This window comes from Cryptomeria japonica, chromosome 2 (genome assembly GCF_030272615.1).
Source record: "Cryptomeria japonica chromosome 2, Sugi_1.0, whole genome shotgun sequence".
NCBI lineage: Eukaryota > Viridiplantae > Streptophyta > Pinopsida > Cupressales > Cupressaceae > Cryptomeria > Cryptomeria japonica.
In genome coordinates, this window is record NC_081406.1 from 628,752,972 (window position 1) to 628,897,150 (window position 144,179).

The 144,179-nt window shown below is 37.4% G+C and overlaps 1 long non-coding RNA gene across 2 annotated transcripts; it reads right to left on the minus strand.

Moving 5' to 3' along the window:
- Positions 1 to 10,114: 10,114 nt before the first annotated feature.
- On the minus strand, positions 10,115 to 101,445 carry LOC131873669 (uncharacterized). 2 transcript variants are annotated; one of them, XR_009371601.1, is made up of 3 exons: positions 101,169 to 101,419; positions 17,981 to 18,335; positions 10,115 to 10,834 (listed from the first exon to the last, which is right to left on the minus strand). It is a non-coding gene; the product is annotated as an uncharacterized LOC131873669 (long non-coding RNA). The 2 variants fall into 2 exon arrangements; XR_009371600.1 differs by lacking the exon at positions 10,115 to 10,834 and having other exon boundaries at positions 17,824 to 18,335; positions 101,169 to 101,445.
- Positions 101,446 to 144,179: the final 42,734 nt, after the last annotated feature.

Genomic DNA, 144,179 nt, shown 5'->3' on the forward strand with positions numbered 1-144,179 from the left:
TGGTTTTACAAGGTTCCTAGGGGTGCTAAGAAGTCACCAATCAAATCCTACATAGTATTAGAACCTTTTTTGATACAAATTTTTTCCTTGATTTGAGGGTTGTCACATGACTTGAAGAAATTTTTGGGTGCACATTAGGGTTTCATTAACTTCGTGATTGAATCTAGGGCGTCAAAGAATGTTATGTTTTCCATGTTTCATCAAATTTTATTATATTTTGTTTAATCGATAAGTGTTTGAAGTTGTCTACTACTAAAGGTAGTTGTTTTTTCAAAGCAATTTGGGACAATTTTGACCCTACTGTTACAATGGTAATTGCTTAATCTTATTCAAAGAACGAAATGTACATATAGGCAATTACAAAGCATTGTTTCTAAAAGAAACAAGCAAAACTAAAAGCAAATTTAGAAACATTCTAAACTAACTAATAATACGTAATTAACCATTAGCTAAAAAGATATGCAAATATTAATCTAATACCCTCCCTTAATGGTCAATTTGTTAACTACACCAAGTTGCAACCTAAATTTTACAAACTTGTTTGGGCTCAAAGATTTGGCGAGGATTTTTGCAGTCTTATCCTCAGTTGGAACATACTTCAACTGAATTGATTTGTCTTTGACAAGTTGTCGAATGATATGACAATGAAGCTCAACATGCTTGGTTCATTCATGGATGATTGGATTTTTGGCAAGTTTGAGCCCCTCTTGATTGTCACAAAAGAGGGGTGAAGGACTGCACATGTTCCCAAACTGAAGACATAACTAGATATAGACTTCCTGTCATCAACAGAACCTACCCAATCTGAGTCTGTGAAACCAATGAGTCTAGGATATTTGCTTCTGCCATACAGAATGCCAAAGTCAGAAGTGCTCTTCACATATCTCAGCACATGCTTTGTTGCAATCCAATATTCAACTTTAGGAGTTGTTATGAAGTGGCAAATGTAGCTCACAACATAACTGAGGTCGGATCTAGTGGCAGTGAGGTAGATGAGACTGTCCACTTGTTGCCTGAACGTTGATTCATCCACCACGGGTGAATCTGATTTGGCTGAAAACTTCAACCCTTTCTCCATAGGTGTAGATGCAGGTTTGCAATCGTGCATCCGAAACTTATCTAGTAGAATTCGAGCATACTTCGACTAAGAGAAAGATACTGCCATCTGTCTGTCAAACCTCAACACCTAAGAAGTGATGCAAAAGTCCCATGTCTTTCATGTCAAAGGACTGGCACAAACTCTGTTCGATCTGGTCGATCAAATGTGTCAAACTACTAGTAATAATCGAATCATCAATATAGATGACAAGTAGATAAATATCACCACCAATAGTTTTGACATACGGATTGGAATTAGAAGGACTCCTCTAAAAGCCTTGATCATCGAGGTACTTATCAATCTTTATGTACCAAGGCCAAGGAGTTTGTTTCAGGCCATAAAGTTCTTTCACCAGTCTACATACCTAGTGTTCTTTATCGGCAACCTTAAAACCAAGAGGTTGCGTCATATAAACTTCTTCTTGCAACTCACCATTGAGGAATGCACTCTTGACGTCCATTTGATGGATTGTCCAACCAAACTGGAGTAACATGGCAAAGACGAGCCGAATTTTACTCATTTTGGTTGTAGTAGCAAAAGTCTCCTCATAGTCAACGCCCTCTTTTTGTGAGACCCCTTAGCAACTAGTCGAGCCTTGTACTTATCAAGGGTTCCATCAAGCTTATACTTAACCTTATACACCCATTTGTAGCCAATGGGATTTTTCCCTGGTGGAAGATCGGACAGGACCCAAGTGTTGTTCTTCAGAGGATTATGGTGTTCAGCTTCCATAGCCTATTCCCACTCAGGTATACCTTTACCCTCTGCATATGTTTGAGGCTCATAAACACTGTGGATGTTGGTCATAAGAGAAAACTTTATTGTATTCTGCTACTTTCTCTTGTTTCTAGACGATCTACCCTCAATGAGCTCATCATCGTGAAGATCACCTATGGTCTTGGCCCACCATTTAGGCCGAAGAGAAGTACCAACATATGATTTAGGAGGAGCAATTGGACTTTGGACGGCTGGAACAAGTTCATCAAGATGTAGATCAACATTTTCCTGAGGAAAGTCAAGTGGTGTAATAACATGCCTGGGAGACTCCACAACTACAGAGTCAGAGTCAGAGATTGCAGCCGAAAGAAATTTTGGCTGCCATGGCAGGCTCCTGAGAATCACCAGTGTCAACAAGTCTATAAAGACCATGATCCTCAATACCCACAACAACTGTAGTGTAAGTCTCCCGATCAACAATACTACATTTGTGCGAACTGAATACAACATCCAATCGAGGAGAGTGTCTCATAGTTAGACTGATAGATAGAAGGTTGAGTTCCATTCTTGGAACATAGTATACATTGAGGAAAATTAAATTCCTCCCACCAGATTGAATATGCATGTTGCCCTTGTTGACAACAATATACTCTTCCCCTCCTCCAAAGATCATTGAATCAGTGAAAGGCATGTATTTTGTGAACCGATCCCTCTGATGAGTGAAGTGTCAAGAAGCACCCGAATCAATGTACCAGGCAAAGGACTTAACATGATTTGTAGGTCTTTTAGCCATAAAGGCGTAAAACGCATATTCCTTCTGCTCGGTGTGTTCTACAACATTAGCCTTCCGCTAGGACCCTCCTTACTTCTTATGTTCAAAAGCCAAGGGTTGCGACAATATTTCTTCATGTGACCATACTTGTGGCAACATTGGATGTTTTTTTTCTTGGAGCTATCTTGGGATTGACCTGGGCCTTTCTGTTGAGAGGACTGACTTTTCCCTTTGTCCTTAGCAAAGGATTTAGCTGAGAAGACTTATTTTGTGGAGGACAAACTAGCACCGCTACCGAACTGTTTTCTCCAACGATCCTACTACAAAAGTTTGTTGCAAAGATTTGGAAACTTCGAGTCAACATTAGTCAAGGTAATGTTGAATGTCTTATTAAAGTGCTCATAAGACTTTGGTAGACTTTTCAGAATGATGATTACCATATCTTCTTCCTCCATCTTCTGACCAATCGCTTCTAACTAATCACAGATGTCCTTGATTTTTGTGAGATGCTCCTGCAGAGACATCTTTTCATCCATCATGATCGAGAAAAGCATGTTTTTTGAGAAATAACGTGTGGCTCTTGTCGGATGTTTCATGTAGGTCCTTCAAATGATCCCAGATTGCGGCAATTGTCTTGCCTGAGGGTACTTGAGCAGTTGAACGTCGATGACCAACAATTTAATGAGCATCACAACTTCACGATTGTGCTCATCATATTTGTCCTAATCTTGACTTGTTGTTGTAGGACGAATAGACTTACCCAGAACAATTTGGTCAAGGCATCGATACTCAAAAATCATCATCATTCATTGCTTCCAGGTGTTGTAGTTGCATCCATTGAATTTTTTATTGTGTTCCAACACAATGTTGGTCAAAGATGCCATCTTTCATGCTTTCCAAGGCATGAAAATCAAGAAAAACAAAAGAGACGAGAGAACTAATGAAAAAACAATCAATAACATATTGCACGAAACTTGAGGCACATATCCCAATGCACAAAACATGGCAATTTTGAAGCACGAATTGCACAGCAAAATATTTAATGACAAAAAAAAAATGGTAGAAAAGCAGGTCGCTCCCATAAACTTTAACCATGATAAAAAACCCTAGCCGGGGAAAAAGAAATAAGATCACGGGGAAAACAAAAACATTGGTAAATAAATCTGATGGGTCACAATTTGCAGGCGGGTCATAGTGCAGAGCGTGAAGAAAATAGCAACTAGGATGTGTGGGAAGAATTTTGTCACGACCAGAAGCTGAGGTCATGCAGAAAAGAGAGAAGACATCCGTGATTTTAATCTGCAAGCACCAGAAGAAGAAGAAAAAACATGAATAGAACACCCTTATCAACAAAGTTAAGATCACAAATAGATGCGTTGAAAAACGTCACGATGTTTGATGAAAATTGTGACTTCAAAGGTACAAAATTGCATGCTGTAGGTAAGAAAACCCTAGCACACACAACAAACGTGAGTTGGAAGCACTATAACGGCACATAGAAGAGTCACAAGCCATAGAAAAGCTCGTTCACGGGTGCTAAAACCCTTCTCGCAAACAAAAACTGCATGTGGGCACTAAAACACACATAAAAACACAGACGTGAGCCCCTCCCATGATTTGTAGAAATGAACCATAAGCCACACAATTTAGAACCACAAACTGCAGACTGTTTTGAAAAAAAACCAAAGCACGACTTAAGAAAAAAATCACTAAAAAAAAATTCCTGTGAGAATTTTTTTTGAAATTTTTTTTTACTCTTGCTCTGATACCATGTTACAATAGTAATTGCTTAATCTTATTCAATTAATGAAATGTACATACAGGCAATTACAGAGCATTGTTTATGAAGGAAACGAGTGAAAACTGAAAGCAAATTTAAAAACATTCTAAACTAACTATTAATACATAATTGACCATCAACTAAAAAGACATGCAAATATTAACCTAATACCTACCCTTATGTTTAGAAGACCTTAAACCTAAGGATTGATTGTAAAATATTTGAAATTTGACACTTTTGTTTAGGGGGCACAAAGGTTTTTACATTTATTCATGACATTTGTATTGACGTATGGATATGTACATGGTCATACCGTACAATCGAGAGGTGATGACAAGAAAAATGACCCCCATTGCAATGAATATTCTTTGCATTTCAGCACATTCCATGCCAATGTGTATTGCTAGCGTAATCGGTCATTTTTTTGCAATATTTCTTACTTCATTGCATCATATTTGTACCTGTGATTGGTCAATTAACCATATTGAACCTTGGTCAACCAATATAAAGTTTTGAATTCATAGTTTTTTTATTAAAAATATCGTTTGACTTTTTCGTTTGGTTTTCAATGGTTTCACCAAATGTCTGCATAATTTGTAGCGGTTCTATGGGTTAGTGGGGGCTTCACACCTTGGATAGTGTGACCTTTAACCCACTACCCTAGTGTTTCTTTGCCCCATTGGCACTGTTGCTACTAGTGGTAGGGTTTTTTTTTGCCCCTAACAAAGCCTCGTCACATGGGTACATAGGGGCTATCTCCCTAAGGCCTGATTTTTTTCTACCTTTTTTTTAATTTTTACTAAGATTGGGAAAATTGCTACAGCTTTCACATATGGAGTAGATTTTTTAAAAAAGAGATTTTGTTGGAAAGCTTCTTCAATGTATTTTCCATTGGAGTAGGTATTTTTCGTAGGTTTTACTTTTTGATGCCATTATTTTCTATCAAAGTTGGATTTTCATTATTGGCCTTTGAGCTCATAACTTTTTGCCAAAAACTTTGATTTTCATGATCCTTGTAGCATTGAAAATGTATTGAGAAGCTCTATCTATCTATCCATGCACCTTTTCTAGTTTTAGCCCAATGCACATTTTATTTCAGTTGTTTCTTGATGGGTACCTTGAAGGGTTACTTGGACATATTAATTATAAACAACACCAACTTACTTAGCAACAACACATTAATCATCAATACATGAGCATCAATCATCAAACCCATGAACACCAAATTTATGTGGAAAACCCAAACAGAGAAAAACCATAGTGAAAATCTAACTCACAATATGAATAAGAATGATTATAGAGTTTTAGGCTCACTACCAAGGAGCAACAACACCTAAAAAGACTCACAAGGCTAAGACACATTGCCTTAGGGAAAGATACAAGGACTTGCACAACCGAGGCTCACTGCTTTTGGGCAAGATACAAACTGTTGCTGAAGGACTCACTGTCAATCAGCAATGAAGGAAATAGCTAAATTCAAACTGAGAAGGACTCTCCTGAACATGAGATTGTCCTTGAACAACAGGATCAAGCGACCAACATCATGGAAAACATCTTTGATAATCTCCACTATCACAACACACTTTCTTACTAAATATATCACCTTCAAAGCTCTTCTCAATTTGACTTTCGCACATTCACAAACTCAAATTTGCTTGCATATCATTCGCATACATTTCTCATCAATTCACACACAATCCACAACTCAAGTCATCCATCTGCACTTCTTAAATATGAGATGAATCATTGAAAACCTAATTGAGGGTCGGCCAAAATAGAATAAGCAATATTACACAAAATAAGCCACTTGGACCAATAATACTCAAAGTAGTCCACTCCAAGAGAAAGAGGGAACCAAAACATATTACAATACATCCTTCCAAGATTAATCCAACGATCCACATACGCTAATACATTCTCCAAAGATACCAAACGTAACGTGTAGATATAGGGATGAGCCGGTCACATAACATCTTCTCATGCAAAATACTTCATGCAGATCTCCACACGCCATGATGAGACCCATAATAGCATCTTAATACAACTTCCAACTCATATCAGAACCAAAAGAATATGATCCAATTAAGATAACTTAATCAGACATACTAAGTCATAACATAATTGAATATCTCGAACATAAATCAACAAATCTCTCTTACGAAACAAAAAAAAAAACATTTGAGAAACATATTGAGAATACTAAACATGCAATGAAACCACGTCCACTAAACCGCAACACAATCTGCAACATATCCGGAGGGCATTGAAGGCTTCTCGGACACACTTCTTGCTAGAGAACAAAGATAACTATTCAAAACAAAATGCCACAACCAACACCAAAAGTACTAAACACAATCTGCGACACAAAACACAACTACAACAACCAAGAGCATATCTGGACCAACACCCATCCGAATAACCAATTTTGACACCAATTACAACCATATAAGCTCATGCTTCCAAATATACTATCACTTGGGAAGGTTTCATTTTGATCTATGCACTTTATTTTAGTTCTATATCATTTGTCAATCAACTATTGCTTCACCAAATTCTAGTGTCATGCTAATTGAGAGTTTTATAATTGTTCCTTCATAGTAGGAATTTTTTATTTTCTTATATGATTCCAAAAATACTGAATTATTGAGAGTTTCCAGTGTTTCTAGCATCAGATGTATCTTGTCCTTTGTTGCTTAGTGTAGCGTCATAAATTGTCACCGGTACAATTTACACCTCATGTTTGTGCTTCCACTTTAGCATGATCTATCCCCATCCCCTCTCTAAGTCCAATTTGTGCTAATTACTCAACTTTGATGTCATGTACAACCTGTTGTGGGTCCCACAGAGTGTTACCCATCTCTTTGGCACCTTATTTTGGTCCCCTTTGCAGTGGGACCAGAGCGTAGTACGTCTTGGTCTAGACCATAGCATCCTAAAATGTCATGGTCCCCCTCAAAGGGGCCCAAATTTGAAATAGGGTAGGTGTTGTACTTCCCCGACGGGAATTCATCCCCGTGGCCATACATGACCGTTGGAGGTCAGCCTAATCGGTAATTTACCTAGAAACCCCTATATAAAGACATTTTATCAACCTATTTTCATCTAACCTAAGCAATCTAAGTCTCCATTCCTAACATTTGTGCATCTGTGAAGCATTCATTAAGCATTTTTAAAGGTCTTCAAGGCTACATATTCATCATTCAACTATTGTGCGGCAAAATAACATCAATTTTGTGCAAGCATGTGTGTGTGATTAGGGTTTTGTGTTTGTCATGCCATTTCATACAACATTTGTGATTTCATTCAAAAAGCAAAGCATCATCATCAACAATTGCATATCTAAGGTATATCTATTCAATATTTGCATCATTTCATTCAAGGTTAGTTCCTAAATTGAGGTTTGACTTAGCAAAAACCCATATTCCCAACAATTTCCCCTTTCTTTTTGTGTGCAAGAAATTGGTACAAAGTTGCGTTCAGGAGGATTGATAGAATTCATAGAGACAAACAAGTTCAACTTTCGATAGCGAGAAATTCAGAGGACCGTGGTGAATTGATACTACCAGGTCCCGAAAAATCAAGCCAAACTTCTAGGAACATATCCAAGACATTCTTTTGCCCAGATCTTGGTCGCTGGCTCCCTACGACATCTGTAGCTCACTATTTCTACCAAATCACTTCAATAATTACCTATTTTTCCCTAATCTTTAACAATCCAGTTCAATTCAATTTAGGGACGAGAAAGCCCTATCAAAAGGAACCAAGAATTTGATCAGAATCTCAATCTTTCAAGGCTAGATCTATTAGATTCCTCTCCTCTCTAATGTAATGGTTAATTTGGTACTTGAGTGGTTTTATCATCTTAATTTAACCCTAACCCTAATTTTCCACCATTACACTTAGATTGAGGATTCCAAAGTTTACTCCACATAATACTTCTAGTGCTTCTTTGTAGCATTTTATCGAGATTATGGGGGGGTTATATGGTCTTTCTTGTGTCTTAAAATTGTATGGAGGAAGATTGATTGGATTTGTGATGGATCTATTCATGATGGATGTAGTCCTTGGGTGGTATCATTAACTCGATGCATCATCCTTGATTTTATCTTTTATCTCTTTTGGACAAGAATTTTGTCCCAATGGTTTTTTTTCCTTTCTTTGTTTTTGAGAAACTTCCATTGTACATGGGTACCAAAAATAGCCTTGTCATTGGAACCTATATTACATCTTGCATTATTTGCATAATAATCTTCTCCCTAAGTTGCACTTAAGAGGGGTGTCGGTGCAAATAAGGTTTCATACCTAGCTAGTTCTTAGTAGGGGACTTGTTTGCATGAATTAAGTTTACTTAGGCCCTAGGTGTCATTCTAGAAGTCTTAGTTGTCTAGATAAAATCTTATCATATTTCATCATTATGACCTTTATTTACTTTTAGTTACCTAGGCATTTAATGTTTGCCATGTTCGTTAATCGCACTACATCACACATTGCCTTTATAAGCAAGGCACCTCATGTATAGCCTTAAACCTTGAGCAATAAAATCCTCTAAAATTTCAAGTTCCAAGCCTCTAACTATCACCTTCATGAAGTTCCAACCTTTGGTGAATTCAACCAAAAGAATAAGGTCGTGACCCTTTATTCCCTGTATGAAATTAGTTAAACTACCTCTTCTAAGAATATGCCACAATATGTGATTCCTCTTGACATCCTCATAGGTCACATGTTTGGTTTTTATCATTTCCCCTCCAATAAATGAAATTCTAAGCACCTTGTTCTTTGTCAAGACCCCAGACCTATCAAAAATAACCGTCTTTAGAGAAGCCAAGAAATTGGGAAGACAAAGTGAAAAGCTAGATTTTATTGAAATGTCCCCTTCCTAACCAATTTAGTATGGTGGATCGTTAGCCTATTCAACACGTTCCCATAGTTTAATGAATTAGGGTTAGGGAACTTCGGTGACAGTTTATCCAACAAGTTGACAATAACAAATGTTTATTTGAGCTTTGGTAGTGTTGACGTGTATTTTGTACACTATCAAACACAGAATAAAATACCCAAGGGTACCTTATCCTCTCTTGAGTAAAGTCTCTGAATGCTAAAGATATCGCGAAAAGGATCAATCGGGATGACTTCAAGGTTCTTGTATGTAGGATCTCTACGTGTGGATAAGCTCTCTGTGGTATGATGTGATGTGTTGGAATCACAAGGGGACTTACACTTGATGACTAAACTTCTGATTTGCTTTGAATATTGCTGGAACACGGGATTTCACCTCCTTAGATTTGAAAAAAAGGGAAAAAGACGAGGGCGATGAAAGGATCTAATCCTAACACTAAGAATGTAAGAGCAATGAATGATCTTTGATGAAATTCTAACTAAGTCTTGTTTTGACATCACAGGACCATCTCCACAAGGTTAGTGCGATCTTCGAAGGAAAGCTTTATGATGTTCAAATCATCACTACAAACATAGACACTATCAGGCTGATGCATATCAATGAAGAAGCGACAATTGAAGTTAAGCTTAAGCTGAATGATTCCAGTTGACTACACAAGGCAAGTCTGCAATCAACAAATTGCTAGTAGTATGGATATACGAATTTCACCATCAATCAAACACATTTCTTCCACTCATCTAATAACATGAAATCAAATATGAGAAGTATAGAGACCATGCAAATTGTCGAATCGACCCATAAATTTCACCATTTCTTCAATGAAGTTTTATAAGTCTATTACAACAACATCTTGGCAACAATCTTTGCCTTCTCTCTCTACTCTACTCTAATTGATATTCTATCAACTGACTAATCACCTTCTAACTACTGTCTAATTGCTAACTTCTTTCTAATTGCTTTCTAACTGCCTTTACAAATGAAGAGTCGGGGCTTATATAGTGCCCATAATACAATTCGATGGCTCAGATCCATTTGAGATCAATGGCCAAGATTCAATAATGAAAACCCTAATTAGGGTTTGTTACAACCATTACATAACATTTAATGTTTGACCAATGATAAAATTACATTTTAAGGACACATGTCTTCTCTGGAAAATTCGACCAATGGATAGCTGGGGTAGGTGCATCGAAGTTTGTGCCACCTCCCATGAGTTAGATACATTGAATCTGGACACGCTGAGGTGGACCAATCCGACTGGTGAAGTGAGGAGTGATGACTAGGATGCCACCTCGTCTGACACTTGGTTGATATCCAATTCGATGATGTTGAGAAGCTAGCTTTAATTAACTCTTCTGAAACTATCTGCTTCTTCAACGAACACTTTGCTCTGACTTCTTGTGTCCTTGATGTGCAAGATGATGATGTACCTCGCCTTGGAATGCTGGATTGGAAGAAGTTATTCCTGATGATGCTTGACCAAAGAAGGTCGTCCTTGTCGATGCTTGACTGGAGGAGGTCGCCCTTATCCTTGCTTGATCTTCCAACTCCGGGATCTCCATTTGATGCCTACACAAAATATTAAAGTTAGTCTTTTGAGCATCAAACCTCAAAGCATGAAATTTAAGACCTTTCAAAGGTAAAACTTAAGATATTAATTTGAAAAAAGTCATGATAAATCAAGAACTATACATTTTCAAATTAATCATGAATGGAAATTGGATTTTCAAGACTTAGATTTTACAAAATTGGGATCACAATAAGTCTTGAATGAGATCTTCAAAAAAGTAATTCTTCATACCTTCCCTTGAGTACTTAAGTACAAAACCTTGAAAAATGAAGGAAGAAGACCGGATTTTGTTGGGCAAGATTTATAGTCCTCCCTTGGATGAAGTACGCCTCCTTTAGCCTTCAAAAGAGCTTCACCTTCCACTAGCTTCTCCAAAATCTGGAAATTCACCTTCAAACTTGCTTAATTTCACCTTCAATCTTTTGGATTTCGCTCCTCAAAATATGCTCTTCAAGTTCGCATGAGAGATAATGCAAGAATGATTTGAATTTGCTAAAGAACCTCTCCCATTATATAGAGCACTTACCTTGATTCTTGTTGAGGCCGACCTAGCAATTAAGCCTTAAAATAAAATTAAAAAACCACCAAGAAGAAGGCCGACTTGATAAATAAAGACAAAATAATGCCTTGTGCGCTCAACCTTTAATCTTTTAATTATTTAAATTAATTTTAATACCTCTAAGATGTTTACTTTGATTATTTCAAGGTACAAAATTAATTTATTAAATTGAAATGCCTTTAATTTAATGTGAATTTGATGTAATCTTCCAAAGGCTTCGAAGTGAGCAAATTTGGTGAATTTTAAGAATATCAACACTCAAACAATGTAAAAATGAAGGATATCACCAATTTCGCCCTGGACCCTTGGTGAAGGTTAGGAGCGATTTTTCAATCTAGACCTTGCATACCTCCCTTTTTTCGCCCAAAACTTCATCTAGACATTTAAATGGCATTTTTAACTGAAGTTTTGAATTTGATTTCATTTGATCACTAGGAGGAAAGTGGTATTAGGACTTTTTTCGCCCTGGAGCGATTTTTCAATTTTGCTCTTAATCCTTCATCTTTTAATTGTCAATTCTCCTTGTGGGGTAAGCAATGATCTCCTTTACTCGTTCCATGCATGCTTGATTTGCTTTTGCAATGCAAAATAGGGGCTTCAAAGATTTTTGCTCTGGGCCTCCAATGAGGGTCAGGAGCGACTTTTGCAAATTAGGCTAAGATCATCAAGTTTTGGAGGTAAATCCTTGTTCATCACGTTTTGGAGGACCCCTCCACCTTAGCACAACCTTGCCTTAGCGCAATCTTGAAGAGAAGTTGTTGGTTTTGCAAATTTCGCCCTGGGCCTTCAGTGAGGGTCAGGAGCGATTTTGAGTCTTTTTGCACAAATTCTTGATCACTTCAACTTCAAATTACCTTCAAGGCGTAGAATATCATTCTTCACTCCCTTTTGAGTCTTGGAAACAAAAATACCATCTCGAAATACAAGGGAAGTGAGAACTCTTGGAAATTTCGCCCTGGACCCTTGGAGGGTCAGGAGCGATTTTCCCTATTGTCATCAAAATTTGCACTCTCAGCATCTCAATTCCACTTCAAGGCATTTCAAACACCGTTTCTAACTTGTGCCTAGGCTTAGCTTTGCTCAATTTTGGAGAAAAAGGTTGGATATTAGGTTTTTCGCCCTGGGCCCTCAATAAGGGTCAGGAGCGATTTTGCAAATTCAAGCTTATCCATCTTTTGATAGCCCTCCAAATTATCTTCAACGGACAAAACACACCTTCCTCATTCATTTCAATCATAAAATCGCTTTGTCCTTGCAAGAAAATTGTGCCTTTGAAATTTTCACTCTGGGCCTTCAGTGAAGGCCAGGAGCGATTTTAGCCATTAGATCAAAATGCTTCACCCTTTTCTTTGAAACTTCTTTGCTAGGGAAGACTTCACCTTGTTTTGTGTTATGAATAGGTTTTCATGTCCAACAAAGGATAAAAGAGTGTGTCCACAAGAAATTCGCCCTGGGCCCTCAAAGAGGGTCAGGAGCGATTTTGATTTGTTGCCCAAAATTCATCAGCTTTAATGCTTTCCAACCTTCAATTTGCATCAAGTGATGTCTAATCTTCTCTCCGGGAGACCCTGCACAAAACAAGTTAGCCAAAATTAGTGCTAAAATAAACTTAAATAAGATTTTCGCCCTGGACCCTCAGCAAGGGTCAGGAGCGAAATTCCTAATCTTGGCCAAAATTCATCATTTTCTTCAAAGTTTCCAATCAATCTCAAAGTCCAAACAAAATGCTTTGCAAATCAAAATTTGGTCAAATAAGGCAAGGAATGAGTCCTAGATTGATTTTCGCCCTGGACCCTCAGGAAGGGTCAGGAGCGAGATTTGCTTTGGACCTCCTGAGAGGTCAGGAGCGAAATTCGCTCTGGATCCTCAGCAAGGGTCAGGAGCGAAATTTGACTTTTTTGAACTCTCCGATAGGATAATTTTATGGAATATAACATTTAAGTATAAGTGTCTATCTTTCTTTCTTATACTTTAAGTTATATTCCATATATACTTTCAGGATGTTTGAGAGTGGTTTCAGACCTCCAGGAGTTATATTGCAAAATCTAGTTTTTGGAGGTTTTTCGGTTTCCAGACTTAGTCAAATTCCAGGATCGGGACATTCCAGACTTAGCCAAACTTCAGGATCAGGACTTCATCACTCACCAACCTGACCTAAGTCAAGCAGAACCTGCTATCCAGGTGACCCCTTGGCGACACTCGAAAGCTAAAGGCTAACAGACAAAACCCTAAAAGACCTAGAAAACAAACCCTAAAAAGCAAAAAGCAGGGGTCCCCATTTGCAATGGGGCGATGTGTGAAAACGTCACAACAGGTAGTTATGTGCATAATGCCCTTTTTTGGAGTAGATTTGGTTGAGTTATCCAATACACTATTTTTAGTAAGTCAGCTTTGGGCATCAATTGAGCCAATTGTCAATGTTATTCTTTTTAGATGTTTCGATGAAAGCAATTGATATAAAGTCATAGTTTATTAAATTACGGACTATATAGTGCCCAAATTATAAAGTATAAATATTTAATGAAAGGAGCCATCTAGAAGTGGGCACCACTTTATGAGGGAGACATAAGGTTTTAAAATAAATTACTATTACGCCCCTTATCTAGCAATGGGAATTGGAGAGCACATTGAAATGGGTTTTGGAGCTCATTTTGCTTATGCTTGAGTTGATATTTTGGTATTGGTTTGTAAGGACGAGAGCCCTTACAGGTAACATCTTTGACGTTAGTGAGAGACCCAATCTGGAGAATTTCTTGGTGGTTTCATATAGAAATCAGAGATTGAGCTTATTGCTGAGACTAATACTCCAAAATTCTTGGAATTCATTGCATATCAGATTGAAGAAGATTGATTGAATGAGGTTTTATGAGATTGTTTGTTGATATTGCTGACTGTACATTCCCATAGGCTGGTTGTACACCTGCAGCAGTAGCATGAGGGTTTCTAGACGAGACTGATTGGGTTTTTGGAGGTGTTTGCTGTTGCTAGGGGGCACACTTGGATCTGCAACTTCAGTTTGTTCATTTCATAGCCTTGGGAGGTGACATTTGAAGTGTGGCATCCAATTTGCATCACCAGTTTGCAGCTACTAATATCAAATCAGAATTCTTGATTGCTGCATTTTATGGGTATGCTTAAAAATACATTTGTAATGCCATTTAATGAACTGGATTGTTCATATTTTTGAAATATATTGTAACTACAGTTTTGAAATTTAATTTGAGTTATTTCAACCTTGTGGATTTCCTAAATATTGTAAATTTCTGAGTTATTTAATTGTTGGAAGTGTTTCTATTATCAAGAGAATATTCCGCACTCTTCTTTCTTCTGTAAACAATTGTAAGTCAGAAAACAAAACACACAAAAAAAAGGCTAAACAGAGCTGCATAAGGTACTTACAAATATAGCTCCCCGAACACTTTTTTGAATAGACTTCTTCCGCTCACTGCGTTTTAACTGTTGCAGACTCCTCACCTACAGCTGTGCCTGTGCCTGGCTTCGTGGGTGTTTTGCATTATGGGAGTGATGCGCATGCTGTGGGTTGGGCGGCTGCTGCCGCTCCCCATACTATGGAAGGTTCCCCCTCCTCCATTGAAACCCTTCTGGTAGGAGCTGCAGCTACTTCAGCTCCTCATACTGCGGCTCCTGTTGGTAATGTTGATGGTCTGGGGGATCATCCTTATGTTGCTATTACTTGCGAAGCTCCTTCCTCTGTTGTTGTTGTGGGTGTTGAGGTCGAGGTTGGTGTTGTTGGTGCCAAGATTCCTGTTGTTGTTGCTCATGGGCGTAGCTTTGCCCGCATGGCCAGAGCTGCAGCTCATCTCCACAAGGGTATCCGTCCTCTTCCTTGTGCCAAGACTTCCCCTGTTGTGATCTGTGAATAGGAGGTTGTGGAAAATGTTGAGTTTTACCAACGTTGCACTTTGGTTTGTAGATTTACTGGGTTCTAGCCTTCTCTTTCGGACCTTCATCGTTGGGTGAGTGATTCTTGGAAACCTTTAGTTACTCATGGCATTGAGCTTTTTCCTCGTGCTAAAGGCTTTTTCATTGCTTCCTCTACTTCTACTCTTGATCGCAATTTGGTTTTGGGTAAATTGTGGGCTTGGGGAGATCACTCTTTCTCTATTAAGCCTTGGATAACTTCCTTCAACCCCCTTAGTGAACCTCTTATTGTTCGTCTGGTTTGGGTCTGCCTTCCTAATCTTCCCCTCCATTTCTGGGACCCTTCTTGCTTCGAGGCGATCGGTAACTCCATTGGCAGCTTCTTGAAGGTTGATGATGCCACGACTTCCATGGGTCATTCAACCTTTGCCTGTCTGTTAATTGACATTGACATATCTCTACCCCTCCCTAAGGATGTGGTTCTGATGGTTGGGGATAGGCCATGGACTCAATCGTTGGATTATGAGGACCTCCCCTTTCGCTGTCGAAGATGCTTCTCAACGGGTCACTTAGCTTCAGACTGTTCTCTCTCCTGCTGCAGAGGTGCTGCTACTTGGTGGAAGGATGCTACTGAAGATCACTTGACGATTAATGCTTTTGAGTCTTCTTTTGTCAACTCCTCTCTGGAGGATGATGTCTCCTCCCAAAATGAGGTGCCCCTTACTGTTGATGAAGCCTTTGTTGATGCTACTGTTGTCATGGACTCTTCCGCCCCTTTGGCTCCTACATCTGTTGCTCTTGCTCTACAACTTCACTCCTCCTGGTGATTTTGCTCTTGTTGCTATTCTACAACAACAGTCTGTTGTTCTGCAACAGTAGTCTGGCAATAACTCTGCGGGGTCCTCCCCGCCTGATTTTTCTTTGAATGTTCCTAGTGACAGTGTTGCCTGGACGATTGTTTGTCGCAGGCGGAAGGGAAAATATGCCCCCCTTTCCCAGCCCCTCCCCTTCATCAAGTTTTGGGTGTTTTTCCCCACTCTTGAGATGGGTTGGGTTGTTGCAGGTTTGACAGGTTTGTTTGACCTGTCTGGCTTTGTATGTTTGGGGTTTGTACCCCTGCTTGATCTGTTTGCCGCCTTTAGGCTAATGTTTAATTTTTGATAACCTTTTGGCTATGTTAAGGGTCAAGACCCTAGTTAACGTTGTTTTTTTAATCAAAAACAAATATAGCTCCCTACGCACTACATGTAAGCACCAACTCTTGACTCAACTTCATTTGTTACCCCACACAAGTAAAGGTAATGATAAAGGAAAAAAATGAAATTGTGGAATTAGAATATCATCATTAATTAATTTGAGTGCTCTTTGAGGAAAATGGTTCATCTCCAACCATTTAGCATGTCAAATTATAGAAACCCCTCATTAGCAAAGAAATCTACATTTTTCTCTTCTCCGTAGATGTATCAAATTTTAACATGAAGGTTTTGATCGAACTTAGAGCATCCATGATAATAATCCTATTCATACAACATAAAAAGAACTCTTTGAAAAGGCACTTAATGATGTTAAGGTAGGTCTCCCTCAGTAACCAACTTAGCAATCTCCAACTCTTTGGCTAAGAGGATCCCCCAATAAGTAATTGACACATTGGAGGAATGATTCAATGGGTAGCCAAAGCTTGATAGAGAAAGCTCCAACGGGGAGGCCTTTGTGGGATTGCATGTTTTAAAGTTCCATTCTATAGCATGTTATTTCTGTCATCACTTCTAGTGATTGTTTGATACATTTGCTCAGCTTCTACAACTTTTCCTTTGCTACAAATGTTAAAAGTAAGTGGAAGAAAACTTTGTATGTTCACACAAATCATTGAATGATCTTACCACAGGTTAGATGTATATTCCAACTCTTGGAACCCTAGTTTCACCACTGCAACCAAGATTTCAGAATTAAAATGCCTCCACCTCTTTAGAGTTAAAAACTAGACTTGGTCTCCAGAAAAATCAACCACAATCAAACCTTGCCCCTCCATGATTGTTTGTTAGAGTTTTAGCCAGCATGGCAGCCAATGGGTCTTAATAAGGTTGGTGCAGAAATTCAGTTGAGAGCAGAGTTTCTACAGGGAACTAACACCCTATTGTTAGTGGAATTTAAACCAAAAGTTGTGCCCAAATAAAGTGGAATCATACTACCACCCCTGCACCCCACCCCCACACACAAGAAAGGAAAAAATGACTTCAATTTCTCTGTACTATCTTCATTTGTCACACTAATAAGGTCAATGGTCATGGTAGTCCTTTAATTCAACCAGTGTCTATATTTAGTATATTATGCTACATCCCTGCATTCATGATTTTTCTTCTACTATATGTTAAGTATATTATTTTCTTGTCATTTCTTAAATTAAACAACTATTGAAGCCCTCTTTTATAATGTTGAGTGACAACTTCCAATAATCAGGTAGAAGAACATTGTTTTCACCAAAAAAATATTCTGTACCTAGTTTCTCCAGTTAAAAGACACTTGCCAATTTGAAAAAACACTAGTAAGTTATCGAATGGTGGCATTTAAATTAGTGAATCTTTGCCTTTGAAAAATATCGTTTTCTTGAGAAACCACATTTCAGGATTAAACTAATTAAAAAGAAAAAATGCTCTCTAAAATGTGGCAAACGTCTGCTGGAATTTTTCACAAGTCACAGCATTACCAGCATGGTATCGTTTACTGCATATGCAGTGATTAGAATTTTGTTCTGCTCAATATCCCCAGTTATCATTTTTAATTTCTTTGTCAAACTGTGCCTTGAGCTTCGGGTACTTGGCGAAGTACTTGTCAGCAGTCATGGTCATAATTTTTTTCTGTAGACACAGATTGGGTTGCCAAAATTATAATAATATTCACTTAGAAGAGAAAAGAATCCAAACAAAGAGAAGACCAATATTCAAAGCTCAGAGCCAATGAGAGAACAAACTGTCCTTCAGTTCCCGAATCTTGGCAATTTCTTTGTCCAGCCTTTCTGACTCTTGCAATGATTTTTGTTCTCCCTCTTTAGCTTCCTTAAGCTACACAAAAGAAAGAAAAATTTAGCAAACTGAATTGTATGAGAGATTACTTTTAATTCTCATCCTTTAGAACATATCTTTTTTAGAGGATCTATCAAAGTGTGTTAACATATTTCAAAGATTAGTTGCACGACTGTCCAGTTCTAAAATAAATTCTCTAAGCTTTGTTTTGTTATCTTGTTCTACAATTTCATGTGCTAAACTGTGATATAAGCAAGTGCAAAAGGAATCAGAGTCATTATTTTCTTATCGCATAATGAATTACAGCACAAGGACATGGCATCTGATTAAATAGGCATGGACCTTACTCACTTGGCCATGTATTACAGAAAACTTCATAATATGGGGATAGTATTCATTCATATAGGTGGAATTTACTTCTAAGAAGATAAATTGAATGAAGAATAGCACAACAATCATCAATACGCTGCCCAAGAAAATCACGCCAAAATGATAATCAAGCAATCATGATAAGAAATATCTACCAGTTAAATGGATTGAAGAAAGAATTGCCCATACAACAAACCATTTTGATTTGGACACAGACTCTGGTAAAGATTGACTGTATCCAAAATGATGCAATGTTTATTAGCCTTAATTAAGTGGCAGAAAATTTGTAAGTTACCAAAATCTTCAGGGAACCATTAATGAAGAATATCATCATTATGAGGAATTTCATACCCCAACCGCTTGATAATTGGTCCTGTAACTGAGACATTTCCCCTCTCACAGACACATATGGGGGTATCCTTACATGCTAGGAAACTTCATAGAACATTTCTATACATCTCCACGTACCATCCATAGGAAATTCTTATTGGAGTTACTTAAATTTCCTATAAATTATTATTTTGTTTTCTTCAAGTGCAAATAACTGGTTGAAGAGAGTTCAAACAACTAAAGAAAAACACTAATTGGCATGTACTTCAAAAAAAATGCAGTAAAAAGTAGAGTTTGTAATGTCCCTTTTCCTGAACTGAATTGAAGTGGAGAACCCAAAGCCTATCCCTAGTCCCTATAGGATTAAGGTGCCATCTACCTTGTAAAGGCTATGACATGGTTCCAACATCCTTGGAAAGTGTCTTAATGCTTAAGGCACTTAGGGTGAATTGGGAAAATTTATCACTATTGTTTGTAATACATTCACAAGGGGTGATGGGTTCCATTAGCAACAATAAAGGTGGGTTGTGAGTACAATTATTTAATATTGTTCTTCTCACTTGTGGACGACTAAAATAGGATAGTTAATGACTTGGGAAGTGGACAAATGAATTACCTTTGGGCTTCTCCAAGTGGGAGCTTGGAAGAGGCAACGCGTGTCTCTTGGTATTCTGTCATTTATTACTATTAATGTAATGTTTATCTTGCAAGATTGGGTGCCCAAGTTGAGGGGAAAGAGAGCCAAAACCAGTGTCCTTTCAACTTCCAGGGAGGCAATCCAAGGGTTGTGGTTGTTTGGAATGAAGAGTCTTCTTTGGACACCCTTGTTTGGTGGTTTTGGAGCTCTTTCCATTCAATAAATTCAGCTCTTTAGATGTAGATAATATGAAGAATTGTTGAATGTAGAATTGTTGAATAGAATTATTTTGCAGAAATAAGGACAGGTGGGAGGCATAAAGAGGTTGTTCACAAGTACACAGGTGCTGCTATGTTGGAGGGAAAGAGGAGAATGAAAGTAAATGTATTATCACATTTATTGTCAATAATAAATACTTGACCTCTCTTCCTAGTGGAGTTTTTTTCCCTCAAGAGTTTCTCCACATAAATTCTGTGTTATGTGATGCTTTTATGTTGCTGATTTATGCCTCATTGCTGCTACCTTATGGTGATGATATTCTTTATTTATTGCTGGTATAATTTCACATAAGATAGAGTTATTAAGCATGATATGTAGGCTGCTTTTTTACATCATTAAGAAAAAGGATCTAAGCATGGTTTTCTACATTAAGACAACTTAATTTTCAGATTTGCATATAAGTTTCAGATTTTCATGTTGTAGCTGTCCAAGCCTTGTATCTCATCCTTTGATTGATTTATCAAATAGAGATTGATCTTCACAATCTTTGGTATTGAACTTGTTTATTTTTCAATACTCCCCAAGGGAAGATTTGTAGAAGAATAATCTAATAATAATTTATTAACTATCCAAAAGCACTTAAGTTATAACATTGGGAAATAACACTTAATTTATTATTATTAAGTTGGGCCAAAAAGCAAATAAAAATCATAAAGTGTAAAAAGATGAATATTTTTAGTAAACACAAAGTAATTAAAGGTTGGTTAGGAAAAAAACATTAAAAAAATTGGGAAAAGCAATTCATTCTATCATTGCCAATTTTCGATACCTTTTTATAGAGCTCAAGTTCAACATTATCTTCCATCAGGATGAGAACCCTCTCGGATCATCCAGGATTTGGAAGACAAAAACCTTCCAATCCTCCTTGTTGACTTCACTTGAGCTCAATTTCAGCATTATCTTCCATCAAGATGAAAACCCTCTCGGATCATCCAGGATTTGGAAGACAGAAACCTTCCAATCCTCCTTGTTGACTTCACTTAGAAATCAAAATTCGGGCTTACAATGAAATTTTTGGTTATTGCAGGTCTTACGAGATTCAACAGAAGAGAAAAGAAACAAATATAATAAATTGATCTATTTTTTGCAGTTGTTGCCTTTTCAAAAGGGATCAGGAAACTACTATTTTTATTTGTGGCTGGTACCTAGTGCTATGCAAGTGGGTCGTACAATTGTAATAGCAGGGATTATTTGGTAGATCTGATAACAATTTAGAGGGTGTGGAAGTGCTAAAAAGGGAAATCAACTCTTGCGTAGAAGTCAAAATCCACATCATAGGTTGTGTTTGAGTTTGGGGGGATCTTAATCTTCATTGGTTGTTTTGCCGGGGGCCGCAGGAGAAGTGGTTTCATCATTTTTATTCAATGTTACCCAGAAACGCGTTTCCGGCTTCAAGGCACCCATTTCGGAAATGGAAACGGTTTCGGGGACTTGGGGACAACCGGAAACGTTTCCAAGTCGTCCCCGATCCTTGGAAATTTTCAAAAACCGTCCCAAAAACTCGAGGACGGTCAACTTTTTTCCCGAGGACTGTTGACCATCCCTAGGACGACAGGGGACACTCAAGCCGTCCCCTAGCTGTCCTGGGGACGCTTAGCCGTTTCTCGCTATAAGGCAATTAAAAAAAAAATTATAAAAATTCAAAAAAATATTATTATTCAGTTTTGAGAGCAATTAATTTTTTATTTTATTTTAAAAGATATTATATATGTGTGTGTGTGTGTGTATATATATATATATACATATAAAAATTGCTTGTAATATTTTTTAAAATTATTATAATATTTATTATTTATTAATAATTGAGGGGGCGAGGGTGGAGGACAGGACCTACCTTCTTGATCCCTTACCTCTGTAGTCGAACAATCCAACCGGGATAATATTTATTATTTACAAATTACAAACCATAAATTTAATATTATCGATATAGTCTGATTTCCGCCTCCTGCCAATTATAGTTACTTTATGATATTGATATATATTATATCGATATCATAATTGATCATTTTCATTTTGTGCTCCCAATTTTTAATGCATAAGGCAACAAAAAACTTTAAAACATCAAACAGAAAAATAAAGAGTGTTGGGCGTGCAACGACAAGCAAGGAGGAGTTGCCGGCAGCAAAAGGAATTCATGCAGGCAGGCTAGTGTTTGAATTTTTCAAGAGAAAGAAAGAAATTTAAGAAGCAACCAAGGGAAAGTGGAATTGGAAATTGATACCTAGGATTTAAAGTTTTTGAACTTTTAAAGAGAAGAAAAAAAATTAAGAAGCAACAGCAAGATTATTTGGATTTGTCATTGACTCATTTGGAGGGTTTGAATTTCAGATTTGGAGCCTTGAAGGTAAGTCCATGCTTCCATTTTTTAATTTTTTTATTTCTTTTTCATAGTTTGAAAGAAAAAAATCTGATTTCATTTTTTTTCTTTATATTTCAGAATTTTGAGCTTGCATTATATATATTATCAGTAGACTCACTCATTAAACATGAGTGACAGCAATAGGAGTGATGGTAGTGATGAAGAATGGGAAGGGGAAGAAGTTGCAGTTGTAGGTGGAAGTGGAGGTGTTGGGGGTGAATCAACACATGAACCTAACAAATTTGAAATCCCTTCAATTACCTTAAAACCGTTTGCACAAGACCCTTTTAACCCTAAAAAACCTCTACTTTGCCTTGCTCATCCCACAGATGCCAAAAGAAAAAATTCAGGTGGAAGTAGGGTGTATAAGTGCCATGTATGCGAAGGTGAAATTAGAGGGAGCTAAACAAGGGTGTGGTCTCATTTCTTGGGTGTTACGAGCAAAGGAGTTAAATATTGTAAAAAATTCAAGGAGGATGCTGGAGGCTGAATGGAAGTCTAAAGGTCTGCCCTTCGTAATGCCTCAATGCTCACAGCCATCTACTAATTCTCTTAGTGTTCATCCTATGTCATCTAGTGGCAGTGCCACTCATAGTGTGGGAGCCAAAAAAAATAAAATGAAAAAGGAAAGAGGAAGGCTAGTGATAGTGAGCAGCCAATGTCAATAACAAATTTGTTCAATATGCAAGAACGGGAATTAGTTGAGGATTCCGTTGCTGATTTCTTTTATGCCCATGCCATCCCATTTCATGTGGCCCGATCTCCTTACTCCAAGACAATGATGAAAGATGCTGGTAATGTTGGTCCCTCTTTTGTACCCCCTGGAGATCTTAAACTACGTACTACCCTCCTTGACAAAGCATATTCAAAGGTGAGTTTGGTTATGGAAGATATGAGACGTACTTGGATGAAGAGTGGTCGTTCCATTGTGATGGATGGGTTGACCAATATTAGTCATCGGCCACTCATCAACATCATGGTTACATGCACAGCTGGCTCTTATTTTCTTAGAGCCATTGATTGTTCAGGGAAACACAAGGATGCAGATTTTCAGTTTAGCATTCTGAGAGAGGCCATAGAGGAGGTTGAACCCTCAAATGTTGTTCAAGTGATCACTGATTCAGCACATGTGTGCAAATTGGTTAGTTTGATGGTGGAGGGTGTTTACAGACACATCTTTTGGACTCCATGTTGTGTATGGGGAAATTGGATTGGGTAAAGGAAGTGGTGACACAAGGTAGAGATGTTCAAATGTTCATTTGCAACCACCATACCTCACTTGCTCTCTTCAGGAAATTTTCAAGGAAGAAATTTCTCCAGCCTATAGAAACAAGATATGCCAGTTACTACATTTTGTTAGAGAGGATGGTTGAAGTGCATGATGTTCTACAGATGATGGTAGTGCATTCAGAGTGGAATAGTACCATTCAGAGTGGAATAGATGGCCTACTCCAAACACTACTGAAGGAAAAGCCATAAAACAATGGATCCTTGATGACAATTGGTGGACCACTATGAGGTAAAACATGTTGATTGTCATATTTAATTAAGAATCAGAAATTTCATTCAATTTTCAAATTTTAAAATTTCTGATTTTAATTAAAAAATCCTAATTTTCAGTCATTTAATTAAAACAAATCTGATTTTACATTAAAAATTCTGATTTTTAACATTTTGTTCTTATTCTTATTGCAGATATGTTTGCTCCATCATCTCTCCTGTTGTAGATGTGATTAGATATGCTGATACAGACTCTCCTAGCCTTGGAGAGATATATGAGACTATGGACAGCATGATTCAGAAGATGAAGGAGATAATTTTGGCTCACAATAAGTTGTTGGACTTATATGAGGAGTACATTCACCCAATTTTCATGCGTAGGTGGAATGCTATGAACACTCCACTTCATATGGCAGCTTATGCACTAAACCCAAAATGGTCTGAGCCTAGTCCTGGAAGGTGTGCTCCTAGTGAGGATGCCAAGGTGAGACGTGGGATTATAAAGGCCCTTCAAAAGATGTATTCAACTGAGGAATTTGGTAGACTTCGTTAGCAATGGATTGCCTTCACAAACCTTGATGGTCCAAACTTTAGCACACCAAAGGCCAAGATAGATAGAGCAATAATGGCACAGAAAAGCCCCATTGGATGGTGGCAATGGCATGGGTCAGATGCACCAAAGTTGAGGTCACTTGCCATTCATCTCCTCTCATAGGTTGCTAGTTCCTCTGCTGTACAGAGGAATTGGTCTACATACAGCTTTGTCCACTCCATGAAGAGGAATAGGCTTACCTCTAAACGGGCAGAGAAGTTAGTGGTTGTGCATAGTGCTCTACGACTTGTAGATCGTAAGACTCCAGAGTATTGAAAGACTCCAGCTTTACAGTGTGATATTAATCCCGAAGACACCACCCAGGTTGATCAGGATGACACACCACAGGGATTGCTTGGTGTTCCATTGGATGATGGAACCTTTGAGGTTCAGGCTGACAGTGACAGTGACATTGACTTAGATCAAGATTAGGTGCAGCAACATACTATTTTTGTTTTCATTTTGACTTTGAAGTTTGAGACTTTCGGACTTTGTCACTTTGAGTCTTCTCACTTCTGACATTATATGATACATTGATACATGATAGTTCATATATGATATGATACTTATAGCTCTTTATCTATTACTTTAACTTTTCAATGTTTCATTTTGTTGAAAGTCGAAACTTGCTGCCTTTACTTATTTAAATATTTTGATATATGAATCTATGATATGCCACTTGATAGTATAACTTCTCATTTTTTCAATGAATTATATCTATGAATGTATGAAATTGAAATTTGAACCCATGATGCTATCCTATGTTCTTAATCTTATTCTATGATGATTCGATTTTATAATTTATCCGTTTGATGCTATGTTCTTAGTTCTATGATGATTCGATGAATGATGAATGATATTAGTATATTACATAATTAGAATTAGAATCAAGACTCTAATTTATAAATGTTAGTGTATATAGCCGTCCCTTGTTCCGGGTAAAAAAAACGTCCCAGAAACTTGGGGTAACATAGTTTTTATTGGTGTTTTTTTAACAGCACACTACCTTAAAATCTACCACACCTTTAACATTGACTCCACAAAATATTTTGCCTGGTTGGAACCCATCACACCTCATTCATATTTGAGAAATTTCTTTGATGTGTTTTTTTGGACCTCCCACCATCTCCAGCCACCCAGCTTATAAGGAAATAGAAGTCAAAGAAAAATCATATGTCAGGGGGCACTTGTAATATTGTTTGCTGCTGACAAAAAGGAAGATGTTGGGGCCTACGAGGACTTGGACGCTGCCTTCAATAAATCTTCAATAAAAAAACAAGTTCATCCTTAAAATCTGAATTATTGAAGGTTGTCAAATATTCTATTGTGATTAAAAATATTAATATTTGTCCCAAATCAAATAAATTGTTGTGCCTACAAATATCATTTGGACTTCTGAAATTATTTAAATAAGTTATATATATATGCAAATTGCAGAAATTCAAAAACAAATTTTTGTTGGGAAATTGTAGGAAAAAAAAGGAAAGGAAATATTTCAGAGTTACAAACAATTTTTCTTATCAAAGTTTAAAGTAGTAAGGACAAAAACAAATATGACAATTTAAGATATCTATGGGGGCATAACCTTAATGAATGGATTTAAATGGCACATTATATGGTGTGCAATGTCCCCACTTTTAGGTCCTCTTGTAGAGTGGCTGGTGCTGTCTTTCAGGGTTTGTGTCAGCCAGTTCAGAGGGGGTTTTTGATGTCGCCAATGAGCTCAGAGGATGTATTAGAGTTGAACGAAACTTTCTGGAATGATTTTGGACAACTCGTCCAAGACTTACTATTTTTGTAAGTGTCAATTTCGACACTGTTTGCTCATTTGGGAGTTTGGGCAGGATTACTATTTTTAGCAATTACTATTTATAGTAATTGCTATTTCTGGTAGTTGGTTATAGTTCAGTCTCCCCTCAGCTTCAGCATGTAGTATTTGCAATTTCAGGATTTGTATAGCCAGTGATTGTTTAAATTGAAGATATATTGGTGACTAATGATGTTTAGAGTTATTATTCTAAATAAAGTTAAATTAAATATTTAACTAACATTATTTAATATGATATAAAGTTTTAATATTGGCGACATGGGAGTTATAAGGTTTTGATTTAAAATATTAATGAGGTGATTATCTTTTGGGCACCAAGGGAGTCATAAGGTGAATTTATTAATAATTTTAAATGTGAAAACATTAATCAGGGCATTGGGATGAAAGCATTATAAAAAGGCACTTGGGAGCTCATTTGACATATACTTGGCTTATTTATTTTCTCTCTAGGAAGCTTGAGAGCTTTGGCTTTCATTTATAGAAAATCTAAGGATGGAAACCCAAATCCATCTCTGGTGTGGATTCATCCAAGATTCACCATTGTGCTTCACTATCAGATTGTTGAAGGTTTCAATTGGAAATCTCTTTGGAGGATTTGACAGGAAAGTTCTTTTGAAATTTATGAAGTTTTGAAGATTTCCTCAATGTTGAAGGCTTGCTCCAGTGATGTGAATAGTGACACTACAATGACGTGGGTTTCATTCCTTATCATGTGGATTTCCTAGATTTCTTTCAAACAGGATTGCTAGAGAGTTTTGGTGTGATTTTTGGTTTTCCTGAGTGCTATTCAAATTTCATCAATTTTGAGATTTGCAATGCTATTTTCAGTTTTCATGCACAAAAGGAAAGCTGTTGCTCAAAGGATTCTCAGTCATTCGGGGTGGGATACTACGGAATATAACAGCATCTTTTATTGCAATTGTCTATTCCCATTGTTATGATATTAGTGTTGGCAAGGGTTGTAAAATAAAATAGGAAAAATAAAACAAATTGTCTGATAAAGGAATTGGTTGCAATTTGGGGTGGATACTTCAGTGGTATCAGAGATTAAGAACCTGCCATCTTGTGGAGTTTAGTGAGTGGCATAACAGACATTGGAAAGATGAATACTTTGGTAAGGCAATTTTTGAGCTAATAGGACTCCAAACTTTTGAAGGACCCAAACATCGAGGGGTATTGTAAGACAGTGATAAAATCCAAACATGAGGGAGAGACTGAAAATAAAATATTAGAACCAAAGACAAATAAAAAAGGGACTTTCAGAGAAAAAATTCAAAAAGGTGGCAAGAATGAGTTAAGGAAACAAAAGCTCTGTTTTTCTTGCAAGGGGCCCTAAAAGCCTAATCATTTGTGCACTGGTAAAGTTAAAAAAGGGAAGCATGAAGACTATTTGACTGCTTCCACCACTTTCTTGCCATCATTTCAAGAGGTCTACAAAGAAACATAGGCAAAAGAATTTGTTTTGATGTTTATGATTTTTCTGAAAAGAAACAGTTGGATGAAGAGCTGCCTTGCTCTACCAACCAAACACCTACTTCTATATGTGAAGAATCCAATAGAAGTTTGCTTCAAACTGATCATTTGATCAAGGAATCCAATTGTGGGGTTGAAGTTAAATCAGTGTACTTCTACCAACAATGATGAGAACATTGTTGTCCATAACTTTGCAAAATTTGAAGATAAGTCAGAAAAGGAAGTATGGACCAGTAATGAAGAAGATTGGTCTAACACAGTTAGGCTTCAGCAAAATGACATGATGGGATCCAAGGAGAAAGAATCACTTGTTGTTATAGGTAAAGGTTGCATGAATCTTCTTGTCGGTAATTTGGAGATCATGATAAAACCATGTGAAGAGGTCTTCTTTGAAGGTTCCATATGTGATTCTATCGTTGTCTCATTTCTTCTACATGAAGAAAGCATGACATCATTGTAAGGAAAGCAGAGTGCAGAAAACGCCTTCCAAATGTTAAATTCAAAGGGGAGAGAAGCAAGAATATCTTTTAATTTCAATTAGAGTCATTAAGATGCACATAACAAGAAAAACATAGCAAACAAGAAGAAATTTGTAAACACAGAGTGAACACCAGATTTCACAAGGGAAAACCCTTATGGGTGAAAAACCTACAAACCAAAGTGATATCCCTTGTATTACAGTAAATCAAATTTACATACAAGTACAGATAAATAGCTCTGAATCAGCCTCTGTTCAGGCAGCATACAAACATCTGATCACACAGCTCACAGGTGCAACCGCATTTTGCAATTCGGTTCCAACAAAAGCATTGACCTCCAACAAACTAACTGTCCAACCCAACATCAATCACTGCAACCATTTCTTCATATGTTTTATATCCCTATCAAGAAACGATTCGTTTCAGTTTCCTCATGACTCCAACTGTCAAATTCTTCAGTTGTCAAAAACACGAATTCCAATTGCCAGCTTGGACCAATTATCAGCTTCCAACTCAACATGACAGCATGAGTCAGTCGCGGGCTTCACCAAGACTATCGCATCACTTATCGGCACACAATCAAAACTCAGCATTAGAAATAGCTCTTCCAAAATCTCACATTCTGCCGATAACACTTTGTCGAACAACAATCTCATCGCACAGACCTCACCAGAGAGAGAAGTGACTTAGTGGTGGTCTTGTTGACGTGTATTTTGTACACTATCAAACACAGAATAAAATACCTAAAGGTACCTTATCCTCTCTTGAGTAAAGTTTCCGAATGCTGAAGATATCGCAAAAAGGATCAATCGGAGAAACTTCAAGGTTCTTGTATGTAGGGTCTCTACGTGTGGATAAGCTCTCTGTGGTATGATGTGATTTTGCTGGAATCACAAGGGGACTTACACTTGATGACTGAATGTCTGATTTGCTGGAATCACAAGTCTTACTAACTTTAATTTGAAAAAAGGAAAAAAGACGAGGGCGAGGAGAGGATCTAATCCTAATACTAAGAATGTAGGAGCAATGAATGATCTTTGATGAAATTCTAACTAAGTCTTGTTTTGACATCACATGACCATCTCCACAAGGTTAGTGCGATCTTCGAAGGAAAGCTTTATGATGTTCAAATCATCACTACAGGCATAGACACCATCAGGCTGATGCATATCAATGAAGAAGCGACAACTGAAGTTAAGCTTAAGCTGAATGATTCCAGTTGACTACACAAGGCAAGTCTGCAATCAACAAACTGCTAGTAGTATGGATATACGAATTTCACCATCAATCAAGCACATTTCTTCCACTCATCTAATAACATGAAATCAAATATGAGAAGTATAGAGACCATGCAAATTGTCGAATCGACCCATAAATTTCACCATTTCTTCAATGAAGTTTTACAAGTCTATTACAACATCTTGGCAACAATCTTTGCCTTCTCTCTCTACTCTACTCTAATTGTTATTCTATCAACTAGCTAATCACCTTCTAACTACTCTCTATCTGTCTTCTATTAACTTCCTTTACAAAATGAAATGCCAGGGCTTATATAGTGCCCACAATACAATTCGATGGCTAAGATCAATTCAAGATCAATGGCCAAGATTTTACAATGAAAACCCTAATTAGGGTTTATTACAAAAAATTTAATGTTGACCAATGAAATAATTGTATTGCTTGGACACATGTCCTCTCTGGAAAATTCCACCAATGAATAACCGGGGTAGGTACATCGAAATTTGTGCCACCTCCCATGAGTTAGGTACATTGAATCTGGACATGCTAAGGTGGATCAATCCAACTGGAGGAGTGATGACTGGGATGCCACCTCATTTGACACTTGGTTGATACTCAATTTGGTAATGTTGAGAAGTTAGCTTTAATTAATTCTTCTGGAACTATCTGCTTCTTCAACGAACCCTTTGCTCTGACTTCTTGTATCCTTGATTTGCAGGATGATGATGTACCTCGCCTTGAAATGCTGGATTGGAAGAGGTTATTCCTAATGATGTTGGATCGAAGAAGGCCATCCTTGTCGATGCTAGACTGGAGGAAGTCGCCCTTATCCTTGCTTGATCTTCTTGGAGGAGACCGTCCTTGATCTGGCTTGATTTTCCAACTTCCGGGATCTCCATTTGATACCTACACAAAATTTCACAATTAGTCTTTTGAGCATTAAAGGGTAGAAAACAAGACTCGAAAGGAAAATTTAAGATATTAATTAGGAAACTTCATGATAAATCTTGAGTTAACATTGCCTAATTAACCATGCAATACTTAGACTTTTTTTAAAAATGTCTAAAATCAAACCTTCAACAAGGGTGTCAAGATGATTTTGCCATACCTCCTCTTGAGTATTAAACTCTAAGAAATGATGCAAAAATAGGTGAATTTCGCTAAGCAAAATATAGATCAAAGCCTTCTCTTGAACAAATTGCGCCTCCTCTAGCTTGGAAAAGAATAAACTCCACTAGCCTCTTCAAAAATCTGGAAATTCGCCTTCAAATACCTTCAAAAAATCTGGAAATTATCCTCCAATCTAGCAAGAAATTCGCCTCTCCAATAGCCTTCAAGATGAATTTCGCCCTCCTTAGTCTCCACACTTAGTAGAAATTCTCTCCACTCCAGCTAGATTTCGCACCTTCAATTAGCTCTCCAAATTCGCACTTGAAAGGATGATTGAATGATTTGAATTGTGAAAAAAACACCTCCAATATATAGAGCGCTCACCCCTTTGCTCCCTCTAGGCCGACTTGGCAAAAAGAGGTTAGAAATAAATAAATTTCCAAAACAAAAAGGGGGGCCGACTTGGCAAAATAAGTGAAAATAAGGCCTTGTGCGCTCCACATTTAATTTTTTAAAAATTAATTTAAAATGCTTTCACAATAAAAGTTTGATTTTTTTAAGGCCTAAAATCAATTTATTAAATGCCAAAATGTCTTTATTTAATGCCAATTTAATTCAAAATCTCCAAAGGGCTCAAAATTAGCAAATTTGGTGAATTCGTTAAGAATTTCAATGCTCAAGCAATGTAGAAAATGAAGGATATCACAAATTTTGCCCTGGGCCCTTGGTGAAGGCCAAAAGCGATTTTTCAATTTTTGCTCAAGATTAGCATTTTCAACGTCCAAAACCTCTTCAAGACATTCCAACTAGGCCTTCTCACTGACTCGCAAACTTGGTTTTATCAAATTTTGAGGATAAAGTATGATTTTGAAGTTTTTTCGCCCTGGACCCTCAGCAAAGGTCAGGAGCGATTTTGCAAGTCCAAGCTTGTCTATGCCTCCTTGTTTCTCCAAATTATCTTCAACGGGTAGAACACACCCTCTTTCATTTATTTCAATCACAAACTTGTTTTGCCCTTGCAAGAAAATTGTACTTTTAGAATCTAGCTCCGGACCTTCAGTGAGGGTCAGGAGCACTTTTGCAAATTTAAACAATTTTCTCTCACCTTTCCCTTTGAACTCACCTTGATAGGGAAGAACTTTCCTTGTTTCACGCTATGAATATATCTTCATGTCCAACAAGTGATAAAATAATGTGCTTTTAAGAAAATCGCCCTGGGCCTTCAGTGAGGGTCAGGAGCGATTTTTTGTTTTTGGGTTGATTTCCTCTTTTGATGATCATCCAAATTATATTCAATGGGTAGAACATGCTTTCCTTGATCCCTTCCAATCATAAAATCACTTTGATCTTGCAAGAATAATGCAAATTTGAAAATCTAGCTCTGGACCTTCAGTGAGGGTCAGGAGCGATTTTTGCTACCTTGATCAAACTGCTTCATTTTTCATCTTGAAATTTCTTTGCTAAGGAAGATGTTATCTTGCTTCATGCTATGAATAAATTCTCATGTCCAAGAAAGGTCACAAGATGGTGCATATAAAGAAAATCACTCTGGTCCTTCAGTGAGGGTCAGGAGCGCTTTTTTACCTTTTGGACAAAACACCTTCAATTCATCATCTTCAATCAAGTTTGGGTACTCTATCATGCTTATTCCACCACTCATCTTGCCTTTAATACCTCATCTTGATCACAACAATGCTAAAAATGACCTTCATGGAGAATTTCGCCCTGGACCCTTAGAGAGGGTTAGGAGCGATTTTCTCTTTGTTGCCCAAAATTCACCATTTTTCAAACTTTCAAACTTTCAAATGCATCCAGTAACGTCCAATCTTCTCTCCAGGAAACCCTGCACAAAACAAGTTAGCCAAAATTAGCGAGAAATAAACTTGAACAACATTTTCGCTTTGGACCCTCAGCAAGGGTCAGGAGCGAAATTTACAATCTAGGCTAAATTGCTCAATCTTTTAGTTTCAAACCACTTCACAAGGCAAGGTAAGATCATTTTCAAGGCCAAGAACAAGGTTTCAAATTCAAGCGTGTTGTCATATGATGTCTACAATGAATTTCGCTCTGGACCCTCAGCAAGGGTCAGGAGCGAAATTCCTAATCTTGGCCAAAATTCATCATTTTCTTCAAGGTGTTCAATCAATTCCAAAGTCCAAACAAAATGCTTTGCAAATCAAAATTTGGTCGAATAAGGCCAGGAATGAGTCCTAGGTTGATTTTCGCCTTGGACCCTCTTGAAGGGTCAAGGGCGAGATTCGCTTTGGACCTCCTGAGAGGGTCAGGAGCGAAATTTGACTTTTTTGAACTCTCCGTCAGGATAATTTTTATGGAATATAACATTTAAGTATAAGTGATCACTTATACTTTAAGTTATATTCCATATATACTTTCAGGATGTTTGAGAGTGGTTTCAGACCTCCAGGAGTTATATTGCAAAATCTAGTTTTTTGAGGTTTTTCAGTTTCCAGACTTAGTCAAATTTCAGGATCAGGACTTTCAGACTTAGCCAAATTTCAAGATCAGGACTTTCAGACTTAGCCAAATTTTCAGGATCAGGACATCACACAAGCCGGACTTGCTATCCATGCGATCCCCTTGGTGACACTCAAAATGCAAAGGCTAACAGACAAAACCCTAAAAGACCTAGAAAACAAACCCTAGAAAGCAAAAAGCAGGGGTCCCCATTTGCAATGGGGCGATGTGTGAAAACGTCACAACAGGTCCCCACCAAGACTATCACCTATCGGCACAGAATTGGAACTCAACATTAAAAAGGCTTTAGTTCCAAAAGTGCCCGATCAGCCGATCAATCTTTCTTTAGGCGTCAAGGCTCACTAATTTCTAAAGTGGGTCCCACTCTTGCTTTATCGGCCTATCATCTTATCACCGTGTTGTGACCATTTCACACATCGCCCCATTAAAATGGGGACCCCCTCTTTTTGCTTTTGTTTTGCCTGTTCTTCTCTCTGCTTTTAGGATTTTGTGTGAGTGAGTGAGTTGTCTGGGCTAGGGCTAAGCCTTAGGGGTTTCTTTTGGATATTTTCAAGCAGAGTCCAGTCAAATTTTGAAGGTTATTAAGCATCCTCCTGAAGATTGCGATTTTTGAAATAAGATGAGCTTGTCAGGAAGTCAGATATGTCTCAGGTTAGGTCTAGTTAGGTTTTTTTTTAGGGAAAATTCAAATTTTGTCTGAATGTTAGCATTTTGAGGATAAAATTGTACATTTTTTGCCTAGGTAAATTTTGATCAAATTTTAGAGGCGAGATGATGCCTGAAACAGAGAAATCGCTCCTGTCCTTCACTGGAGGCTCAGGGCGAATTTCATTCTAAGTGCAATTTCTTGTTTGCGAAGGCTTGCTAACTGGTTCCCGGCCTTAAAGATGACCTAATTATGCCTTGTGAAATGATTGAAGATCTAAATTGTGGATATTTTAGCTTAGAAAAGTGAAATCGCTCCTGTCCCTCTCCCAGGGACCAAGGCGAAAATGTTTTTTAGTGCATTTTGGTCTCTGACTTTTTTAATTTGTTTTGTGCAGGGTCTACAGGGGAGATAATTGAACATGACTTGATGATTTTAAGGATTTTGGAGATTTGAAAAATGATAAAATTTGAAGGATTAAGATAAATTCGCCCCTGTCCCTCCCTGAAGGACCAGAGCGATTTTCTTTATACATACCTTTTTGGACCTTTTTCGGACTTGAACTCTCGTTCATGGCTCATAAAAGGGTGATATCTTCCCCAGCAAAGGATTTTCGAGATGAAAAGTGAAACGATTTGGCCTAGAGGGCAAAATTCGCCCCTGTCCCTCATTGAAGGACCGGAGCTTGAATTTCAAAATTGCATTTTCCTTGCAAGATCAAAGTGATTTTACGATTTGAGGAGGCCAAGGGAAGTGTGTTCTGTCCGTTGAATATAACTTGAGTGGGCCACAAGGGAGGGAATCAACTCAAAAGACAACAATCGCTCCTGTACCTCACCAAAGAACCAGAGCGATTTTCTAACAAGGCAAATCTCTTGAAAAGGTAAGGCAAGTTTCGTATTTGAAATGAATGAAAGAGGGCGTAATTGGTCCATTGAAGATAATTTCGAAGGCTAGCAAAGCACAGGTAAGTTCATAATTGCAAAATCGCTCCTGTCCCTCTCCAGGGGACCAGGGCGAAAAACCTAAAAGGCTATCTCTTCTCAAAAAATTGGGACGAACCTAGGCCAAGGCACAAGTTTGGAATGATACTTGAAGTGCTTCGGGGTGAAATGGAGTTGCAAGGACCACAAACTTCGATGACAATTGGCTAAAGCGCTCCTGTCCCTCACCAAGGGACCAGGGCGAAATCCCCACATATGCCTATTTGCCTAACATTTTGAAATGCTATTTTTTGTTTCCAAGACTCAAGAAGGAGTGGGGAATGATGTTTTATGCTTTGAAGGTAATTGGAGGTTGATGTGGTTAAGAGTTTGTACCATGAACTAGAAAGCGCTCCTGTCCTTCATTGAAGGACCAGGGCGATTTTTGTAAAACCAATAATGTCCCTCCAAAACCACGCCAAGACAAGGTGATGCAAGGTGAGAAATGTCTTTTAAAAAATGGTGAACAAGGAATTGCTTCCAAAGATCGACAATCCTAGGCTCAAAGAACAAAAATCGCTCCTGTCCTTCACTGGAGGACCAGGGCGAAAATCTTGGGAGAGTCTATTTTGCCTTGAAGAAACTAGTTAAGCATGCATAGAATGGGCGAAGGAGATCGTTGCTTACCCCACAACATGAATTGGCAATTTGGAAGATAAAGATCAAGGACAAAAGACAAAAATCGCTCCTGTCCCTCACCAAGGAACCAGGGCGAAAATGTCCTAAGGTACGCTCCTCCTAAGGATCGAGTAAATTGAACTCAAAGTTCCAAATAAAAATCCCATCTTGGACGCTAAGGAGGAGATTTTGAATGTGAAAGCAAGGAATGCGGGGCTTGAAATGAAAGAGCGCTCCTGTCCCTCTCCAAGGGACCAGAGCGAGGTTATTAACATTCATTGTTTTACCATGCTTGGGCGCCAATATCCTCCCAATCGCATTAGATGCCAAATTCGCTAAAAAACTTCAAAATATTTTAAAAAAATTTCAATTAAATTGGCATTTAATGAAAAGCGCATAGCATTTAATAATTAATTTTAAGCCTTGGAAAACCATTTTTTGTTATTAATTGAGGCATTCGAAATTAATTATTATTAAATTAAAATTTAAAAGAAGAGCGCTTGAGGTATCATTTTCATTGCTTAATTAAGTCAGCCTTCTTCTTTTATTAATTTTTTGTTTATTTTGGCCTATTTTCACCAAGTCAGCCTATGGGAAAATGAAGTGGTGAGCGCCTATATAATAGGGGTGTGTTGAGCGATTTTAATCAATCATTCATTCATTGTATCAAGTGCGATTTGGAGAAGCTAGGAAGAAGTGTGAAATCTGGTCTAGCTGGAGCGAACTTTGTTGGAGGCTAGAAGTGGTGGAATTGATGCTCGTGAAGACTAGAAGAAGGCGCATTTTGCTAAAGGAAGGACTTCGATATATCTTTCGCCTAGCAAATTCTCCTATTTTTACATCATTTCTTAGAATTAATTTTCAAAGTGGAGGTGTCAGGATGGCGACCCCAAAGGCAGGAGCATCCACTAGTCGTCCAGCTCTCATGAAGGAAGATCAGAGGAATGAAGAATTGGAGACCAAGATCGTGTCGAAGTGGAGCAACATTGGAGATACCAACTTGGGAAACTTCAATGTGAAGAAGTTTCGAGAGGTCCCTTACATTGGAAAACCATCACCTGTCGCAAAGAGAATAATTGAAAGTGGCATCATCAAGGCGGTCGGTTTCCCTCCAGCAGTCCAGTGCCATGAGCTGATGATCGAGTGTGCCCGCCATTATGACCCACAATCAAGATCAATTGTGTCCAAGGAAGAGAACACTTTGGCCTACCTTTCGGAAGAGGCTATAAGTGAGGCTCTCCATCTTCCAGAACATAAAGATATGATTTACAAAAGCTTAGAAGGAGCTAGGTCCATGTATGAAGATGATCCAAACACTTGCTTGAGCATCATCAATAAGAATTGGTTACTCAAAAGTCGTCCTCTCCTCGCCTGAGCAAGATTCCCAACACACCACATAGGATCGACTTCCAGGAGGAGTACCGAGATTTGATAACTTTGCTCAATCGAGTTACAGGGGCTCCTCAAGCCTTCTATTTTGAGAAGTGGATGTTCTACTTCATCCAAGTGATAGTTCAAGGAAAAGGAACAATTCATTGGGCTAGAATTATTAGCCATTTCTTGGACATGCAGTTGAGAAGACTAAAGGCTACCAAGTCCTTCCACATGAGTTCATACATCATATATGCCTTGATCAGGAGTTTCGAATATGCAGGACTACCTCACAGAGGAGTGATCGGAAGAGCACCCGGAGAAGTCAGAGTTTGTGAATCTTATGTTCATTTGCATCACCCACCAGGAAGGGACTAAAAGTTAGTCAATGATACCTTTACGATGAATATCACCAGGATATTGCAAGGCGGGATTCACAATCGGTTATCTCAAGATGCACAAGAGCTTGTAAAGAGGTATGGTGCTTGGTTCATCCAATTCCAAAAGTTTACATATATTAGAGTTCATGGGTGTCCTTCACCTCCCTATATGTTGCCGAGATATCCGACAAAAAGGATAGTGCTACTTGAGGTGACTAGGCAGTTGGCGGCTTATGCAAAGGCATTCAGACACAGGCATGGAAATGGAATTCCTGTGCCTATCATACTAGGGAATTCAGTTGAGGTATGTCCTAATGCTCTAGCCTTGGATGATGCAGAAAGGGAGTTAGCCTTGTATTCATTTTCATTCTTTGCTTTGAGGGAGAATTTTGATCCTTATGGGTATATAGAAGAGACAGTTGGTAGAAAGTACAGGCATGAATGTCAGGTAGAGGACTTTTGGATGAATCTCTCAAGTGATCTAGAAGTAAAAAGAAAGATGCATTCCAGATTGCCTTTAGATTTCATGAGGAGGTGCAAAGTTTACAGAGTGGTTGATCAAGCTCAGGACAGTGGCAGACATCTCCAATCATCTTATGACCGAGAAGACAAAGCAGTGAAGATAGATTGGAACGTGCCTGAGGCTTTGGACTTAAAAGCTTTGATGGCTCCAGTTTTGTCATATACTCGCAAATGGGTAGATATACAACATCAAAAGTTGAGAGATCAGAACGTACCAATAACTTTTACTTTGGAGGAAAAGCCAGGAGAAGGAGAAGCAAGCGTAAGTGAAGGCAATCCTCATCCTAGAAGTGCAAGTGAAGGCAATCCTCATCCTAGAGGCGTGAAGAGGAAAGAAAGACCTAAGAAAAGGGAACCCTCCAAGAGGAAGCAAGAGGCCAATCGAGATCGCTCATCCGGTACATCTTCTCGACATGAAAAAGGGACAAGTCAGGATGTAGGACAAGAGAAGAGGGTACCTGAAGTCGAGGAATCTATGGAATCGATGGTACAGAATGATAAACACGAAGAAGGACAGGCATCTCAACGTTCATCAAGTCAATCTCCTCAAGTTAATGAGCTACATGAAGACAAGAATGATGATGAAGTGACATCTCCTCTCCGAGAAGAAGAACCATTGCCTAAAGAGATACAAGTTAGAGAGACAAGATCCGCCATTCCAGATTGGTTGAAGGAGAGGCTAACAAGGGTGATTGTGATCGAAGATGAAGATAATGTGATTGACTTAGAGAGCCTTGTAGGAAATTCTCAGGGAGTAACAGAGAAGAGGAAGGCCACCAAGATGTCCAAGATGATCAGAGATGAGGCAGGGTCCAGGAAGTTGCAGATAGCTACACCAGCAGTGGACAAATATGAAGGCGAAATCCTTGCAGAGGAGTATGATGTAGAAACATTTGAGCTTGGTCCACTCACCGCTGAGCAGACACTGGATGAGGCAACCGATTCATTTGAGGCACTTAAAGACAAGCTTAAAGAAGAAATGGAAAAGAATAGAAAGCTTGAGCGAGAGGTCGGTGCTTGGAGAGGCTACTTTAGCCATCTCAATCAGCCTTTGGGACGTCAGGATCCAGTTGTGTCTCCCGTGCAATCACTTCCCCTTGAATCAGTTGGCGGGGTAGAAAGAGTTAAGAGCTTGGTTCAGCTTATGAGCTCTTGGATTGACAAGTTCCATACCGTAGCCATTGAATTCGCAACAAGAATGATGCAGACCACCCATCGAGCTATCCAGGTCCTTGAGATCATTCACAACCTAATGATAACAGTGGCCGCCTTTGCCCACACTAGAGATGTTATCATTCCTGTTCTACAAGTAATCAGGCAAACACCAAGGAAGATCCTAGCACAAGAAAAGATAATGGATGGAGGAGCTCATAATTTACTCCAGTGGTCAACTCTACTCTAGATGAAGGAAGTTCTTTTCGAAGACATCAGCACCAAATGCAATCAAGTTGAAGAGGTCATCCATCCAATTCAGGACAAGGTGTTTGGGGTGTTATGTTCTATTCTTGGCAGGAGGATTGAAGATGAGACAGATGTGGATCTTCAAGAGTTGGAAGAAAAGGTCAAGGTCATCTTTTGCAAAGATGAGAATGTTATCACAGATGAGCAAAGGGATCAAATTTTCGCTATTATGCTCCTGATTGAGAAAATCAAAGAACTCGAACCTGGATGGGATGCGGCTCTTCTCAAGGCCTTCGATCAAGTTATCCACTTGGAGGAACGGATGAGGAATCTTCCCGAGATTCCTATTGCTGAGATTGAAGGAATTGTGTCCAGATTCATTGCATATGCTAAGAAAGAGCATTGGAAAGGGAACAAGGTTCTAGAAGAGAGGTTGTTGTAGATGATGTGGCACCTTAATTATCACTGGTCTATGTTTCCTAGATTTTTGTGCCAATTAAATATTTGGCTATGCATTTAATATTGTTCAATAAAAGGGGAACTTTTTGTAATAAACCCTAATTAGGGTTTAGGTGTCAGAATCTCAGCCGTTGATCTTCTTTTGATCTGAGCCATTCATTGTAATTGAGGATGCTATATATACCCTCACTCATTTTTATTTTGTCATGAGAGATTAAAAAGGAGAAATAGATATTAGAGTCAGATAGTTAGAAGTTATTTTGTAGCAAGATTGAGCATTGAAGAGAGAATTTCAAGCAATTGTTGTCTATTTTGGCTTTGAGATCAATAAAATATTGAAGTTATGGTGTGTTATTGCAATTCTTGTGGCTACTTTCATGGTTGCTTACTTTCTTGAATCATTCTTGGTTGAAGAAGTATTTAAATTTGAAGGACTAAGTGTTGAGCTTGATCTTTGGTGAGATTCACGTTCCAAACCACTAGCTTCTTGTTGATTGTAAGGACGCCTTGTGTGGTCAACTGGAGATATTTGGATTGCTTAAACCTTCAATCATTATTGAAATATTGATATGTACCTTCATGGTAGTGTCTATGATTCTTGATGAATTGAAAAAAATCATTAGTCACCTTAGAAGATCGCATCAACTTCAGTAGAGTTGTTATTCCTTGGCAATATTGAAATCGGTAGAATCTTACCAAGTCTAGCCTACATTGAATCATTCCTAGGATTAGATTAGAATTCATCTCTTGCAAACCCTACCTTTTGATCCTTTTGAGAACTTGTTAGTTTTAGGAAATTTTGTTCCTACAATTCGGAAACGTAAGGCCCCTTGATGAAACAACATTCACAACGACCACCTTTGATGTCATCCTGATTGATCCTTTTTTGCGACATCTTCAGCAATCAGAGGCTTTATTCAAGAGAGGATAAGGTACCCTTGGGTATTTTATTCTGTGTTTGATTGTGTACAAAATACACGTCAACACACCGATCGATGGAAGTGTAGCTTAATAGTTCTCACTTATCACAAAGATTTGCTCCACCCAACCTCTGATCCCTGATAGTGTAGTGTTAATAGGCTCTTCACAAGTCTTGTATCAACTAATCGCACTTCGACAGATTTGGTGGCTTCGGCTGCCAAAAACTTAAGTTCGAGTGATAACTCTTTTGCTCGATAGCTGCAATGAAACCAAGTGCCTGATTTCATGACAGTCATATTTCAAGATTTCAATCAGTAAGTTTGAGACACCCATTCTCAACATTCTCCCACTTGACGAAGAACTTACTGGTATCTCCAGAACATTTGAGACTAAGGAGAATCATGGGCTTCAAGGCCCATAGAGTTAATACACCATTTGAACTTAGTTGTGCTCACAGGTTTTGTCAATGCATCTGCAACATTCTTCAGAGTATCGACCTTTTCCAGATTAACCTTTCCATCTTTCACCATGTCACGAACAAAGTGATACTACACACCAACATGTTTCGTCTTGGCATGGAAAGTGGGATTCTTCACCAAACAAATGGCACTCTAACTATCACAACAGATAGAACTCTGCCCTACATTAAAACCAACATCAAAACACAAACACTTAAGCCAAACAACCTCTTGACAGGCATGAGTTGTTGCCATGTACTTTGCCTCTGTAGTGGACAGAGCAACTACAGCTTGCCACTTGCTCATCCAATTGATAGCACCACCATTCAACGTGAATACATATCCACTGGTGGATTTTTTCTTGTCAATGTCCCATGCTCAATCAAAATCAACATATCCCTGAATGCTGACAGTCCTCCCTGATCCAACCAAATTTCCATGGTAACAAAGAGCATACTAAGAAGTATCTCTCAAATATCTAAACACTCTTTTCACAGCATCCCAATGCGACCTTCCTAGATCTGCCATAAACCGGCTTAGTACTCCCACTGCTTGGGCAATGTCTGGCCTAGTTCAGACCATTGCATACATTAAGCTGCCAACAGCACTTGCATAAGGCACCTTGGTTGTGTCTTCCTTCTCAGTAGAAGATTTTGGACAATCCTTAACAAATAGTTTTGTTCCCTACAATACTAGAACAACTAGTTGCTTGCAATCTAACATATTAAACATCTCAAGGACTATACTAATGTACTTGCTATGACTGAGCCAAAGCTTTCTATTCTTCCTATCCCTACTGATTTCCATCCCCAGAATATAACTAGCTGCACCTACGTCTTTCATTTCAAAACGTGTTAACAACTGAGATTTTAAATCAGAAATCATACCCTTACCATTCCCAATGATCCACATACAAAGCAATGATAAGTAACCGACCATTTTCAGTTTTATAATACACACAATGATCAGATTTTGATCTTACAAATCCCAATGACAACACAAAGGTGTCAAACTTCTGGTACCACATTCTAGGTGACTGTTTCAAACCACAAAGAGATTTCTTCACCTTGCAAACCAAAGATTCTTTACCTTTTTCAACAAAGTGCTCAGGTTGGGACATATAAATCTCTTCCTCCAAATCACCATGACAGAACGGGGTCTTCACATCCATTTGCTCGACCTCAAAGTCAGATGCTGCTGCAAGTGACAAAAGAAATCTGATAGATGTCAGCTTTGCTACAGGAGAAAATATTTCCCCATAATCAATTCCCTCAACTTGGGAATAACCCTTTGCAACCAACCTAGTTTTATACTTTTCCACACTACCATCCAGACCAATCTTCTTCTTAAATACCCATTTGCAACCAGCTGGTTTTCTACCTTCAAGCAAGGCCACTAGATCCCAAGTTTCATTCTTCTTTAATGATGCCATTTCTTCATTCATGGCCTCTAACTAGGAATCTGAATCAGGCATTTTGATTGCCTCTTTCACAGTCCTAGACTCATCAATGTTAGTAATCAAAGCATAGGCACAATTCAAATCCAACATCGAATAACCATACCTATCAGGTTGCTTCATCTCCCATGTAGACCTCCTCAATGGCTGAGGTGGAGATTCTTGTTCTTCTTCTTGATCAGAACTTTCAGAGCTACTTGAGCTCTCCTCTCTTTCAGGTACACATGGAGTTCGCAATTCTTCCTTTTTTGGAGTTAGAGGAATTTCAACTGTTGCTTCCTCTTTCTCTGTCTTTCCAGACTGTAGATCAACTGAAGTAGGTTTCAACTCTCGAAAGATCACAGTTCTACTATACAACACCTTCTTAGTCATGGGATTCCAAATCTTGTATCCTTTCACACCCAAGCCATAAACAATGAAGATACACTTGACAGCTTTGTTTTCCAACTTGGATCTATTTACATCAAGCACATAAGCATATGCCTCATAGCCAAAGACACGAATATGTCTCAGAGAGGGCTTCTTACCAAACCAAGCTTCCATAGGCATTCTATCTACTAAAGCTGAAGTGGGAGATCTATTTAGTAGATAACATGTTGTGGATAAAACCTCAACCCAGAATTTCTGCTCCAAGCCAGCACCACTGAGCATGCTTCTCACCTTTTCCGTTAACGTTCTACTCAACCTTTCAGCAACTCCATTCTGATGTGGAGTATATTGTTTAGTTTTATGCCTCTTAATTCCATGGTCTTTACAATATTGTTCAAAATCTGCAGAACAAAACTCACTGCCATTATCAGTCCTTAAACATTTAATTTTCCTATCAGTCTGGTTTTCAACCAAGTTCTTAAACTCCTTAAACCGACTAAACACTTTTGATTTACTTTTCAAAAAGTATACAAATGCCCTTCTCGAATAATCATCTATAAAGGAAACATAGTATCTAGATTTCGATAACGAAGGAACATTAACTAGACCAAATACATCAGAGTGAACATAATCCAGCAAACCAGAAGATCTATAAGGACTAAAATACAATGAAACATGATGTTGCTTTCCATATATGCAATGTTCATAGAATTCAAGCTCAAAATTACAATCATCAAGCCCCTCTACCAGGTTTTTATTTTTCAGAGCTTTTAAGCTCTTTTCTCCAATGCGACCGAGTCTATGATGCCATAACATCATTTTCTCTGCAAGAAGTTTGACCTCCATAGAGCTTGCACCATTCTCCTTCCAGGTAGCCTTCTCTAACTGTCCAGATGCACTCTAAGATTGAACAGACTATGCATCTAGCTTGAACAGAGTACCAAGTCGTGCACCCTTTGCCAGCACTATGGAGCCTCTAGTCATCTTACAACCACCACCCGAGAATGAAACTTGTACACCAGCATCATTCAACTTACTAACAAAAAGCAAATTTTGAGCCAGACCTGGTATGTGCATTACGCTATCAATTCCCTTAATTCTTCCATCAAGAAACTGAATTTTGATTCTTCCTCGGCCAACAATTTCAAGAGATGAATCACTAGCCAGGTATACCTTTCCACCTATAGGAGTTGAAAAATACAACCCCATAGTAGCCTGAAGATCTTCTGCAAGCTGAATAACCTGTTATAAGGAGAAGCAATGAAGCAATAACTTGAAGAACACACAAAACACAGGAAAAATATTCTCAAAATATGAGAGCTCCAGTTCACCAAAAAGTATTGAAAAAGATAATACAATAAAAAGAAAAAATAACCTCTAATAGGTCAAGAAACACTAAAAAGGGAAAACCCTAGGCTTGCACATAATAATTAATTAAAATAATTAATTATATGCACCTAATGTTAGCTTAAGTGTAAGAAGATAATTGGGAACTTAAATAATTAAACAAATAATGTTTAATTAATCAAGTAAAGACCCATTTACTCTAACACCCCCCCTTAAGCTAGACTTAGGGAGAAGCTAAAACCTAGAACAACTACTGAAAGCATGAAAGATGGGTCCCGGCAACAAGGCCTGATCAAGTACCCAAATACAATGAAATCTCTATGAAACGGAGACAAAGGAGAAAACCTAGTGGGAAAAAACTCCTCTCCAAAAGGAGATAAAAGAATATGTTGAAAGAAGAAGAAGGAAGGAAGGCCTCATAAAGACCCCCCAAGGACAACTTCCTTCACCCCAAGCATAGAGCGCAACTGAAGATAGCGCGGCGATGCAAAAGGTTTCATGAAGATGTCTGCAACCTGCTCAGAAGTGGGAATGTACTCCAGCATGAGAACACCATCCTGAATCAACTGACGGATGAAATGCATGTGAAGCTCAATGTGCTTCGTCTACTAATGCTCTACCGGTTTGCAGGAAATATGAATAGCACTATGATTTGTCACACCAAAGAACAGTGGGACCATCAGGAGGAAAACCAAACTCAGTCATCAACTGTCGAAGCCATAAGATCTCCTGACTAGCGAGCACAGCAGCTCGGTACTCAACCTCTGTAGATGATAATGCATGAGCAATCTGCTTCTTGCAAGACCATGTGATAGGACCAGAGCCAAGACAAAAAACAAAGCCAGAAGTAGACTTCCGATCAGTGACATCACCAGCCCAATCTGAGTCACTGTAGCCAACAATGTGAGGTTCCCTTGATGTGTAATGAATGCCATGAGAACTAGTGCCCTGAATGTACCTCAAAATACGTTTGGCAACTTGCCAATGACTCTCATGAGGATCATGGGAGAATCGAGAGACAAGACCAACCGCAAAGGAAATATCAGGACGGGTGTGAGTCAGGTACAACAAACTGCCAACCAACTGCCTGTAAAGTGTAGAATCGACTGAAGGAGTGGGACAAGCTATAATCAAAACAACCCCTGACTGAAATGGAGTGGGAGCAAGCTTGCAATCAAGCATGCCGAAGCGCTGAAGCATGTCAAGAGCATACTTCTGCTGGTAGAGAGAGATCCCATCAGAAGACTGAATCACCTGAAGACCAAGGAAATAGTGCAACAGACCGAGATCTGTCATCTCAAACTGATCCATCAAGTCACGCTGAATATGCTGAATCATAGAGGATGAGCTACTCGTGATGAGAAGATCATCAACATATAGCACAAGAATCAAGATGTCACCCTCAAGAAGCTGAATGTAGACGGTGTGATCAGAATGACTGCGAGAGAACCCAATGGAGAGCAAGAAAGAGTCCATCTTCTCATACCAAGCCCGAGGGGCCTGTTTGAGACCATACAATGAACGTCGAAGTCTGCAAACCAAAGAACCATCTTGCACAAATCCCTGAGGTTGTTCCATGTAGATTTCCTCCTGTAGATCCCCGTGCAAGAAGGCACTCTTCACATCCATCTGAAAAACAGGCCAACGCCGAGAAGCTGCAAGAGAGAGTACAAAGCGAATGGAATTCATCTTGGCAACAGGGGCGAATGTCTTGGAGTAATCAATACCCTCAACCTGTGAAAACCCCTTCGCAACAAGACGGGATTTGTACTTATCAATGGAACCATCAGCAGCATATTTAGTGCGAAACAACCAGCGACACCTAACCATCTTTCTGCCCTTAGGAAGAGGACAGAGATCCCAAGTATGATTCCTCATCAAAGAAGAATACTCCTCCTCCATAGCACAATCCCACTCAGGGTGACCTGTCGCCTCTGAAAACTTCTGAGGATCATCTAAAATAGCATGACTCAAAAGACTAGAACCCACAGTATGAGAACGAGTGCTACGAGTATCTGAAGGATCACTAGCCATAGGACCTGTCGCCTCAACAGTAAGGCGAGCCCACTTGGGCATCTGAGGTGGAGCAGGTGGAGGTGGGGATGGTGGATCATCAGCACCATCATCAGAATCATCCTCAAAAAGATCCTGAAGGGGTGCAATGGCCGGAGTAGGCAGAGGAGTAGACACTGGAGTCGAGGTATCCACTGTGGGAAGACGCTCATCAAACTGAACATCCCGTCGAACCAGGACCTCTCTGGAATCAGGATCAAACAACCTATACGCCTTAACATCCTCACAGTAGCCAACAAAAATGAGTGGTCGGCTCTTCCGCTCCATGGCTTTCCTCCGAGCATCAGGAATAAAGGCCCATGCCTCACTGCCAAACACTCGAAAAAAGGAAACATCTGACTTGTCATGAGACCAAGCTTCCTCAGACGTCATATGTCGAATAGCCTTGTGAGGCATCCGATTCTGAATATAGTTGGCACAGTTGATTGCCTCAGCCCAAAAAGACGAATCCATGGACCTGGACTGAATCATACAATTCGCCATCTCCCGTAAAGTTTTGTTCTTGCGTTCAGCAACACCATTCTGCTAAGGGGTGTAGGGAATAGTAAACTGATGCTGCAAACCATGCTCAGTGCAAAAATCTATGAAAGCCTGATTCACATACTCCCCCCCATTATCTGTACGTATCCGCCGAATAGAACAGCCAGACTGCTTCTCTACATATGTCTTGAAGATTCGAAATGAATCAAAGACATCAGACTTGTACTTAAGAAAGTACACTCATGTGCGTCTGGAGAAGTCATCAATAAACGTGAGTACATACTTGGCCCCTGAAAAAGGAGTGGGAAATGACATGAGGTCACTGTGAATCAACTCCAAGGGAGCCAAAGCACGAGAGGCTCTCCCCTTCGGAAAGGGATCTCTGTGATGCTTGCCAAGCACACAACCATGACAAACACCATCAGTGCAGGAAATCTGTGGGAGCCCAAGAACAAGTGCCTGTGTACTCATCTACTAAAGATATCTGTAATTGACATGGCCCAATCGCTCATGCCAAAGCTTACTCACTAAATCTGCATGTGCTATGAGAGATGAACCTGTACCCGAAGAAGGCTCAAATTCGTCAAATCTATAGAGACGAGATGCAGAATCCACACTACCAGAAGCCACAACCAAATCAGGGTCATGGAGGTCCCGAATAACCACATCATGTGGTGAGAACTCAACTGTCTTACCAGAGCCAGAGTGGCAAATCTGATAAATGGACAGGAGATTCGTCGAGATGTCAGGGACAACCAAAACATCCTATAGAGTACCTCCATCCAAAGAGACAGAACCTGAACCCAAGACGGAAAGCTAAACTGAGTCACCCACTGCAATCTGTGAAATACCACAAGAGGCAAGAGAAGTAACCAACTGCTGAGTGTGTGTCATATGGTGAGAAGCACCAGAATCTAGAATCCATGTGGACCCATAGGTCGAAGCTCTAGCAGTGAGAGCATGACCTTTCCCTATGGAAAGAGAAGACGCCTGAGGTGAGGAAATGTGATGTTGTTGCATGGCTTCCTCTAAAGCCTCTAATCGTTTCCAACACCTGGAAACTAGATGTCCGTCCTTGCCACAAAAACTGCAAGTGTCTGATGATTTCTTCTTAGTCTTGGAGGAAGACTCACCGGACTGTGAAGATTTCCCTTGTTTGGGAGGAAATGGTTTTATATCAGACTTAGGAGCAGGCTTGGAGGAATTCTCACTGCCTGCAAAAGGCTTCTTCGACTTCGGTTTCTGCTTCTGTTTCTCCTTCTCCTTAAAGGACTGAGCAACCAATGCTTTGTTCTTGGAGCCTGAGAGCGTATCCAGCTGAGAAAGATGAGACTGCTCACGAGACAATCGCTCACAAAAGACATCAAAGGTAGGCATGTTGAAACGAGTACCCAAGCCATCCATGGTGGAGTAGAAAGCAGAGGCAAAAAATTGAAAGTGACCCCGAAACTTCGAAAGAATCAAATGAATGCACTTTGTATCAGTCTTGTTCTTTCCACATCCCTGAAGAACAGATCTAGTAGTCTTGAATTTGTTCAAAAAATCCTCAATAGTGGGAAAGGAATCAGGTAACAAAGAAGTCAACTCTGCCTCAATCTGTAATGCCCGAATCTCATTGACCCTCCCGAAGAGAGAATCAAACTTCAACCACATATCCCGAGGAGTAAGCAACTCATCAAGGTGAAATAGAAGACTGTCGGAGACATGCAAAGAGATCAAACCCATGGCCTCATCCAGCTTGTTCCGGTGCATAAGAATCTCATAAGGACGCTACTGGACTGGCTGAACTTCATCCAAAGAAGCCCACAACCCTCGTGCCCTGAGAAGCCTCGTGATGCGGGGCTTCCAGGTGTGATAGTTGTGTGAAGTCAACAACTCAACTGAAGGATCTGCCATGAGAAAAAAAACTCTGCACCTGCACCTGGTGAAAATTATGAGAAAAAAGATCACAAATCTGAATAGAGCATGCTGAGAGCTTTCCAACGCCTATTCCTTTTCGAAAAATGGAGTCTGTTTGCCCATTCTACAGCCCCGAAAGTGAAAAAAAGGAAGCCCGACTTTAACTGGTAAAAAATATAGTCAAACAGTAGATGTAGGAAAAAAATCCACCACCACGAGGTCCGGCTCGAAATCACCTTTCCGACGCCTATTCGTTCGCCAAAAATCGACTCCGGATGCACAATCTAAGCCCAAAAAACCAGCCCCTTCTCAAAAGGGGAAAGGATGGGGCTCTGGTGGTGTTGCCTGGCGGAGCAACCAGCGGAGCGGAGAAAATGGGCGGAGCAACCGGCGGAGGTGGCGGCGGCGCTGGGCTGGAGGTGGCGACGGCGCTGGGGCGGAGCAACCGACGGAGCGGGGCGGAGCAATGGGCGAAGCAGAGGGGGGCCAGTGGGGGGCCGGAGGCCAGCGGGGGACTGCAGAAGTCGGCGGAGGCCGGGGCCGGGGTTGCCAGAGCCAGCGAGGGTCAGGGCCGGCGGGGTTGCCAGAGCCGGAGTCGAGGACAGCCGGCGGGGGCCAGGAGGGGCCGGCCTGACAGATCCGCAGGGGTCGTACGGCGCCAGATTGTCAGGTCCGGTGCCCAAAAAAAATTTGATTCGCCCTCCTTTTCTTTGCAAAATTTTTTTAAAAAAAAAAATCAAAAAAATCCAACCTGCATGCCATAAAAAGGCAATTTTTTTTTTTCAAATTTTTTTTCTCGATTTGCATGCCAGAGCCGTACGGCCTGGATCTGAGAAAAAATTGCTCCCAGATGCTCAGGAACCAAAATAAATCGAATTTTATATGAACATAGGGGTTTTTGAGCACGATGGTGAGGTCCATTTAGGCCCAAAGTACTCAGAAAAAAAGGTCAAACCCTAGGTACATAAAAAATCCTGAAACCCCAGATCTGCTTCCATTGCAAAAAATTCTCAAAAACAGGAACAGGTAGCTGCAGATCTGTGCTCTGATACCATATAGGAGTTGAGAAATACAACCCCACAGTAGCCTGAAGATCTTCTGCAAGCTAAATAACCTGTTACAAGGAGAAGCAATGAAGCAATAATCTGAAGAACACACAAAACATAGGAAAAATATTCTCAAAATATGAGAGCTCCAATTCACCAAAAAGTATTGAAAAAGATAATACAATGAAAAGAAAAAATAACCTCTAATAGGTCAAGAAACCCTAAAAAGGGAAAACTCTAGGCTTGCACATAATAATTAATTATATGCACCTAATGTTAGCTTAAGTGTAAAAAGATAATTGGGAACTTAAAAAATTAAACAAATAATGTTTAATTAATCAAGTAAAGACCCAATTACTCTAACACCACCATCATATTCCTCATATTTCGAGAACCATTCTCTATGAGATGTCATGTGGAATGATGCACCCGAATCAATCAACCAAACATTATCAGTTGTCTAAGTTGCCAAGGCAGCAATGAAGGCATCGACATCACTCTGAGAAGATTTAGTGTTAGAGGAGGTCTTCTTCTTCTTTTTCTCCTCTTTGCAATCCTTTCGGATATGACCAGACTGCCCACAATTCCAGCACTTCACCTTGGACTTCTTCCCAGGAGACTTTGATCTCTCCTTCGACTTGGATTTGGACTTCTTGTTCTTCTGCTTGCCTCTTTCCTTTGATCTGCCTCGAACAGCAAGAGCCTTCTTAGCCATCTCAAACTATTTCCTTCGTGCCTCTTCTGACAATAACAAAGCAACCACATCTTCCATTTTGAAAGTGGTTGTTGTACTTCCAATAGCCATCACTAGGTGATCCAACATGTCACGCAAGGAACATAACACAAGCATACATCAATCCTCATCATCAATCTTCACACCCACAAAAGTGAACTATGCAACAATCATGTTGAAAGTATTCAGATGGTTTGCCACAGATGTATCTTCACTCATTTTCAAGGAATACAACCTTTTCCTCAGGAATAACTTTACCAAAGACTTTCCTTGATAAATGTCACCATGCTTCTTCCACATAGTAGTTGTTGTCTTTTCCTCATGAGCATTCAAAAGTACAGAGTCTGCAAGACATTGTCTAATCAGCCCTTTGCCTTTCCTATCGGTGAGATCCCAATCCTCTTGTTTCATGTCAGATGGTTTGGATTCGAACATTGCAACCCAAAGGTCTCTGTCCACCAACAGGTCTTCCATCTTGAGTTTCCATAAATCATAGTCGCTACCATTGAATTTCTGAATGTCTACTCTTCTTGATGTGCTCGCCATCTCAATCTGCAATTTCAATCACCTGTCCTCTACAAAACTCCCACTACAAAATTAACACAAAAACCCGTCCTACCCACAAGAATAACACTAGTCAAGCTCTGATACCACTTGTAAAGAAAGCAGAGTGTGGAAAACACCTTCCAAATGTTAAATTCAAAAGGGAGAGAAGCAGAGATGTCTTTTAATTTCAATTACACTCATTAAGATGCAAATATCAAGAAAAACAAAGCAAACAAGAAGAAATTTGTAAACACAGAGGGAACACCAAATTTCCCGTGGGAAAACCCTTACAAGTGAAAAACCCACAAACCAAAGCAATATATCCCTTGTATTACAGTAAATCAAATTTACATACAAGTACAGATAAATCGCTCTGAATTTGTCTCTGTTCAAGGCTCAAGCAACATACAAACATCAGATCACACAGCTCACAAGCACAACCGGATTCTGCAATTTGGTTCCAACAGAAGCATCGACCTCCAATAGACTAACTATCCAACCCAACATCAATCACTGTAACCATTTCTTCAGACGTTTTATATCCCTATCAAGAAACGGTTCATTTCAATTTGCTCGTGACTCCCGTCAGATTCTTCAACTGCCAAAAACACAAATTCCAACTGCCAACTTGGACCAATTATCGACTTCCAACTCAGCATGACAGCATGAGTCAGCCGCAGGCTTCACCAAGACTATCGCATCGCTTATCAGCACAAAATCAAAACTCAGCATTAGAAATAGCTCTTCCAAAAGCTCACATTCTACTGATAACACTTTGTCTGACAACAATCTCACCACACAGACCTCACCGAAGAGAGAAGTGACTCAATCGTGGTCCCCACCAAGACTATCGCCTATCGACACAGAACCATAACTCAACATTAGAAAGGCTTTAGTTCCAAAAGTGTCCGATCAGCCAATCAATCTTTCTTTAGGCATCAAGGCTCGCTAATGTCTAAAGTAGGTCCCACTCTTGCTTTATTGACCTATCGACTTATTGTCGATCGATGGAAGTGTAGCTTAATAGTTCTCACTTGTCACAAAGCTTTGTTCCACCCGACCTCTGATCCCCGATAGTGCAGTGTTAATAGGCTCTTCACAAGTCTTGTATCGGCCGATTGCACTTTGACAGGTTTAGTGACTTCGACTGCCGAAAACTTAAGTTCACGCGATAACTCTTTTGCCCGATAGCTGCAACGAAACGAAGTGCCCGATTTCATGACTTAGTCATCTTTCAAGATTTCAACCAATAAGTTTGAGATACCCATTCTCAACAATCATCTAGTGAGATTGTTACAAGGGATGATGATGATAATTTTGTGTTCGTAACTAACTCTGCCTTAGTTCCAAATCAGCAAGTATGCAAAGAGGATATCTTAGAAGAAGACTTTTGGGAGAGCCAAGTTCTTCAAGGTCAATCAGTAACTGCATCAATTGAATCCAATGTTGTTCATAAGCCTAATTGGGAGAACCAACAGAAGGTTAGTGAAGACAAAATTGTTGCAGCATTATCACATTTCAATAGCTCTCACAATTTCATTGAAAATCACCTTTGGAAGGTTCAACTTGAGGAAGGGCAAAAGGGTTGTGAAGAGGAATCTTCTCATGCTGATTTACAGGCAATCAAAACAGCTATGGAAACAATGAAATCAGATTATTTAATTCTTCTTTCAGATCGAGATCATCTCCTTGATCTTGCTGTAATTTATTCAAATGCATTAAGAAGGAAGGAAGAGGAAGCTAACATTCTTGGCACATTCTACATCAGCTCAATCAGAAAATCGGTCTTCTATGGCAGTCCCACCCAAAGATCAACAACCTCACACACAAATTATGGAGATTAAACAAATGAGTGAAGAAGTTAGTGAATTCTACGAGGGTGAGATATCTCATGAAATTCTAGCAATCCCCATACTCAGAAGATTCAACATGGTGATACTAATGGGAAGGCCCTTCAAGAGTATGAACTCTTGAAATTGGAGAAGAAAATTTCATAGGAAAGTGCTGATTGCAGCCACGAGGTTGAGGTTTTGATAGGTAATGCATATTAATTTCAGCATGTTACACCTCTTGAAAACAACAAAGGATGAGTATTCACCAAGCGAACAGGTTGTAAAACTTTAAGCTTGTTTTGATAACATAGATAAATCCATTGAATACCTCATTTGGACAGTTCACTTTGAAGAGGGACAAAAGAGTCCCAGGGTTAGAGTCTTAGCATCAAGTTTGCAAGCAATCAAACATTCACTTGAAAAAATAAAATCAGATTACTTGCATTTGCTTTCAGATAGAAACCATGCCATCACATTTGCAAAGAAGTTTTATAGAGCAATGGCAAAGAAAGAGAAACAAGAGACTACTATAAGGACTATAAAGATTAAACGAATCATTGATGGAAATAATGAGACTAAGAATGTTGAAGAATTACCCAGTGGCAGCAGCAGCTCTACTATCACAGAGGTTGAACATGAAGATAATACTTGGGTCGAGCATGATGAGTGCAACTCAGTTTGTCAAGAGAAGTCTTGTAGCTTCTTGTGAAATATTGTGAAGGTCAGAAACCCCTTGTTGATCATCCTTAAGTTGTCCTAAGCCTTCCCATATAGTTGGTTGGTGTTTAGAGACTTCAATCTCCCAATTATGTGTTGTTGAGTTGCGACATGATGTCATATGTTCGCAGTTGAGCTATTGGACTCCTGCATGTGTCGATGGAATTTGGGCTTGAGTTAGTTGGCCTGATGTGATGTGGATTTGAGGTTGATGATTCCCTCATCCCATCCCGGTGTAGTTTCGTGAGAGGATGCAGTCATGGTATGTGTCGATCGTCATCGGAGTCCTATTTCCTCTTGCTCTCTTTTGTCGTTTCTTCATGGCGAGTGGTTTGATTGTTAGTCTTCCGCTGTGATCACCTTGCTGGTGAAATGGTGTGGTCTTTTATAGATGTTCTTGTGTGTCATGGTTTCACTTGCAACGCTTGTATGCACGTTGTTGTGAAAGTGCGACATGTGTTGTATCCTTGACATTGTAGTTGTTACAATGTTAAATTTAACTGGAATGTTTCAAAAAAAAATTATTCCAAGTTTTCTTGGCTTGTTTCCTCGAGGGTTCCTTGGCGTGGCATTACAGCACTAAACACATTGAAGTTCAAACCCACTACATCTACAAACATGTCCAATCAAAATATTCAACTCCAATATTGTTCCACTCAAGAGCAACAAGTTGATATCTTTACTAAATCTCTTGCAATAGTGAAGTTCAACAATTTTTGAACTTTTTTGACTTGTCCTCTCGAGAAAATGGTGTAAAAGGGAGGGATTGTTGGAATATTATAATGCCTATATGATAATTCTACATCATTGCATTAATATATTAATAATAAAAATCACACATTATTATCATTGACATGGAGTGGTTAGTTGGGTGGTTGGTCAGTTTCCTCTTTCAAACCAATTATTCTCCTATATATAGTGCCCTCTCCTCACAATAATAAATTGCTTGTTACTTCTCAACTGAATACATGCCACATCAAAAAACAATCATATAAAACTTTGAGCCTTAGAGGAAACTATTGTCTTTGGTAGCATGTAGAAGACTAGTTATTGGCCAAGTGCATTGCTGCTCATAATTCCCTTCTCACTCAGCTTGAGTTGGCACTCAGACCTCCTCAGGAATTTTAATCCTCCTTTTAACTAAAATTGTGCTTTTCGTAATAGTAGGGATTTTGCAAGAGTGTTACTGCACCATATGTTTTCTCCTCTACAGGATTATCTCCTCTTTGTGGCAGCAGCTTCCAGTAAATATATACAAAAAAAGGCACAACACATCTATTTGTATGTTTTGTTGGGATTGTGTTTCTCTAGGTTTACTTTTGTTCTACAGTTTTTGTTAACTTGGTAAACTGCCTTTATTGCTCTCTTTGCTGAGCAAATGCAGTAGACAATCTAATTGCTATTACTGTTCACATAATTTGAGTTTCATTAACCTCTTGTGGGTTATATGTGACCATTAATATAAGAATTGACTCACTTAGAATTAGATAGAAATCCATAAAAAATTGTTGAATTCCTTAGCATGCCTTCTGATTTTTTTAAGTCTGACAATGCAACTAATTTAATCAGTAGGTGCCTTTTCTAGACTGTTACCTAAAGTAAGGAATTTTAATGACACAACAGAACTAATGCCCTGGTGTACTGATGCAGGAGCATCCCCGGTTCACAGCAATCTTGCATCAACCAAAAACATTTTCCTTTCTATTTTGTTTGCAGTTTCAGTTTTCTTTCTGTGTGTCCCGGTTTTGGCTCACCGGATGCTGTGGAGTTGGATTCTACTTGAAGACTTGATCATCTTTCTTGCTTTCAAACCACATCTCTTTTGGATCATTTTCCGGCAAGATATCGCTATCGGTATCCATGATAGTTCCTTTGTTACCGGTTGCCTGAGACCTATTCTGGTGATCTACCAAAACCCATTTTGAAGCTTGCGGAGCCTTGAGAGTTGATCTCGATGTTTCTTAGCGTATGGTCGACCTTCTATGTTTCATCCTTTGGATTTTGCGAAGGAATCTCTTGGCGGAGGCCGACCTTGTTTATTTTGCACATTAAGTCTTGTTCTTCGGGTTTTGATCCCTTTTGGGGCGACTAGATCCTTTGGATCGATATATATATTTGTAATCATGCTTTAGAATGTAATAAATGAGAATCAATCAAAATATCAGATAGATAAACTATGCCTAGAAGATAGATCTTTCGATTCAAGGTCCCAGTTGTGACCTATTCTACCAAGCCTGTGTGTTGGTATGTTGTAATCTGGTTGTTACCGGTTGGAAGTAATCAAATTTTATGCAATAAATCAATTTGTTCTACATGGCCTCCATCATATCTGTGTGTTTCCGTTGTGTTTACTCTTGTTGACCGGTTCGGACTGATCTCCTTGAGGTCCCTCCCCACCGTTGACTGCTTCAAGTGGTAACAGAGTGAAGTTTTGTTCCGGAGGTTGCGTGTCCTGAATTTTGTTGTAGGGTGGCGGATTGCGGATCCGATCTGCAATTGCAGTGGACTAGCATGAATCAATGGCACGAAGAGGAACTAGGAATGGTGGAGCGTGTGGGAATGCAAACCCTTTTGTGATGGAGATGTTGCAAGGAATAGCAGCCCGGTTAGAAGCCGTGGAGACAGCCAAGAGAAGAGGCCGACACATTGAAGATGTGAGTGAAGATGAAGGAGAAGAAGCCCCGGCAAAACAAGTAAACCTACCAGCAGTTGATCTGGATGAAGAAAGGTTTTTAAGGGTTTTGAGTAGGGCGAACACTAAACCTCATTTTACCCCATCGGAATATGATGGGAAGTCAGATTCGGATGAATTGATGGATTGGATCTCGGAGATGGAGAAGTATTTTCATTTTGAAAACACTGCAGAAGAGAGGAAGGTGAAATATGTCTGTACCCAGTTGAAAGGTCATGCATCTCTTTGGTGGGAGCATTTGCAAGTTGATAGACAAAGAAGAGGTAAAGAGAAGATTAAGACATGGGATCGGATGATTGCTAAGTTGAAATGAAAATTTGTCCCGGCAAATTATAAAGTGGATTTGTTCCGGAAATTGCAGAACTTGAGACAGAAGGAATCTAGTGTGAAGGAGTACACAGAAGCATTTTACAAATTGAACATTAGATTTGGACATGTTGATGATGAAGTTGAACAAATTGCAAGATATTTGAATGGATTGCGGATGTCTATACAAGATGAACTTGGTATGATCAAATTGGAGAGTGTTGAAGAGGCTTACCAGTATGCACTAAAGGCTGAAGAGAAATTGAACAAAAGACATGAGTAGAGACAGAGAGGTAGAGGTGGAAGGTTTATTGGAGGAAGATTTCAAGGAGGAAGAGGATATACCAGAAGAAGAGGAACCAGTACAGATCAGAACAAGGGCAAGGAAGTGACCAAAGAAGGTAATTCGTACCAAAAGGATGATAGAAATTTCTACCGGAGGAGAGAACCGGATGGTTACCGGAATGAGAACTTTGAAAGACAAGACAAGAGGACATTTAGAGGAACTTGCTTTAAGTGTGGAGGAGAAGGACGCTGTGCATTTGAATGTAAGAAGACAGAGGCTACCGAAAGAGCAGCAATGGTGGAAGAAAACCCCACTGGATCAGACAATAAACCGGAAGATGGAGAACTACTGATGATGAGGAGAGCTTTGTGTCACACCGGAGGAGATGAAGAACCCTTGCAGAGGAAGAAAATTTTCAAGACCAGATGTAAGGTATCTGGTAAGTGTTGTAAAGTTGTTATTGATAGTGGTAGTTGAGATAATCTTGTTTTAGAAGAGATGGTGAATAAGTTGAAATTGGAAAGATTGAAACACCCTAAGCCTTATCAGATAGCATGGATTCAGGATGAACATAAGTTGTTAGTAAGTGAACAATGTTTGGTGAAATTGAAAATTGGGAATTATCATGATGAAGTTTTGTGTGATATTATGCCTATGGATATTTGTCATCATTTCAGATAATGTACCTGATGGATTTCCACCTATTAGAAGTATTAGTCATTGCATGAACTTGGTTCCCAGAGCTAGTTTGCCTAACAAAGTTGCACATCGATTGACACCAGCAGAGTATGAAGAATTGAATAGACAAGCGCAGGAGTTGTTGAAGAAAGTTTTGATCAGGGAAAGTCTGAGCCCTTGTGCAGTACCAGCTGTATTAGCACCTACAAAGAATGGATAATGGAGGATGTGTACCAATTCAAGGGCAATAAACAAGATCACAGTGAAATTTCGGTTTCCTTTGCCTAGGATGGATGACATAATGGACTGTTTGAGTGGAGCAAGATACTTTACAAAGATATATTTGAAGAGTGGATATCATCAAATCAAGATCAGAGAAGGTGATGAGTGGAAGACAACATTTAAGACAAATGAAGGACTATATGAATGGTTGGTGATGCCTTTTGGATTGACTAATACACCGAGTACTTTCATGAGGTTGATGAATGAGGTATTGAAAAAATTCTTGGGTAAGTTTGTTATTGTGTATTTGGATGACATTCTGATTTTCAGTAGAACAAAACAGGAGCATTTGTTGCAGTTAAGACAAGTTTTACAAAGGTTGAGAGAAGAAAAAAAGTTGATCAATATCAACAAGTGTACTTTCATGAAGGATGAGTTAGTCTGTTTATGTGATATCTGAAGATGGTTTGATGATGGACCCTGAGAAAGTGAAAGTCATTGTTGAGTGGCCTACACCGGAAAGCATTGGAGAGGTAAGATCATTTCATGGATTGGCTAGTTTATACCGAAAATTTATCAGAAATTTCAAGTGGACCACCGAAGCAAACAAAATTTTTGAATTGTTAGAGCAGAAAGTGACTAAGCAACCTCTGTTAGCTTTACTGGATTTCAATAAGTTATTTCAAGTGGATTGTGATGCAAGTGGAACAGCAATAGAAGCATTTTTGAGTCAAGAAGGGAGAGCAGTAGCCTATTTCAGTGAGAAATTGAATGAGGCCCGAAAGAGACTTTCAGTGTATGATCAAGAATTTTATGCCATAGTTCAAGCCTTGAAGAAATGGAGACACTACTTGTTGCCTAAGGAGTTTGAGTTGTATACAGATCATCAAGCTTTGCAGTATTTGAACAGTCAAAGTAAGTTGAATCAGAGACATATGAGATGGGTAGAATTCTTGCAAAGTTACACCTTTGTGTTGAAGCATAGAAGTGGGAAATCTAACAAAGTTGTTGATGCATTGAGTAGGAGAAGGAATTTGCTGATAGAGATGAGAGTGACAGTATTAGGTTTTGAAGATTTGAAGACCTTGTATGATGAAGACCCGGATTTTGCAGAACCTTGGAAAGCATGTAGAGAACCGGTTATGGTTGATAGGAGCAAATGATTGGATTATTTAATTTATTTCATTCAGGATAGGATGTTATTCAGGTGAGTTCAGTTGTGCATACCTAAGAGTTCCATGAGAGAGAACCTAATAAAAGAGAAACATAGTGGAGGTTTAGCTGGACATTTTGGCATTGACAAAACAGTTGCATTGGTGAGTGAGCAGTACTTTTGGCCCCAAATTCATAAGGATGTTAAGAGATATGTGCAGAGTTGTAGAGTTTGTCAAGTTGCAAAAGGTAGTGGTTAGAATGTGGGATTGTATAAACCTTTGACAATACCGGTAAGACCTTGGCAGGATATAATCATGGATTTTGTACTTGGATTGCCTAAGACACCGAGAGGGAATGATTCTATATTTGTGGTAGTGGATAGATTTTCAAAGATGGCTCATTTCATACCTTGTAAGAAGACATCAGATGCATTACATGTAGCAGACCTATTTTTCAAGGAAGTGGTGAGATTGCATGGATTACCTAAGAGCATAGTTTCAGACAAAGACACTAACTTTGTTGGCTATTTTTGGAGAACACTTTGGAAGAAGATGAAGATAGATTTGAAGTTAAGTTCTACTTTTCATCCACAGACTGATGGACAAACAAAAGTTGTTAACCAAAGTTTGGGAAACTTGTTGAGAGTTTGCCTACAACAATTCAGTGAATAGAAGTACCGGAAAAGCACCTTTTGAGATTGTTACCGGAGTGCATCCTAAAGGAATAGTAAAATTGAGAGACATTAGCAGTAAAGACCGGAAGAGTTCAAAAGCAGAAGATTTTGTAGATCACATGGCAGCATTGCATATTCAGGTTAAACAGCATTTGGAAGATATGAACAGCAAATATAAAGAGAAGGCAGACGAGAAGAGGAGACATAAGAAATTTGAAGTTGGCGATGAAGTGATGGTATATCTGAGAAAAGAGAGATTCCCAGTTAGAACTTATAATAAGTTGCAGATGAAGAAGTTTGGACCCTGTAAGATTTTGAGAAAGTTCAAATTTGGAAATGCTTATGAAATGGAGCTACCGAATAGTCTAAGTATTTCACCTATATTCAACATTGCAGATCTTCATGAGTACCATGAACCAGAATTCAGTGAGGACAGTGTTGCAGACTTTGAGAAACAATTGCCCTGGAAGGAACCGGATCAAATTGAAGAGATTTGGGACAGTAGGATTGGGCGTAGTACCTAGAATACTAAGTACAAAGAATATCTTGTGAAGTGGAAGAGCAGACCAGTTGAAAATTCATCTTGGATTTCTCAGGCAGAGGTAGACTGCCTTGGTTTCCCTCTAACCCCAACAAAGTGAGAGGCTCACTTTTTCTTTAACCCCAAATGTCTGATGCAGGAGCATCCCCGGTTCACGGCAATCTTGCATCAACCAAAAACATTTTCCTTTCTGTTTTGTTTGCAATTTCAATTTTCTTTCTGTGTGTCCCGGTTTTGGCTCACCGGATCCTGTGGAGTTGGATTCTACTTGAAGACTTGATCATCTTTCTTGCTTTCAAACCGCATCTCTTTTGGATCATTTTCTGGCAAGATATCGCTATCGGTTTCCATGACATTTTCTTGTTACCGGTTGTTCCTTTGTTACCGATTGCCTGAGACCTATTCTGGTGATCTACCGTAACCCATTCCGAAGCTTGCAGAGCCTTGAGCATTGATCTTGATGTTTCTTAGCATATGGCTGACCTACGTTTCATCCTTTGGATTTTCCGGAGGAATCTCTTGGCGAAGGCCGACCTTGTTCATTTTGCACGTTAGGTCTTGTTCTTCGGGTTTTGATCCCTTTCGGGTTTTGATCCCTTTTGGGCCGATTGGATCCTTTGGATTGATATATATATATTTGCAATCATTCTTTAGAATGTAATAAATGAGAATCAATCAGACTATCAGATAGATAGACTATGCCTAGAAGATAGATCTTTCGATTCAAGGTCTCGGTTGTGACCTATTCTACAAGGCCTGTGTGTCAGTATGTTGTAATCCGATTGTTACCAGTTGGATGTAATCAAATTTTATGCAATAAATCAATCTGTTCTGCATGGCCTCCATCATATCTGTGTGTTTCTGTTGTGTTTACTCTTGCTAACTAGTCTGGACTGATCTCCTTGACGTCCCTCCCCACCGATGACTGTTTCAAGTACAATATCAATTTCTACTGCTCAATAAACCTAACACTTGTAGGATTAAAGACTATAATGGCCAAAAAATCCAATTACAGGATGTCATGTCTGTTCTATAACCACTAGTAATGCTAGTGAAGACAGTGAAGAGTTTCAATCATTTCTAAGTTAACAAGCACTTAAGCTAGTAGAAGACAAATGAATCGTGTCAGTCTCAAGGGTAGATTTCAAGATGTTAGGAAGTGACTTGAGCTTTATAGAGGCATTCAAGGCTCATTTGTAAGTTCATTGGCTGCAAATTAGTAATCACAAAATCTTATTTCTGACTAAATGCAAAATTGAACTGAGGACTCAAAAGTGATATTTTAATTGGTTTATATTTTTCAAATTTCCACAAAGTTAAGTGGATGGAGGGACTTGATTCTTGGAGATGGTTCAACAAACCAATGTTTAGGGTGTTTTCCAATGCTCCTTCAAACTTTCATGATGGCTCAACATGGAGTGTCAAGGACAGGACAGTTGCCGAGACCCAACATGTTTTAGGGGGCTGCACATTGGACAGCAGACTCCAAATGTAGAAAATGTATTACCTACCATTCGCAAAATAGTAGATTATACATTATCTTATATCCTCCATGCCTAGTCCAATATTTGAAGAATTATAGAAGAACGCTTATGCAACTTCAAGAATGAAACAACATATGAACACAAATTTGTATATAATATTCTAAATGGCCAAATGCAATAATCAACCCCAATTAATATCTAGTAGAATAACAACCAACTTGTAGAAAACCCAACTAGGAAGAAACAAACATATTAGTCCCAAAGAACTGCAAAATATGTTTCATTTCATAAAGGGTGTAAAAGTTAAAAAATATACAATTTTCTAAGCCAAAAGCGGCTTTCTTCGATGTTTTATAGTCTTCTTTCAATGCAATTAGCCACTAGAATGTTGCTTTTAATTTCTATGTTTTTGATGTTTGTGCTGTTAGTTTTTAGTAATCAGATAAGCATTAAGGAATAGAAAATCAAGATGCAAGATAAACAACCACAAAATCAACACATGACACACATATACCCTGGGAAAACCTCCCTCCTGGAGGTGAAAAACCCAGCAATAATTATCTCAATTAGATCAATCACAATAGCCCAATTACAATATTCTTATGCTAGAGCAGACTTATCTAAAGTGCTACAACTTTGATAATCCTTCAAATGCAGGTCGCTGTCATTGTAACTTCATTCAACAGCACTGAAAGGTGTTCGCTGTCCCTTAATGATGTTTATGCAGTCATGTATAATGTTCGCTTAGTCTGGAAGATTAATTGCCAATCTTAGGCAGAATTCGCTTGAAGGAAACACCAGTTCACATGCTAAAGTTGCTGATTAGAGACCAGAGGTGGATCGCTATCTTGAATAGCAGATATACTTTGCTGAGGATCATTCGCCAGCTCACTGGTAATGTGCAGAGATAACTCGCATATTGAAGTATAGATAATCTGTTGAAGAATGATTTATTGAAATGAATTACATTGTCTTGATTATATAGGCGATACAACTGATTGATTTTGTCTTAGTCGGCTATAGCAACCTTGGCACCAAACAATACAATAAGTTCGGATTACATTGCAAGTTACATGAATAGGTCTTGACCTATCATGCCATTACACGCTACATTAGTATTGCCCAAGCACGTTATCCTTAGTTTATGTGCCCAAGTAGGACCAATCTCATATGGCCACAAGTTACATTAAATTAATACAATATGTTATTTAAAATGTTAATTTAAATAATCCGATTCTAGCTATTGATTTCAACACTCCCTCTTAGCTAGGGAGGATTATAGCAAGCAACCACATATTGTAATAATCACATCATAGACCTTTCCATGAAATCCATCTTGCATTGCCCGTAGAGGATGGATCCACCTTGCATTGCCCGCAAAGGGTGGAGGAGGTCTTTCACTTCAACCTTCTCCCTGAGAAGGATTCAATGTCACCTTGCATTGCCCGCAGAGGGTGGTAGATGCAACTTAGTGCATCACTGAGACTGAGACTCCCTCTCAGCAAGAGTTGTGTTCTCAACAACTCCAAGTCTCTCTCTAAAGTATTCAAACTTCACACGAGCTAGAGGCTTGGTGAGAACATCTGCAATCTGCTCATCAATGATGGCTGACATATTCCAGCTGAATGGCACCTCTCTGTACCATATCACGAACATAGTGATAATGAGTTTCCACATGTTTTGACCTGTCATGAAACACTAGATTAACAAACATTTTAATACAACCTGATTGTCACAATGAATGACTATGGGTTCCCAAGGTTGTCCAAACAACCCAGCAAGAAGCTTGCGAAGCCACACTGCTTCTCTTGATGCCACACTTGATGCAATGTACTCAGCTTCTGCAGTACTCAATGCAACTGAGGACTGTTTCCTGTTGGCCCAAGAGATCACGGCAGAACCCAAACTGAAACGGATTCCTGAAGTGCTCTTTCTATCAGTTACACTTCTTGCCCAATCAGAATCAGAGTAGCCCTCCAAGGTGATGATAGTGTTGATTGGATACTTCAACCCATAGCCAACTGTACCTTGCAAATATCTCAGGATATGCTTGGCTGCAACAAAATGAACATGCTTCGGCTTGTTCATGAACTGGCTAAGGGCACTCACTGCATAACAAATATCCGGTCTAGTGTTAACTAGATACATCAAAGATCCAATCAACTGCCTATACTCCGATGGATCTGCAAAATCAGAGTTAGCTGCAGATAAACTCAATTTCTTCAAGTTAGTTTCCATAGGAGTAAGCATAGGTTTACAATCCAGCATACCAAATCTTTTCAATATATCAATGGTGTATTTTCCTTGACTAAGGATAATTTCATTAGATCTTTGTCATACTTCTAACCCTAGAAAGTAATGCATTAAACCTAAATCTTTCATTTCAAATTCAATGGCTAATTCTTTCTTACATCTAATGATGAGACTATCTTCACCAGTTAGAAATAAATCATCCATATATAAAACCAGAATTAGCATTTCACCATTAAATACTTTACAGTAAAGGTTAGGATCAGCATCATTCTTACAAAACCCTAAACTAACCAAATACTTATCAATTCTTTCATACCACGCTCCTCGAGCTTGCTTGAGGCCATAAAGAGCTTTCTTCAATCTGCATACACGAGATTCTCTATTATGAATCTCATATCCTTTTGGTTGCTCAATATAGACTTCTTCCTCAATGACACCATTAAGGAAAGCAATCTTTACATCCATTTGATGTAACTTCCAACCCTTAGCTGCAGCAATAGCTATAATAGTTTTAATAGAAGTATATCTAGCAACAAGAGCAAACGTTTCTTCATAATCTATGCCTTCATTTTGAGAAAAACAACGAGCTACAAATCTAGCTTTATATTTTCCAATACTACCATCAGCAGCATGTTTAATTTTAAACAACCATTTAGAAGAAACAACAGACTTGCCTTTAGGTCTAGGCACAATATCCCAGACATCATTCTTGATGATGGATTGATACTCTTCGTCCATAGCTAGACTCCATGCTTGCTAGTTCATAGCTTCTTCTATGCTTGATGGTTCAGTCTCAATTATATTGCACATCATTGCAACATAGTTTGAGAATTTTTGAGGTCTTCAGCTTTCTCTAAATTTTCCTTGGGGAGCTGCAAACTTTTTTGCTTCTCAAATTGTGCTCCTAACCCAAAGTGGTCTTTTCTTGCTAACTGCAAATCTCTAGGTCCATCAGTTGGTTCCAGAGGCTCAAGAGGATCATCATGCTCAATAGGTTCAAGAGGCTCAATAGACTCCCTTTGAATCTCAAGGTTAGTATCAATATCCATATCTTGATTATCATTAACTTATTTGTCATTATTGACAAGGGAACCTTTAGATTTCTTAAAAGCAATATTTTCTTCAAACGTAACATCCCTACTTACCTCAATGTACCTTTGTTTTGGAATGTAGACACGAAATGCTTTGGAGGATTCACTGTATCCAACAAGGATACCTTTCTTCTCGAATGGCTCTAGCTTAGATCTCTTTTCTTTTGGCACATGAGCATAGACAGGACTTCCAAAAATCCTTAGGTGACTGATATCAGGTTTGACTCCAGTGAAGGCTTCTTCGGGAGTCATGTTCTTCAGGACATGATGAGGGCATTTGTTCTGAATATACACTGCAGTCTTAGATGCTTCGGCCCATAGGAAAGTCTGCAGGTCCTAATCACGAATCATAACTTTAGCTGCTTCAACAATGGCTCTATTCTTCCTTTCAGCCACACCATTTTGCTGAGGATTGTAGTTGACGCAGATCTCCCTCTTAATTCCTGTCTCTACACAAAAGTCAAGAGAACTACTTGAGGTGTATTCACCTCCATTATCAGATCTTAACACTTTAATCATTTTACCAGATATATTTTGAACTAGAGCCTTAAATTCTTTGAACCTACTTAGTACTTCATCAGATTCTTTAGATCTTAGAAAGTAAATCCAAGACTTTCTAGAAAAATCATCTATAATGTAACATAGTATAGAAATCCATTGGAAGAAGGAATTGACATAGGTCCACATAAGTCAGAATGAACAAGTGCTAATTTTTCCTTGGCTCTACTTTCACTTTTATGAAATGGACTTTTAGTGTACTTACCTAATGCACAACCTTTGCAAGTATCATCATGAAAATGACTAAGTTTAGGCATACCTTTAATCATCTTTTCAATTGAGGGAAGTGTCTGGAAGTGAAGGTGACCAAGCTTTTTGTGTCATAGCTCGCTAGATTCGGAAGCCTCATGAATGAGTGCTTGAACAAGGTGAATTGAAAGCTTATACAAACTATCATATCTATTTCCAATAACACGAGCAGATTTAAAACTAGATTTCTTAGGCCATGCAAGTACTCTACCCTCAAAAAATGCTACTTGATAACCTTTATCTTCTAGGGCAGAAATGGAGATTAAATTTCTTTTAATTCCAAGAACAAATAAAATATCACTAAGATGCAAGGAGATACCAGATTCTAAATTTAAAGAAGTATTGCCAAAACCTCTTACCGAGTACCGAGCATCATCACCAATTACCACATGAAAGTTGGACTCTTTCTCCATTAGGCATTAAGTCTAAGAGGTGCTCCTGATATCCAGTGATATGCCTGGATGCACCACTGTCTATCAACCAAGTGTTGTTGTCAGTTGGCACATTGCTGGATAAGGCAGAAATGAAGAGGAAGTCTTCGTTATCCTTCGAATCTGCAACTTCATTCAGGTTTGCTTCTCCTTGCTTGGACAGATTCTTCCATTCTTTAGCATAGTGTCCAAACTTATCACATCTGAAGCAACGGATACGTGAAAGATCCCTAGGCTTCTTCCTTGAATCATGAACAGCAAGAGGTCTGAAATCTCTATTTCTTTTGACGTTGTTCTTCTTCCAATGACCACCATTCCTTTTGACATATTGAGATGCAAGCATGTGATGGTCACCTCCATGAGTGCCCTTGAGCATTCCTCTTGCAGCTAAGCGTGATTCTTCTTGAATGCAATCAAACCGAAGATGATCAAATGTGGGAAATTCAGATCTTCTGCTTATTCTTTGAATGAATGGATCCCAGACATCGGGAAGTCCATTTAGTGCAATCATGACAATGTCCTTGTCCACAACTTCATTTCCAACGGAGCTGAGTTGATCCTTCAATTCTAAAATTTGCATGAAGAAAGACATTACTGAATCTCCCTTACCCATCTTGACTTGAAGTAGTTGTTGCCTTAGGGTAAGTGCCCGGCTGATGTTGTTGATCTCATACATTCCCTCTAAGTGTTTGAACATCTCCCTGGCTGAAGGTAGCTTGGAGATGATTGGGACAAGATGATCCTTTACATAATCAATTAGGAACTTCTTGGTCTTAAGAGCATTCTTCTTGAACTGCTTTAACTCTTCTGGATCTGAGGGCTCAGGCAGATCCTTATCTTCTACAAACTGCAACAGATCAATATCCTCAAGGGCAAGGAGAACACAAACCTTCCAAGAGGTAAAATTAAGAGCCCCATCAAGTTTGTCCTCTACTTTCAAACCTGTCACCATCTTGAAAATAAAACAGCAAACTGAAGGTGAAAGCTTACTGCTAATCTGATTACTTAGAATGAACCTAAAGCTCTATTACCATGTTAGTTATTAGTAATCAAATAAGCATTAAGGAACAAAAAATCAAGATGCAAGATAAACAACCACAAAATCAACACGACACACATATACCCTGGGAAAACCTCCCTCCTGGAGGTGAAAAACCCAGCAATAATTATCTCAATTAGATCAATCACAGTAGCCCAATTACAATATTCTTATGCTAGAGAAGACTTATCTGAAGTGCTACAACTTTGATAATCCTTCAAATACAGGTCGCTGTCACTGTAACTTCATTCAACAACACTGAAAGGTGTTTGTTGTCCCTGAATGATGTTTATGCAGTCATGTATAATGTTCGCTTAGTCTGGAAGATGAATTACCAGTCTTAGACAGAATTCGCTTGAAGGAAACACCAGTTCACATGCTAATGTTGCTGATTAGAGACCTGAGGTGGATCGCTATCTTGAATAGCAGATACACTTTGCTGAGGATGATTCGCCAGCTCGTTGGTAATGTGCAGAGGTAACTCGCATATTAAAGGATAGATAATTCGTTGAAGAATGATTTATTGAAATGAATTACATTGTCTTGATTATATAGGCGATACAACTAATTGATTTTGTCTTAGTCAGCTATAGCAACCTTGGCGCCAAACAATACAATAAGTTTGGATTACATTGCAAGTTACATGAATAGGTCTTGACCTATCATGCCATTACACGCTAGATTAGTATTGCCGTAGCACATTACCCTTAGTTTATGTGCCCAAGTAGGACCAATCTCATATGGCCACAAGTTACATTAAATTATTACAATATGTTATTTAAAAATGTTAATTTAAATAATCCGATTCTAGCTATTGATTTCAACATGTGCTACATTCATTTTGCTTGCCAAGCTCATATCCCACCTATTGACGTGTTTTTTATGACAGCATCTAACACATAATAAAGTTGCCTAATGGTCACTTCACTCTCTCTTGATCAAAGTGCGATTGCATGCTAAGATTGCAAGAAGTTCAAACAATCAACTCCAAGGTTCTTTTATGCTATGGGGGTGACTCGGTTGGCTGATGTGATTGTTGGTAATCCAAGGGGCCTTACGTTTGGATTGTTCTTTCACTTCTTTGCTGTGGCTAGAACTCCATCATCGGATATAGTGATTTTGTGATGCGTTTGCTTCAAATGAACTAAAATGAACTGAAAATAAAGGGGAAAGGGTTTAGAAGGATCTAAATCTACTCCTTAGGGCAGTGATATCAATGGATAGTGCTCTGGTGGACAAATTTCAAATAAACCAAGCTTTGCTTTGCCAAGATTAATTACAACTCGGCAAGAACCGGTGCAATCTTCTGAGGATGTTGAAGGATTTTCACATTGAGAAAGTGCATTTGAATACCCAACAAGACTATTCACAATCGAACTTAGCATAAATTTAGGGGTTCACGCTAACTTTGCACTACATCTTATAATCAACAAGATGCAGAAAGTATGAACCATGGAAATTCATCGAACACCATTACATTCTTCATTGAAATCAAAACACCTTATCTAGCAACTGAGAAAATAAACTTCTACTCTAAGTGAGGAAGGTGAAACCATGCAAGTCTTGAAAAATAACTTAAGTGGACACCATCAGAGAACAATGTTTCACTGTTATTATCTCAAAAACTTATTACAACAATTTCATACAAGTCTCCCTCCTTTTATAAATGAGGGGGCTCACCCTTTTATATAGGCCTCAGGCCATGATTACATGAAAAAACCCTAATTAGGGTTTTTCTTAAAAGATTCCCCACACATGATGCAACAAGGTGGGAATTAGCAATTAATAACCCATCATGCCCCTATGCAATTAATTCAAAAGTTCCCAAAATAGCATCCATTTGTGCATTAAATGCACCATCTTTACCAAATTCGCCCACATGCACTGAATGTTCTACATGCAAAATTGACATGTTGTCATTGTTGTGAAATATGGATCGAAGAATAATGACAGCGATTCTGGAAGACTGATTGCCATGAGTTATTGATCGTCTCCATCATTGAATCCGGTTTAAATACAAGAGGAAAGGTTGCCTACGTAGGAACATGTCCATACGTGGCAATTGCCACGTATGGACATGTCCCTACGGAGGCAACCGTTCATAACAATTAGTTTGTTTATGTTTAATTTCCAAACTGTATGCTCTGTTAATATATCACTCTCCAGATAATAACCGATTTACCATCAGTTAGATTCACGAGGGCTATATCTTAACGCTCCCTCTTAGCAGAAGTGGATCTAAGTAATTTTCTTGGGAGCATATTCTGTCATGACTTCCGACACAATTCGGGACAACATTTAATATAGTCTTGTCATGACAATAAACTCAATATCATGATATCTGGCTCAGTCCGGGACAATCACTTAAGAAGTCAATCATGAGATGATCACATACTTTAGGATCAAGATATCCGGCACAATCCGGGACAACAACTTAATGTAGTCAATCTTGACACTTGGTCAACTATTGTCAAGATCGTCACCTTGAAATAGTAACCTTAAACATAAGAAGATCGTCATCTTCTTGAACACAGTTAGAATATTGCAATATACATTTTATTTATTTATTCATGAACAAATTACACATGGTAGGAATTTCATCCTAATAATCTCAATTATAATCTAGTCATACCAAGTTTACTTCTGAAGTATTCTATCTTCAATCTTGCAAGTGGCTTGGTGAAGATATCAACATTTTGTTCTTCAGTACTGATGTACACTAGTTTTATGACATTTCGATCTACCATATCTCTTATGTAGTGATAAGGGATCTCAATATGTTTGGATCGATTGTGAAAAACTGGATTTACTGAGAGCTTGATACAGCTCTGATTATCACAGTGAATTATTGTTGAATTCAAAGTTTTTCCAAATAATCCAAATAATAACTTTCTTAGCCATACCGCTTCACGAGCTCCCATGGAGGCTGCCATATATTATGCTTAGGTGGAGCTTTGTGCAACTGCTGATTGTTTTCTGCTGAACCAAAATATCATAGCAGAACCAAAACTGAAGCAACACCCTGTAGTACTTTTCATACTTTAAGCCAAGTCTGATTGTGCCTCGTAAATATCTTAGAATGTGTTTAGCAGCCATTAGATGTATCTTCTTAGGTTCACACATGAAGTGGCTTAATACATTTGTAGCATAGCAGATATCAGGACGAGTATTTACCAAATACATGAGTGAACCGACAATTTGTCTGTAGAGTGTGGGATCTGTAGGTTCTGAATCTTCTGCCTCAATTTTCAGCTTGTGCAAATTAGTTTCCATTGGTGTAGCTAATGGCTTACACTCCATCATCCCAAATCTAGTTAGAATATCTGTGGTGTACTTTCCTTGATTTAGGAAGATGTAGTTTTTCTTCTGCCATACTTCTAATCCCAGAAAATAATGTAGAAGCCCTAGATCCTTCATATCGAATTCTGCTGCAAGATCTTTCTTACATTTCTCAATGAGATTATCCTCTCCTGTTATCAAAAGATCATCCACGTAAAGGACCAATATAATCATATTGCCATTTGAAGCCTTGAAGTAGATGTTGGGATCTGCTAGGTTCTTGGAGTACCCTAGTTTGGAGAGATAGTTGTCTATCCTTGCATACCAGGCCCTAGGTGCTTGTTTTAACCCATAGAGAGCTTTCTTTAGTTTACAAACATAGCAATTTTTATCACGTATGGTGAATCCTTCTGGTTGTTCTATATATACTTCTTTTTCAATTGAACCATTTAGGAAGGCAGTCTTTACGTCCATTTGGTGAATTTTCCATCCTTTGGATGCTGCAATTGCAATGATTGTTCTTACTGACGTATACCGGGCAACTGGGGCAAATGTCTCTTCATAATCAATTCCTGCTTTTTGAGAGAATCCCTTGGCCACAAAGTGAGCTTTATGTTTTTCAATGCTGCCATCAGATGCATATTTGATCTTGAATAACCACTTGGATGAGACAACTGATTTGTCTTTTGGTCTAGGCACTATATCCCAAACATCATTCTTTAGTATAGATGGATATTCTTCAACCATAGCATCTTTCCAAGCCTGTTTTGATAAGGCTTCTCTGACATTTGTTGGTTTAGAATTTGTGAGTTCGGTTAGAAGTGCAGCATAACATTTTAGAGTTCTTGTTCTCTTATTTTCTTTGGAAATTTCATTTGGTTCTACATTATTCTCTTCAATCATTTTCCTTGCCCATAGAGGTCTTTTCTTGTTATTGAGTGTTTCAATATTTTCATCAACAAGAGGTTCAGAAGCTCTTATGATGTCCTCCCTCTCAGTGTCTGAAGGTTTGGAATTTTCTATGATATTCTCCCTCTCAATCTCAGTTATGTGATCTTCTTCTTCTTTAGTAATGTTATCATCCTCAGGTTCTTTGAGTGTAGTGTTTTCTTCAAACTTTACATCTCTACTTATCTCAACAGATTTTTTCCCTAGAATGTAAATGCGATATCCTTTAGTATTTTCACTATAGCCAATGAAGATACCTCTTTTTCCGGATGGTTCTAGTTTTGTCCTCTTTTCTTTAGGAACATGTATATATACGGGACAGCCAAATATCCTTAAATGACTTAAGTCTGGTTTGTTCCCTGTAAGAGCTTCTTCAGGAGTTATGTTTTCTAGAACTGAGTGCGGACATCTGTTTTGAATGTAGACTGCTGTATTTGAAGCTTCTGCCCAAAATGAAGTGTGTAGGTTTTGGTCATGCATCATGGCTTTTGCTGCTTCAATTATGGTTCTGTTCTTTCTTTTGGCTACTCCATTCTGTTGTGGATTATATGGTACAGTATACTCCCTCTTAATCCCAACAGAATTACAAAAGTCTTTGAAGTTGTCAGATGTATATTCTCCCCCATTGTCGGATCTTAACACCTTAATTTTCTTCCTTGACTGGTTTTCTACTAGTGCCTTGAATTCTTTGAACTTAGATAGTACTTCATTTGAGTCTTTGCACTTTAGAAAATATATCCATGTTTTTCGAGAGTAGTCGTCAACAAAGATTATGTAGTATAAGGATCCAGTTAGGGATGGTGTTGACATGGGACCGCATAGGTCTGAGTGAATTAGTTCTAAAATAACTTTTCATTTGTGCTCACTTGAGGGAAAAGAAACTTTCACATTCTTTCCCAAGACACATCCTTTACAAATGCCTGTGTGTTCAGATTTTAGTTGGGGCAGTCCTGAAGTAATCTTCTTTATGTTGGATAGAGCACTATATCTTAGGTGCCCTAATCTTTTGTGCCATAATTCATTATTATTTGAAACTTCAAGATTTAGTGCTTCCTTTTGATCACTGCATAGTTTGCATAGGCTACCATCTCTTGAACCTACTGTTATGGCATTTTTTATATTTGTATTTTTAGGCCAGAGTAAACTTTATCTTCATTGAAGGTAACCCGATATCCTTGATCAGCTAGGACCTGAGATTGAGACTAGATTTCTTTTTATTCCAAGTACAAACAGAACATCCTTTAATTGTAGAGATACTCCATTTCTTAGTTTGATAGTACAGGTCCCAATTCCTTTCACAGGATATGTGGAGTTATCTCCAATAGTAACCTCTTCACTTGAGTGCCCGTTAAGTGTTTCAAACTGATTTCTGAATCTAGTTATATGCCTTGATGCTCCACTGTCTATGATCCAAGTGTTTTTATTTGTATTTATTTCGCTTGATAGGGCTAAGAAGAAAAGTGAGTTTTCTCCTTTGACTTCGGCTAGAGTAGCTTGTGTTTTCTTCCTTTCTGGACAATTCCTGTGAGTGTGCCCATATTTGTCGCATTTGTAACACTGAATTTTAGACATATCTCTTTTCTGATGGTTTTTATTTCCTCTCTTCCGTTTGGAGAACTTTTTATTTTTGTTGAAGGTATTTGTATTAAGTGCTTGGATTTCTCCTTCTTTATTTGTCCCTAATCCTCTTGAGATTAGTCGAGATTCCTCTTGAATGCACTCATTCTTAAGTTGTTCAAATTTGGGTAAGGGGGGTGTTCTGCTAATACATTGAATGTAGGATTCCCATGAAATTGGTAATCCTCTTAGGGCTATGAGAGAGATTTCTTGATCATCTACCTCATTTCCAATAGTTTGTAATTGGTCTTTTACTTCAGATATCCTTGAAAAGTATGTAGATATAGTATCATCTTTATTCATCTTTATGTTTAAAAGTTGTTGTTTAAAGGTTAACATTCTGCTCGCATTGTTAACTTCATATGTATTTTTAATGGTTTTAAATACTTCATATGCTTTAGGCAGTCTGGCTATAGATGGAAGAATATGATCTTTGACTGAGTCAACAATTATTTTCTTTGCTTTATTATTACGCCTTTTCCAGGTAGATTTCTCTGGTTCATCATTTGGCATGTCTAGATTTTCTTCTATGTAAGACTCTAATTCTAGTTCTTCAAGAATGGCAATGATTCGTATCTTCCAGGAAACGAAGTTGGAGGCTCCTTCAAGTCTATCTTCCACTCTCATATTACTTGACATTTTGAATCTTTTCTTAGTCGGATATATCCTCTGCGTATATAGCCTCTGCATTGATTTGTTATTTACTTCCGATAAATGCTTATGAGTAATATGGCTGTCTAATTTATTCTCTTAATATGCTGGCTCTGATACCATGTTGTGAAATATGGATCGAAGAATAATGACAGTGATTCTGGAAGACTGATTGCCATGAGTTATTGATCGTCTCCATCATTGAATCCGGTTTAAATACAAGAGGAAAGGTTGCCTACGTAGGGACATGTCCATACGTGGCAGTTGTCACGTATGGACATGTCGCTACGGAGGCAACCATTCATAACAATTAGTTTGTTTATGTTTAATTTCCAAACTGTATGCTCTGTTAATATATCACTCTCCAGATAATAACCGATTTACCATCAGTTAGATTCACGAGGGCTATATCTTAACAGTCATAAGTGTCCACCTTTCTCGCATGCCACGACAACATGCAAAAGATGCTCCATCACCCCACCATGCATTGACTCAGCCGCCCCTTGGTCAAACATTCCAACAATGAATGTGCCACCATGAAACCATTAATGCACCATCATCCTCGTGACGTGACGGCTGCATGCAAAAGGAATCTGCCATTAATTCAATATGCGCTGACCTGGCTGCCACTTGGCGAGAATCCCTTGGAGAAAGAAAACTTCAAGAGAGAAACTGACTATGGAAACATTTTCTTTAAGTTTTTTTAACTTTCCTTGCTCTGAAAGAGATTTTCAATGATTTTTCAACATCTCCTATTTTTTAGGGATTCTACACAAAATTATGGTTTTGGTCGAGGAGAGACAAAATTCTCCTACGAATCCAAATCTGCAAAAATTTTGAAATTCGAACAAGATTTGGTGTCTAAAAATAGATTTTTCTAAAAATTTCCTGAGGGGGGGAAATTTCCTTTCTGGTTCATCCTCGACCCTTGGATTTCCGTGCCTTAGAAAATGTTCTCCTTTGGCGTAGGCGTGGATTCCACTAAGTGAAGGAATTCTCATTTTTCCTTGATAACTTCATTTTGGCACAAATCAACCCGAGGGAGGAATTTTCAATTTCCACATCTTTCCTTGGCACCTTGAATATAGAGCCAATCTCATGTCTTGGGTGCTAATCCTCCTTGAGAAAGGAATTTGGCATTTTGATTAGCTTTTTCCATGCTCCCTCCTATTTGGCGCTCCTTCCTTGACTTGGGCGCCAAATGCCTATAGTGGAGGAATTTCATTTTTTGCCAACTTTCCTTGGCATCCCCAATTTGGCACCTTGCCTAGACCCTGGGCCCTGATTGCTCACAATGAAGGAATTTTTGAATTGTGTTTTTCCTTGACTCCCCCTCTTGGGCGCTCCACACTCTTCTTGGGCGCCAAAAACACATCAAGGAGGAATTTTTGGTGGGTGGAGGAAATTCCTCCATCACCCCCATTTAGCACCCCAATGCACACTTGGGCGCTAATTCACTGTGATGATGGAATTTTCAATGTTGACCATTTTCCATGACACACTGCTTTTGGCGCCTGACTCCTGACTTGGGCGCCATTTTGACTTAGTCAAGGAATTTTACTTCTTTCTCTCTGGACTTGGTCAATTTTGAACATTCCAGGACTAGAATGAATTGGAATTAAGGTGATTTCTATGTGCCAGACTTAGAAGATTTTCACAATGCTCTCCACTTCTGGAATAGATGCCTATACTTAGTCATTGTTTATTCATGTAGTCTGCTTTTCCAACTTCCGGATTTAGATGATTCTTCAAGAATGTTCAGTCTTCAGTGTCTCCCTGAATGGTCCTGCTACAGATAGGCTTTCCAAAAATAGAAACTTTTCAAAACGTTAGAGTTAGAGCCCAAAACAGGACGTAGGATGACTTACTATAAATAGAAATTACTAAAAATAGTAAGTTTGATTTTTAGGAAAAATGAAGACATTATGGAACGCAGCAAAATCCCTAAAAAATAGGAACTTTCTAAAAATATTTTGTTGCTCCGATTTCGCTCAAATTTTACTAGGAGGTTCCTTGAAGGGTCCCGATTTCAGTTCTACGTTTAGTTTTTTCAAAACCCTAAAAGAAACCCCTAAAATCTAAGACTGAAGGCAGACACCCTAAAATTGACAAGACAAGCCCTAGACTTAACCAAATTAGCTCAAACAAAAAGCAGACTTGATCAATTCAACCCCCAAACACATGCAAAGCAGAGAGACTGCTGCGAAAAGACCCAAAAACAAAGCCAAAAGACCGAGAGGGCCTAAAAAGTAGGGGGTCCCTATTTGCAATGGAGCGATGTGTGAAAACGTCACAACACCACCCTTTACTCCTATTATTTTACTTTCCCATGTAGCTAAGAATAAAGATTAGTGATTCAAAATCCAGAAAGTTAACAGCATTACAATTGCTTAATTGTACATACCATCCTAAAAAGACACAAACACAAGGATGCAATGTAACATCTAAGAAGATACTTGAAAACAATACAAACTAATTGCATATGGAGAATACACATGAACCTATTTTAAAATCTTATTCAGCTATTTCAAAAATTGATAAGAATACATATGATGGTTTTAAAAATCTGTACTGTTTGAATCTACAAAACTGGACCTCAATAGATTACTGCCAGTGGAAGTTAATCAATGGTGTGGATGGTTTATGTCTTTTGATCAGCTTTTTCTCATTTTTGTTTCAAGAAATGGAACTTACTGTCATAAACTTGTTTGTACATGTCAACTATACTTGAACCTAGCTCCTTTCTATAGTATTCCCAGTCAATTGGCTGTGGTTCCTGCAAATCAAATAGAATGGAGCAAGGTTTAGAATCAAAAGAAAATATATAGATGAGCCCAAAAAATTACTTACATTGACATTTCTGAAGCTTGCACTGTACATCATTTACTTTCTAATTGCAACCATACATGAAATGTTCTCATAGTCTATCAAACAAGCTGACCTCTAAATATACAAAGGGAACCCACTCTCTTCCTTCCATAAAGATTCCCCTTCCTACAGCAAGTGAAAGTGAACAGCTGTAGGATTCCTGCTTGTTCCTCGCTAAAAAACCATTTTCCTACTCACAACTACTACCATATGAAGACTTCCCATGTTCCCCAGGGATGTGTCTATGGCATTTTTTGACATGTTCCCCTTCCGAGAATGTTCCAGGGATGCGGGGACACCTCAGAAATGTCCCCCCACCATCCCTGATCATGGAAAATTTGGCCCTGATATCCCAAAAACATGGGGACTTCTTGGGAACAGCCGGCCATCCCCAAGACAGATGACTGTCCCAAGGACAGCCAGCCACTCCCCTGCACCTACACAATTTTTGTATAGAAAAATGGCCCAAAATGAATTAAAATATATATAATTGTTCTTTTGTGGATCCCCACTCCACTCTCGGCCCTAATTGAGAGATTTTGGTCTGCAAAATAACAAATTTTCAATTTCCTTTATGGTGTGTGACAGTCACATGTTTTTAGAGTTGACTTTGCAAGATTTGAAAGCAGTTTTGAGACATTTCAGTTGGCAAAATAGCAGGGATTTCAACATAAAATCAGGCAAAACTATACCTAGCATTTCAAGCTCCATTTGTAACTCGCAAGGTGGTTTTCAGTCCAATAACAGTGGTTTTATATCAATAAAAACAACAATTTTTAGTTGGTTTTGCAGTCACAAAATTGCAGGTTTGAAACATATAATGACAAAGGTTTCAGTCTAATTGAGGTAGCCTCCTTTTTTATATCAATACAAAGTCAGGAACTTGCTGTCATTTGTTTCAACCACTACAATCCTGAGACAAGAAAGATAGGCTCACTGATTGCACATCCTTGCAAGTTCAGGGTAGCAGCATATTTTCTATGTTTTTGTCATTTTCTAGTTCAAACTTGCAGCCTTGGGCATTTGTTGCAAATGTTATCTACGAAACCCGGGGACACGTCCCCGGCCTGAAAACCCGTCCCAGTCCTGAGGACGTTTCGGGGACTTGGGGACGGCTAAGGGACGTTTCCCCCGTCCCCAAATTGCCAGAATTTGGAGGGGACGTCCCCGAAACGGGGGGACGTCTGCCCTAGTTGTGGGGGACATCCGTACGTCCCGGGGACGGCTGGGACGTCCCCAATCCGTCCCGAGGACGGCCAGATGTCCCCCACATCTTGGGCTAGTAAAAAATATTAAAAAAATAAAAAATGACATATTTTCAAAAAAAATATTTGAATTTCCTAACATGGGCCCCTATTAATTCAAATTGTTACTAAAAAAATTAAAAGGCAACATTAAATTTATTACTTCATATCAAACATTTAAAATTAATTCATATTATAAATAGAAAATATTAAATAATAACTTGTTAAATTAATTGTTAAATGTCAATGGTTTTGAATTTTAATATCTATGTTAAATTAATTGTTAAATGTTAATGGTTTTAATTTTAATATCTATGTTTCTTTAATATCTATTATGATATGCATATTGACAATGTTAATGAATTGAAATTCTGAATTATGAGTGCATATTGAGTATGGGGTCTATTGACAATGTTGTATGTTCAAAGTTTACATTTAGCATGTTTTCATAGTATCATTACATTCTAGCATGTTTTCATAGTATCATACACATGCTATATCTATGTTTTCATATGAATATAATGTATATATGCATGCTTTATCCATGTTTTCATATGAGCATTTAGAATTTTCCTATATATTTTAAATTTTCCCTATATTTTATATAGCTATCGCTGGTGAGTCAGGTACGTTGAATCAAGACATGCTGAGGTGGACCTTCTCTGATTGGTGAGTGGTGACTGGGATGGTGAATAGGATGCCACTTCAACTCGCACTTTGTAGGCTTGGTAGATCATCATGAAGGAATATTTCTAGATACTCAGCATTATCCAGCTTCAGCGATGATGACAATGATCTTCTAACTTTGATTAACTCTTCTGAAAGTATCCTCTTGAATGCTTCAATCATGGAAGTGTAAGGTATAGATCCTGGTTTTGAAGTATTGATGTTCTTCTGATGTCACCATTGTCTCTCTCCTTCGGAATTCCTTCTCTTGTGACTCCCTTCATGTCGTTGATGTTGTAGATCATGTCTTTGTGTAAGTGAATGCTTCTTGTGTGATCTCCTTATTTCTTTCTTCATCTCCTGCAAAACAAACAAGCAAGTATCAAATACACTTGATATATAGGTTTAATAAGAGCATATAAAGAGAGTTCGCCCTCATGAAGGGACACTTGAAGTTGTTTTTCTCACTCTTGGAGAGGAGCTCTTGAAGTTTACTTCACCCTTGATATTCATGAAGTTGTCCTTGACTTCTTTGAACTCACTTCCATTCATTTTCTTGAACTTCGTTCATACCCATGGATTTTTCAACTTTGTTGATGTGTCTCATTTCCTGAAGTCGCCTATGTGCATTGATTTTGAAGTTGGCTCTTCATGCTCTAATCTTGAAGTCGCTCAGATTTTGAAACTCATGAAGTACACTCATGCTTCTCAATACACTTGAATTCACTCTTCTACCTTTGATCATTAATTTCGCTCCATTTCCCTAACTCATGAAGTGCATTTTGTATAAAGTTCGCTCCATTTCATTGATTCATGAAGTTCATTTTGTAAAGTTCGCTCCAAAAGGTGAAGTCAAGAAGTTCGCTCCAAAAGGCTAAGTCATGAAGTTTGCTCCAAAAGGCTAAGTCATGAAGTTTGCTCCAAGATGCAAAGTCATGAAGTTCGCTCCAAGATGCCAAGTCATGAAGTTCGCTTGTAAATGCTTGAACATGAAGTAAGTGATCCCAAATTTCCTTCATTTCTTTATCTTCTATTTCACTCATGAAGAAGTTTGCTCCAAATTTCTCAAGCATGAAGTTCGCTCCAAATCCAGAGTTCATGAAGTTCGCTCCAATTTGCCAGTTCATGAAGTTAGAAGTTCACTCCCCTGACCTTGAAGATAAATTCCTTCTGGAGACTATGCTTATGAGGTGGATTTCAAATCAAGACTAAACTCTCCCTTGCTCACTTTCACTTACACTCTTGACTTCAATATATGATGACATGAACATCATGAGGTCTTAGAGCGAATTTTAGTTCTTTACATAAGGAATGTTCATGAAGTGATATTGGCTCCCCAAGAGTAGCACTTGAAGTGACCCACTAATTAACAATCCTTCTTCATTTATGATTGAATTCATGAAATCTAGACTTTATAAACTTACTTCATACTCATGCAAGACTATCAACCTGACTCCTAGCCATTTGAGCACCTATACCTCTCTAATGCAAAGGCTAAAAGCTAAGGACTCTAACCCTATCTAATGCAGGAGCATCCCCGATCGATGAGCAATCTTACATCAACCAAAAATATTTCCTTTCAGTTTTGTTCTTGTTTAGTTCATTGTGCAGTTTTCTGTGTTCTTACCGGTAGTTGCTTGCTTTTCGTGGAAGATCTTATTTTTGGTTTCCAGGCTGGTTCTTGTGCTTAATTCCAGATTTTCAGTCCATTTGGGTTCTTTTTCAGTCAGTTATCGCTTCCGGTTGATTGCTTCTGGGTTTTGGGACAGTTCTTGTGCTTACCCGTTGGTTTTCCTTCATTACTGGCGCGATTCTTGGCATGTGGATCTATTTTGGGTCTTGTCCGATGTTCTTTGGCGTGTGGCCGACCTTCCTGCTGAATCGCACCTCTTGGTTGTTATTTTTTGGAAAGATTTCTTTAATTCTTAGGGCCGACCTGGTTACACGTTTCATTTTCCTGCATTGGTAAATGTAATCTTATGAGGCCGACCCGGATATGTTCCGATGGGTATAAATATGATATTATGTAATCATTTGTAGGGGCAGAGGAAGTAGAATTGAGAATAAGGATTGAGATTCGCATTTTGTGATCCGGTTGATTCTTAGAGTCCCGGTTGAATTGTATCTGGCTGATAACCTGCATGTAACCGGTTAACAACCAAATGTTCTTTGATGATTATATGATGATAACCGGATGGTTGCCGGAAGTTCTAAAGCAATAATATGATATGTTTATGTAATCTTGTTGTGTTTTCTTGCTGCTTTCGTTGTGTTACTCTTGCTGCATAAGCCGGTTGATTCTCTTTGAGGGTTTTACCAGTTATGGCTGCATCACTATCCTAGAAAGCAGGAAAAAAGTGGGGGGCCCCATTTGCAATGGGGCGATGTGTGAATACCTCACAACACATCACAGATAGTAAAATAACAATAGATAATGGAATGTAGCTGTGATGGTTAGTGCAATGATGAATTGCAGCAATCTTGTAAGGTCTAATTGTTGAGAACACTGTTATACTGAGGGGGGGTGAATCAATAAAACATCAAACTTTTACTTTTTCAACTCAATAACAAAAGCACATAACTCAATCCCAAAGCATATACATTCCATATAAACATTCACATGAAATCTAACTACCATGTAACACAAGTTAAACACAAGATATACATGGAAATCCTTATGGGAGAAAACCACGGTAAAATAGCTTCCTTATTGTTGATGTGTTTTTTATGCACCTCAAACACAGAATAAAATACCAAGGTATTATATCCCCTCTCGAACAAAGAAACCTCACATGTCATGCAACGTGATCAAATGAGATGACTACAAAGTTTATGATGCAAACAATGCGACTTAATGCTTGGGATAGACTCAGTGATATGATGTGATTTGCTGGAATCACAAGGGACTTACGTTTATGAACTCTTACTGGAACATGGGAGCTATTCTAACTACTTGGAAAAATAAAATTAAAAGAGATTAAGGGTTTAGAGATCCTATACTAATCCTAAGAAAATAAGAAACCATTGTTGACTTAGTACAACCAAACCAAGCTTTGCTTCGCCTTCCAAGAAAAACTATACAAAGATGGTGTAATCTCCTAGGGACAAGCGAATGATTTTCATATCACCAATGCACACCAACACCATGAACAATGAGCATTAAGTAATTGAAGTTAAGCTTTCGATCAAGTTCAGTCTAACCACACACTGCAATTTGCAATCAACAAACTCCAAGTAGTATGAACATTAGGCTTCACCATTCATCAACAATAAAATCTTCCATTCATCTAATTAAGATCTACACTATGAAAAGTAGAGACCATGCAACAAGTCGAAATAACACACCAAAATCCACCATGCCTTCAATGAAAATAGTATGTTTATTACAACGAGCCTTGGCAACAATCTCCTTTCCTCCTACTCTACTGATACTGACTATCTTTTATTCTCTAACTATGTACTGTCCCTTTTTGTAAATGCCCTAGTTTTTGCCCAAAAATCACAAATCCAGAATAAAACAAGGGCAAAAATAGTTAGGGATATAATCTTCATTTAAGAATACGATGAAATAAGCCTACTTTTCGAAACCCACAATGGGATTAGACAACAATGTAGATATAACTCATGAAATACATCCAACTCTAGGTTTAGGATATATATATATATATATATATATATATATATATCTGCACAACCAATTTCAACAATTACATGGAAACTCAACGATAATGAGGGTTGAGTTGGAAGACATCTGAGGTGCCCCAAGTATCCTCTACCCTAGGCCCAACAACAAGACCTTATCCTTTGTGGCCTCATGTGGTCCTTAACCAATGCTCCTCAACCATCATCATGAGGTGGCATACCTAGTGAGGCCTTTACACTGTTCCCCTCCATCATATCAACCTCTCACCTCTTATGATTGATTCACTTCAACAATTGATCAATGTGAAGATAGTAGGGAAGCTACAAGAAGGTTCCTTTGACCCTCGTCTAGTCATCATCTTAATACCTTAATGATTTTACTTCTTGTATTTGTGAGCCATGGTGGAGAAAAGGGAAAAGATTGTGGAGAGTGCCCCTAAAAACCATCTATTCCTAGACCCAAAGACTGTACCCTTTGTACTCATTTGACCTCTATGGGCTCATCTTGTCCCACTTTGAGGTGGCATATCTAGAAGAGTGTCCATACACTATACCCCTCTCACAATGCTCTCACACCCTCCTTCACCATTGTGTGTGTGTGTGTGTGTGTGTATAAGTGATGAAGAAAATATATAAATTATGACAGTAATTGGTATTTGTTGAACCCATTTATCAGATTGATATTTACAGTGTCACTAAGAATATTATATTGTGTTGTGTTGTGACATTTTCACACATCGCCCCATTCCAGATGGGGACCCCCTGCTTTGTGGGTCGTCCCAATCTTTTGGCTTTGTTTTTTTGGGTTTTGGTGGCAATCTCGTCAGTCTCTCCACTTTGCAGATGTTCGAGGGTCATTTGGAGTCAATCTGCTTTTCGTTTGGGCGAGTTTGATGAAGTCTAGGGCCTGTTTTGTCCTTTTTTAGGGTTTCTGCCTTTTGTCCTAGATTTTAGGGGTTTCTGTTAGGGTTTTGGAAAAACTGAACATACGACTGGAATAAGGACCCTTCAAGGAACCTCCCAATAAAATTTGAGCCAAAATGGAGCAACTTTCTATTTTTAGAAAGTTCCTATTTTTTAGGGATTTTACTGAGTCCCGGAATGTCGTCATTTTGCCAAAAATCAGACTTACTATTTTTAGTAATTTCTATTTTTAGTAAGTTTCTATTTATAGTAAGTCATTCTTGTATCCTATCTAGGGGTCTAATGCTGACACTTTGAAGGTTTCTATTTTTGGAAAGTTTGTTCTGACAGGACCATTCGAGCAAGGTGACAAAGATTAGGCATTTGCAACTATTTCTAATTCCGGAAAGTCAGAAAGCAGACAGAGAAAGCCAAAAGATGGTTGAGTGCTGGAAGCCCACTTCTGAAATGGAAAGCTCGGGAAAATTCTCGAAGTCCGGAAAAATCATCCCAAATTCTTACATGGCGCCAAAATCGAGGCATGGAGGATTCACAAATTTCATTGAATCCTCCACCAATGCGAAATTCTACCCAAGATGAAGGACAGGCGCCAAAATCAAGGAGGCATGGAGGATTCACAAATTTCATTGAATCCTCCACCAAGTCAAAATTCCACCCTACTCTCCAGCTGGGCGCCAAAATCAAGGAGGCATGGAGGATTCACAAATTCACTGAATCCTCCACCAAGTCAAAATTCCGCCCTACTCTCCAGCTGGGCGCCAAAATGAAGGAGGCATGGAGGATTCAACATTCAGTGAAATTCCTCCACAAACAAGAATTCCGCCCTAGAAGGTACCAAGGCGCCAAAACCACCCTGCCATGGAATTCATGAAAAATGTTGAAATCCTTGCCTTAGGTGAGATTGGGCCCTAGGAGAAAGGAGGGCGCTAAAGGAAGGTGATCAAGGAAAGATGAAAAATGCATGAATCCCCCACCAGTGCAAAATTCCGCCCAAATCCTTAGCTCGGCGCCAAAATGAAGGGGTCATGGAGGATTCACAATTTGATGAAATTCCTCCTACACAATGAAATTCCGCCCAAACACTCAGCAGGGCGCCAAAATGGAGGGGAGATTGTTATCTGAGATTGTTGCATCAGGATTGTTGAAGTAGCCAACTTAATACATTGTTCGATTTTGATGGTGTATTCTCGTTCTATTTTAGCAATCTGCATGGTCTTGCTCTCTTCAGTTAGATTAGACTTGCTTACAAGTTGTTAGGAGAATTGGATTTGATAGGAGTACTTGTTGTAGAATCCGAGCTCATACTTTTGGTGTGCAACTGATTGTTGTATACCGTGCAAAGTTAGCCTGAGCCTTTTGTTATGTGTGTACGCTTAACTTCAGTCATCAGTGAAGATTGTTCGATCCGATGGTCCATATTGGTGATCTAAAAAACCTCCATGCACCCTTTGAAGATTGCACCACCTTCGTGTAGTTGTGCTCTGTTGGCGAAACGAAGCGTGGTTTGATTTTGCACGAGTGATCATGTCTCCTATTCTTAGGATTAGATTAGCTTTACCATAGTTCTCTCTACCCTACTCTCATTTACTTTCTGCATAATTCGAAAATCCAAAAAATCTAAAACTAAGGCTTTCATTGCAAATCATCCATATAGAAATCCTTGAGCTTGCATGAGTTTATCATCTTCTTCAATTGAACACACGTAAGGCCCCTTGGGTTAACAGCAAACCCATCAAACAACTGAGTCACATCCACGCACTGAAGGAACCTTGGAATTAGCCGTTTGAACTTTAAGCAATCTTAGCATACAGACTGATCTTGATCAAGAGAGGATAAGGTGATCGTTGGTGACTTTATTCTGTGTTCGACGCTGTCAAAAAACACGTCAACATGTTGAATTAACAATCACTATTTTATGTTACTTACATTTTACTATATTCCATTTCAGTATTGTATTACATTGATACTATTTAGCAATATTGTATTAGATTTAATTAGCAACATTATGTCATTTTGTCATCTTTATGTTACATTACACTAACAATATTACTATGTTAATATGTGACTAAATTATTATATAGTATTACATTAACAGTGTATCATATTATATTATTATATAATCACATTGTATTATACTAGCCATATCATATTGTATTAACCATATTAATTTTGTATTAGTAGTATTAATTGCATTACCTAAAATCAAGTTGTATTAATAATGTAAAACACCATCATATGGATTTGTTAACCATCCTTATACCCACACCGTAATGTTTCCTGGACAGTATGACTGCAGACTACCTTTTTTCTGCCCATATTCCAATCACCTCATCTCCCGTATTCCTCTTATCTTTTTTCCGTCCTTTTCATACTACTTCATTGTGCAGTTATATCCTTTTTCCTTTTCTTTGTCTCTCTTAGAATGAAGATGACTTTTTGAAGGAACGTGTCCTTTTGTTAATATCTTCCACTATGCTTAATCGCTGCCTTTTTTAATTAATTCACACATAGGGTGATTAGTTCAGTCCTTATTTGTTATTAGACTTGGGTGCCACCTGCCGTACATCTTTGTCTTATCATTACTTTGTAAGTAAATAAGGAATATTGTATTAAAGCCATCAATCATGTTTATTAATGAATATGTAATATTAATAAGAATATTAATGAATTTGTTATATTAATAAGAATATTAATATGTGATGTATAACATTTAATGAATATGTTATATGAATGTGTATAATAATTTGTTTATTATTAACATGTTTATGAATATGACTATTGGGTTAAGGGTGGGGACATGATAAACTATTAACTATTAACCTTTACAAATGGGAAGGTTGAGCCTTATATAGAGGTCTCATTACATTTCAATGGGTCGGATCAATTGTGAATCAATGGCTGAGATTTAACAATAAAACCCTAATTAGGGTTTGTTACAACAAACTCCATTTGACTAATGAAATAATTACATCATTTAGGACACATGTCCTTTATATTCTAACCAATAAGGAACGAGGTTAGGTATATGAAACTGTAGAACACAGGTTTACTACTGAGAGAGGGGGGGGTGAATCAATCGTAAATAAAACTTCAATCCTTATCAAATTAATTCTTAAAATAACTTAAACTTATAATATGCTTCAATCTGAAAACTGAAAGGAATGAAAAGAGATGCACAATAAAGACAATGCACAAGATTTACATGGGAACCTAGGATGGGAAAACCACAGTGAGAACGCTACTAGGAACTACTGTCCTAATCCAGCCTCACAATTGAAATTTCAATTACAATGTTTAAGGGCACCAACCCTAAGGAGTCACCAAACCCCTATCTATATGAGCACCAACACAATCAAAGTTCTTATGAGAGCACCAACCCTCCAAATACACAATACAGTGATTTAAGCACCAACTCAAGAAACTTAGAGCACAAACTCCAGAAATAACTCTGTTACAAGGTATGTTTATTTTCAGATCAATTATACCAATCAATTCTACCAATCTCAAACATTCAAACAGAAAAATGTACTAATTATAACAAGTCTTAATGTCAATAGACTCTGTATAACTGCAAGATAATGCACTGCAACCAATACGAAAATTAGTGTGTTTCTGTATATCTGAAAACAAATAAAGATCTGTAACTAGAACTTTGTTTACTGTCTTCAACCTCCAAAAAATCCTGTTCACATAACTTATCACAACTTCAACAAATCAGTACAAATGATATTTGCCGCTGCTGACTCTGTTCTCAACCTGATTCTACAGACACTTATACAGAATTCTGGAATCTGATTTTCAAAAATAAAACAGACTATGAATGGCTGCTAATGATGAACCTGATTGCTATTTAATTTGTCAAAAATTGAACAGACATAGTATACCTCTCTTTTTCTCCAGAACTTAAGAAAACCTCCAATGCTCTGCATTCGCTTCAAGTCACTCTTTGACATATCATTCATTTCTCAAACATTGTAAAGTTTTTTAACATTCTCCAAGATCGTTGAAATCGGATTATAAATATACTTCAGGTTTCTATCTTCAAAAACTCAGTCATCATCAAACATTCTCCCACACCTTGACATCAATAAGTCTTTTTAACTTTATCATAGCAGAAAATATTCACATCAACATTACAAAAGAAATCACTTACTGCTCACTTCAATATCTTTGCCATTCGATGCTACATAACTCTCATCACATTGAACTACAAATATATAACCATCAATCAGGTATAGATGGTTAAGAAACAAGTTATAACTTCTTGTAAGTTGTAACTATCTTCCTTCTAGTTATAACTGTCCTCAACTAATAACTGCTAACTAATCCCAACCAATTAAAACAATAAAACTCTTGTCTTATAACATCGATGCCTTTTATTATTCCTATCAAAAGTGATATTCTTCATTTTTAATATTAATGCTATTCTGATGCAACTACCAATGACAGGTGGCAATCAGTTACAAACAAAACTGAATCACAAAACTACACCAATATACTATTCAGATTGCAAGTTTGAAAACAAAATTGACGGTTGTAATACATCTGAATAATTGTCTTTAATCATTCAACCTGACATCATTCTGCTGTCATTCAATGATGACAGATCGTGAAAAGGATAATAGAGACTGGTAAGATCTGATTAACGTTGTCTCCTTGTTTGGTTAGAATAACCCATAATCAAGTCTCAGACATGTATCATTCTGAAACAAAAGATGTACTGCCTTCTCATAATAATAACTTGTTGTAATCTTTTCATTCTATCAGATACAAAGCGGAGAAAACTTCACGAAGACACAGAAGTATATTGTTTCAGATTGTAATGCTGCAAGCAAATAGACTTGGTAAACTTTCAGGAATGTATTGACATCAATGAAAGACATAAAGGTTGCTAACAGAAACAATATTTGATGAATCGCCATGTGTCACTAGCTCCAATCTTGGATGAGTCAGATTCAATGTATCTGGACGTGCTGCTTTGGAAGAACCTAATTGGGTCGATGATGACTGGGATGCCACCTCAGTCTGCTCCTCACGTAGATCATCACAAAGTGTTTGTGATGGGACACTATCTCTTGATACTCAACATTTCCAATTGCCCGATGTGACCTTCTAACTTTTGCTTAACTCCTCTGAAACTATCATTCGTTCCTTAATCACGTTCGCTTTTCATCTTCTTGCTTGGGAATTTCATCCTTGTAATGCATTCCACCCTGGTGATGCCTGTGTTGCTCTTGAACAACCTGACTTTATCCTGACAACCTCTAGTTTAGAAATGTGAAATACACCCTTAATGTAGCATGTAACTCCATGGTATTTGATCATGACTTCATGATGTAGCTCTGACTTGATGTCATAGTTGTCAAGCAAAAAAAATTTAGTGTAAGACTTGTATTATAGCCTTTGTAAATTTGAGTAATTGTAGCTTTGTTTGCCCCCCGTTAATGGGGATGGGAAGGTTGATCTCCCCAACAATCCAAGGAACGAGGTCTGATGGAGTGCCCCCAATAAAGGATGGATAGAAGTTAATTTTGATGGCACATCCGAGGGCAACCCATGCCCGAGTGGGATAGGATGTGTGGCTCAGGATGAGAAGGGGAACATTATAGCAGAGAGATCGGAGCATCTTGGAGAAACAACAAACAACATTGCTGAATTCCAGGTGGCATTGTTAGGATTGGAGATTAGGGCAGAAGGAATACACCTAGAAGGCGATTCACTAGTTACAATAAATGCCATTAGATTGAATTATACTCCCAACTGGAAATTGAATCGCTGGCTAAGACCCATCAAAGAACTGAATGGCAGATTCACAGAGTTTAAAATAAGCCATGTATAAGGAAGGCAATGAAGTAGCGGACAAGTTGGCCAGATCGGTCGTGGACATAATGAATGAGGAATTAGGGGGTGGTGACATGGCAACGAGGTGTCATCGTTAATATGTATGAATGCTGCCATCCCAATGCAGCATGCCTGAGAGTGCAAATGCACAAAGACCCTTTCCAATGAAGACAGGTACTAATCATTGATATGAGAGATTGCAAATAACTAGATGGCGCAAGTTGGGGTTACACAAGCGAGAAATTGGCAGTTGAGGGACACATGTCACTCAAAAATGAGATGAAAGGACGGGCAAGGACTACACCAGGCCGAACAAAGCGTGTCAAGCATTTATATCTTGGACATGATTTAGAGTTGGGGGACAAAGTCCAAATTGGAAATAATTGATGATGATATAACAGGCTTGGAAAGGAAGTGTACGGAACAACTCGGATGCAAATCTCCCAAAGTGGAAAATAGATTTGGAAATATCATCCTGGACAGCCAAAGCAATATAATGATGAGCCGCGAATTTCTATGATGACAACACAAGGCAAGCTACTAGATAAAGGTGGGGGTGGCGATGCATGAGTTATTCTTGAATGCCATTCTCTGCGGGTGTATGTCTCCAATTTTGTACTATGGAGATCGATATAGGGGGTATTGACTATTACAAATACTTTAGGCTGGGAATAGGAAGCAAGGTGAATAGTATAGTTGAATGCAGAATACAGAAGAACTATATTGTAAATTTTCTATCAATAATATATGGGTGCTGCCCCTTAGCAGTGATTTATTGACAAAAAAAAAAGTTGTAGCTTTGTTTGTAAATCTCCAATATTCAACTTATAGCATCTTGTGTTAATTTTCAATCCAATTCTCATGTGTTCTTATCCTTTTTGCTCTCTACTTTTAGCCAAAGAGCGTGAGCATGTGTGTTCATTACCAAAGGATGGAACATAAAATCATAAAATCTCTATGCATAAAAGTTGTTTAGCCTCGAGCCCAATCCCAAGAACTACAAAGAAAAAGTCAGGTTATTTCCATAGTTAGGATTCTAGGGTTTTAGCTTAAGTTCTTGTTACAAGGGAGTTCCAGTCTAATTTAAAGAAAGGTTTATCTTTACACATTACTCCATTTTCCATTGTCCCGAAGGGGGAAAATAAAACACTAACAAAATCTATAGAATTATGACAGCTTACAGAGAACAATGATGCATCAATTGGATGAAAATATTACCAAAGAAATTTAGAATAGTGAAATCATCTATTAGAACCATAACTACTTTCCTTGCAAATTGATTTTAATTTTTATAGAAAAATTTAACCGTGAAAGTGGATGATGTGTCATGATGTTGCCTTAGTTCATGACTCCAACTCTTATGTGAGTAATGGAGATTTCGGTTACAATATTTTACACATTTGTGGTATTTGGAGATTATCAAATATGAATAATCATACACTAGCCCTCTATAATAGCTTTTAGGTGATTATAAGAGACTTGAATCGATCAACCCTTCAAATTTGTCCAATATGGCATGGCCCATTCTAGGGTCGTATATAATTTCTCAAAAATACATGATTCTTTAGAGCAAAGTATGAAGAAAACAGTAAACATGAATGATATGCTAAAGTTTGTCCTAAATTTTATATCCTTTTATAGAGTATCAAAGATCTAATAAAGAAAGCGAAGAATGAGCATGCTGGAAATTCCCAGGTTGTTTACAAAGACACAGAATTACGATTAAATATAGACAAAGGGGGAAAAATGGTGAAATATCAAACCCTAACTGGACAACCTATAAAATTTAGGCTCTCTTTATGTTAAATGTATATTAGATATTAAGAAGTAATCTACATAGATGCATAGTAATAATATGTTTCAAAATTTGGTTAAAAATTATGATATGTTGCCGAGTACACCAGGAACCGATGTCATACCCATTCCGAAAGGCATCTTGGCACAAGTACTCCTGAGAACCAAAAGCGTACCCACAAGGAACTTGGGGCATCTAAGGCGTTTCTAGACGCACCAACGCATACCTAGCTAACTTCAACACCAAGAAAGTATCCAAAACACATTTGTTTTAACATTTTTTAACTTGAAAAAAAGAAACTCTAAAACGACCCTAAAAGCACCATTTCGCCCACAACAAATATCATTTTTCTCTCTTCACTCTTTTTTTCTCATTTTGGCATTTTGAGGTGCAACTGAGGTGATCAATCAGGGAGTGCCAAAGGAGAAAAGATAGCTTGCACAAGGGAGATTTAATCATCTAAGGTAAGCATGTTATCCTATTCTTTGGTCTTTTAACAAAAAGTTTTTAAGTTTTTTTAATTAATTTTTTTTAGAAAAAAAAAAACAAGTTTTGCTATTTGTTATAAGGATTTTTTATCTTCGCTTTGAACTTCCGTTAGTTTGTACATATTGTAGGCTTGCATTTATTTATTTATTTTGATTTAAAATTGTAAAATTTCTTATAACAGCAAAATCAAATTGCAAGAATGGCCAATAGTTCAAGTTCAATGGATATTGATAAAAACAAAAGTTTAAAATTGATAGAGCATCTCGTTTATGGAAATATACTACAATGCTTGAACAACTTGTAGGAGGTGGGGCATTCCTTTGAAATTGTAATGAGTGTAAAGTCAACTTTACGAGCTCATGTAGTCAAGTGAGAAATCACTTTTGTGCCATAAGTGGGAAATGGATTGGAGTATGTGAAGGGTCATCTAGGAATGGATTGTCAAATGAAAACATTAGGAATGGATTGTCAATTGAAAAAATTATGGCATACATTAGAGAACAAGAAGTTAATGTTGCGACTAAAAGAGCAAAACTAAGATCTCATCCTTAGGAAAGAAAAAAACAATGACTTTACCTACAAATTCTCATCCAGTAATGGCCTACCAACATCCTTTCTTGGAGACACCCTCTATCCAAGTAGAAGATCCCACTCCTTCCCAAAAAAGAGGCCCATTGGACAAGGCATTTCAAATGAAGCAAGAGAGATTGCAGAGGAACAAGTTGCACATTGTATTTATGCCAATGGTCTTCCTTTCAACTTGCTGAGATCACCACATTGGCAAGAAATGATGGCAGCAATCAATAGTGCATCTTATGGTTTCACAACACCTAGGTATGAAAAGGTGCACACAATCCTATTGGCAAGAGAAAAAAAAATTATAGAGACATTACTCAAACCAATTAAGGATTCTTGGATTGAAACAAGACTTTCTATTATCTTTGATGGATGGAAAGATTGCAAAAGTTCTCCTTTAATAAATGTTATCCTATTGTCCCGCAAAGGAGCAATGTTTTTTACAGCAATTGATTGTGAGGGGCAAATCAAAGATGTGGAATTCATTTCTAAAATCCTCATTGAGTTCATAGAGATGGTGGGTCCTAAAAATGTAGTCCAAATCATTACAAACAATGCAAAACATTGTAGGGTTGCAGGTGCTTTGGTTGAGGAAAGACATGAACACATTTTTTAGACACCATGCATTGTACACTCCCTTTACTTGGTGATGCAAGCAATTGGCACTCGCATAGAGTGGACGAAAGATTTATACCAAGCGGGTGAGGAGATCCAAATGATTTTGAAAAAACCATAATATGTCATAAGACATTTTCAAGACTTTCTCAAAATTGGAATTGTTGAAGATAGATTTAATTTTATTTATGCCATGTTTAATATGTATATAATATTTTTTAATGTGTTGTTAACATATTTTTTACATGATCCTAGGTTGTTGAGACTCGATTTGCATCACACAATCATTTTGAGATGACTTGTGAAGGTGCAAGAGGCATTGAGTACCATGGTAATTAGCAACCAATGGAGTATTTGGAAGCAATCAAATCCAGAGAGGGCCCAAAAGATCAAGCCATTGATCCTAGATGACGATTGATGGGCTCATGTGGAATATGTCTTGAATTTCAATGAGCCTATCATGAGTATGATCAGGTTGTTGATACAAATTGGCCATGTTTGAAGGAAATCTATGATGGCATTGACTCCATGATAGAAAAAATAAAAGGCATAATAGCACAAAAAGAGAATGACCCTAAAGAAACATTTTTTTGAAATGTGGAGAAAATCATTCATCATCGCTAGAACAAGATGAACACACCATTGCACCTCCTTGCATATGGATTATCTCTCATATACTATAGCTCATAGATACTTGCTTTTCCAAGGAGAACACCATATAGAGATAGTGAAGTTGCTAATAGGTACAAGTGGGTATTCAAAAGACTCTTCTCAAATTTGGATGTGAAGGGAAATGTTAGGAAAGAGTTTGGTGTGTTCATCTCATGACAAGATCATAGTATTTGTGCTCTTCAAGACCAATACACTATAAATGCTCATACATGGTGGAACCTCCATGGGCAAGATTATTTGTTCCTCCAACCTCTTGAAATCAAAATTCTATCACAAGTATTTTTTATTTTTTGACATTTGTATTGTAGACTTCAGTACTTAGCATTCTTTAATTTATTTTGCACTTTTTATTTTTAAGTTGTGTTGGTTTTCTCTCCAATTCAACAGGTCGCAAGTTCTTCTTCCGCTGAACAGAATTGGAGTACATACTCCTTTATCCACTCGATGAAGCATAACCTATTAGCTGCAAAAAAAAGCAAAAGACTTGGTTTATGTATATCACATAAGCAAGAACACTACAAGGAAGAATCAATGAAGCTTTGGGACATAGCCCCTGTGTTATCACTGTTTAAAAAAATGGGTTTTCCTTTCCCATAATCGGCTAAGTTTTTGAAATTTTGAATTAGACACACTATCAATTGCTTCAGCTCTGTGTTAGGCCCTAGGGGTTTAGGGTTTTAATTTTAAATCGTTCAATGTTTTATCAGAAAACCCTCTGGTTTCTATTTCTTTGTTACTTTATCCACTTAAGTAATGGGTCTTGGGGTCGTAGGAAGTGTCCCCCCTTGTCATTTGCCTAGGCGGTTATTTGAATTAATCGTAAAATTTTACGCCTTATGTATTTTCTTCCTAATGTTGTCGGGCCTAGTAAGTTGTGCCCAGTTCTCAGGTAGATCTATGGTTTTCGCAATTTCGTTAGGCAAAGTTGTGCGTGGTTTATGACTCGCGAAATGGCGAAAGGGAGAAGCATTCTAAATGGCGCTTTTGGTCCAGTTTAAAGAGGCTTCATCTCGTCCAAGATCCAACGGCTGGCGTTATTTCGCAGCCTGAACTTGCAAGTGAAATACCTTTCGCGAAATGGCGAAAGCGTCTGGTGGGACCCTGCATGTGAAAACTTTCTAAGTGACTAAAAGGTGATCAAGTCCAAGCTGATCCGACGGTTCGCGCTGTTTCGCAGGATGAAGATGCTCGACAGTTAGCTTTTGCGAAGTGGCGAAATGACATGGCACTCCAAGTAGATGGTCCAGCTGGTCGAGAAGGCGAGTAAGATGATGGCACGTGGCAAAGGCCACAATAGTCAACAAGGCGGGTCTAAGAGTTAAAAGGTGGGTCCCAAAGGTGAGTCATGCCGCGGGATAAGAAGTGACCTGGCAGATATAGGTGGCAAGGATGAGGTGGGATCTAGTGTTTTCTCTCAGCGAATGAAAAGTTGACATGTCAGCTTTGAAAGTGACTAGATGCCAAGTGTTTGAAGTTGAGTCAGAGGGCCCACGTCTGTCGGATTCAGTTAAGATTGTTAAGCATCGAGCAAGTCAAAAATAATCTAACGGCCCGCGTGAATTCGCAAAGGTAAAATGCTCATGTTTTATGCCCTGCGAAATGGCGAAAAGGTTTTTCGGCCCCGAAGACAGATAAAGCATGAGGTTAAAAGAGGATCAACTCCATTTTGATCCAACGGCTGGTGTTATTTCGCGGTTGCGAACCACCCGAAGGATATGCTTCGCAAAATGGCGAAAAGAAGAGAGGGTATCCAGGTGTCATGCTAGATGGTGACGTGTCCATGGACACGTGGTTTCAGAAGAAGTTGAGGGCCCACCAAGGTGTAACCGACGGTATAAGGGAGAGACACGTGGCTGACGTTGAACTAGGCTTGAACGGTTTTTTAAAGCTAATGGTTGAGTGCCACGTGGTAGTCAGTAATCAATGAGAAGGCGGCGTAAATAAAGCAAGCATAAAGGTTTCCCTTAAAAGATGGTCATCTCCGATCTGATCCAACGCTTCGCATTGTTTCGTGGCCTGAAGTTGAAAGCTATTTAAGCCTTGCGAAATAGCGAAAGACCGCTAGCAGTCAAGGTAAAGGTGCAGTTGATGAAGATGTTGACGGTTTCGGTAAGAGTTAAACACCGAGCAGTTAGAGTTCCATCTAACGTCTAGCGCGGCTTCGCGAAGGAGAACTGCTCGAAGGATAAAGCCCACGAAATGGCGAAGAGGTGGGGCCCAGCGCGAAGGCGAGGCTGTTAAGTCAGTGTAAAGGACGATCAAGTTTCTTTTGATCGGACGGTTGGCGTGATTTCGTTTAACAAAATTGTCCGAAGGTTATGCTTCGTGAAACAGCGAAACAGCGAAAGGAAAGAATGTGCAGGAATGTTGTGACCCGTTAGAGCGAAAAATTCAAATTCTCTCAGGAATTTAATTCTGAAGGGACGGCTGAAGCATGCGGTATCAATGTCGCAGTTAAGAGCCTAGGTACCATATATGATCTCCTATCGATTGAGTAAAGGTATCATTCAAAAGAATTGTTGCAGAGGAGCAGATACAAAGCTATTTTCTTCAAATACAAAGCAAGTCAATTCAGTTGCAGAGTGGATTCCTTCGAGCTAAAAGCAGGTTTTCTTGTACTCTTGTGTGGCAATTTCTCTGTGGTGTTTTAATTAAGGTCTTGATTTGTCATAGAACCAGTTGGGGGTAGTATTTTAATTGCTGACATATTTCAAAATGGCACCTAAGAGAGAATTTTCCGGGAAAGTTAATTATCAGGAGAGGGCCATTTGTGATGATTTTCTTAAGCAGTTGACGTTGTCAACTAATCAAGCATCAAAAGTAAAAGAATTAGTGCCTAGAGCTCCTCGCTTGAAGATAGGAGAAGGGTTGTATGATAAGGGTAATTGGTTGAGAGATCCACAGGTTGGGTTGTCTAGTTTGGGCTTATTCAAAGTTGGATTTGGAATGAGAAATTCTCCAACCTCGCAGAATAGCATCTGGGAGTTAGATGTTGGGAAGTTGGTAGTTCCAGGGGTATTCATGGATATGGATCTATTGACTCAAATTGCACATAACCATGATCCAATCACAAGGAGCATTAGAGACATAAATGGGAAAGCCCTCGTTGAAATCAATAATGAGGAATTCAGAAGTGCTTTTGGGCTTAATGAATTTACCAATTTTCTGGAACCCATTAATTTTAAATCATTAGCTCAAGTATACAGTGCACAGAGGAACCACCTCAGAAATAGGCCTCTTAAGGAATTTTTTGTGAAGATAGGTGCGTTGACAGTTGTAGGACCCAACACTGAAGAGCCCTTCTCATTGAGTCTGTTCACCCTTAGGGCTAAGGGAGTGTATTGGTCACTTTGCCAAATTTTAGGAGAAGATGCTGAAGCAAATATGCCCAATCACTACTTGCTAATGATTGCTCAGATTTTGAATCCTTCTCTTGCAGTAACCTTTGATTATGCTTCTTTCATTATTGATGCTATCCATGGAGGGTTGATAGGAATAAAAAATGGGAAGGTGGATAGGCCTTTCGGATGGTATTCACTCCTTATGCATCTGTTTTTGTTCAAAGGTGGTGATTACTTTGCAAGTGGACTGGACCTCATAAAAGAGAAAGCGGGAGAAAAGATGCCAATGCAATTATGGAGTACAGTGCTATCATGGGACAGAGATGATGCCAGTTTCTTAAAATTTGATAAATATTTTGCATCAAAGATTAGGACTCTCCTCTGCTCAGAAAACCCCAAAATCCCCAAGGTTCTTTTGGAATTTGTTAGACCAAAAGAATTTGCAAAAAGCATAAAGATTGTTCATAATTGGGGTGATATTTACTTATACCCTGTCTCCACAATTTTCAGAGTTTTTGGTTTTAGAGGCACTCCATTCTTATTGCCCTATCAGGTCCCTCTCAAAGTGGGGATTGCAGAAGTTCTCAGACAAATTGGTAGTGTGCAAGAAGCAGAACTGACAGGCAGGGGTAAAGGGACTATTTTCCCTACGGTTACCATAGCCCACCAATTTATAATAACCAAGGGAGGTTGGAATCGTTTTGAGGATTTTCTCAAACCTTATCATTTGTCAATTGCAATATCCAGGTGTGCCGATCCAAAAGACTTCTTCAATGGCATGTTTAGAAAGAGAGCAGTGTGCAGAGGTAGACCCCATCAATTTCAGTTTCTTGAAGACCTCATTAGAAATGAGTTTGATCTAGATGAGCAGGAGCTGAGGAAGGAAAAATGGGTGGCTTATAAGAAAGCCTTAGATTTTGTACATCAGTTTGATGTCAGCTATGACCCATTGTCTAGCTTTTTCCCTTTTGAGGAGAAAATAAAGTTCTTAATTGTTTGCTTTGAGGATGTAATGCAGACTCTGAAAGACAAGAGGGAGGTTGTGATTAAAAGCAACCCTGAAAATGCAAGAATGGTTCTAAGTAGGTCTGCCTCCACCAGAGCAATCCCTCCTGGTGACTATACATTGCACAAGAAATCTAATTATAGTGTGTTGATGCCTACAATAGGGGAGCCCTCTACCTCCAAAGGAAAGAGGAAGATACAAGATGTCATTGACATCCAAGAGAGCCCAAAGAAGCAGAGAGTAGGAAAAGAAGTACAATCTGATACACCCTTGTACTCTCCATCCCAATCCCCTATTCACATAGGAGATGAACAGGCAGCAACTGAACAACTGATATAGTTAGGCAGTCTAGGAGAAATAGCCTACACATATGATGAAGTAGAAGAGAGAATGCCAGAAGAGCCCCTTGCTGCTGAAATGAAGATCACTACCAATGAATTTAAGGGCCAGGAGTGGGATCCTGAGATCAAACAGGCCAGTGATGACTTCTTGGCTGATAACAATTTTGTTACATCAGGAGCATTTATGCAGTTTGTATGGAAACAGAATATAGACAAATACAATGCAAGATGTGAGAAGAGAAAAGGTGAGCAGCCTCACAAAGATCCAACTCTGGTGGAGGAGGAAATAAAGCAAGAAATGATGGATGAGTTTAAGACCATCACTCCTGAGCAAGGAAGAGATATGGTGGCATAAGCTGGAGTGCTCATTCTCCCTGAGTGGGACATAGCAAATGCCCTGGTACTGGAGGCAATGAGAAAAGAAACCAAGCCCATGGAGGGAATCACTTTCAGCAAAGATAATGCTGCACTTGTCATGTGGTCTCTCAAGAGAGATGAGAATAAGAGAAGTAAGGACACCGCAGGGTCAAGCTACCTTGGTGGAATGATAGTGAAGAGAGTGCAGAATACAAGGGTGGTGGAAGCTGCTAGCACTGTGCTAGAGACTGCAAAATTTAGTATTGCGGTAGCAAAAAGGGAGGCTAAAGAAAAAGCAGACCTTCAAGTCAAATTGGAGACAATTTTGAAGGCTTATAACAGTGCTAAGGAAGAGGTAAGAGGTAAAGATAGCATCATTGCTAAGCTGCAAAGCCAGTTGACAGGACAGTACCATCAAGGTGAGTCTTCAGCACTGATGATCTCCTCTTCTCCTGCAAGACCTCCACCTACCAGCCCCATCATTGAGTTCCCACCATCTCCAGCACCTTCTAGCCCCCAAATGGTTGAGATTACTCCTCAAGAGTTAGAGAATTTTAAACATGCTCAGGCCTTGTATGCAAAGAAGTATGAGGAAAGAGTAAGGGCTACCATCTCAAGTTTTGCAGATACCATGAGTGTTTCACTGTTACATAACAACATAAGCAAGATTTTGGATATGTGGAATGAGCTCAATGGAGATAAGGCCATTTTGACACCTATTTTTGACAAGTGGAAGCCTAGAGAGCAGGACTTGGAGCTTATTTGTGTATCTTATGATGAAGCAGGGGCTGATCCTATCATCAAATCCACTTGTGACACCACCAAGGACTTAGTAAAGTTAGCAAAAGGGGTGGATAATGCTGACCGGAAAATCAATTTGTACAAAAAGGAGTATGCTGAGCAGGTTTTTGAATTGCTTCCGAGAGTTTTTGTCAGCCTAGATCAACTAAAGGACAAACAAGTATGGCTTAAGGAATTAGAGGCCAAACTATCAACCAGAATAAAAGGAATTGTTGATTTAGATGATGCTTCCTTTTTTGTTGTAACAGTTCAGGAGATGGAGAAAATAAAATCTCATTATGGTTTTCTCAATTCAAAAGTCAACAAGATGAGAAATTCCTGGAAAAGGTTAACCAAGGCAAAGGCAAAAGTGATTAATTTTGCATGGCCAACTGATGATGTGTACAATGAGTGGACAAGAAAATATGCCATCCAGGATGTAGAGCAGTTAGAGGGCGCTCCTAAACAATTAGAAGAGGTTGCAACCGGACAACAAGTAGAAGGAGCTGCAGAAGTCAAAAAGGACTTGTAACTGTTTTTTGTAAAAGGCTTTGTAACTTCTTCTAGAAAAGAAATGATTGTAACAAATTCTCCTAGGAAAGTCTGAAGCTATGTGCATCCATATTGTTATAAATGGATACCAGGACTAATAGAAAAGGGAATCGCAAAGAATTGTAAGAAAACGCTGCAGAAATTTATCTGAGCTTTTCTAAGTTTAATGGAGAATATTCAAAAGTTTTTGTAATACTTTCTTGAAGATAATATCAATATACAGACCATTGGCTTTGAGTGAAAACTTTGTGTCGTCTTCAAATGTGTTTGCAATTGTTTACTGTTTCATTCTGAATAATCCAGGGTTATTTTGTTTGAATAGAGTTGTAAGGCAACTTTCAGTAGATATTCTTCTTAGCTTTTCTCTTCAGGAGGGGAATTAAATATGCAAGGATTATTTCTACCAATAAATTCTCTGTAGGATACTTTGAATCTTGATGAGCATAGTTTAATTAGGTATGCATAAATTCTTGTGTGTGTTAGGCACATATAGGGATCAACAGAAGCCGAGCCAATGGGATGTGTAAAGATATCTTGTTTGGGGAGTATTGTTTGAATTTAGATGACTCTGTGACCTTGGATAAGGCACTGGTATAGATCGAGGTTGTCTATTACATGTTTTGTAGGTCAAAATACTGAATATGAGTATAATTTTCATTCCTTTGTTTCAATTAGTTTCAAGGTGATTAGATCCACTGGTTTTCTGGACTGGTTTGTTGTGGATTTATCTTTTGAAAGTGTGAATTTAGTTCACAAGGTATACCCGCCTGGACTCTGAGTAGGTCCGAAGTGTAGAAGGTTAAATCAAACCTTGTCATATGTTGTCCTAAGAGTTTCCTTCCCTTTAATATATCTTCTGCACAGAGTTTACTACAAGGATGTTGAAGTGAATCAGATTTTGAAGACAACACCCTGAGTGTACCAACTTGGATGCATCTATTCAAGAGCTTGCTAGTGTCACTATAGATGATGATGATGAGACACTTACACATGATGAACCTAGTGGGAGTGGCACTGCATTTACTTGTGGTTCAAATAATGTTGAACTTTAAGCAAACGATGATTTTGATCTAGATTCTTTTGATGATTGATGAAGATTGAAGACAATTATTATTTTTTATTGTATTTATTTCAATTTTGTAATTGTAATGATTTTCATTTGAATTGTGACCCTAGACATATATGAGATACATTATATGGCATATGACATAATATTGAAATTTTGAATTATCAGTTGGCATTTAATAGTTATCTTTATCACTACCATTTTGGCATTTGGCATTGATTAAGTATCATACTATCAAATGTATTTAGTTTTACATTTCTATATATATATACCATACCCAAGAAAAAGCAATTGTCTTACTAGCATACCCGTATCCCGAACCAGAACAGGCAACTTAGAATTTATGGATCATTGGAAGCCAAAACAAATAGTAGGACTGCTTCAGGTACTCTTACAATTGAACACGATTTCATTTTATATAAGCTTCAGCCGCATTCTTTGGGTTTATATTTGGAAAACACTGGATGTACCTCACTAAGCCTTAGTCGATCTTGAGTGCACCCAATTAGCCCTAGCCTCGCCCTTGAGGCAAATCCAATTCATTCTTGATTCTTAATCATAATCATTAAACCGCGACCTTACCACATGTCTACTATGATGTATGGGTAACCTTATTGATTGATGGTGTCACACCCCATTACCATCAAATAACAACCCCTTAGATTGCATCAGGTGCTCCCACATTAAAAACCGATAGACATTTATTATCCATCTGTAATCAGTGCACTTAGGGGTCATTTTGCAGAGACAATATCTCCTTCAGATTACCGAATGAAAATCTAATACCCATACTTCAAGATTTGGTTCATTATTTCATAGATGTACTTTGTTATATCTCCTGTATGTCCGGTCTGGCTAACTAACGGTCTAGGTTTGAATGCTCAGTTTATACTTTATAATTCGACCATGTTGTTATCTTTGTAAATCTTCCATATCTATATAGGATGTGTTAGAAGGTACGCAATGTACATTAAAAGGGGGCAGAATGGGCAATACCTGATTGAACTTTGTGTCGAGAGTGCGCTTAACATCTTCATAAGTGTTACGAAGGTTCGGTCACAAGAAGCTTCGTCATGCCATCCACGGCCTTCACTGCAATTTTCTTGCCACTTCCGCTCATTTTGCTGTTGTGATTCGATCTTCTCACCTCCTGCTCGATTCTCCTTTAGAGTGAATTAATGAATAAAGGAAATGGCTTTGGCTTATATTGGCATGTTATTTTCATGCGCAAAAATTAGTCCTAAAATCATTTCAATTTGATTTGGTAGGGAAGTTCTTTTTTATGGTTTTTCTTGGTTTTCTTTTGTATTGAACAAAGTTGCATATTATAAAGAGAATTGCAGCTATACTTAAGTTTGTTAACACTTTTTTAATTTAATAAATAATATGAGTCTTAATTAGTATTGATTTTGTAAGTCAATTTCATAGGTATAAATTTGAAAGGTTTAGATTTATTATTGTAGATTTCATCTTAAATTTTTATAATTTAATTTAATAATGAGTTAAAGTTAAATTAAATTGTTAATTATTATTTATTATGTCTAAGGTGTTTTTTATTTGAGATGAATGATTTAACTTTTGTTATTAACAATTGAAAATCGTAGAGACACAATGCAAGACGATTGCATAAATTTTGATTATTCGTTTTCATTCAGTATCAGATAACCATTCTTGTCAATGTTTGACTCCACATGAATGGAGAATTAATGAAGTCGGATTAAAAGTCGCAACCCTCTTTTCCTTTGGTTCACGATCAATGATTGTCAAAGAAAATGGAACCCAACCCAACTTGTACAACAAATTAATGATTGTACCGAATGTAATAATGTCATGGTTTGAAATTCGTTACTATCTAAACGAGCTCAAATAAAGAGAGTCAATTTTTAATGAACACCCATTTGTTTTGAGATAGATAATTAATTGGTAGATAATTGTCTTTGACCGTATTCCAAGTGTTTGAAAATATTTTTTCAGATCATAGAAATCTACGCATAGATTAATTCACCTTATCTTTTAAGTAATAGTGTTAATTAGTGCATGTGAAGATAAAACATAACATTATTACTAATTGTAAGAGAATGAGTAAGAGTAGTATGATTTATAATTTAATCAAAAGAACAAGTTACAATTTTATTTGGAATCAAAATCATTCATATTAAATACAAATATGAAAATGTTTTAATGTAAAATACAAACTTAACATAATTGAGAAGCAAAGAGATATAAATGTGTTTAATATTATAACATTTAAAATAATCCACTTATTTTATTTTAAATTTGGGAAAGGAAGAAATGTGATAGTGTAATGTAATAGTTAAGAGTGCATTATGATAAGTTTAAAATAAGGGGCATATGCAAAATTATCTTTTTCTCTCTACATTGCTCATAAACAGTTCAGATTTCCTTTAAGAAAAAGAAATAATACTACATTACTATGATTATCAAGATTTATTTTTATGAATGAAATATGAAAAAAAATTGTATAAAATACATCATAGTATTTAATTCTTTGAGAATGTTTATTCTTTTTATATCTTGTTTACTCTCTATATACCTTCCTTGATAAAATATGTATGAAAGAATAGAGTACAACTTATAATGGAATGGTAGAAAATTAAAAATCAAAATCATTTCAAAATAAGATATGTTTAATAAAATAATTATGAATAGACAATTGCTCGTTCATGGGCCTCACAGGTGAATTCGGGTCCTAGTGAGAAATCTAATGTAAAATGGGAAGCACCGGAATTTGGGTGGTATAAGGCCAACTTTTACGGGGCTTCAAAAGGTAATCCAGGTATCTTGGGTGCAGGGTTTGTCATTAGAGATTGGTTGGGGAATATTTTGGTAATGAGAGCTCAAAGACTTACATACAGCTCAAATAATGAAGCCGAGGTACAAGAAGCTCTTCTAGCGATTCAGTGGGGGATCAAAATGGGGGTGCAAAATTTACACCTAGAAGGGGACTTGCAAATTGTTATCAATACAATTTATCAAGGGTGAAACAAATGCTTGGTTTATAAATAAATTCATTGCCAAAATTAAAAATGATTTAGAACTAATCAGCAATTATGTCACTTTGCATGTGAGAAAAGGTGGAAATGAGGTGACTGACGCGTTGTCAAAATGGGCAACGTCATTCGGAGAAGTGCATGAGTCACATGTTGAAGATTTTCACAATCTAAAAGAGGAAGATTTGGAGAGTGCGGTGCAAAGAATTTTTTAATCGGTGTTATTACTTGGTATGGCTATGTGTGTGAGATGAGATGGGCAGTTATTTATAGGAAACTGGGCCCATTCATGAGATATTGTATGTTGGTTGTTTGATGTGGTGCCAAGTATGGAGGCAAAATTTACTTTGTGCACCAAAAGGCAATAGTTGGCCTTTTTGGGTGATGTTTCAGACAAAAGAATCAAGTGCATTTTTAAGCATTGTGATGACGGGTTTGTGGAGATCATGAAAAAACTACTAGGAGAGAGTTTTCTTAAGACAATGCACAAATATCAAACAAATGTGGATGTGGTGACGATGCTTTTGGCATGGGGTTTTGAACTTGGTGTGTCGAAGGATGAGTTGGTGTTTGTTCTATGACAGTGTGTTGATGATGAGTTGCTCTGTGGTTTGGGGAAACTTTTGGATTTGGCTTTACCCGAAGTTGGGTTTGATGTGGGCGAAGGTTTGGATATAGATGGGATTCATGAGTTGAGAGAATTGGTTCCCTTCATTCATTGGTCGCATGGACTAGACCAAGATGAACGTAGAATGGAGGTATCCCTTGGGTGGGACTCCCTCAAGCTTTACCTCTGGGAGAAAGAGATGGTAGCCCAAGGATTTGTGAGTGGTGGTTCCGTAAAAAACTATGGCAGAGGCAAGGATAAGCGGCAAGTGGTGGGAGGTCGACGAGTTATCCCGGCCAAGGCAAGGAGGTTGAATGCGATGGATAGCATGGAAAGTGGTGGAGGTTGTACTACGAACGTTGGGCCGAGTGTTGATGCAGAAAATATGCCCTAATTGTGGAATGGGAGCTCTCCCTTTGTTCACATGGGGTGTTATCTTGATTTTGCCTTGTCTTGTTTTCTAAATTTGAAAAAAAATTATATTTTAAATGGTCTTTGATGTTGGGGTAGTGGCTTGTTGGTTTTGGGTTAGGTTTCCTTCTGTGAAGGATAGTATGTGGGTTTCATTTTTGTAAATTTTGGCGAGACCCTATTAATTGTAGTCATGACAATTATGTAATGCAGGTCATTCAATAGTATGTATATGTTTTCTGGCCTTGGGGGGTGAGGTTTTGTTGTAATTGAAGGGTTTTGTCAAGGGTGTTCTATTGATATGGTGGTGATACTGTAAAAATGCCACATAGTAGATGTAGGTGTAGCTCGAATGGTGTTCACTGTGAGTAGGGTTTGTTTCTGATTGCCTGTAAACTAAGGCTTTTTGAAATTTTGAGATGTAATACTTCTCTTGATATTTAATATAATAAAAATTATTACTGATAAAAAAAAATTATGAATAGACAATTATAAAAAAATCATTTGACAAGTAGAGTCAATCGCCAAATTTAGGTTAAAAATATTATTTTATCTAAACCAACATTTTCAATAAATAAGTAATGTTACATTTTATATATAAAATCAATAAATATATTTATTTATTATTAAAAAAATAATTAATAAGATTATTAAACACTAAATATACATTATCTTGTAATTTTTGGGAGGAGAAGATTATGAGTAAATACAAATACTTAATATTTAATATTTAAATTAAAATAAAACAATTGGTTTTCATAATAAATGGAAAAATAATGGTATATAGATCAATATAATTTATTTTATATGTACAAAAGAAATTGGATTATGTATTTTTATTTTTATATGTTAGATTATAATATTAAGGGAGTGAATATCTAAATTAGAAGTTATCATTTGGTTAAATTGTCACAGATAAATGATTTAATTCATCAAAATCATCCATGGGTCAAATAAAGATCAATCATACCAAAAAAAAATCTCTGGGAAGATATAATAAAAAAACATCATCATCATTCTCACTATTTAAATACTACTATTAAACTAAAACCTTTGATAATTAAGATAAGGCAAACACACGAAGAAAGAGAAACCAGACCCATTTGAAAATACATCTCCAATTTCCTAACTATATAAGAGTGGAATTGAGATACTTTTTTTAAGGCTCTTTTTATGAGAGAATATAGAAAAACATAATTACATAAAATGCGGTTGTAAGAATTTGCCAAGATCTAGAGTCCAATTGATAGCACAACAAGAGAGAATAAAATATGTGACAAGAATAAACTATATTCCTATCAAGAAGCAAAATACTGATCAACTGGATCATCAAAAATTACATACAATGAAGATGAGTCTACTTATATAGGCAAGATCATATGGATATGTGAGCACACAATCATGACATATGGCTCAATGAGAAACAAGGGTGGGTAGGAGAAATATTAAAATATTCCACAAGAGGTAGATCACCCACCAAAGGTAGAACGTAACAACAAGATAAGACCACAAAATATGGAATTTCTCCTACATACATCATCCTTATGTGTACACTTCCCTAAGTGTCTCATATCCAAACTACGAGGAGCTGCATTATCCTAAGTCAACTTAAGTAAGGTGTAATTATGAGGAATAATTTACACCAACACCTCCCCTTAAGTGCATCTTAGGGGAATGCAGTAAAGCTAACAATGAAAGATGGGTCTCGACTATGAGGCCATGTTAGGTACCCATGTACAAATGCAAATGCACACAAACCAATGCAATCTCTCACAAACAGAGAAAGAGAGAAAAACCCAATGGGAAAAAACTCTCCCCCCCCCCCCCAAAAAAAAGAGCTGAAACACACAATTCTCTCAATGAGAAGAACAAAACCTCATGTGAGGAAAACGTCCCCCCATAAGAGAGAAGAAGAGAGACCAAGTAGCCCCCCCTCAATGTAGAATCTCCTACAAGGATGGTCCAAGATGTTGACCAAAATACCTCCCCATTAGGAAGAAAGAGAGCCAATGTTGCACCAATAATGTCAAAGTGTGACAAAACCAAGTACCAATGTCGATGAAGAATGACTGATGAATCACTCGCTGCAACATGATAAATATTAGGCATGGAGATAGATGGATGCGCACCAATGATAGATGTACTCAATCCAAATACCTTCTTAATAAGAGAATAAAAGTCTCACATGAATATTCATAATCTAAGTACAAAAGGATTACATCAAATAGGTCAACAATGGCAAAGTACAAGGAGGTGTGGCACTTTATAATAGTGTGACTACAACATTGCTCATGCAAGAGCATACAACATAATATAGTGCAAATATAGAAACATGAAGATGATGCCACCAAAAAGATGCCCTATTGAAGACTGCAGATGAAGATGCCTCCTATTGGGATGATGCCAATAGATACAAAGGAGCAAACTGACCCCTCCCCTTGACTGTCGATTGGAGACGTTGTTGTTGGCATGTTTGACATAATTGATGGAGATGATGATGGATGACTGTACCGATAGAGGAAGATGACATGATCAATTATTTGTGTTGTCATTGATGGCAACCAAGGTCAACTGATGTTTAATTATGTTTATAGTTGGTTTTCGGTGATTGACTTATTGGCTAAGTGATTTGGTCTATCGGAGTAAGAGTTTGACAGTTTGACAAAGTTTACCGGCAAGACTGCGAATTAGGACCTTAACCGGTAAAGTAGATAAGTTTTGATGGAATCGGGTGATTGGCAATGTTTGGTGACTTGTGGTTTGAAACATAAGATTTATGATGGATTTGAGTATGTAACCGGAACTGCATCCTATGATGGTTGTTGGAAGGCATATTTTGAATTTCTGATGAACTTTTGCCAGGGTTTAAGAAGGCTTTAAGGATCGATAAAGAATTCTCTTAACCAGTAATGATTTTTGGTTTGGCGGTGATCTACATCAGGTTCACATGTTGATAATAATGCGACACAAACCACGTGATGTGTGTGAAAGATGTTTTGGCATGTTTGGAGAACGAATTTCTTGGGAATGTGCAAAGTGCTTAGCGGAATGTGCTAAGGCTTTGACTTTGTACCAGATCAACTTGTTGTGACGATTTATGATCATTCAACAACCGGTATTGATTTGTAATTGATTGTAATGATCCATATGATGATTTGTAATGAGTTGTAAAGTTTTGTGATGATCTATGTAGTAAGTCTTATGGTTTTGATGCCAACCTAGTTGTAAAAGTTATTAATGTTGGTAAGATTGATGTTTTGATGTGTCAATGATTTTGAGAAGTGTGAGAAGTTGAACCAGTGTGTGTGAGAAGATCTGCCAATGAGATGCAAACTTAGAACTTAATTAGATCTGATCAAGCAAGCAGTTGAGTGCTATATACAGATCATTCACTATTGTTCTCTAACAATTACAACAGCTAAAATCCTTTAACTGGGTAGGTCCTAACAGGCCTCATATTGTAAAATCCCCTAACAGGGTGACTTAATATCTGAGTTCTAAATCCTCACATGAGGTTGATCCTAACAGATCAAAGCTTCTAACAGGGCTAAGGTAAATCCCTTAACCGAGTGACTCCTAACAGGGTCTGCTCCTAACAGGGCATCATTGTAAGCTTCTAACCGGGATTGGCTCCTAACAGGATGCATTTCAAAAGAGTGCAAATTATTTGTGGGTACCAATTCCCATCGTGGTTTTTCCCTATTTGGGTTTCCACATGAAAAACATGGTGTTCATGTGTGGTATGCTTTTCTTGTGATGTTCATGTTTTACTTCTGATAACCAATAAAGACAATTTATGTTTGTTTATTAGAGATCTTAAAGTGGTTACCTGTATTGATGATGATATGACTGATGAAGCATTCTGATCAGTAAATAAGTTGATAATAGGGTTTGTTGATCTGATATTGAATTGATGGTTGATCTGATTAATAAGCTTACATAAGAGGAAATGATTATCTAGATTTGATAAGGAAATATGTTCTGAAGATCTAGTTTAAGTGTTGAATGTTTTCAAATCTGAGATAAGTTTGTTTTGGTGTTGAAAGTTTCAGTTTTTGTTGCTACTGATTTACCCCCCTCTCAGTATTAACCGGATCCTCTAGGATTATCAGCTACAAGACAAGTTAGGTGGAAAAATTGTGTTCCCAATTTGACTTATTCCATGATATTTTTGTTTTTAAAAAGATTTATAAAATCTTAATAAAAACAATTTATTAAAAATCCAATTAAAAGGCATAAAAAACTTTATTTAAAATTTAATAAAGAAAATCTTTTACAAAATTATTATTCTAAAGATTTTTTTATTTTTTTTGAAATATTTAAAAAATTTATTAAAAAAATTAATAAAAAAACATATTAAAAAAATTTAATCTTAAAAAACTTAATTAAACAACAAATTTAAAAATTTTAATTAAAAAAACTTTTTTTTTTTTAAAAGAACTCATGTGGAGCCCGCAGGAACACCTACGCTACCCGTAGGTACTCTGCAGGTCGCAGGTGACCTGCAGTGACCGCAGACCTGCGTCACCCGCAAACATTGTGTGACCCCAAAAAATAAAATAAAATAAAAACTTTAATTTAAAAATTGTCCTCCCTCCCCCAAATTTAAATTTGTATTTTTTATTGAAAAAAATGAAAAACCTTATTGTAGACATGTCTGTACGACAAGCAAGGAGGGGGACTTTTTTTTGCTCGAAATGACAAATTCCAATTTGGACGAATGAACATGTGATCTTGAAGTTTTTTGGGCATTCTGAACATGATGGGGATGATGAAATTTGCCAAAAATGCTCCAAAATTGCAGATTGCTTATGGGACAAATCACCACCCTCCACCTTCAAACGGCTCTAGATTTGGCCTTGGATGTCGGATTTGGACGAAACAAAAGGTGAATCTGACTTTTTCAAACCTACACAAACCAATGGTGACCTCAAAATTGACCCAAGAAGCTCCAATAATAACCTGCAATAGAAAGCTCCAAAATGCGAAACCCCAAATAGCATCAAATTTCTCTCAATTGGCAAACCAATCACACTCTAATGGCACTTATACCATGTGAGAATTTTCCAAGATCTAAAGTCCAATTGATAGCATAATAAGAGAGAATAAAATATGCAACAAGAATAAAATGTATTCCTATCAAGATGCAAAATACTGATCAACTGGATCATCAAAAATTACATACAATGAAGATGAGCTTGCTTATATAGGCAAGGTCATATGGATATCTAAGAAAACAATCATGACATGTGGCTCAATGAGAAACAAGGGTAGGAGAATATTAAAATATTCCACAAGAGATGGATCACCCACTGAAGGTGGAATGTAACAACAAGATAAGACCACAAAAGGTGAAATTTCTCCTACATACAACATCCCTATGTGTACACTTCCCTAAGTGTCTCATATCTAAACTATAATGAGATGCATTATCCTAAGTCAACTTAATTAAGGTGTAATTGTGAGGAATAATTTACACCAACAGGGGTTTATTGGCCTTTCGACTATCATCACTTGTCACTTCATCGTGTAATCAATTCTTATACTCATCAATCTCTTTTTGCTACTTATTGCACAATGGTCTTTGAGGACAAAATTATATTGAACACACGCACTCTCTCCCTCTCTCTCTCTCTCTCACACACACACTTGCTTTGCCCTCTTTCTCTCAGTACCTCTCTCTCTCTCTACCTATCCCTCTTTTTCTCCCTACCTCTCCCTCATTCCATGTTGCAAACATACCATGATCTTGTTGTTAATGGAGCCTCATCATCTTCCCCATTCAAAGGTTTGTTTCAATTGTGTTTGGATTTTTGTAAGTGAATGCATAATTGATTTGAAGCTATTACTTCTCCATTGATACCCTTATTGAAGCATATTACAGTTTCCCCTAACAACCAAATTCACTAAACAATGTGTATATGTATATGTGTTTGTGTGTGTGTATACACATATGTACACACACACACACACACACACACATGTATATGCATACGTATATGTATGTGTATGTGTATGTGTATGTGTATGTGTATGTGTATGTGTATGTATATGCATGTATATGTATATATATATGTATATATATGCATATATATACATATACATATACATTCATATACATATACATATGCATATGCATATACATATACATATGCATATACATATACACATACATATATGCATACATGCATGTATATGTGTGTGTGTGTCACGTGTGTGTACATTATATTGTATATTATATATATGTGTGTGTATGTGTGTGTGTACATACATACATTCATACACATACATACATACATACATACATACATGTACATATATATATGTACATGTATGTATGTATGTACATGTGTGTATGTATGTATATACACACACATATACATACATATATATATATATATATATATATATATATATATATATATATATATATATATATGTATAGGTGTTATCCTTATTTTTAACGTTAGCAAAAAAATGAGGGTACCCACAAATTTTGGCTCATTTGTGGTTTTTCCTGCTCTATGGTTCGCTTTATGAGACATTTTGTTCATCATAAACGTGTTTTTCCCATGTTTTACACTTACTCACTTTTATCTGAAGTCTAGGTGTAAATCGGGTTTACGAACCCGATTTACACTAATTTAGGCATTTTAGGTGCAATTTGGGTTCATAGACTCGATTTACACCTCATAGGTGCAATTCAAGTTTATAAACCTGAATTGCACTCATTTATTGCACTTTGAGTTATTTGTGGCTCATTGGAAGAATTGGTTTAGGAGTCTTTTACCTCAGTTTTTAAGACTTATTTATTTCTTTTCACCCTCATTTTAATCTTTCCCAAGTTGATTTTGTGGAGGGAGAAGAATTCGATCATACATTTCGGGTATGTATCCATTGTTCCCTCTTGCTAGGGTTTTAGAAACCCTTTCTGTTCTTCCTTATGTTTATTTTCGTATGGATTTCATTGGTTTTTATTACTAGTTTTTTTGTTTGGATCATATGATCCTAAACGATTTTGATTATTTCCTTTTGATCTTCCTTTTTGGTGTCGTGGTTGTAGGCCCGACATGCACCACTAAGTGGTATGCGGCGGGTCTACGACCTCGCCACGACCTCACCTTTCTTTCATGTTATATCAAATGTTATTGACTGCATTATGGTGTGGGTGGGGTTGTCGGCCTGTCACACACCATGGTGTGCTGTGTGGCAAGTCGATGACCCCAACCACATGTTGTTTCCTTGCATTTCATTGAGGTGTTGGCGGGTTCGTAGGCTCGCCATACACCATGATGTGGTGTTGGCAGGTCTACAACCCCGTCCAACACATGGTTTACCCATAGTTTTTACAGTGATTGTTAATGGTGTTTGGCGGGGCCATAGGCCTGCCATACACCATAAACGATGTATGGTGGGTCTGCGACCCCGCCTGACACCATGTTCCTATATATAATGGTGTATGACAAGTTTCTAAACCTACTCTCCACCATTTTTTTTTATCTTCCCTTTTTGGTGTTTGACGGTTCTATGAACCCGACTGACACTTCTTTGCCATGATATTTTTAATGTGTAATTCGGGTTTATAAACCCGAATTACACCTATTTTTATTTTTTCAAATGTAATTAAAACTTTGAGAACCCTAATTACATCTTTTCACCCATTCTTTTGTAAATGAATTTTTTGAATTTATTTATTCAAAATTCATTTATTGCACACATGTAAATGATGATTTTTCATCCAATTTAGCATGGAGATATTAATTTATTGAAAAGGGGTTTTTGGAAAACCTAATTGTTTCAAATGCACTATTTTTAGAATTTGTTCAAGATATGAACAAAAGTGAATTGATCCAATATATTATTATAATGTCGATGATTGTCTTTTTCTCTTAGTATTATTATGATATCAATGACATAGGTTTCTCCAAACAAAAAAGGAAAAACAATCAAGAAGTAGGACCCACATCCAGTTTTTCCACATTCTTCAATTACTTATAATATTGATCACACTAGAGACATAGAGAGAGGTCATGTTGATCTAGAATAATTTCAGAAAAGAATCAAGAAACCACCTTCATATCATGACATGGAAGATACTATCAATAGTGGTATCCACTTAGTAGCATCTTTTTCCATGTCGGCTCAAGATCCTAAATTTATAGTGGCAGTGGAAAATCATTTGGATCTGGATAGTAGAAGTGTGAAGGATGAATCCGAGAAGAAATTGATCGAGCTTGATGAATAATTCTTCGATTCAGTCTTCAAGTGTCCGAGTATTGAGAAGTATATTGATATTAAAATGTGGTCATCTATAACCTACTTTGATAGAAATTCAAATAAGTGTAGGCGTGATATGAATGACAATTGACTTAAAATCCCAAGACCTACTATTGCAAGATGGTTGGAGACTCTTCCCAGAAGTGACTTCATTGAAGAGGTCAAAGATTTGATAACTCTTTGAAGTAGAGTTAAAGGACTTCCTACTTCTAATATATTCTATAAATAGATGTATCATTATATTCATGTGATCAGACAAAACAAGGAGAAGATATTTTGGGGAAAACAGATCAATGATGTCATTTGTGAATAGCTCACCAAGGTTCCTACTACACTTGAGTTCTATATGACTTCTTACTTGGTGTACGTTGCAGCCTCAATGAGACATTTTCCTGGATTGTCTACTACTAGTGATAGGAGGCGAATTGAGGTACACAAATATTATTCCCAATTGGTTCTTCAAGAAAGTCGTAATCATTTATGAAAAGTGAATGATACTTTCTTTGGTTATTATATGGTTATGTTGAATAAGAACTTGTATAATAAGAGAGTGTCTGATCACACATGGGAAGTAGCGAATCAATATGGATATATGTTTCTTTAGTTTCCAACCTTTACATATATCAGGGTTCGATGTTTCAATGGTGAGCCCTTCAAGCTTCCTAGATACCCTTCTGACAAGATTGTACTGATGCAGCTAGCTCGTCAGATGAATGTTGTGCATGAGGTCCAATTAGGTTCTCATAAGATAAGCTTGAAATTTTCTCTTTCAATTGGAAGGTATTCTATCAATTCCATCTTTAAGGCCAGGGCAATGGAGGAGGAGATGAGAAGAATTACCATGAGGTTCTTTAAAGCTAGAAAGGACTTTGATTATAGAGGAATGAGAAATAAACTAAAGAAGGCATATATACATGTGCATCAGATTGAAGATGTTTGGGCTGATTGTAGGGCTGAGCATGATGTGAGAAAACTTGATTATTGTCAGTTGACAGTTGAACAAATTGAGGACTTTAGTCTTGCCAATGTTCTTGAAGATTTGGAGGAAGATAGTGATATCTTGGACCCAATGCATGAGAAGAACAAGGTTTCTTCTACTCCTTTGCCTCTCATTCAGTGGTCAAAAAAGGAGTGCACTTCTATTAGGGCACGTTTTCAGAGTATTCTTACGAATACTAATGTTTGGTTATCTTTGCATGGTGTTCCTTTAAAACCTTTCTCTTCTACTTCTGATGATGACACTACTGACCTAATGGGAAATAGATCATAAATTAGAACAAAATAAAAAGGATCCTACTACTCTGACAAAGGCTCCTAAGTTGAAATTTACAATTGGGTCTAAGAAAGGTGAAACCTAAGAAGAACCATGGAGTTCTAATATTCAAGAAATATCAAAGTTAGAGGTATTAAATGAATAAGAGGAGGACGATTATCCTAATGAAGAGTTAATTCACAGACAAGAGGATGAGCAAGAACAAAATGAATTGGATGTAGAAGAGATGCCACGAGCAGAGGAATCCTTACTTCATATATGTTTTCCTTCATCTATGTTACAAGTTCTTGTTTCTACTTTTGAGCCTGAGACTCTGATGGTCATATGTATTTCCCCTTCAAGTGTTATTCATGTATCTTCCACTAGTGCTAGTAAGTCTGCTCTAGATACACCCCATGACAATATTGAGAATGCATTTTCTGATTTTCCCTCATTGATTGAAGTATCTGCAACCATGGTGGATGATTTTGATAAGTTCATGAACGAAGCAATCCCTAGATCTAATGAATCATCCCTTGAGATTCATCCCCATGTTATTACCATGACCTCTCCTATAGTAACCATCACCGTTAAATATTCTATCAATCCCTCTCAAGAGATGGTAGCTAGTGAGGATGATGATGTGACTTTACCTCCTTGGTTAATGTCAAATGCACCTAAAAGAAAGAAACAAGTTTTTTCTCCTGAAGACTTTGATTTCAGCCAGCTTGTTCCTGTGAAGTCCAAGATGGTCAAGAAAGCCAAAACTCTGTCGAGGGTAAAAGTTGATAAGAATAAGAATAAGTATGTTGAGTTTGCAATTCCTCCTCCATATGCTATTATTGGACAGGTCAAGGACTCAGATTATACTATTCAAAGGATTGATCTAGGTAAGCAAACTCATGATTTTGTGGCATAGTGTTCAATCCTCTTTAGAGGCTTGGTTTCCATATATGAAGAGGATAAGTTCAAGAAAGATCAGCTAAAGGCATGAATTGACCAGCTCACCTCAATTCTTATCAAAGTGACCAAGTCTTCAAAAATTATTGAACCAATGGCGACTTCTCTGGATGACCAAGTTGTTAAGAGAGTTTAGCACACCGCATCAAGAAGCAGAGTCGGAGGAGGATGGATGGATCGAATCCTAAGTCAAGGTACACAACTCCTGAGTTCGACTTGCACCATTGTCACCAACCTTGACACTGTGAGGACAGTGGTGGATAATACCATAGGAATTTTCTCCCAGGAACTTGAAACACAAGAAAATGACTTTGAAGCCTGGTTGAAGTTTGAAGATTATGATCCTAATGACCTCATCCAAAATGGTGTCATTCCTTCATGACACATGTACATCAAGCATCGAGAAGCTTTGGAGCATCAGATGAATTTTCTTGAGCGTCTAGTTAGAGATATGAGGAAGGTGCAAAAGGAATGTGTTGATAAGAAAACAAAGATTGTTGCCAAAATATCTGAAATCCCTGTTGGCATTTCAGTAGAAAGGAAGATTGTTGATATTCATTGAGGATATTGAGAAGGTTGTTGAAGATTATTGATATAACTAAAGAAGGCTAATAACTATCTTTATAACATTATTTTGTCATTGATGTCAAGAAATTGATTTTCTGATTCAGTATGATGTTGCCATATCTTGAGAAGATTGATTTGAAGAGAATTAAGATGTCTGTAAAAGACACAGAAAGAATGTGATGAATAAGAGGAGGAATAAGATATTCAATGGGCAACTATTACCGAGTTAGACAATGATGAGATCATGATGTTTAGATTGTTTTGATATCCTACAAATGTTGTTGATTGTAAGGTTAATACTATACTATGCAACCGAGCAACGAACCTAGTTGGTAAACCCTAAGGAACCTAGTCGGTTGGTGCAGGAGCACCTAGCTTCATTCTCAACTTCATTTTCATCTCAGGTTTGATTTTTTTTGTTTTAAGTTGGAAAGTTGTTTAGGATGTTTTTGAAGTTGTTCTAGGTTGTTTTGATGAGTTTTGAACTCATTACGGGGTTTTGGTTTCTTATTTTCATCTTTTTGCTCAAAGTTGCCAGTTTGGTGTTGCCTGGCAAAATGATGGAAAAATGAGTTTTTTTTTTGGTTTTTGTTTTGAAAAGGTTTTAGACATGTTTCTTGTTTGGTTTTTAGGTTTGAGAAGTATTTTTTGGTGATGGTGAGTTTTGGAGGTCAATCTTGCATTTTCTAGGCACCAAAAGTTGTCATTTAGGCATCAAAATGTCAAAATTAAGTGCCCTTGGACATGTACCTGTATGTACAGGAGGTTAACCAACTTGGAGAGGTATTTAATCTCCTATTTTAACTATTTTAAGGGTTGATCATTCGAAGTGAAGAAGCAATTTGCAAATTTACACTAGTTTTTTTGGTTTTCTCTAGTTTTTAGCTCCATGTGAACAACAGTCCGTACACCAGCTGTACTTGGCCATATTGTTCTTACATTTTCTGATTCTAATATGTTTCCTTAAACTTTTCCCTTTGGTGGCATTTTATTTTATCAAGTTTTGAGTTTGTGGCAAAATTAGTTTGATTTGACAGTTTCACTGCCTTGTCTAGGAATTGGCAAGGATGCTTGACCAACTTGGCTTCTTGGAGTCCTAAAATGCTCATGGCTTCCCAAGAACCAGTTGGTCAACTTGTAGACTATGTAAATACATGTTTTGTTTTCAAGAATGCAGGTGTAAGGAGTTTTGGTGGCCATTAAGCCCTAGGCAAGTGTGCCATTTGGCTAGGGTCTTGAAGAAATTTAATGCTTTGCTCTTCTATAGCAAGTGCATTTAAAATTTGTACAGACTTGCCTTGATGTTGAAGTTTGTATGCCAAGGAAAAGAGGCTTTCTAAGCCATGAGGAGAATGTTTTCATGTTTAGTTTTGGAAAATATTGTAAAAAACAGTGAGTCACTGTTTTAGAGGCAATTTCCTTTCATTAGCCTACTCTCCATCATGCATTGGAGCTTGTAAGGTTGTTGTACCTCCTTCTAATGGCTTGAAAACAAGAACAAGGAGTTTTATTTATGTCATCTATGAGTTTTAAGTTGCCAAGATCAATCAATGGTCTTTGAGGCAAGATTTTGGAATGCCCATTTGCTGTCCCAGTCAACTAGGACTGAGTTTTACATTTTCTTGAAGTTATATTTGTAATCTCCTTCTTCTAAATGACAGGTATGAAGGAAAAAGAGCCATTGAAGACCGAGCCTTATTAAGGAACACAAAAATAGACTTTTTGTGAAGAGTTCTAACAGTGAAAGTGCAGGTCACAGTGAACTACAAAAAAAAACAGTGAAAGACAAAGGGGCAGCAACAGTCAGCTTGACAGTGAAATAAACCATTTTTTTGTAATTTCCTAATGCTTGTATGCAGGGCTAACAAGATTCCCTTTGTTTCTAAATGATAGGAATTCTTACATGTTGAATTTAATTGGTTTTGTTTGCAAATGAAGTGTTTGAAAGAGGCAAAATTGGAAAAGTTGTAAAATGTTGCATTTTCCTCATAAGCAACTTTTTGAAAAAAAACTTGTTCTTCAAACTTTGAAGTGTAAATCTTCTTATTTGTGGCTTAAATATTCAGTACTATGATGGCACTAAGGTCTCTTGTCCATATTGGAGGTTTATAGGTTGAATCTTGGTTTTTCACCATCAAAACCCTTCAAAGCCCTCCTTTTTCACCCATTTTTGGGACAGTCATGGAGAAGCCCTGACAGACCCTGAAACTTTATGAATCTTCAAGTATTCCCAAAAGGGTATCCAAAAATGTAAATCTTTTGTTCTAGAAGTCCATCGGTTGAACAGGGTGAGCACAAAACCCCTAATGGAGGTCTAATTGCCTAGTAGCCCGTTTTAGGCCTAAAACCAAGTTTTTGTCAAATCGGGTAAGCAAGTGAAGGTTACAAAGCATGAAATCCAACAAAACAAGTTGAAACAGGTCAATCTAACATGAATTCAACCTTTTTGGTGAGTTTGGCTTCATAAGACGGTTTTGGAGCCCTTGGAAGGATGTCATCAAACTAGGGAGTTGGAGCTTTTGAGTAGACAAGAAGAGTTTGACATAGGGAGGTGGAGCAAGGTGAGTTGTTAGACTACCTTTGATCTATTTGCACTCTGACCTTGGTGTTTAAACCTTGAAAATAGTAAGGAACTTTTGCCAAGCAAACATACTAGCCGCTTAACAACCACCCAGCACTATCCTCCCTATCATCGGTAAACCCTAAGGTTATCGATATCGGTTAATGAAGGCAGAATGTCTACCGAGTAAAGTTTAGTATTTACCAAGTTGCAACCGAGTTATGACAGATCACATTGGATGGATAAAAACATTATTTAATGAAGGACAATGATTAGCTGGAGATGTATAAATGATTGGTATGTCGTGCATGAAGTTTGTTAAGGATCTATGGCAAAGGAAAATCGACAAGAAGATCTACAGTGCAAATTGAACCACAATAACCTTGTGCAAGTTCCAAGAAAGGAATGCAAGTCCCTAGGCAAGGTAAAACATTTTCAGATCGAAAGGATACATTGAACCTGGTCAATTTTGAAGATCTGATAGCTATGATTGATCATGGGAAATGTGATCAAGGAGATTAAGTGGTTAGCAATTGTTTATAAATAAGGAATTGTTGATAAACAATGTATACGGGCAAGTGTAAGCATAGGGATGCTACATAGTGATTACCGAGCACAGAAGCTTGAAGACCTCTTTGAATAACATAGTAGAGAGCCCAGCAGAGGGACAAGATAAGTCCTATGACTAGATTGTTTTGAGCAAATAAGAATCTGCTTTAGCATTTTAGATGTGAAGTTGCAGATATATTTTTATTATTGTTATTGTGTAAGTGACGTAAAATCGCTTAACTGAGTGGACTTAACAGTCTTATTTTTAAACCCTCTAGCAAGGTGACATTCTAAATGAGTGTTTGAAATCCTTTGACAAGGTCACTTTTAACAAAGTGAAGATCCTAACAGATCTGAGGGAAATCCCTTAACCGGGTCACATCTAGCAATGTGTTTGTAATCTTTAACAGGATTTGCTTTTAATCGAGCATAATCTAGAAGAGTATATTTCTTAGTGGGTCCAAAATCCCACAGTGGTTTTTCCCTATTTGGGTTTCCACGTTAAATCTGGTGTTATATGTGTTATGATGGTTATATGTTTATGAGTTAGCATGTTTAACAATTTTTGGCTACATTGCTGAAGTATAAGTTACCGAGGTTGAATCTGTTGATTTTATGGAAGATTAAGTTTGTATGATTCACCCCCCCCTCTCATCTTGTTAGCTATTGGCATCTGTACTTTACATTTAGTATCAGAACTTACAATCCCATGTGATTTCCTCGATAAAAATGAAAAGCTAATCAATGAAGATGAAATCATCAAAGAGTTTAACTTACTCTTGACTGTTGAGGTTGATAGGGAAGACTTCTCTTTGTCTTCCATTGATAAATTACTTGATCTTCAATTAATTTTGGATTTTATTGATTCACTTCTAAAGAAACATAAGAAGTGTTGTACTGAGTTAGAATATTCTATCACAAGGGTCAAAGTCACCATCGGGAACACCTTGGGACCTAATAGAATTCAAATGAAGAATGCTTTGCAGAAGATCAAGGAATTCCAAAAGTGAGATTCAACCCAAGGGAATGACACTTAGTCATTTTTGCATTTTTCCAATGACATTTTATTATGCCTATTGACACCTTAAGTGTCATTTTATAACTACACATGTGCACCTGTTGAGTGCACAAGTCCTAAGTCAAATCAAACTCTTCTTTTGACTTAGTCATAGAATTAGTTGTAATTTCCTATTTTCATGTTGCACCCCTCTACTATATATATGAGGGTTATTATTGTAATAAGGATCTTTTTTCCATCTTTGTCTATGCAACAAAACTTTGCTAAAGTGAAAAGCAAATTGAGACTTGGTATTCATTTTGTAAATTTGCCATTTAATCAAGAAATAGATAAGCTTTACAAGTAGTCTTTGAGTGAAAAATTGAAAAGTATTTTGAGTTTTTACAACTAATCTTTGATTTATTTTGAAGTTTAAAGAATTGGAAATTCGTTAAGGGGATAATTGCTTTAAGTCTTTGAGCTTTTACAAATTATATTTAGAAGATAGAAAGTAGAGTCTTTGTGCTATACAAACTATCTAGTTAGAGTAGAATATCTTTCGATATATTCGCGAGTCTTTGAGATGACAATATATTTGGGTTACAATGGTTGATAGGAATTTTGGTACATTGAAGGAATCTTTGTGTTCCTAAGTGTGCTAAATCCCGTCCCTAAGTCATTTTCAGAAGAAAAAAAAAAGGAAGTAACGAAAGACTTTGTTCTTTCATGGACACTTTACTTCCTAAGTAAATTAGTTAATATTACTAAATGTTTTAAGACATTTAGAGAAGGAATCTATTCTGAAAAGAAAATTAGATATTCTGAAAGGAGAGGACTAAGTTGTTATTGTACCTTGGATTAGTGTAAAGTTAGCAAGTAGGAAAAATAGAAATGCAATTGCAGTAGAAAGGGGGAGTCTTCCCTTATAAATAGGAGGGGTTATATCTTGCCTTCTGAGAGATGTCATCCCGTGTGCTATAGTGAAACACACATTTTGTGAACCTTCATTAGTTTATAAAATTTTCACCCAACAATATGTATATGTATATGTATGTGTATATGCATATATAGATACATACATATATATGTATGTATGTATATATGCATATACACATATATACACACACATACATATACATATACATATACATAGTGTATGTATATGTCTGTGTATATGTATATGTATATATATACATATATACATGTATATGTATATATGTGTTTAGATATATATGTGTGTATATATATATATGTGTATATATATATGTATACATATATACACATATATACATATACACACACATATATACATACACATGTACATGCATATATACACATACATATACATATACATGTGTAATCCCTTTAATCCTCTCTCTCTCTCTCTCTCTCTCTCTCTCTCTCTCTCTCTATTACTTGTCTATATCACCCCCATTATCTTTCACTCTTTCCGCCTCTATATATTTGTCTCTCTACCTCTATGTCTATATTACTTCATATATCTTTATTTTTTATCTCTTGATACCCCCCTCTCTCATTGTCTCCCTCTTTTTATCTTTCTCCATCTCCCTCTTTCTCTTCTTCCATGTTTCACTCTATATATTTATCCCTATTTCACACCTCTCTCTCTCTCTCTCTCTCTCTCTCTCTCTCTCTCTCTCTCTCTCTCTCTCTCTCTCAGTATTTATCTTTCCCTCTCTATATCTCCTCTCTCTCCCTCTACATCTCTATTTTTCTATCTCTATACTTCTCCTTGTTCATCTATATCTCTATCACTCTATGTCACCATCTATATCTTCCTGTAGACACCTAAAATTGTCCTGTCTTATTTATTTAATTATTTTAATCCTAATTCTTCTATTAATTAAATGAATCTTTATTTATTTAATTAATTCGTTTATCCCTTTCTAGCCTTTTCTCACTTAAATAAATACTTTTATTTATTTAAATTGTCTTTTCCTAAATTAAATAAATATCTTATTTATTTAATTGATCCCACTTCTTCTATTAATTAAAGAAATATTTATTTATTTAATTAATTCATTAGCCTTTTCTACCCATGACACATGTCATTCATCTCTTAATTACTACACTACCTTCCCTCTCATCATTTTCTTATTTTCTCTACCTACCCTCTAATCCTAGCCGACCATTTATCTTTTACACCTCTTAATCTTATCCCTTCATTTCTTACAATGTCTTCTACATAAGAGGATGCTTCCTTAATTATTAACCCTCCTCAACTAGCATTCAAACTTTCATATGCGATCAAACCTACTTGCAACCACATTTTCGTTCTTTGTTGAGCTCTTGTGCACACATAAAATCTGAGAGCAAATATATCAAGCAAGATCAATGGAGATAGGAAGAATGGAGATTCAAACCCTATTAGACATGTGATGGTATCATCTTTGTGATTTTGTCGATTTACATTGTCTTAGGTAATCTTCATATGTTATGGTGGATCTTTGTTGTTGTTAGGCTATGGTTTTGTGGTTGAATTCATTTAGTCTTTCAATATTGTTGTTTCCATTATTCACTTTTCACCATATACATTTTAGCACACCCGGTGGGACATGGATTTTTGTTAGATCAATGTTTTTTTTAATGGTTTTTCTAACCCTGTATTGTTGTTTTGTATAACAATTAGAAGAATAACCTTGTGTAATTAGGGTTTTGGACACAAGATTAAGATCTTGGAGAGATCTGATCTGATTTCACAAATGGCTTGGAATTTTTGTACCAAATTTTGTTGGCAGGTTGAGGACAGTATTAAGAGCTTTCAATCGAAAATTTAGATCTTTTGGAGCATATTTGAATTTTCTATGATTTTTATGCATTTTCATTAAAAAATAATTTTTAGAACAAATGAGAGATTTTTTTGGATTTTTTTACAGTTTTGGAAAGCTCTCAGAATTATACACAACATCTATTCTTTGTGATTTTAATTTGATGCAAAATATTTCCTAAAAAATCGGATCTTTAAAAAATAAGTTTTTTCATTATTTTGATCAGATCTCACAAACGACTTTGAATTTTGGAATCAAATTTTTTTTGCAAGTCAAGAATAGTATCAGAAGTTCTCAATTAAAAACTCATATTTTTTGGAGCATATTTGAATTTTATATGAATTTTTTATGCATTTTCATAAAAAAATAATTTTGAGAGAAAATGAGCGATTTAAAAAAAAAAAATTTAACAGTTTTGGAAAGCTCTTATAATTTTACACAGGATCTGTTGTTTGTGATTTTAAGTTTGATGCAAAATATTTTATTAAAAATCAGATCTTTAAAAATTAGGGTTTTGCATTATTTTGATCATATCTCACAAATTGCTTGGAAGTTTTTCAGGATTTTTTTTATACAGGTTTTTAAGGCTATCAGGAGTTTCCAGTAAAAAATTCAGATTTTTGGGATCAATTTTCCATTTTATATGATTTTTTTATGATTTTTCATTAAAAAAAATGATTTTTGGAGCAAATTAGCAAATGTTTTGGATTTTTTTACATTTATGGAAATGCCTTGAAATTTTAGAGGTGCTCTATTTTTTATGATGCACAAGAACTTATGGAAAATCAAATCTTTGAATCTATCAAAAAATGCATTGTTGAAGGCCCCTATTTCACAGTGTTTTGGGATTTTGTTAAAATAAACGTAAGTTATTTGCTTGCAGGAAGGGTTAATCATTTGAAACAACCCAAAATACGAACAAATCTTTGTTGCAGGATCTTGGCAAGGGTTATCTTTTGATTTTCATTATGTGCCTTGTTTTCATAGATTAGCAAACACTTCAATTGGTGCACTAAAATTGAACCAGTGTCTTTTGTGTCTTGAGCAATAGGCTCTTTGTGTTTAATCTTTAGAGGGCTTGCCTCCCCGTGTGGTCACTAGGACTACTAGTGAGGAGGGAATGACCCAAGTGGTAGCGAGACAGTACCCACCTCTTTCAAATCACTATAAATAACTGTATCCATGGTGAAAGCCATGGGTAACACGTGCTAATTAGTTCATACCGACACTATGTCTCTCTATAAACTTGTTTGATAAAATTTATTTGATCAATAGTAGGGCATAACCCCTACCGACTGGGAGCCTTTTGTATTTATAGAGCTGAAAGTGTCTCATGTATGGCCACACGAGTGGATGCCCTTACTAGCACCTTTTTGTTTTAGAAAGCCAAAATCCTTCTAGTTGCTGGGGCAGGAGGTCAGACCTCTGGAGTGGCCCACACACATACGGTTCTTAGTAGAGATACAAAGTTTTCCACGGGGAGTTTTTTTGGGGACTGTTGCTTGGTTGCCCTGGAGAAGTGAGTGCCAAGGGTGGAGCCAGTGGGGTCAAGCATCTAAGTATCTGCTTTGAATAGCCTAGCCTCGGGGGAAACTCCATGTGAGATCAAAAACTATTCTCCTGGCCACCATAAGAATTGCGCTTGTCTTGTTTTAAACATTCAAACATTCAAGACCAAACATCAAAACATTCTATCTTTTGTGTCTTCAAGTGTATGCAAAACATTTTTACATCAAACAACACACTTTCTTTGAGTCATTTTGAGTCCAGACACTTGCAAACATAGAGTCTGCATCAACATTATGTCCTCTTGTCATGAAAAACAGTCAAAAATTCAAATTTGGTCATAACAACAACTTTACAAATTGGATAAATTGCACTCGGATTCTGGAAACGCGTTCGTGTCTGACAGAAACACATCTGTGTCCTATAACTGCATCTATGTAGGACATAAACATGTCTATGTTATCATAAGCAAAAATGCATTCACAAAATTCTCAGAAATGCATATGTGCAGTGTTTAATCACATCTGTGTTGGGTAACCGCGTCTGTGAAGTATACATGCACATCTATGTTCAATATTGAAAAAAACTTACAGTCCAGCAAACAAGAGCAATCAGTTTCAGAATTCTTGAGCTTCCTAGGTTATTTCTCCATGTTTTCATCTAGAATTCGGCCTATTTCTAGGTCTCACAAAGTTCATCATTGCTTTACACCTTGCATTACATTCACATTTGTCTAAACTTGAGTCAAAAGGTCACTTGCTTGTCCTCATCTTGCTTTGTCAACACAATACATACAACAACATTTTTCTAAGTGGTCCCTCATCAAGGTCCATCACCTTTGGGTCTCATTTGGTCTTACTTGGAGTCAAGGTCAACTTACCTCATCAAGATATCTATCATCTCTTTGGAAGTAACACCTACTCTACTATATACATACTTGATCTTACACTTTGGACATTGCAAGCACACCTCAGATTCATTTACATTCCACCCAACTCTTGGTCTTCCATACTCTTTCCATTTTCATCTAGTCTTACACATCTTGGTCAAGGCCTAGTTCATGGTTGAAACCCGTTCCCAAAAATCTAGGAGAGAAGCTAAAGAGGCTCAAGAGTCTGCAAACATGAGTGGCTATGAGTATGACAATGATATCTTTTTTAATTCTGATCATACCACATTACCTGACATGGACATTTATAGAAACATTTAGAATGTTGAGAACCTGGATGATACAAACAACAATGATGCACAAAATGACAATGTGGACAACATTTCAGTACACTCAGTAGAAGTGGAAGACTCTATTATGGATCCCCATTTTAATAGATTGGTTGAAGAGATCATGAGGAGAGAGACAATATTTTCTACAAGTGATGGCACAAAGTAGAGCTAAGATACCTCATGATTTTGACATGTCTCAAATAGTGGAAAATCGACCTATGCAAGAAAGTCAACTCAACATGGATCAAAGGAGGCCCAATAGTGGCGGTACTAGAGGACCACATTTCGTGCCTGAGTCACCATCATCCTTGTTTCAAAAACCCGAGGTCCCAAATGCACATGGTCAAGCTTATGATACTCATGAAAGAACATCTCATGAACAACTCCATCTACGCAGACCTTTATGGAAGTCTTATGCAGAAAAATACACTCAATCACATACCAATGCTAAGGACCAACCTCCAAAAAAATTGGATATCCAGAGGCATGCTCAAAATTTGGACACAAGAAAACCCCGTATCAAATTTGGGGTACTACACAAGAACAAACTCATGACATGCCTGTAGAATATGATATGCATGGACAAAGCATATATTCCATTCCTCATTATGACTCTATACTAGGTGGTTCCTATACAAAACATCATTATTGACCTCCTCCATATGAACATGCTTATGATCAATACCATCCTTATATGCAGTATCCTCCTCCTCCACTCGGTGGCTCAGGCATGGGATATGGTCCAAGAAGTCGGTCTCCACCCAAAAACAATTTGGAACAACAGATAAAGGACTTACAAAAGAAAATGGAGGACATAAATACACCAAAGACAACTTACACAATGAGATATATATGTCCCTATCCATTTGATAAAAGCATTCCAATGCCTCCATTTCCTACACATTTCGTAAAGCCAAAGTTTGATAAATACAGAGGCAAAGGACACCCTAAGGCACATATAAGACAATTTTTCATAGCTTGCATTGAGGTAGCAGCAGAAGAAACATACTTGATGAGATTATTTCCACAAAGCTTAGGTGAACAAGCTATGGAATGGTTCTCCACCTGGAATTAAGTCATGGGGCGATCTAGCAGAAGCTTTCATACAACATTTCTCATATAACATAGAGACAGATATATCAGTTGCCACTTTGTGCAATACCAAATAGAAAGATGGAGAGTCATTTTCATCATTCTTACAAAGATGGAGGAATTTAGCCAGCAAATGCTCTTGTGAAATTCCACAAAAACAAATGGTAGAGATGTTTACACAGAATGTCAACAAAGAAATTGGTTATGACTTGAGGAAAGATTGTTTGTCTACCTTCAAGGATGTCATTGAGAAAGGCTTAGGAATAGAGAGGGTCTTAGTTGAGCAAGGAGTCATCAAGATATTCAAAGAAAACAAAGAGGATTTTAAAGGAAAGGACAAGTTACGATTTTGGAACAAGAACAAGAACACAGTAAATGATGGCGTTGTTGATGCTAACATAGTGAGACCAAAAATCATTCTTTCTGGATCAAGTTGTACAAACAACCAAGTGAATACTCAAGCACCTTCAAAACCACAAAGGAAATACACCCCATTGGGAGAACCACTTGAGTCAGCTTTTAGGAAGCTAGTGGCAAACAAGATAATAACAATTCCAGACAATCCTCCATATGAGCTAAAAGTAAAACTAAATTGGTGGAATGATGATGAATATTGCGAATATCACAAGAGCAAGGGACATAAAATAGGAAATTGCCATCGCTTGAATAAAACATTATACATGATCTTATTGATAGAGGTGACATTGAGATTGAAGGGCATACATCCAATCAAGAACATGAGATGTTTAAGGGGCCATTCCCTAAACATGACAAGGGAAAAGCCAAAGCCACAGATGAGCAAGCCAACTATACCAAAGTGTCCTATGACTATGATTCAACCGTTAATCACATTTTGATGGACAACTATGTTTCTACTATTATCGTAAAGGACAAAACGCCTGAAAGTACTACCCAAAGAACCAAAGTTGTCCTAAAAGGCATTGGAACTTCTTCTAAATCTACCTCCAGATGTAATGTCATAACTTGCCGAGGTAAGGTCACCTTGCAAGGTGCTCCAGCTAAAACCACCACTTCCTCATCAGCCAAACCTGAGTACGACCTAGTAGAATAGTTAGGGAGGACACCCACGCTGATCTCAGTCCTAGAATTGTTGCGTATCTCTCCTTCGCATAAAGCCATACTTGAAAAAATTCTAAGAGAAACCTGTGTACCCACTAATCTGAACGTGGACCAATTTCAAGCCATGGTGGGATACCTTTCCATTCCACATTCTCTTACATTCACCGAAGTTGATGACGCTTCCGTAAGCCAATTGTATAATGCACCTTTACACATTGAAGCCTTCCTACACAAACACCGAATAAAATGAATACTGACAGAGGAGCGGGTCTGAATATATGTGCATTGGATACTCTTAACCAATTAGGATATTCTAAAAAAGTTGTGAATTCTACCAACAAAATTACCATCAAGGCATATGATGACGAAGAACATTCATTTAAAGGCATGGTCACTTTACCTCTCAAAGTTGGGCCAGTTACGAAAGATGTGGTTTGTCAAGTCCTTGATCTAGATCTCATATACAACATACTCTTGGGATGCCCATGGATTCATGAAATGAGAGTTGTTCCCTCAACATATCATCGATGTATCAAGTTTCCACACAATGGAGTTGAAGTGGTCATCAACGACGATCCAAATCTATTCATATATTGCAACAATCTACAGTCAAGATCAGAAATAACAATCCCAGTCAATCGAGAAGCTGTTCCATCTTCAACATATGTTGATCTAGAATCCTTGAAAGCTTCTACATCAAAACAAATAGAGATCAAAGAAAAATTCAAGGTTAAAGACATGGGATGTGGTGAGTATATCTTTCATGTTGATCAACTCCCACTATCTCCTAAGGTATTCAGTCGACAAGAACAATCTACAAACAACTTGCAATGCCAAGGAATTGGGTGTGAACCACCTAGTGTTGTGGCTACTAAGTTTGAATGCAAATCTCTTCTAGTGATGCAAGCATCTCTTGATATCAATATTCCTAAGAGTGGTTCCAACAAAGAATCTATTGAATGTATCACCAGCCCTCTTGAGAACTCACATAGCTTTACCATTTCATCCACTCATTCCATTTCCACTCCTCTCCTAGACTTGGATCAACAAGAATTACAAAAGCCCTTACTGATTGGGGATAAAAAATCAAGCTTTGAAAGGAAAAATCTAAAAGTCAAAAATAAAGAAAAGCCTTTAGTACAAATCAAAATCAAAAGCTAATGGACTCTGCAAAAATCAAGGTCAAGGATAAAAATACTACGAAAGAAAAAGAGCAAGAGATGATCTCCCCTAATATCAAAATAACTGGGGGCAAAAGTTATATAATTTTAAGTCAAAAATCATACTTGTTGATCCTAAGTCTCCATCATGTCATGATACTTTCACTTCTTTTCGCAATCATAAGCCTTCATTCCTCATCCACTTGTTCCGCACATCCTTTCCCTTCTGGCGATACATCACATCAATGGGCCTTTAATGGAACTTTCTTGAGGGACTTTGTTATTAGGGATTCCAAAACTTCTTTAGATGACACACATATGGGCAAACATATTCCACACATTAGTAATTCTATTTCAGTTCCTTTATCAAGGAAGACAGTCACTTGAGCTACGCATAATTCAGTCAGGGAAAAATGCAGCTACAATCATAAGGTTAAGCCTCGTAAATTTGAGGTGGGTGACTTAGTTCTCAAGGAGAATCCAAAAAATCAACAGGATCGAGAGAAGAAAGAAAAAGCCAAACCGAATTGGCTTGGTCCCTATGTCATCACAACAGTTTATGGATCAGGTGCATATCAGCTTTCGACCCCAGACGATGAACCTTTGGAGGATCCTATCAACAACATGCACCTTCACAAGTTTTACACATAGCTCTTCAGAATATCCTAATTCAAAAATACAAATAAATAAATAAAATAAAATAAAAATAAAATTGTTACTTGGTGAAAACCTGGCAAACAGGCGCCTTGTGACACAAAAAAAAATGAAAAAATAAAAAAAAGTAAAGAGAAATAAATTCGTCCAACGGTGAAAACCACTTTGATGGCACCTTGGGCAAGTACCATGGTGAAAATCGGGTTACCAACGCCATGCGTAGAGACATTGCTCCTCCCTCCTTCAGGATTCACTTTCATCCTTTCACTTTTGCACACACTCACAGCCTATTCGTCCATAATAAACTTACCCATTCCCATCATGACTTGTTATTGATCTACCTAAGATTGGTTAGCCATTCATAATAATCCTTCCTTTTCACCCCTTTCCATCCATAATAAATCAGCTCCTATTTGTGGCTAAGGCAAATCCTATGTCTAGTGATGGGTGTGGAACTAAGAGCATCACACATGCCGAGGAGTACAATTTCTTCCATTTTTTCTTCAGTCTACCCACACACAATCCGCAATAAAGAAACACTTGCATCACAAATCCACAATAAAGTTTCTTCTCTGCAATAAGGTATCAGTTTCATAGATTCAGTCAGTTTCAGATGAGACACAAACAATAGCAATGGGATTCAACAAATCAAATCTTTCAACAGACTCTGACAACATTATGGTTCAGTGCTATCTATCCTTTTGTGAACGAAAACATTGTGACCACAATCAATTAGACTTATAGAAGTGACAAGAGACACTAAACTTGAGGACTACAGTGGATGTTGGTGTCGACTCTTGGTTTTCTTTTGATTTTATCTTTTGGTGACATGTATTTTAGCTTTTCTGGGATGTCTTTGACTAGAAAGGCAAGGATGGGGTATCGTAACCTATTTTTTCTTTGTTATCTGTGGATTGTCTCTTAGTAATGCTATGACTTGTCCAAGGATATGAGGACATTGTGAGTCTAGTGTGAATTGGAGCATTCCTTGTTTGCGACTGTCTGATCTCCATGCAAACGGGTACAATGACTTTCTGGGTTGAACATATACCTGGATTGTCATAACCTATTTGCCATAATAAAGCTCAATGATGATAAAGCACAAGAAGCTCTTTCACTTCCATATCTTCTACCTTCCATCCCCCTTTCTTGATTGACTTCTATCGTCCTTCTTGAGTCCATATATCCTTCTATCAAATGACTGAGTATAATGACACGCCAAAAATATTTGCATTTCATGTAGTTTGCACCTGCATTATCATATATTAGCATTTCATACATATAGGTATCACAATTGCATCACATCCTACACACACCACATGTTAGCACATTTTATATTCTCATCATGTAAATAGTTCTTTGCATTATCATATTCATCTGCATTTCATACATTCACATTTGCATAACATTTAAAAACATAAAAGAACAAAAAAAAGTGTTGCATTCCATCGTGTACATATTTGCATCCATATCATAAGCATCATATAAAATCATCATCATAAAGCATATAGAAGCATCACATAGGTACACATGCATATAACTGCCACAAGGTTGAATCATCTCATATATATATATATATAATCATAAGTGTCATGATACAATGATGTCAAAATACATATGGCTACAAAATTACCCGAAGGTGTCTACATTGTCATACAAAAATGGTACAAAAACTGATACATAGGGAGCCCTCTAAGGCTATGATTAACTCCCTCCCTTGGAGCTAGCTGGCCTCAATGGAGTCTAAGCCCTAGAAGTCCCCACCCCAGGATCATCTCTCATGCCCCCTCTATCTGGTGGTGGTGGAGGACCCATGACCCCACCACTAGATGCCTATCTCATGTCTCTCCCTCCAGTGGTTGTTGTAGTCCGCGATGGTCTCCGGAAGCTCCTAGCCTGCTGATCTGGTGGCATAACTCCATAATATAGGTTTCTCCAATAAGCTATCTCCTCCCCTGCTCGTAGAACATAGGCATATCCGACCCCTATGTCCTTTGCTTCCTGCCTACCCTCAGTGCTTTCTTAGCCTCCGTGTAGCACTGAATAACTTGATCTCTCTCTCACTCAATGTCCCTCAACTGTCTCCTGAGCCTAGCCCCATCCCTCTCTAGATATTGGATCTCATCTGCCTATCCATGGCAGATCTCTCTCAAGGATAGTAGCTCATCCTCCTCCTCTCTTCCCTCCTCCCCTTGTCCCCACGGTTGCTCCTGTGGCTGTCCCTGTCCCTATCCCTGTCTAGGAACTTGTGTTGTTGGCACCTGTAAAGGCAATCCACCTCTACCCCTGACTATATGTGTTGTCTCTCCTCTCCATCCTCTCTCCTCTGAGCTACCCTCCTCTCCGCCACTGCCCCTCACCTCCACCATCGACCTCTACCTCCACCATCCCCACTATTATCTCCACCATCCCCACCATCACCCTCTATCGACTCTCCTAGATCCGTCAGCCGTGGAAATGGATGCTCTGCCGAATATGCGATGTACTTCACATCCATCCCTGTCTCCTCCACATCTACCCAAATATCCTAAGGTATGGGAACCATCTCCTGCCTCTATGCTATTGCCTGATCATAAGACAGTAATAGACCTAAATGTACCCGATCTCTCACTATCTGTGCATACATCCTTGAGCCACGTGGCATCCGTTGTATCCTACCAAATTGCCTGCATACTCTATCTATCAACTTCCACTCAATGACATATGGTGTCCGCCCAATCAGATACCTACTCCTGAACACATATGGTAGATCCACTGCATCATCCTCCCACTCCTCACAATCTAGGTAAGGCCTCCATACCACATTGTCTATCTCATTGATCACTCGGCGCCAATACTCTAGCCTCCCAATCCATGGTTGGGAAGTAATCATATCATACAAATGCACATAACTGCGCCCATATCCCCTACCTCTAAAGTGTATCGACCATGTAACCAGAAGATGCTCATATGCCCATACCTGTAGTAATGTCGCTCCGCATTCCAATCCTGTTAATCCATGATATACAAACTGATGCAACTCATAATACAAGTGTGCCAACAGACACGACCCCCATGCAAACCTGGTGTGATCTGTCACCAATGTCTCTAGAGTCCTCCCCCATCCCACAACCAACCCTCGTGTCACCCTATCTGGATAGAGGAACCCACTGATAACTCCTGCCACCACCACCGGTAGAGCCAATCTTGTAGTTGTCATGATGTCCCAGGCCACATGTCCTTCTCTCATCTCCAGTCCGAGATCCTGGAACACTCATCTTAGTGCCTCCCTATCTCCTTCTCGATCATAAGGAACCAAATCCCAATCGATCAGTATCCGTAGAATCCTATATACATCCTCTAAGGTGACTGTCATCTCACCCATCGATAAATGCAACATGCATGTCTCCGAGTGCCATCTCTCGACTAATGTAGTCAACAATCCCATGTTCACCCAAAACTCAAGCATATACATAATGTATCTCAAGCCCATGGTCTCCACGGATGCTCTATCCTCAAATGTCATCTTTGGTTGTAACCCCCAGGTTGAAGGGAATCTCTCCCGTGACTCCAGCATAGGAAGGTCCTCCTACAGTCAAGCAAATCAATTGTGCCAATTTTTGTAATACTCCCTATTCATCACAAAGTGCTTCTTTTTTATTCTAGTGCTTATATCTATCATATGACACTCTATCCTAGTAGTACTCCCTGTTCATCACAAAGTGCTGCTCTTTTATCCTAGTGCTTATATCTATCATATGGCACTCTATCCTAGTGGTACTCCCTGTTCATAACAAAGTGCTGCTTTTTTTCTTTTAGGGCCCCTACTTGAGTGTATCCTCTTGAGTAGCTTATCCAATTGACAATGTATGTTCTATCACAAAATTGCCAATTTTAGCCTAATCCAATTGACAATGTATGTTCTATCACAAAATTGTCAATTTCTATGGTACTCCCTGTTCATCACAAAGTGCGTCGCTCTATTCTATCCTAGGGCCTCTGCTTGCGTATGTCTTCTTGAGTAGTTTCCTGATTGGCAATGTATGTTCTATCACATAATTGTCAATCCCAATCCTATCTGTTATCCTAGTCTTCCCTAGGGGACCTGTTTGAGTGTATCCTCTCAACAACTTATTCAATCGACAACATATGTTTATCATAGAACTGTCGATTTGACCTTGAAGACATAAATGCAAATTCATGACACAAACGTGCTTACATACTTCACAAACATTTCTGCATTTCATAGACGTGTCTGAAACACACAAACGCGCCTCTGTTCTGCACATGCGTGCCTGCTCTGCATAGACGCGCTTGCATTTCACAAACACGCTCGCATTTGACATAGACGCTTTTTCAATCATAGATGTGTTTCTAATCTACACAAACGCCCCTAACCTACCTAGACACGCCTGGCACCAATGCAGATGCACCTTCATGTCTTTTGACCCTCTTGACAAGTTTCTTAGACATACCTAACATACATTAATGACAACAATTAATGCAACAAGGTACAAGGATGTTTTGTGGTACTCACCGACTCTCCTGCATCTGCTGGCCTCTGATATCGACGAATGTGATTGAATCTGTACACCAATACCATCGTTGTTGACTGCTCTCTACTCTCTCTGCACTCTGATCTCTTAGGTGTGTGGATGGCAATGAGGATGTTTTCCCTCGTAGTCTATCTTATAGAATACCCTAGCCCTAGTCTCCCGAGTCAGTCTTCTTTATCTCATGACTCTGTCACTCTATCCTATCTTGTCAGTCCTTTCTCGCCTTTCTTTCTTATCTAGAGATTGTCTGTGATCTTTTCAAACAAAATTCATCCAATCTCTCGAGGGGGCATATCATTCCTATCTTGGGGCAACTTTGTATCAGTTTATCTTATCTTCTTTGAGCCAATGTGACAAGTTGCATTGTCTCGAAGAGGGGAAAAATGTAGACACCTAAAATTGTCATGTCTAATTAAATAAATATTTTTATTTATTTAATTATTTTAATCCTAATTATTATATTAATTAAATGAATCTTTATTCATTTAATTAATTCATTTATCCTTTTCTAGCCTTTTCTCACTTAAATAAATACTTTTATTTATTTAAATTATCTTTTCCTAAATTAAATAAATATCTTATTTATTTAATTGATCCCACTTCTTCTATTAATTAAATAAATCTTTATTTATTTAATTAATTCATTAGCCTTTTCTACCCATGACACATGCCATTCATCTCTTAATTACTACACTACCTACCCTCTCATTATTTTCTTATTTTCTCTACCTACCCTCTAATCCTAGCTGGCCATTTATCTTTTACACCTCTTAATCCTATCCCTTTATTTTTTACAATGTCTTCTATATAAGAGGATGCTTCCTTCATTATTAACCCTCTTCAACTAGCATTCAAAATTTCATATGCGATCAAGCCTACTTGCAACCACATTTCCGCTCTTTGTTGATCTCTTGTGCACACATACAATCTGAGAGCAAATATATCAAGCAAGATCAATGGAGATAGGAATAATGGAGATTCAAACCCTATTAGACATGTGATGGTATCATCTTTGTGATTTTGTTGATTTACATTGTCTTAGGTAATCTTCATATGTTATGGTGGATCTTTGTTGTTGTTAGGCTAGGGTTTTGTGGTTGAATCTATTTTAGTCTTTCAATATTGTTGTTTCTATTATCCACTTTTCACCATATACACTTCCTATCTTTTCCTCTCCCACTATATCTCTCTATCTATCCCTCTTCGTGTCCCTATATGTCTATCTTTATCACTCCCTCTCCCCTCCCTCTCCCTCTCTCCATCTTTTACCTCTCTCTTTATCTCTCACTTTATCTTCATCTATACATCTATCTTTCTCTCCCCCTCTTCCTCCCCCTCTCCCCCTTCCAAGACCTCTACATCTATAAATGTTTTCATCTCTCTCTATATCTTATTATCATTTTATATCTCTACCCTAATATCTCTCCATTTTTTGACCTCTTTGTATATCACTTCCTATGTCTATATTTATCTTTCTACATCTCCCTCTATCATTCTCTCCCTCCCTAACCTCTATATATTTGTCTTTTCCATATATATATAGCAGACACCTAAAATTATCCTAGCCTAATTAAATAAACATTATCCTAAGCCTTATATTAATCAAATAGATCTTTATTTATTTAATTAACTCATCAAGCCACTTTTAAGCCTTTCCTAATTTCAATAAATATATATTTTATTTAAATTTCCTTTTCCCTAAATTAAATAAAAAAATTATTTATTCAATTTATCTAGCGACAGCTCTATTAATTAAATAAATCTTTATTTATTTACTTAATTCATTAGCTTTTTCTTTCCATGACAAGTGTCATCCATCACTTAATTTTCTTCTAACCACCTTCTCAATATTTTATTATTTCCTACCTACCCTTAAATCCTAGCTGACCATTTATCCTTCCTACCCTCTAACCAGGTAGCCCTCCATTAGTAAAGTGTTCTCTATAAAAGAGGCGCCTTCCTCTCTCTTTTCAATCAATCAAGTTAAAGTATACCTAAACTTTTCCTAATTGTCTACTACAACCACTATCCATTCCCCATTGATCTCTAATGTAAGCTACAAATCTGAGAGAAATCATACTAAGCAAGATCAATGGAGATAGGAAGACAATGAAGACAATCCCATGAAATGTGTGAATGGTATAATCTAATTTAGTTTATTGTTTTGCATGTTCTTTGGTTCTTCATTAATGTCATGTTGCGTTTCTTTGTAAATCTAGGGTTTTAGTGGTTGGATTTTATTTAGATTTATAATATTAGAGTATCCAAATTTACCATAAACATCTCTCTCTCTCTCTCTCTCTCTACACACATACACACACACACACACACATCCCTTATGTATCTTCATCCCCATCTCCATATCTATCTCTTTTCCTCTATATCTCTATCTCCTTACCCCTCTCTCTCACTCTTCCCTCTTTATCTCTCCTTTATATCCCCATCTCTCACTAACATTATCCTATTGCTAATGGAGTTGAATTATCTTCCCATTTCAAAGGTTTTGCTAAATGACCCACCAATTAACTTCAAATATACTACATATATGTATGCAATAATAAACCAAAATTTTCCCCAAAAGATTGAAATTCTACACCTCTTCAACGTACCCATTGCACACCAAGGTACAATTACTAGTTTATTTGAATGTGAATTGTGTGATTTGCATGTTGAAATATTGTATAAAAAATATAAATCTTAATTAATTTGAATAATCTTAGACTCAACTGGCAACATCTTAATCATACATTAGATGTATATAACATGAGCATAGTCTCAACGTCAACATCAATAAGAGTATACTAGGCATTTGCATGGCCACTTAATGTGACTTCTTCTTGTCAAAAATATTGAATCTATTTAAGGGTTCAACTAAAGCAAGATATGGGGGAGTTAAGTGCCTCCCAAGGTATTGTTGGTGTGTGCAGTGAAATTTGGAAGATTAAACAATTGTAAAACCAACAAATACCCAGCCACATAAACCCTAGCTCTACAATCAAGAATCCACCATACACCAATGAAGAACTTAAAACATGCAAATCACAACAAAATAGAAAGATTGTACCATTCACATGCTTGATAGGGTTTGATCTCCATTGTTTCCTATCTCCATTGATTTTGTTTGATATGATTGCTCTCAAATTTTATGTGTGCACAAGAGCTCATCAAAGAACAGATTGTGATTGTGAAGTCGCTTGATCGCATGAAGATTGATTGATCACTGATTAGGCGCATTAGTTAGATTGCTAAATTAGGGTTATGAAAGGATGAAGGAATCCTCTTATATAGAAGACACCTTAGAAATGAAGGGATAGGATTAGGAGGTGAAAGGATAAATGGTCAACTAGGATTAAATGATAGGTAGGGAAAAGGATAAAATATTAGAAAGGTGGTTAGGATAAAATCAAGAGATAAATGACAAGTGTCATGGAGGGAAAAAGCTAATGAATTAATTGAATAAACAAAGCTCTATTTAATTAATAGAAGAAGTGGGACCAATTAAATAAATAAAATATTTATAATTTAGGGAAAGGATAATTTAAATAAGTAAAAAATATTTAAATAAGGAAAGGCTAGAAAAGGCTTAGTGAATTAATTAAAGAAATAAAAATCTATTTAGTTAATAGAAGGCTTAGGATAAAATAATTAAATAAAAAAAATATTTATTTAACTAGGCTAGGACAATTTTAGGTGTCTACAGTTGGATAGGTAATATTATAGCACGTTAGTCATAATGGGATATATAATGTTGGGAAAAAAAATAGATAGATAGATATTTGATTCATAATCGCTAGATTGATAGCCCTAGTATTGCACTAACAATGAATGCATAAAATTAAATCAACTCTTGCTATATTTTTTAACACTATCCTCATAACTATTAATCTAAAATATCATTAACATTCAAAATAAAAATAAAAAAAGAAATAAACATTAATATACAAAACACAATTTACATAACACTAATTTCCTTCGGAAAAAAATTAATAGGTGAAAACCTTTAGGAATAGTATGCAACTGAAATCACGTCACTAATTTGAATGTTGTTACAAGAGATAAATGTATCAATGATGGATTAATTGAAACTTTCCAAACTTTTTCTTTTCTCATTAACATTGCCCTCGTAATTATTAATATAAAATAACACTAACATTCAAGATAGCAAAAGAAATAAACAATAATAAACAAAACACAATATACACAACACCAACTTTCTAAAAAAAAAAACAATAGAATAAAAGAAATTAAGAAGAGTATACAATTAGAACTACATCACTAATTTTAATATTGTTACAAGAGATAAAAATATCAATGATGGATTACATGAAGTTTTCCTATCTTTTTCTATTCTCTTTAATCATGTCCTTAGATTGCTATTACATCGAGAGGCATTCAACAATCACATTATGACGAGAAAAGGTTGTGTCAATAAAATTATTGTATGATTTATTTTGACGTTCTTACTGACGGTTCTACTGGCTTTAATTACTGGAAATGGTCTTTGATGAGATGGTATCAGAAGAGTGAACTGCATTGTGAGTAATCAACATGAAATAAGGTAACCCAAATGATTCCATTACTTTGCATGTGAATCATTTCAAAGCATCTTCAATGCGAGTTTAGCGTCTTTTATGAAAATGAAGCTATACATTTTTCAAATCGGTAGGTTTGGTGTGTTATCCTCTATAAAATATCTCTAGTCTAGTGTAGTACCTTTTGAACTCATGCATTGTAGCTTGATGGTTGATGGAGTAGTAATTAAGTCTGATGAATTACACTTACAAGAAAACTCAAAAGCTTTTTAGGGATAAATTATTACAACAACTTTATCACGTGTCTCACTAACTAGATACCCTCTCCTATGTTGTTGTTTAACCATTCTTCTAGTTTATCAATATACAAACCAAACATCATGGGAGAAAGAGAACATGACTCCAATGTCTCTATCAAATCACTCAAATATACCCTCTTTAGTTATGATTTTTATCTCTAACTTTCTCATAAAGCTTATGCACAACAACTCTATACTCATTTTGGAATCCCAATTTCTTTCATTCTTCCATTCTAACCTACTTAAATATGAGTTTGACAAATAAATTTGGCACATCTCATTCGGCAAAGCTTTGATGGAGAGGAAGGACAGAGTTTTTGTACATGCTTCCAATGATGATGTCGATAAGGGTACTTATTAACCTACAACCCTATCATTTTGGTGATTTACCATCCATTTGTTGTTTTGATTGAATCAACAATATTGATATAGAGTGCTAGTATATACACATGTCAAATTCTCCAGATGAGATGTTTAATGCCTTAATTTTAGACTTTGCAAAGGAATTAGGTACACTAAGAAGATAAGTTTTATTATGGAACATGGTTTTTTATATATGACTCTATAATATTATAACTAGGGGAAATAGATCAATACGTGCATACTTTAACTTTGCATTTCTCAAAATCTTATGTGGATGTTTCAAATTACTCTAAATTTTGTACATAAATTTACTTGTCAATTCCCCTACCTAAAAAAATGTATTCAAGTCAACATGGTCAAATATGATGCCACATCATGTTTTTTTGTGAAGGTATCCAAAATGGTCCCAAGAAAAGTAAGACCAATAGGTGTACATTAAGTCATGCTTAATGGTGTGTTGATGTGGCATCACATGATTGGTTGCTTTTTGAAATTTAGAGGAATTCTTTTGGGGATAATTATTGACATGACATTTTTAGTGCACCACCATAGGGTCCATTTTGTCCACCTAGTATAACATGTAGTGGTACCTCTATCACCCATTATTTTCTCTACCCTAATGATCTTGATACACAATCATCTCGACATTGTATATAGAATGGATTGTTAACATTCTCACAAAATTTCTTTTACTTTCATGTGATGAGTTTAAACTATATTTTTTAAAACTATTTTGTCTACATGTCAATGTTTAATAGGAAGATAGATGTTCATTTGTTTTTTTTCTTAACTATCTTATTTGATAATAAGGAGTTTAAAAGATTGGCAAGCTTTTTAGAATATGCTGCAAAAAGATTCTACATGTTTATATGGTTTGACAGAGATTTTTTAGTTGGCCTAGAGGTTAATGGTATATCACAATAAGATTTGTTTAATTTAATAAGTTATTTGTAAACAAACTCAATCACTTTTAAAAATAAACACCGACACATGCTTAGATTAGACTATTATTTATTTTAGACATAAAATCTAATTAATAATAAATTTATTATAATTTAAATATTAATGATAACAAAGAGATGAGGCTTTATTGTTAAAGGGTTTTGGGTCCCTTCAAAACCCGTTTTTACCTTAATCAAAAACATTACATCAAATTTTAGGTACAATGGATAACAATAAATGTTACTCATATGCCAACATTACATGGAACTATGTAGGGAATTATAATATTAATGTTAACTATAAAAGTTGTTGGAGTGGGTTGAATTGATCTTGTGGTGGTGATGTGTCTATTAGAAGACCAAGTAGAATTCACATGGAGGACAAAGGAGCCATTTGTGGAAGTACTTGTAGTAGATTTAGGTTACTGGAAGAGAGGCCATGTGGGATAGAGAACATTTTAAATTTCACCCTCTATGTTACGGTGGTAGGTTTATCAAGAAAAATCTCAAACAAAAAAATAAAATATAATAATTTAAAAAATGTTAGGATATTCAATCAATAAAGAATCTTGACCTACAATATGTTGTTGATTTTTCATTGTGAACTTCTTGAAAGTGCCTCTAGTGTTGTAGTTTCTTCCATTCCATGAAGATACCTCAAATCCATAATTAAAAATGTTGGCAACGTTTTCAACAATATTGAGTCTATTTGAAATGCTAAAAATGAGTGATGTAGTAGTGCTTGTAAGTAAAAAAATTAGAATATGCTAGGATAAAGCCTCCTTATAGAGGCATGCGAGCTTAAAGTTCATGACAGAGAGATGGAGAAGCCCTCAAATTGTGGCTCCACCGAATGGTGTGGATTTTTTAATTCATCATGATGATAAGCTGAATGACTATGAATTTAACAAATAATGGTGTTTCTTGATGGTGTGGATGCATGTCAAAATCAATTGTTGAGCAACATGGAAGGAGTTTCATTTAAAAAGAATGTAAGAAGTTCATACATAAAATTTATCTCCACATGCTATCAAATCACATGATGTTTCACATAAACAATAGATTTATATCAAATAATTATGACTGGGGAAAATAATGAAGCCACTTGATGGTGTGGATGCAAGTTGAAATCAACTAGTGAGAAACGTTGAAGGAATTATATTCAAATAGACTGTGATAAGTATACACATCAAATTAATTTCCCCATGTTATCAAATGGCTTGATGTTGTGCATTAAAAATGAACCACTAAAATTAAATAATGAATGAGATAAAGATGCTAGAAAAAACACAATTTAAATCTTTGACAAACCTTGCAAAATACTTGCAAATAGGTTAAATAGGGTATAAATCCAAGCCAAAAACCAAAATTTCAACCAAATATAGAGATGGGTAGATGGTGATTTTGGATCTCTAGCAATTTTTAAAAAAAGTTTCAAAGAAAGTTGTACTATGATATAGATTTATATGATACAAAATTATAGTGAATAAAAAATTATTAAAAATTGAAAGTTATTGACTTTCACAAATAAAAATCTATTCTTTGTTTCTTGGGTCTTTAAAAGTCAATGGTGATATTTTTCTAGCTCTACAATGCTCCAATGATAGGTCCAAGTGTTGAAGCCACCTTGATGCAAGAGGGAAAGTGCAACCATTTCTCTAGTACCATGATGGAAAAGCCAAGACATGAATGCAATAAAAATAACCTTCCATTAGTGAAACAAAATAAGCATAATACTAGCACTTGCACCAAAAGAAGGCGCAATGGTTACACCGATAGTAAAATATAGTTTGAATAATATATTGGATGGTACAAAAAATCACAAAAGTAAAAGTTGAATTTATTAGTATTTAATATTTACAATATAGAAGAAAAAATTTTGAAATGTAAAAAACTAACCACAAATGAATGCAAATTAATTTGAGGAATATAATCGCAAATTATACCTCCATTATACAGATATAGTACACATCAAAATGCCCAAATTTATATAAAGCACAATTTCTTTATGCTCTAATTTATGTTTCTTTGTTTACACAATAAAAAAACCCAACTTTAGATATGTGACAGTCTCTTTTGTTTTTCCTTAGTTGTGTTTGAATTTCATCACAATGGTTGCTGCAAGATGCTATGTATTATTTCTCTACATATTATTTAGGTTAACGCACTTCATATAACCTCCAATTGTCTTTTTCCAGTAACCATCTATAGTAAGTTGTGGAAGAAAACATCTCCCTTTTTAGAGATTGTGCTATTATTGCACATACATCAAAATTCATGGAGATTGTTTTTGAGTTGAAAAGCCCAAAAATATTTTGGAGGCCAAGAGAAAGGATGATTAAGTCTACATATTGCTAAGGACAAAATTACAATTTTTTTTATGCTTTTTGAATTTTGACAATTGTAAAGAAGATTTCTTAGCAAGCAATGACAAGTATTCAACATTTACTTTATGCCTTTCTATTCAATGTTTACTTTAGATTCAACTTTATTTTTATTTTTATTATTAGTTGTTCATAAAAGATAAAACATAATGGTACATGTTAATAGTAATACAATGAGTTAAGATACAAATATCCAAATAACATAATGATTTTCTTTATAAATAAATAATATAATAAATATTATGACAAATAGGTAGGAAAATCATTTTTATTTAATTATGCCATTAAAATTAGTTTTTTTAATAATCACTTTATTTTATCACTATACTAAATAAATTATGCAAAATGGATAATTTATAGTATCCTATAGAAAAAATTACTATTATATGTCTTCTTCTTTTTTGTTATAGCACATAGTTGAAATTAAAAATAAAACATTTGTAAAAAGATTAATATTTTTTGCCCAAATATGTATTTATAATTAATTTTCAATTAGTAATATTAAAATGTTTAGATTTGTTTTGGATTAAAGCAAAAACAGGTTTTGAAGAGACCTGAAACCCTTTACAAAAAAGATCAGTTTGGACTTAACAAGATATTAAGCCAAAACAAATCACTACAAATAAACAACCCCATAGAAACATATTTAGTAAATCATCAATGGGGTAGAGATAAAACCGACCTCAAAAAGGGACACAAAGAGGGTTTAACCAAGAGACACCCACAACCTGAACAAAAGCTGTACAAAAAACCAACAAGCAACCAAAAACTAGAGAAAGGGCAGAAAAAACTCCAACCCAATCACCCACAACTAGGGACCCTCAATATTTACCTTTAGTACTACCCTTTTGGGAACGAAGAGTCATGTCAAAATAGGGCGCAAGCATCTTAGATTTCTTTCCCTTAATAGTTATCCAACCCTCTTCCACCTTAGCAGCCACATCAAACCAATTCAGGATGAACCTAATGCTGAACCACCAAAAATATGAGAAGGAGCACCAGTAGCACCCCCCTTCTTAGAGGCGTAGATACTCCCTCCAGGCAAAGCGTCATCATGAACACTACTAGAGTTTACAACCAAAGCACAATCACTAGACATTGACACTCGGGGCACAATTCCACTCGAGGAATCAAAATGAGGGACATGAGACTGCAGACTAGCCTCAACACCACCAGAAGCCAAAATAATCTGAGAAGAACAACAATATCCTGCGCTGCCATTTGAGAGCCCTTATGAATATCAAACTTCTGCTCAACCGTGTAATGCTGATTTGAAGCACCTTTCCACCATGAGGCAGACAAAGTCTTCTTTTCAAACCACAACTCTTAGCCGCATGACCCATTTTGAAACATCTTTGACACCTAAAGCCTGTATCCCTTCATAGTCCAAATATTGAACCCAATTGCCCATAGAAGAATTGATAATTATCTCAGCAGGAAATCCCTTTGAAACATCTAGCTCAACCAAAATACGAGCAAGGTGGAGTGAAGAATGTTAGATGAATCGTCATCCACCAACAGAAAATACCCAAGAGCATTACCAACTTCCTCAAAATGAGAATCAACCCACAAATGAAGAGGGAGATAAGGAAGCCTAACCCAAATCAAAATCTTATTAAACATTTCAGAAAAAGGATTGAAATCAGAGTGTCAGGGTTTAACCATTAAACGGAAGCTATCCTTCCAACAAAAATAATTTTCACACAAGATTTTATTTCTATCCTCAACATTCTCAAAATTTGCAATAAAAAAGCTTTTAGCCATAGGGTAAATATGAACAGTACCAGAAATAAGAGGCTCCCAATAATGGGAGATCCAATCATGCAGCTTAGGGAGGCTGGGCCAAAAACCCCTGAATCGACAAATAACACCATGATTAGAAAAAATAGACACATTATGTTCTATATCTAACTTAGTCTCCTTATTCACCTTCATTGAGATAGCACACAAGATAGGGATAAAACCTCTATCACCAGATCGTTGCTTGACCACTTGCTTAAAACCAGCAAAAAGGCCTCCTGAAGCTGCCGCTGCATCCCCAGAACCAATGACCCTAGCCACCACAACTGCAATCGAGGAAGAAACAGGAGCATCCAAGGAAGGGTGAGTCGATCCCTCACCGCCCACTGCAGAGGCTGCACCAGGAGGGAACACGTAGCTGCAAGGGAAGAAACATGCACAACAGAGGCAGGAGCCGAAACTACGTCGAGAGCATACATCGTACAGTAGATTTGGGAGTTAGACTTGTTGAGTTGATAGA